Here is a 101848-nt window from a genome sequence, read left to right as displayed (position 1 = left end):
CCTCACCACTGTTTGACAAAATACTGTTGCTGCTTTAGTACACAGAGAAAGTATTTTGAAATTCAAGTTGGTGTTAAAATGAAACGAACATTTACAGAGCAGCTGTGTGCATATATACTTCACCTAGGTGAGGATTGCAGCCTTAAGAGCCTGTCTCAATGGGCTGACTTAATTAATGGCAATGAGATCTTGAGCTGTTTTACACATTTCTGGTGTCAGGGGAGAGAGGAAATGCAGCTATTGTCACCAGCATAGAACAACTTTTGTTGAAAGGTAAAACCCAAAAGCATTACAGAAGAGTGGGTAGGGAGTGCAGGAAAACATACAAATATATATCTACATATAATTTTAAAAGCACAGTTGTATTTGGCATGGTTTTGTTTCGGGAGGGAATGTTAAAATTTTCGGTTTTAAAAAAGTACAGTAAGAAGCTGAAGTTAAAAGTGTATCCAATAAGGCCACATGGCAAGTTCATCAAAGTGCAGGGATTAACCAAGGAGAACTCCCAAAGCATCCTGCAGGAAAGGCATGGGAGGTGGGCAATCCATTCCTAAAGATCCATGTCAGTGGTGCCAGAGGAGGTCTTCAGTGGGACCGAGTCAAAGCCATCAGATGTTCTCTAAAGACAACATAAAACGAAGTGTGAGTGGGACTATATAAAATGTCATTTGCAACTCTCAGAGCCCCCACCTTTTGTTTGAAGTAAACCAGATTATGTCATATCCCAGTATTTAGTAACACGGAAAGAACACAGAGTGCAATCCTGCACCCTATGCTCATGAAAGGGCAGTAGGGTGCAAGGGCAGCTCCCACAAAACTCTTATGATAACCAGCTGCCTCCATGCATGGTCTTCTGACCCTGTCAGAATGGCTAATGTAGGAGTGTTACGGGAAACACAGTTCTACCGAAGTGCTATATGGAACCACAGTTTAGTTCTACTTCCAGCTGACTGCAAAAAGCTACGTCTCTGGAGTACTTAAGGACCTTAGCATGGAAGCAACCTGTGCTGGATAGCAGTGCATTCAGAAGAGACAGTTGGTGGGGAGGTGAGGGTTGTCACTGAGCCTTGTGGGAGCCACTCAGCAACCAGCACCCAGAGAGGACTGAATTCAGAAGGATCCACCCTGTGGATAGGGTGCTGGACATGGTTCAAACTCCACTTCTGCAATAACCTCACCAGCAGCTTTGTGCAAAATAATTATTTTGGCCTCCATCTGCAAAATGGGGGTAACAGTGATCGCAGCAGTTGCATCAGGCTGGTTGTGAGGATAAGGAACTATTATGTTGCAAATAGAAATATATGCTAACAGCTGAATCTTCATAACCTCTTGATTAAAGACCCTAATTCAAGCAAGGCAAGCCCGTACACATGAGGGTTCGCCAACATTTTAACAGAATGTATTTACTGGGGTGGGGGTGGGAATAACTTTTGGGTCACAAGCAGAAAGGCCCACTTTGCTTGTAATTTGCAGGGGAGTGGAGAAAACCCACCCACACTCTGTGTACAGTGTTCAGTTCCCATAATTTATTCCAGACATGGCATTTGAACCCCACAGGCCCAGATTTCCATAGCTCTGCCTTGGTTCTCCCCAGCTCCATCAAGTCAGAGAAGCCCTGGCTCTGGCTCTCAGAAGACGAAACTGAGCAAAAGGCAGGCAGATATGTGACACAGAGCCAGTCATATATGATTCTGGACAGCACAACGAGCAGCAGCTACTTGTTCCAGAGACAAGCCAGGGCTCAAGGACCTTTCTGGGTAAGTTTAGCATCCTACACTTGCAGCCTGAATTAACACCCATTGGTGTGTCTCTAGCACACATTGGGCCTCCTTGCCTTCCTCCTCCAAAATAAAGGTCGTGGCACCATCCCCCTTTGGGAAAGGAGAGGCTGCAGCTGTAGAAAGCCGGCAGCGTGGCTTGGATTTCCCAAGAATGCCATACCATGCTGGGTCCCAGTCAGATGTCACAAGGCCATATTGTCATCCCATCCAATGCCATTTGGTTACTATACGCCCTCAGTCAGCTGGCTTGTTTTTAGACATAGGGGACACAAGACAATACCATCTACATTTGGTCTCTATCTACCTGGAAGACTCCTCCTCTTAGCTTATTGAGAACAGCCCTACACACAGACTCCTGCCATGCCTGACTGTACCTAAGAGAAGCCTACAGGAAAACAAATAGCCACATTAGGGGGGGAGGGATAAAATGAAAAATAAAAGCAGCGCACCATTAACCAGAACATCAGTCAGTAGAATAGGAAACACAGCAGCACGTGAATATAGACTCTGAGGCTGGAGAAAGCTCACAGATCTAGGATGAGGACGTTACTGTAATCATGACTTTTGATTGGTCCCTAGCCTGTAGCATCCTGGAAGGTTAGCTGTGTTTTATGTATTTGTTTGGAGAGAAAATGTCCTTTTCCTTTTGCTACTCTGTCAAGATTTTTAACAGGATAGAGGAGGAGAATGAAGCTTTAATCACTCTTCTCCCTCCCCTCCCCCCCAAACCCCTACTACAGCCTGGGTCTTGCACAGTCAGCAGCCCATGCTAGAAATCATTACTTCAAAAATAAAAGGATAGCGACTACTAGAGAAAGGCACACACACACTTCAGGGATACTGTACATATTAAGTGAATTGGGAAACTGTCTATTCAGATGTGGCCCCACAAGTTCAACATGACATGTTAGACATCTGTCAGGTTAGATAAACACTGGAGCCAAGCCCAAGGCCTCTGTTGCTTCATGCTGGCGCATTACATGTGCAAGCTGGGCCTCACAAAGCACCTTACCTTTGTGGTGAAAGCCCTTATTTTGCCAAAGAGAGAATTCTTGCTTGTGAATATCAGGTCATCCTCTGCATCTTCCCCCTCCATAATGGCACAACTGTCAGCAGCTGGCAGCTCACTGTCCTTGGCACTGGAATTCATCACCAGCTTGGAATATTTATACTCCAACCTTCAAAGATATAAGACAGACATAGAGAAAGCCAGATGGATGATGGACGAATAGAGTTTGAGTCCCAAAAATGGGACACTTGCGGGGTGGGGGGTCACTTTAAAATCTGGAGATGCTAAGCCCTGCTTCAAGCCACGTGAAAGCTGACTGTTACAGGTAGAAAAAGAAATGTTTTGTACACCCCAACAAGCATGCGCAGTCATACACATTCACAATCCAAAGGATTTATTAGCTTAATCCTATGCATGCACTGCAAAGGTGGGATATTTTCCCTCCTGGAGAAAATTCAAAAGGAGCTTGAATTTCAGTTTCTCCAAAGAGGAAACAATTCTGTTTCCCTTCTCAGAATATTCAGCTGCTGATCTTTGCCAGCGAGCATTTCAGAGCCCCATCTGCTACTTGGAAGTGGAGACCTCTTTCCTGGGTGCAGATAAGCAAGCTGCGAAGGCTTCTATTTTAAGTGGTGGTGGGACTAGTATGCCAGCAGATACTTTCATATGTAAGCATCCAAAGGGGACACTTATCATAGCATAAATCCACTGGCAGCAGGTACATTCAAGCAACAGTAGACCTGATCCCCTGTAGTTGTTGAGAAACTGATGGGTAAGAAACACTCTTCTTTGAAGAGGTTTCATCACAACTACAGCTGGAATTGGATCACTGCTCAGCAAACACCACTCAATATTTGCTGGTAATGCCACCAGCTTTTTCTAGTGCATATGCTGGGAAACTAATTCACAGGATCCATCTGCAAGTTTTGTAGCAATATGGTGAAGGGGTGACTCATAAAGGGCTGTGGCTTGTGAAAAGTCATAGGCACTCCTAGCCAGTCAGCATCCCTGTAACTACACAATGCTAACCTGATGCCCTGTGTCTCATATTGCCCACAAGTAAAGAGTTGGGGGGGGTTCTTCCCCTATATATCACTGCCCTTATGAAGAAGTCTCATTTCACAAGCTGCACCGCTTTCACAAGGTGCTACCGAACAGGGCAATGGATGCACTGTTTGTGAATGTGTTAAAGTTGCAGGCACTTAACGCTTCTGGAAAATAAAAACTGGTTTGTTTTTGGTGGGTCTTTCTTGCGTTTTAGGCATGGAAGAATAGGCAGGGTTGAGAATGGGATGATAAGAAGGCAAACTGGGGAAGGCGAGAATGCTATCACTGATATGTAACAATGTATAAAAGATAGACATATTATTGAAGAGCTTGTTATTTTTGAACACAGACTCACCTATTTGCTTCTGCTGTGCTGTTCAAGGTTGCCATCTGATTTAAAGGGCAACCTTGAAAAAGGTATTGGGCAGCTATGAAGCAAGCAAGCAAGCCAGCCAGCCAGCAAGCATGCATGCATGCATAATGGGCAGCAACAGAAGCAGCTACTCACTTCTGGTTTTTCTTCCAGAAGTAGCAAGTCATTGCAGTCAGCAGGATAGCAGCACAAGTCCCTGCCGAGATGCCCACTTTGAGCCAGAAGTCCATGGATTTGCAAATGCTGACTTTTTGTTCTGGGAGCGAAATGCCTCCTGAACACAGCTTGGGCTCCCTCCATACATACGTGGTTCTCTGTGGAAGGAAAAGCAGGCATTGCCTTCTTTTAATCACATGCAGTCGCAGCTCATGTTGCATTTTTGTACTCTTTTTGATGCTGATGGTCTTACTGTACATTTCTGTTTTACCCTGTAGCACTTAGGAGAGATTTTACACTAAGCAATTTAGAAATGGTTTTCAGGGAAATAAACTGAAACCAATATAGAAATGTAGCATTGATGCCACCTTACAGATTCGAAGCAACAATAATAGTTGTACCACCACCACCACTCTAGAGGGATCTTGAATCCTCTTAACAAAAATAAATCGGTACATCATTGCTGAACCTGCTGCTGAAGCGGTTTATTGTTGTGAAATCAGTGGAACTGACTTCAGGTAAGCATGTTTAAGGTCAGACAAGTATGGTTTTGTGACAACTCCAGGGGGAAAAAATGTTTATTTCAATCTGGTGTCTCTGCCTGTCCTAACGGGCATGTTCACTAAATGATCATTGGGCTGCCGTAGCTGTTGATGACTTGTTTTAATGTTCATATAATAGTCACAAAAATGGGCAGCTCTCAGGCCCTGAAGATAAGAACTCAAAAGAAGACATTCTGAGTCCCTACCTGAATCCCTCCAACACAGGCGCTGATGATAGCATGGTAGTCATCTGCAGAACAGAGGGGGCAGGCTTCAACGGTCTCCCACAGGAAATGGAAAGTGCATCCGTCACAGGTTCCTTCAGGGCACTTGCTGTTTGAAAAATTATAAAGTGCCATCTGAAATGGAGTCTAATCAGTGGCTCACCTCATGACCTAGCTGTTGTGGGTCTCAAGACATTACCTTGTCCCAGACCTGCCATGAAAGTGACTCCAGGGAACCAAAGCCATGCCTCATGTACGTAGTGCATGAACTCTGCTGCATGGAACACTTGTTCTTGCTGTAAATGCTATTTCTTTCATAGGTCTTAGGCATTTCCTGTATCTGAGTTACACAGACCTCTTGGAGACCTGTGACATTCATGAAAGAATTTAAACCCTGGAAGGTTATGATAGGCTTAATTGTTACTACCATTATACTTTGACTATACCCAATAGACCTCTGCATTTTAAAGAGGTAAAGAAGTTGTGTTGGTATGTGAAGGAATGGCAAAGCTTATGCCGATAGGTTAGGTCTGTAAATATAAATGAGACTGAACTGGGTTCCAGAAGCGTGTCACAGTGATAAACGTCATATAAAGTTGGTGGCATATGAATGCAACTTGGTGTCTTTACACTTTTTGCCAAAAAAATAGCTACACCTCCCAAACCAGACTGGGACTATAGTGCAGCACAATAAAATAGTTTTAGTATTCCTCCCCGTATCATTTTTCCAATGAAAATAACTCCACAGCAGGAAAATCATATGCACATTTCTATTTCCCCTGCATCAGCAACAGCAGCCTTTTATTGGGGGGGGGGGGTTAGCACCATTGGGGGAATGGTGCAGAGTGGAAAGGGTCAATGTTAACACAACTTCATCTTGTGCTATAGGCCTGACCCAGACTGGAGCTGTTATAGCTACTATTGGGGGGGGGGAGAGAGAGAGAAAGCTTTAAGCAGTGGAGATGCTTTTATGCATCTTTTAGTTTTGCCTTTAGAAGGGTTGTGAACACAGGAAGCTACCCTATGCCATGTCTGACCTCCAGCTACTCAGTATTGTTTATGTTGTCTGGAAGAGGCTCTCCAGGATTTCAGACGGGACATTCTCAGCCCTATCAGGAGATGCAGGGGACTGAACTAGAGACCTTCGGCATGCAAAGCAGATGCTCTACCACTGAGCTACAGTCTTTGCTAAATCATTATTCCGTAGTTCTCATTTAAAAAAGCAACTATTAAAATGCATAAACAAGATGAGCAGCCAACTTGAAACATAGGAGTGGACAAAACTGAAATATAAATTACAACTGGAATTGGAAGCGAGTGCACCCAATACGAAAGTAAGTGCTGTTCTCAGTGTGACTATTTTTACAGCATTGAGAGCATTTATTTATATATTTTTTCTCCACCAGTTTTTCCAGTTTTTGCCCCACTGTAGAGTTTGGAGGAGAATGTAGTTTTAACAGGGCGCACCTGCTATTGAGACTGACTAACCTTTGAACTTACCTCGGCACAGAGAGCACTCCAGAGTGGGGTTTTAGAGGATCACATCTCACTCTAATGGCAGTAGCTCTCCCAGCACTACAAGTCTGAGTCACATCACTGGATCTGCAACATATATGCATGTTATGAAATCCCTGCTAAAGCTGAAGGCCCTGTCATTTACAAGGCTTCACGGTACTAGCATTCCTCACTAATACAGCTGTCACTCGGGGGCAACGCAATGCTGTATCTCCCTTGTTTCTAGCATGTTTTCATACTTTTAAAAAGTGGGAAACGCTTAAGACACGTGTACTGTATCATTTTTCTTTTTCATACAAAGGACTGCTGCACAGCTGTACAAATGGCACTAAAAGAGGAAATCTGGCCCAAGGAAAAGGAAGGACAAATCACAAGGATAGATTTCCCCAGGGTATGGGAATACTAAAGATTTCTTGAAAAGTTCCTTCAAATTAAGCATAGGAATGCACTGAAAAGCAGCATCCAAAAAATGATCCAACTTCCTTCTCACACATTCAAGTCCCACCTGCCAGAGGCTAGAGATGAGCTGAGATGAAGGCGGGGAGAAAAGATGCCAAACTGGTTCTGCAGAATCAAAGCCACTCCTGCTGGTAACAGCAGTAATACTGTGGCTGGTTCACGTGCAAATCATCACTGTGTACCTCATGAGCAAGCAAGAAGCAGCAGAACCCAAGACCTTCCAGAGAATGATTTGACACAAGAGCACCCTCTCCTCCTGCGGTTTCTAGAAACTGGTATTCAAAAGCACTACTATCTCTGATTGTGGAGGCAGAGCACAGCCATCACAACTAGTAGCCATTGATAGCTTTATCCCTTCATGAATTTGTTCAATCCTCTTTGGAGGGTTCCAGAATGCCAAAGCCCCCCAATTCCCTGTGATGCTGAAATACTAAAAAATGTTCCAAGACACATGAATAACCCAGAGTTTTCCACAGAAGAAAACTGCTAAAACTGCCTTCCCCTATGTTTGGCAGGCTTGTAGCTTACCTGTAAAAAAATATCACATCCGGTAAGCCCACATTCTCTGCAGGGAAATAGTCAGGAAAAGAAGTGATGTTGTCCAGAGTGGTCTCCCTTGTTACTCCTACAAGTTAGAAGCAAACCAGTGAGAAGGACAGTGCACTGAGAAGACAGGGGACGTTCCCAGGACCACCCCTCTCCCAAAACTGACTGTGCTAAAGAGCTTCACAGAAGAGAATCCAATTTCAATTCTTTCCTCACAAATGCTGATCAGAGTCAGAGAAACAAGTGAGGCCTGTTGTGCCTTTGGTTAGGCTCTGTTAGTGTGTGTGAGTAACCCAGGTTTAGCTATTGGATTGCCAGGTCTTGAAAAAAATAAAATGACAACACATAAAATAAAAGTAGATTGCCAATTCCTGGAAATAAAATATACTTTATTTTATGGGCCTGGAGGTGGTGCCAGTGATTTGAGGTAGAACAGAACCCAGTGCAAAAAAAAAAAAAAGTATTTCTCTAGCTATATACTTTTTTTAAAAAAAGCAGCAGCAAAAATTGGGAAATTGCTATGACTTTCCCTCCTTTGCTTTCCTGGGACCTGGACGGAAAGCAAAAAACACAGCTGAGGAGTGGGGAACTAAAGTTTAGTGGCACTGAGTAGTGTAGGGTTTTCATCAAAGTTGACTTTGTTTTAGATGAAGGAGCCACACTGAACTCACTACTTTTCCATTCAGTTGTTTGACAGTGGAATGGACTCCATTGGAACATGATGGACTCTCCTTCATTGGAGGTTTTTAAACAGATGTTGGATGGCCATTTGCCAGGGATTCCTTAGCTGTAATTCCTGCTTTGCAGGGAGTTGAGCTAGACAACCCTTTGGGTACCTTCCAGCTCTATGATTCTATGACTTATCTAGAAGGCATAATCAGGGATGTTCCTGTCACCTGAATCAGCACATGCAACTCCCCCAAAAGCCTCTATCAAACAGCAACCAGAGTCCTCTGTTCAAAGCACAGACTTATGCTCCCTGCAATTCTCACCTACAAAGCGGTCTGCCAGGCTCACGGGTTGGGAAGACACCACTGATTTGTAAGCCATCACATCAGAGGGGACAATGATGGACTGGCATACATAGGAGGAAGTTGATTTGGAGAACTCTGTCTCTTTGCCCAGGATGTGCATCTCTGTGACGTTATCCGTGCAGGTTGCCATTTTCCTTCCCTTCAGAGAATTGCAAGGGGGTGGGGGGGGGGGAGAGAGAGAGAGAGAGAGAGAGAGAGAGAGAGAGAGTTGGCTGGATCCTTGTCTTTATAAAACCTGAAGTTCTTTTTAAAGGAACCATAGTAAGAGGACTCAGATGAACCCACCCTATTGCACTGAAAGCACGAGGAGGGTTTCAAAGCCTAGCACCAGCGCCTCTGATCACCGCATTTTCCATTACCCATGCATGTTGGAAGGGCGTCTATTTGTGTATCAATGTATGTGCGTAGAGCTCCCACATATAACAGGGGTGAGGAGTCTGGGATAAACGGACCCTGCTTTGCATGGAGAAGCTCTATGTACACACAAAGAGCCTATTCCAAAGAGTTCTGTATGCATGGGTAGGGTGTGTGGTCACCAGCTGTCATTGGTAGTGGGGATAAATCAATGATACTGTGACACACACACTTTCAGTGCACAGGGATCTATTAACACCCATCCTTTCACAGGAAAGAAGGGCAGTTGCATCACGATAGTAAAACGTTTCCCTTAAGTTACAGATAAGAGACCTTCAAGAATTTGAGCTGTTTTGTTGCAGTGGTTCAGCTAAAGTAGCCAGGAGGATGGGATTCTGCTAAGGAAACGTTCTGCGGCTCCGGGGTGAGCATGGGTGCCTAGAAACTCTCTTCACATAAGGGTGATTTGTACCATATAAGCCACTCTCACATGTTGGGGCCCTGCATAGAGGATGGGCTTCTCAGAAGCCTCGCCACGTACTTACATGATTCCCACAGAGGCTGATGTTGAAGTGGTGAAAATACTTTAGCCCTTTGGTGGTAAAACTGGGCCCCACCAAAAAGGATGTGCTATTAGACAGTGCTGAGAAGTCATACTCCAGAGTCCTGCCGTCCGCGATGACTGAGAGGTGACAGTCACTGTAACAAAGAGAATGGATCTGGGGAGCAGAACATTTTTTTACAGTCAATTTATTTCCTCATAGAGGAGCTCAGAAATTGTCATCGTCTCCAGCAGCATGTAAAACCCAAGTTTACTCTGAGAGGAAGGAGCCCAAATGTGGCTGATTATTCTCAAGCTGGCCAGGTTTATAGTGATCCAGAATCCCATAAGCTTCTGTTCACAGGAATCTCACTTGCCAATTTCCTCCAGGGAACCATGTGGATAATTACACAAAACAGAATATGTGGAGATGAACCGCTTAGCTGTTATAATGCCATTTCCATTTTGGCAGGAAATAACTTAATATTTCTGAGGAAAGACAAGCTTGGGGTTTTTTAAAAAGCAAAACTCTGGGATGATTTGGTAAGGGGAGAATCCCTTTCAGTCTACAGGTTCCACGTTTTCAATAAGAAAAATGCAAAAATTTATTAAGACAAAGTTTTCAGTTATATATCTTCTTCTTTTTTAAGGATCTGGCCTCATGCATACCATGTGAGCGGGCGGGCTTTGATGACTGGGTGGGATCTTGCCTGCCACTTCAAGTGAAACTCTCTCCGGCTAACAGATCTGCAATTTCTTCTGCATGCAATTTCTTGTGCATGCATGTCTGTAATTTTGGATGAGGGGCAGTATACTAATACTAATACTAATACTAATACTAATACTAATACTAATACTAATACTAATATATTGATACTGCCCTACTGCTGCTTTTAATGGATAGCCCTCTGCCAACTAAATGATTTATAAACTTAATGGGGCGCTTTTATTTAGCTAACAGTGTAGATCATTGCAAATTGGCCAGAAATGATAGGCAGAAAGGAGGACAATATTACCGGGTTATTTTTTGTGCCGGGGCCACAAGGGATGCAGGCCTGGCTGCCATAGGGCTGGTGAGCTTTCAGGTACGTGTTTGCTGCACATGGGTAGCAGCCCCCAGAGCTTCTCTCAATGTAGTGGCCGTGTGGGCAGGAAGTACAGGACGAGCCCGAGGATTCCAGAGCGCACACCCGGCAGTATGACGCTACGCCTTCGATGACATTGGTCACATTGATAGAGTACAGCTTGGCAACATCGTTAGTGTATTTTCTTCCCTAGAACGAAACACAGAAAGTGTCCATAGGGCCTTGGAGAGGTAGAAGCGTTTGATAAAGGGAAGGTGGGATGCTGCAAATGAGGATAGCATGCCTATTCATTGCTAGGACATCTTTGATTAGCAAGACACTGGGGTATATCTGATTCCTGGCAAGGAACTCCCCATAAAAAGGATAACTGAGGAGCTGGCCGTGAATAGAAGGTTCCCCAGAAAGTGATAGTCCATACCGGCTCATGGTATGCTGTTCTTTGGAAGGCCCACGTGAAGCTCATGGTGGCGTTCTTTTCAATGATGTAGGTGTAGGATTGCTTTCCTTTCGAGCCAATCCAGGTTTCCACAGGTGTGTTGGTTCTGGAATTGACACCCTACCAGAGATAAAGCAGGGGCCTAGTGAGTAAAGAGCAAGCAACATTTTCTACCTAAATAATTATTTATTATTACAGATACAGATATTTCCATAACGAGTATAAGCAGGGAAATCATGCTAGGCAGATTGTGAGAGCCTTGGAATAGCCAACTGAAAAGCATTAGTGGGAAGGAAGCAGTTAAGAGGACAGATGACACTGAAGTTGGGGAAGAGAGGCTACAGTGACTAGGAGAGATTTTCCTTTGCGCCCATTGTAGCCCAAGAGAAGCTGATTTGGGCTGCAGGTCAGAAAGCACAGGAAATTCAGAGCATCATTTGCAAAATCCAATAATACTCATTTATTTTAACATTTTCACAAGTCTTTTTCATTTTGCACTGTGCATGATGAGTGACCTTGCTACCTGTCCAAAGTGTATCTCTGAACAAAATGTGCCTAGAATAGTTTTCCAGTTCTTACACTGTTTTTATTAATAATATTAACGTTATCAACAATGCTGATTTTTTAACATACCAACAGGTGGTATACCTATATTTATTTTTCTCGCCGCCATGGTGGCATTTTGAAACAGAGTCCTCACAGAGCTGTAACTACAGGATGCAGGTGGGCTATTGTACCTTTGAAAATATCCCCATAGGAATATATTGATTTCAGATGAAAGTTTCCGGAATTGGGAAACAGCCAAGATATTTGCCTCTTTTTCTAAAGGCATCAACTACAGAGGAAGGAGGGGCATGTGCCTTCCACAGCCTGTTGTGCCTTGGGAACACAAAACCCCAAGGCAAACTAAGCAAGAGAAAGCTTATCCACTTTGGAGAGAGAAGAAGCTGGGTCAACTTACCACCATGAAATAAAGCTCACAACTCATACTGCAGATCGTTTCAAAGACGAATGTGATTCTTGCGATCTCTTTACTTTCGGAGTCCTCCATCACCGATTGTGGGGAACTGCAAGAGAGCAAGAAAAACTCAGGGGGTATCTATTTGCTCAAGGTCTTGCTGAAAACAGAGCAAGGACAAGAGATGGGAGCAGGAATGTCTGGAAACAGACCACCTCAGTTAGCAAGGCTTACTTCAGCAAGCCATGAATCTGAATGTTTCCCTCAGCTTATGCTCTTGTTTGGAACACAGTTGAAGAATCTGAGGATGGCCGGTCCAATAAAATCAAGCACTCCAGTCACACGCATACATTGAAAGAATGGCTGGTTCCAGGACATGGCAAAAATCAGGCAGCTGCTGAAAAGCCAACTCAATCCCTCATTCATTCTTTCTGTTATTGTTCACTAATGAGCACAGTGAGTTAAGGATTGTGGAAGAAGTAATGCAAGCAGCACACTCTTAAAGGGGAGAAGGTCCCACTGCTTGGACTCAGTGCTCCTACTGCATTTTGGATGCATAGGCTTGCCATCGCCAGCTCAGCTACACACTCACCTGAACCCAGGAATCACCAGTGTCAGTATCATGAAGTCATTGTCAGAGGCTCCTGCTGCTGTGTAGATGTAGTCACCAGCTACTTCCCACCCTGAAACAACAGACAGAACACCATCTCCATTCAGTGAAAGGGCATTACTTCAGCTGGATATCATTAAATACACAGCTCTATAAACGCTTACATACTTCTCAGAGACACAGGAAGTCCAGTTGCCTGAGGCCAGAACTAGACAATTTAGCATGACTGCCGCTGAAAGCAGGCAGCCCTGTGTCTCCCCTCTCTTTGATCTGGCAACATCTGACACTACGAGTGGAATGAGCAAGCGTCACTGCGCTGTGAACTTCCCCACTGCTTGAAGGGGCAAGAGACCTCACAACATGACAGTGCCCACCCATGCAAAAACTGCCCCAACGCCTCAGGTTAATATGTCCCCATGAAGATACCTGCCATTCCCTTATATTCAAAACTGGTTCCACTGAGGACCGTCGTCTCCATGTTTGCTGGCAGCGTGTTCCACCATTTGTATTCAAAGCCTAGAGCTGGTTCAGTCCCAACAGTGCAGTTGATGCAACCTGAGAACAGAAGGAAGCAACATTACAATGCTGAAACTCGGGAGGAGGAATGAACTCCCATGTGGAAGGCTGTCACTAGGAGGCTGGTGGGCGCTAGCAGCCCTTTCTGAAACAAAGAATGAGAATAACCTATACAGAGGCAGGCTTGGCAGCAACATGCTTCAGTGGTGTGCATATGCGCATGCCTACTGAACATATACTGCACACTTTTTTCAGGTGGAAAAATCCCCTTGGGCAGAGCTTTCCCACTTGATATCAAAGTGGCAAAATGGCCCGGTGAGTTCTAGCCACTATTTTGCGGTATCTTGACATATGCTGGGGGGGGGGGGGAGTGTTTTCCAGGACTTACACTTACACTGCTACCACAAGATAAGGCCTTGCAGGCCTTTACCAGGAGAGTCGTTGCATATTGATTCTTCCATTTGCAAAAGTGGTCGGGTAAGCAAACCCTAAGAATAGGGTGGTAGCCGCCTCTGCAAATTACCAATGAATTTCCTGATAGAAGGGGAGTGTCATATCATGCATTTTTGTTGTGGCTGTTTTTAATCAAGTGACAAAGAGGAGCTATCTGTGTAAGGACAAAGCAGCCAGTTCCATAAGCTGTATTCCACCTTACAACTCTGTTGCCATTGGCAAGAATGTGGAATTATGAGCAGTAACGAAGAATAGGAAAATGAAGAGCTCACACAAAGACTGGGCTCCTTTTTATGCCGCCTCTGAATGCAGTAAGCACAAATAACATCAACTCCAAATCAATAACTTCAGGTTCCCTGCATGCATCCCCACTGACACTGCACAGGTCCCTATTCATTGAAACATTTTAAAGAAAGTAATTCACGTGACAATTTGGCCAGCCAAGAAGGAAAGAACAGAACAGCATTACCAGACCCATTTGAATATGATCCGTATGGGCAGGGCTCACAGGAACTGGTGTTTGTCTTGAAAAAACCAGGATTGCAAGGTGGGCATGTAGTTTTTACGCCAGAAGCAGGCAATTCTACAGAACCGGGGAGCTCCTCGCTGCAGATCTTTGGTTCGGCCCACTTATACATTAACTGAGTCTGTTGATATAAGAAAGAGATAGGAGCAAACATTTATACACTTTAATCCGCAAAAAGCTGTGCAATGCCTAGATATCTCTTTACATGAACAACAATTACACAGGCTCTCTGCCCATCTGCAAAAAGCATTATGAGAATATTCCAGGAAAGAAGGCCCAAGATATTAGCTCCTCCTCCTCCCGGGTGTTCTGAGTTCCCTCCCCAAGTTTAGTAATATACTGTCAGTATGAAATGGTCCACATGGGGGTGCTCTTTGCACCCAGCAGTGATAAGAAGAGCCTTGCTTGAATTGACCCAACTACCCCAACATTCTGCTTTCACAGTGACCAGGTGCCAGTGCCGGCGTGATACATTTTGCCCCAGAGGGCAGGAGACCCCAAAGTCTGTCACTGCAAGGAATCCTGCACAGGCTTCCTTCTCTGAGGCAGGACACAAGGGGAGAAAGTGTTTCTCCCCTTTGTGTCCCATTTAGGCTTCCTTCTCTTGGTGGTGGTGGCATGATGATGGGAAGAACAAGTTTCTCCCCTTCGTCACCACACACCACCACCAAGAGAAGGAAGCCTGCAGGTTCAGGCCACATCCCGCTGTAGCCACTTCCTTCTTCCTGAGGTAGACAAGGAGGTGAGGCCTTTCCAAGGCCACACACCTCTTCTAATAAGGAGAAACCAGCAGCAGTGGGTTCTGCTTATTAAAAGAGGTGGGTAGGCTTAGCCAGCCATGCCATCTTCAGGGCCTGACTCCTTTATATTCCTGCATGCTCACTTACTCCTTATTAAAGCATGAACAATGCTTTGCAGTACAGTCTTTTCCGTTAAAGGTAAGCTCTATAGCTGTGTACATCAAAAAGCTAAACAAGAAATTTTCATTATTTAAACGCCACCATCACAAACAAGGAAATCCAGAAGGTGAATTACCTCTCCATTGGTATCACAGGCTGTATGAGTATAAAAATAATCCTTATCTGTGCAAGCTGGGCGTGGCTTGCATGATGCTGAACCTGGTTCTTTATTGAAAAGAGGAAACAATGGTTAAAACCACGTGAGCATGAAAGAATCAATCTAGCAACAATCAGCAGGAACTTCAGAAAGGTGCCATGCCCATCTCACACACATGCCCATATTTTATCTCTGTGTAGCAGGTACTAATCACGGCTACCATAAATCTATACAGTGTATTTAACCGGAGCAATGAGAAGGGCAGTGTGTGCATGTTTGCAGATGTACAGGTCGTTTCAGGCTTCAGTTCCAACAGTTGTTCTCCTAGAAATTGTTAGAAGCCATTTGCCTTCTATTTGCTTAAGACAATTGAATTTGACGGGAACAAAGAACACATTTTTGTATCATGTTAAAGGAGCAGGCAGTTCCCAGCCCTTTTAGGGTAAGAAAAAGTGGCAGCAATTGATGAGAAAATTGCAGGGATTTTGCCCTGAAGATGGAGCACTTTGTCATTAAGTTGAATACTCCCTTCCCCATGTAGGAAAGGGGAAACCCAAGGTCCATTGTCTCCTCCTATAGTTTCCAGCAGCCTGGTAAAATGCTTCAAGCCTAAGGTTTTGAAGCTGATCAATTCAAAGTCTTCCTACACAACAGCAACCAATCAAAATGCTGCAGTCTGATGTGCCAACTGCTGCCACTTCTTATAGGGGAACAGACAACACTGATATTGTACTCGCCAGATATGATGCAAGCCTGAGATAGCTAAGTCGGTAGAACATGAGACTCTTAATCTCAAGAGTCATGGGTTCAAGCCCCATGCTGGGCAAAAGATTGCTGCATTGCAGAGGGTTGGACTAAATGACCCTTGTGGTCCCTTCCAACTCTACAATTCTGTGATTCTGTGATTCTAAGCAATCACAAAGAGGAATGAAACTGCTATGAGCCTGTAATTTGAAAGTAACTTTCCAAGTCTTTCTGCAAGGCAGAGTTCCATAGAACTGAGCAAATTGCTCAAAGCATGAAGGCGCTAACAAAATATATCCCTCATTATGCAGAGAGTAATACATGAGAACGATGCCCCAAATCCAGCTGTGTAAAATTCCTCCAAAAACACAGAACTACGGATCAAAAATCTGCTTGAGACTTAGACCTACTTTCCATGGAGAGGATAAAAATGTGCCTACATTTAATGGGCTAGATCTTTCCAAACTTTTGTTTGGAGAATTCTCTGAAAAAGCTCAAGATTTCCCCAGTAATTTTCCAAAGCTCATATAGATCCAGGCTGGGCTAATTTCTCCATCGTTGCGAGTAATCTTGCTTGCCAGTCCCCACCCCGCAACTCTCTCAAACTTATCAAATGCCCAGGGAAGAAGGAAAATGGCACCCAAGTGGGCATGCAAAAGCTGGGGGGGGGGTTTCCCTATGCTTCCAGCTTGCAATAATAAATGCTTCTAAGCATGCCAACACCCTCCAATGATGAAGGGAATTTAAATAACTGCACTTTTAAATGCCTCGCTATCAATAAGGCAGGAGGAAGTTAAAACAATACTTCTTGGTGCTTGTGTTAATGGAAACTGCTTAGAAATAGCTTTTGGCAAGGATAGCTAATGGGCTGTCTCCCAGGAGCTCCCATCATCTTTGACCCACTGTCTATGCTGGTTTGGGCTGACAGAGGCTCATCTGGGTGGGCACTACACTGGCTGCCCCAGGCTTTTGGTTTCATCTTCGCTTACTGTTTCCCCTCCTCTCCCCCTCAGTTTCACAGGCTTGTGAATGTTACTGGGAGAAAGAAAATGGTGTGTGTGTGATCAGAGGGATGATGCCAAATCATTACAAGCAAAAGCAAAAGCAGTACCCAACACTGCAGACTTAGCCTCTTACAGGGGAAAGAACATGGCTACATTAATTACATTTTTGAAGAGGAGAAAGAAGAGCAACTGGATTTTCTTCGTTAGAGCAGGTGCAATGGGTTCTAAGCTGGCAGGAAGATTTAGGTAGCATATTCAACTGAACTTGGAAGCTGGGCAAACAGCTGGGGATACGGGATACTTTTGCTTAGTAAAGCTATGGGAATACCCATAGCTCAGTGGTACTGCCCCTGCCTTGCATATAGAAGGTCCCAAGTTCAATCCCCAGCATCCCCAGGTAGGGCTGGGAGAGATTCCTGCCATAAACCCTGGAGAGCCACTGCCAGTCAGTGTAGACAATATTGAGCAAGATGGACTCCATATAAAAGCAGCTTCCTATAAATCAGCCTCCTTCATAAGTTTTCTGATAATTAGCTAAGGTGCTCACCTGAGTACATTGCCGGCTCGCACTGGTGGCAGGAAGTAGCTGTTTTGCTGGAGTAGGAGTTTGCTGGGCATGGCTGGCAGAAGGAAGAACCTAATTTGGCTGTGTAGGTGCCTGCCTTGCAGGGAAAGCATTCAGAAGTGAAGGCTACTCCTAGGGAACAGGGGGGAGGAAAGGGGTGAGGTTAGATAGCAGTGCAAGAGAGGGAAAAAAAACTTTTAGCCACTGCTGGGCACAACGACAGCTTGCATAGTGGCATCAGACCCGAGACATGCACCAACCAAACACAAACCTGTAATCTCAATGTTCCTCACCAACACAGGCTTGGGAGTTTTGGACCACACAGAGAAGGCTGTCGTTCTCCAAAACAGAACATTGTTGCCCTGACTCAGCTGCACCTGCAAATGTTCAAAGCACAGACAGTTCAAGTCCCAGCTGATGCTGAAAGGCTGTACCGTTTGGGACTTCAGTACGGAGTCCCAGAAGCACCCACAGGTCTCCTTCTCCAAGCTCCTGCGGGCCATAAGCACAGTTAAGGAGCTCTGTGCACTTACAGTGTGCGTCTCCCACCCTTTCTCTGTGGTTCTCATCCATCGTGACTCCTCTACAGTTGGCTGGCACTGGTCATTCTGAATCTGCAACAAATGAGAACCTGGGATGAGGATGCATGGGGTAAATAAGTTGATTTGTAGTAGTCAGCTTAAGATATCGCTGTAAAATTAACGTTTTTGCTGCTGGAGGGCAAAACTCTTTTGTAGGACCAAGTTCTAATGCTGTAGTGTAGAGAGAATGTATGCATAGCTTTAAAGGCTGGAAAGATAGGCTGCTGTAGGTTTCTCTGGGCTCCTACAAAGTACAATATGGAGAAAGTGCCCTAACTAATCCTCCAGCAGCAAACCTAGAGCACACTGTTCAGAGATTTTTAAGAAGTTAAATGGTTTTGTGTCCATTTTGGCATTCAAGGCAACCATTCCTGTATCTACCCACTTTCTTAAAGCAATGTAGAGGAAGAGCCACTTCTATGAAAGAAACTGTGATAAAATGCATCTCAATACACTTCAGAGTTGTTAAGTTATCTGAAGTGCACTTTAAAGAACACAGTGGTATATGTTAATGGCCCTGGAGATGGTATAAATGTTGGAAAAGTCTTCTTGGCTACTGTATTGTAGTGAATAGGGAGGAGAGGAGATGCCAAAGTAATAATGCTGTTGTTTTAAATGAGCATCATTATCTTTGAAGCGCTAAAGAAGGGAAACCACTGTATCTTGAAAGGACTGCAAAAATAACTGCTGCCAAAATTCATTTGTCACCGGATGAAGTCCAAGAAGTAACAGTTCAGTGGGAGGCTAAATGAATTGCCAGCAACACAAAAACGAACCTCCTTCCATGTTTTCTGCTTTAAATACCAGGAATCCTTGTCCTTGACTGCAACAAGATGCAACATTCATTTTTCAGATAGGCCCAGAAAGTGAAAACTAGTGCAGAGGTGGTCATATAGGTAAAGACAGTGCCCAGAAGAAATCCACCCTCACTTTGCATGCAGTATTAGCAAGGTAGATTGAGTTATAGGAAACATACAAAGAACTCAAAGACGATGCTGCTGTCTTGGTAGATATACTCAAAGGAGACAGTGCCAGATTGCTTCAGATTAACAGCATACACCAGAGTGGCTGTGCACTCGTCTGTGTTGGAGGCAATGTAATCTCCCTTAAGACTCCACGTTGACCTGGAACAGAACAAAGAGAAAAGCCCAGCCGTTAAGGGAGTGCTACTGTACAGTTCCAGAGAACAGACACTCCCTAAACATTACAAGAGAGTTACATTAACAGGAGAGATGGGTAAGAAAGCTAAAAGCACAAATGCCAGATGTTACGTCTCCACTGAAATATGGGTGTAATATTTATGAAGGATTTGTTCCACCATTGTAGCTAATATACAAAATTGCCCAGAAACTGCATGATCTCCAGATAAGTCTGTGCCAGGTTTGATTTTATCTGGAGATCAACAACACTTAAGCAGGCTGCACTTAGTTGAGCCATGTTGGCATTTTATACTGACGTATTCAAGTCTACTCCACAATGGTCAGTGTATTCCCTGTATATCACACTCTCATTATATGCTAGGCCATAGCATGAGGCTGCAGAATGATAGATGCAATTACAAGGGGACAAAGCACAGGTTCTGTTTTGTGCAATCATTTCTAAAGCAACTGAAGGGGGGGGGGATAAATGCAGCCACCCTTATTTTACATCTGTTGTAATGTAAGGCAAAGGTGAAATAGGAATGTGGGTGTCTTAACTAAAATGGAGACCCTTTGCCAATCTGGCTGAAATTTGGCAGGTCTTATAACTTGGGGGGGGGGATAGCTGAACGTCCCTGTCATGCCATTCAAATAGAAAACCCCAAATTTACAAGCTGGAGATGTGTGGTTTATTCTCTCATTAAAAGGAGTGGGAAAATGAAAATGACAGCAAGCAGAGTTAAGAACCAAAATGGATGGGTGTTAACCCAAAACTTCCATCTACCGTATTTTTCGTCCCATGGACGCTCCGTCCCATAGGACGCACCTAGTTTTTTGGGGGGGAAATAAAGGGGGGGAAATTTCCTTTATTCCCCCCCCCCCAAAACCAGGTTGGGGAAACCGAACCAGGTCGAGGAACAGCGGGATGATGGCGCTGCGCCTGCTTGCTGTCCCCCGAGCTTGTGGGGCTGGCCGATGTCTGTCTGGCGGGCGGGGCGCTCTGCTTTAGGGCACCCCTCGCGCCGGGCGGCAGGCTGCTATCCGCAGCGTAGGGTGCCCTGCGGGAACTCCCGCAGGGCTCCCCACACTGCGGGTGTCTGTCCGGCGGGTGGGGCGCTCTGCTTCAGGGCGCCCCTCGCGCCGGGTGGCAGGCTGCTATCCGCAGCGTGGAGAGCCCTGCGGGGAACTCAACGAAAGCCTGGGGCAGACAGGATCTCAAGGTTGATGATACTGCCCTAAGGGCAACTTGGTTTAATTTCACACATCATCAGTTTACTTAATTCAGAAAGAAATAAAAGAAATTGTGGTGATCATCATCATGCTTGCTTCTAATGACAAACAGTGTCACTTTGGGTGATAAAACTGGATGGAGGTGGAAGCAGGAAAACATGGCCAAGGGTAGCGACGCTGATTTGCCGTGCGCTGATGTGCAGACAGTAATGGGGTGAAGATGGCTGTAAAGACTCCCGGGAAATGAAAGGTAAGAGGCACCTTTAGCTTCTCTGACAAATAACAAGCATGAAGGAGGGGCAGAGGAGAGAAAACCATGGTGGGTGGTGGTGGTGAAAGAACTATAAGTCTCTCTCTTTCTCTGTGTCTATTTGTGAGGTCCTCATTGTCATCTAGTTACACATGCCTCTCTTACCATCTGTTCTTCTTCAACCCCGTTCTCCCCCCCCCTCATATTATACCTGCCTGTTTTCTTCCAGACAACCCTCCATCCCCCCAAAATTACACTTCCTGATCAATCAGATGTGTTCCACAGCCTGTGAAGCCCATTCCTTCCCCTCAGCTCATCATTTTCAGTCTGAAAAAATATGCAAGCATCTTATTCACTTTGCAGCAGAAAAGAGATAAAAGCCAAAAATACATACTATAAACTGCATACTTTGGGATTTCATACACATTTATGAAAACAAAAAGGCCACTTGCTCCTGTTCTTTTCAGCAAGAGGAACTCAGAACCTTTCACATGCATCATTGCCAACCACTCCATGAAAGGTACCCTGGATCTAAGGCAAACTGGAGGAACCAGACAGACCTTTACTTAATGAGACGAACCAGCAATGGTAATAATCTGCCCCTCTGCTTCTACAACTGTGCTTAGAAGTTTGATGAATAATTTAAGTGATATGAGAAGTAGGTTACATTTGCAAGTTGCACAAACACTTTTTCAGCACCATGGTGTTGAGTTTTTCAGCAAAAAAACATTCTTTAAAGGATGTCTTCTGCCTGACGAGTCTCAGCTAGCTTATCTTCAACATCAAAATGATTAAAGCACTAGGCAGGAAAACAAGGTGGGAGTCTTGGGCTCCGCTCGTCAGGGCATTTGAGGCCAATGGACAGTCTTAAAGCCCCAGAGTTTGTAAAGCAGAGCTAATACACTGTACCCCTTCAAATCCAGGCTTCACAAAATATCCTCACTAAAACAGTTTTAAGCTTAACATCCATTTTCCTATTAGGATTAAAAAGTACAAGTAATCTCAAAACACGAATGACTCAACTCCAGGTGACTGGGCTATGGCAGAGATCAGCTGGTGCTACTGTGGCAGCTAGGACATCTAAATTGAGGTCAAGGTGGTAGGTTGGCTTCCAATCTTCACTAATGGACCAGAACAGAGACTCCTGTTCTACTGACAACATAGGAAGCTACAGTACAGGCCTATCTTTGTGAACGGCAATGTGTGGAAGGAGTCAGCCCTGCCCAGACTGCAGACCTGGATTCTCTTCAAAAGAGGACCAGCATCTTTCAGAAGATCTCCATATTGCCAGTGACCATGAAGAGCCATTGGATCTGGATATCCCTGCCTCAGAACTGGAGGCCCCCACACCAGTTTCCTTCTAGGCCTTCCTGACCTGGGGAGACAGACACAGGGGCAGGTTTGCATTGCCTCCTATTAACAGACTAGCAGCAAGGAAGAATATAGGCACGCCACATGAATTTTCCAAGATGCATGGTTTCTAATTAAATGCATTGGCAGGCATTTAATTATGCATGGTTTCTAATTAAATGCACTGGCAGCCAAAACAAAAGGTAAGGGTTAGGTTCCTCCTCCACGACACCTTACTCATATGCAGACATTAGCACACCCACATTACACACTGTATCTTTAAACAGGCTTTGCGCCTTTGTGCTAATTATGTGAACGTGGGATCACTGTCAGTGCAGAAGAGAACACAGGAGAGAGGCACTCAAAGCCAACATGGTTAAAAATCCAACCAGGACCAGGGAAATCCAGGTCCAAAGCCACACTTAGCCATGAAGCTCCCTGGGTGGACCTTGCACAAGTCACTGTCTTGACCTTAAGGGATAGCTGGGTAAAATGGGGGTGGACAGCCATGTATGCCAACCTAAGCTCCTTGGGAAAAGGGTGGGGCGCAGATGCAATTAAGTAGAAAGAATTTTGGTGAGTGTAGATCTGAAGCTTTACATTCCAGCTGAAAAGCAAGTCAGGCAAAACAGCCCTCTTAAGCCTCATGTTCTGAAAGGAACAACCAAAACTCCAGGATAGTGACAAGGAATTTGAGAGGTATTATTGTTAGAGGAATATTGCATTTGAGGAGATGTGTTTCTGCAGGGAGGACACAAACACAGCTGGAGAAACTTCAGTTAAGATGGTCATGTAAGGGGGGAAAAAACCTGTACAGATTCACCAGACCTTAACAACCCTGCTTCATGATTTATATGCTTAATTCCTTGATCGAATGCTTGTTTGAAGTTGATCTGTAAATTTGTAGCATCTTAGTTCACTCTTGATTCATCCAAATAAGTTGTCTGTAGCCTCGTCCTCCAAAGCCACCTCCCATTCCTCCTGCATCCCTCACCTCCAGCAGACAATGACCCACCAACAGTGCAGTGTCCCCAAGACGAAGCCTCCTGTCACTGCTGATCACCCCTTTCCACTCCCTGTTGCTGCCCTCCAAAGACAAATCCTTAGCATTGGAGAGGGTACTGCCCCCATCATTCACCCCAACATTCCCTGGATTGGGCCTGCCCCCTCCCAAGCTGCTAGGAGTTTCATTGTTCTTCCACTCCCATATGAGGGTCATCCTCTCCTCAGTCTCCTATGGTCCAGGTCCATAGGTGGCATAAGTGCTGGTCTGGGGTCTGTTGGGTGGTTGAGGCAGTGGCATCTCAGGATCTTGTGCAGACCTACCCTGCTGAATGGCAGCCACAGCGCCCAGCAAGCGGGAGGCCAACCACCATGTCCATGAGGGCTACTGGGCCTCAGAGGCGCAGAATGCATGTGAGCAGAAGACAGCTCAAGTGCTGTCCATGGTGCTGATCTTTGTGGCTGGCAACTCTGCCGAGACATACTCACTGAAACCAGAGTGCAGAGAGGATGCAACTCATCCACAAAGAGAATGCGCACCCACCTCTGGGATACATTGGGGAGAGGCTGTGCAGCTGAGCTGGTTGGACAGCCTCCATAGCCACACCTTCCTCCACTGGTGCTGGCACTGCACCACCACCTCTCCCATCCCTGAAAGATCCTTGGGAATCGAGGCCACTAATACATTACCGACATCACTCTGGCTGTTGTTCGTGTCTTTGATGGGGTATGGGCAAGGATCTTCTTACCTGCCTCCAAGGCTTTGTTCAAAGCCTCCATTAATATCACGCTGGAGCAGATTAGTTCCCAGGCTCATTTCCTGATGGCACCAAAGGTGTCATTCCATTGCTTGCAGGTGGAACCTGTCATGCAATGGTGGAGGCAGAGGGAGCCAATCCTCTCAAATGCACTTATGTGCCACTTTCTCTGTAACTCCAGATAGGCACTATTATAGGGCACACTGTACTACCCATGTGGTGATCAAATGGGTGTTCAGAAAGCTGACAATGAGACGCCGGTGCTTCCATGACTTGATCCCATAAATCAGTCACCAAAGCAGTGCAACCCATCAGAAGCTGCCCATGGTGGAAGATGTTGCTGGGCAGAAACCCCTGCCAGGGCACGAAGGATGATGGAGGCTGCACAGGCAAGCAATTATTCAGCCCATAATATTAGCAAATCCTGCTGATTTCTGCAGCCTTCTGAATGCACCCCCAGCTATCAATCACTGTGGCCTTCCACCACTTCTCCTTTCTTCCTGTGGCTGGGCCCCTCCCAGCAACTCTTCCTCCCCTCCTCCAGCTACTTGCTCCCACCACAGTTCCACATCTTTCATCCCTTCATTAGCTCCTCTGCCTGCCCCAGCAGCTGCTGTTTCCTAATGCTTGGTGCCCCTCTGGCACCCACCAGAAAACTTACTCCCCTGGATGTGAACCCACTCATCCCCCCCCAACATTGAGTTTTGCTTCCTGCAGTTTGCTGTGTTGGGTTTTCCTCCTTCCCATTACCCTCTGGATTTGGTTTCTCTCCTATCACTATTGAGCTTGGGTCCCTGCCTTCACCCCAGGTTGGTGTTTCCCCCCTCCCTTTCCACCATACCTCCTATCTCCATTGCTGACGGTAATCCCGCCCCCCGTTTTGGGGTTCTCCACAAGCTTAGCTGCTGGTGGGGGCATTTTCATCTGCCCTGCAATCTGTGGGTGGGCAGATGTATTTCTGCTGGTGTGGAGTCCCCCCCCCCAAGCAATATAGGCAGTTTTTCAATGGGGGAGGCCTACTTATGCCTCATCCAAACCTTTCCCAGACAGGGAGTTATATAGTGGTCTGGACTGCTTGAGCAGAGATCTCAGAGCAGAACGTAAAACAAGGAATGTCAAGAGAAATTAAAATACTGACAACAAATCTTCTCTATATACTATTTGACTAATAGTATTCTTCATAATTAAAAAGATGCAAACTAGAAGTGACAGACGAAAAATAATGTGCTCATTAAAATTGAATGGAGATTCATATTAAAAACCTGCAGTAGAAGTTATTTTTCCATCTTCCTTTACTGCTAAGAAGCAAAAACTGAAATTTCAAAGATGGCCTTTAAATGAAAGAAATAATACACCGCTCCCCTGGCACACATTTGCCTTTACATAAAGGCATCTAATGTTAAAATTATTCCGTTTCCTTTAGCACTTTGTACCCATTTTGCAAAATATTGATTTCCCACCCCCTATAGTTTTGTCACTTCCAAGGGGGAGAAATTAGAATAGAAAATAAAGCTATTAAATACTGGTTTGAACTGATTTTACAAACTAACCACATTACAATACTTTAGGAAATTACTGAAAAATAATATGCTGGTACATTTCTGCAGTGAAGTCTGTTTAATTTTAAATGTTTTAAAAAACCCAATACTGCTGTGAACTATTCCTGGGGCTATAATTCATAAAGCAATAAATTTGTCAGAATCTAGTAATGTACTTTTTTATTTAGAAATTAAATGGCTGTCTGTTTTGTAAGCAAACAAATCCCTGGACTTAAAAATGAGAAAGTCACAATATCTGTTCCCTAGGTAAAAATTAGCAGGTCAAAATAACCCAGTGGGAGCAATGACAGAATCTGCTATTGCAATTAAAACTTAATCAACTGTCTGTATCTTACCACTGTGTGACCATACCAGTCTGGAACCTGGGCTTTCCTTTTAAAAACCAAACCAAAATGAGAGTCTAGTCTATATGGCTGCAAAATAAGTGAAATCTCAGGTGCAAAGGGGAGACAGAATTTCAGCTGGCAGGAAATGGGGATTCAGTGCATTATATATCCTCTTTGTCTCTTATGATTAGGGGAAGCAAACTGAATTATGCACAGTAAGTAAATATATGCAAAATGTATTTAATTTACTTAACCCTGGTGAAGAATTCTGTTCACATTGGGAGAATTTACACACTCACACACAGAGTGCCAAATGTCAGAAATGCTAGGGTGCTGGTGCACATGAACTTACCATTTCATCTATATACCAGGGCTGGCCCACCTATGAGGTAAGGTGAGGAAGCCGCCTCAGGCAGCAAGATCCACAAATGCAGCAAATCTGGCCTCAAAAAAATGCATTGTCCGTTGCTGCTGCCATGGGGGCAGCAACAGCTATGGCAGGCTACTTGGATGCTGGATCTGCATCCTCTGCATCCTCCTCCTCCTCCGCAGCACCACCATGCTGCCTCTACCGCATGCTCTCAGCAAATAGGAGGTGCTGTTGGTGCCCTCCCACCCTTATGAAGAAAATGGCAGGGACTACCCTTTGGGGTCTCCTGGCTCTGTACCAGCCCAATGTGATTCAGAGTGGGCCTCTTTCCTCATGCAAGACCCCTCCCCACCCAACATACACACTTCCCCCTGCTGTAGATCATCACTCCACCCCCTTGTTCCCTGGCATGGGGGAGCACCATTTTGTGGTTCGCCTCTGATGCCAAAACGTCTTGGGCCAGCTCTACTATAGACACAGTGCAGCAACTGATCAAACTTAGGGAAGAGAGTATTTCCCCTTTCCATCCCATCCCATCGCTATTCTCTAGGGTTGCTCTGTTCCATATCCTGCTTTGCCTGCCTTTTGGTTTGGCTAGGAGAATTCTAAAGTTAGTTTTTTACTTGGCACATTGCTCAATTTGCAGTTCATGGCTCTTCCTCCCCCCCCCCCCCCGCCCCCTAAAGTGACTAATCCACACCAGCACATATACATATTGATTAAATCATAGTTTAAAATTGAACCTTGATGCAACCACATCAGGATTCCCTTTTTTGCACAGAGATTTAATCCATATGCATACATGCTGATGTGAATCACCTAGCTGTGAGGAGGGAGGGGAAGCTACAATTGAGAATGGCATCAACTGAGCACGTGCAGCAGTCTGGAAATCAAAGGCAGGAGACTAGCAAGATACTACTCCAAAAATAAGTCTGGGTAATTCAGACCCTCAGGATCTGTGGAGAAATTCACAAGCACCCCCACTTAAACAACGTGTTTAGCTTTTAGAATCAGCAGTCTATGTGATAATGATGTGCTCTAGCAGAAATGAGAGCAACAAGCTCACTCACATGCTGCAGTTTCCCAAGGACTCTGATAAGCTGTAATCAATTTCAAGGTTGGTTGCTTTGTTGTCAAAACCATGGGGCAGCTCATCCCACTCATCGAACCTGATGCCAGTGCCCAGAGAATATGTGCCCTCTGCACACGGCATGCATGACTGGTTCTTCATGTCCAAGAATTCGCCAGCTTTGCAGGAAAATGCTGAAATGCAGAAGAGAAAAACTGATCAGGGGAAAAAGACAAATGAAAACCAAACACAGACTTCCTTGAGTGATTCCTAGATTTATATAACATGCTGCCCCAATGCATTTGCCCTGGCCAGACTGCACTCTGGGGATCTGTGGGTTGCCACTTAATAAGAATCACAAGTTGGGAGAGTCCTACTGTGCTCATGTCCTGCTTCTGTTTCCCATACGCATCCAGTTCACCACTGGTGTAGCTTCTTATACAATTTCAAACCACAGTTCCCTAGAACATCCAGACTCCAAGAATTGTGGTTTGCTTAAAATTCATTGAATGAGAACAAACCAAGATGTAACTATGGTTCCTAATCCTGGTTTGCTCATTAACTAGTCATAGGATCTGGCCCCTGTGGGAATCCGTGGTGCTTTGGATCCAACAGACTCACAGCCTCTGGTGCCCTGCAATGTCCCATTTCAAGGCTTTCTGTGGTTTACTGCCAATGGGAAAACCCACCAGCAGAAGCTTCCCACCTGTCAGAGAGAAGCTCAGGACCTCTGGCATAGCAGAGCACCATCAGCAATGGAGAGGCAATACTGCACCATCCTCCCACTCCCCCAGCCATTAACACTGGGGGGGGGGGTGTCCAAATTTGTAGCAAAGTGCATCATTACAAAATTTCAGCAACATGTCAATTTCAAGTCATGTATGCCAATGCTAACTGTATGTGTGGGAAGTTAACATACACAAAATACAGGCAACTCTCCACCTGTGTGGGGGTTGCATTCCGGGTCATTGCACGTGTCAGCAGTCGCAAGTAAACCCGTTCCATCCCCTTCTGGGGCCAAAAGCAACACAGGCATTGGCGGTTGCACGGCAATCAGATGCACGAAAAATGGTCACCGCCTGCATTCAAGGATATTCTAAGCATGAAATTGGTATCTTTCTCTTCTGAATGTTCAACTATTAACAGGGGTAGACCTCATTTTAACACATTGCACGATGTGACATCTCGTGCCCCATGGCTCAACGTGGCTCTGGAGCCTCCAGTTGGCTGGAATAAACCATGTAAAGGGAAGGTGTGGTGACAGCAGTCATAGCTTACAGCATTTTGTGCCTTTGATGGGGTCTGGCAAGCCGGTGCAGAGTCCTGGGTTGTGCGGCACAGCTACTCTCCATCTGGAGCCTTGGCTGTTACATGCTGTGTATTCATAATGGTATTCAGACTGGAAGAGAAAGTGCAGGGGTGAAATAACACCAAGCGCATTTAGCACCAATGATAGATGCTTTCCCACTTATTATAGAAGATTGGCTCTCCACAGGACATCAGGTTATTATGCTCAGAGCCGCAGAATTTTGCACAATAGGAACATGTAAACTAGATTTGGTGGCCCCAACATTAAGGTAGCACACTAAACGTGCCACGGGCTGGTCTATCTTATAGACACATGCAATTCTATTCTCTAGAGCAGCTACTTCTAATTTATACTAACTGAGAGAATAAACTGGACTTCTATAATCCTATGCATATGCCTACAAATTCCAGAATCAAGGCAGTTTTGAATAACTGTTCTGTTGATAACAAGCCAGACCTTAAAGCAGATGAGATTCCATTTACTAAGCACAAGCCCATTTCCAGAGAAGGTGTTCATGCCACTAGAAAGAAACTGTGCTGGTACTGTAGTTGTGCAGAGTATGAACAAATGTTATCCAAATCCATAGTAGAGCCAGGGTACATGAGAGCTCCAGTTACCTTACTACGTGCAGCAAAATCCTATTTCCCCGACTCCTGGCAGGTCTACATGTTAGAAGAAATAACACAGTATTCACAACCCCATGTTTTCTTTATAAGGGAAATGCTAGATGGGTGGCATTTTCAAGCGAGAGGAAATAGGGAGTGCTCTTCCTATACCTATGGATTTGGCTTTGCAAAACATGAGATCACACACAAAGCCTGGTGCAGGGAAGGCATCCTTTGCTCCCTGCATCATTTCTGAGTTATGCAGAGCAAGGTGATAGAATCCAGGGGCAGGGATTGTTGTGGTTGCTGTTGTAGCTGTGGTTGTTGTTGATTTTACGAAGCATATTTATTCACAACTGCTCTAAATTCTCAGGGCTCCTCTAGATTCTAAATATTTAGCAAACAAAACTATGTTTATCCTAGCATTATTAGGGATTAGTGTAACAAAACTGGTTGTTCATTAAACAGGTTCCTGGAGAAACCCGGATATAAAGTGTTGCCTAAAAGGCAAAACAATATTTCTTTAGTTCTCTAAACAGATGGAGTACTGGAGTATTTGACCAGGGCCAGAGAGAACGCTTCTGGAAATGAGCCAAGTCCACCAATTCTCTCATGAGTCACCTGACCAAGTAATGCGCTCTCTGTTTCTTTGCGATGAAGGCATACAGGGCTGTTCTACATATTTATTCTGAGGCTGATCTACCGGTATATATTTATTTTGGCATTTCCTACTTGATATGATGTAGCCATTCTCATTTTAGTAGAAAATGCAAACGTCATATGTTTAATCTGTTTAATGGACTCTGTGTTCATTCTATACATTTCATATGTACCGTATTCAGTTCTGCTGTTAGCCACTAATATTAACCAACTTAATAAAGATTAATCAATCCTACTGGGCAACTGCTCTTCTTCCTCTCTTAACAGTGACTCTCCTTTTTGTGTCCAGCTTCAAACAGTAAATATACCTAATTTTCATTTATAAAAAGAAAAAGTTATTCCTTCGGAGGTAGTAAGATGCATTAAAATGTGTGGAATGTAGTACACAGCCTTAGCCTTGGTTTTCTGTTTGGTGCCAGGTGAGGACCTTTTTATTTGCCCAGGTCTTTCGGCTTGTTTGCGTTTCATCACGCTGGAATGCTGCCTTCTTTATTAGCAACATATTGTACAGTTTGATATTCACAGAATCGTAGACTTGTAGAGCTGGAAGGGACCCTGAGGGTCACCTTGTCCAACCCCCTTTGATGCAGGAATCTCTTGCCCAATGTGGGCCTTGAACCCACAACTCTGAAATTAAGTCGCATGCTCTACTGGCTGAGCTATCACACTGCCATTGTATATTATTTATTTAATTCTTATGAGCTGCTCTGAGAGCCTTGGCCGAAGAGCAGCCAACACGCAAACAAATCAAATAAATCAAAAATCCTTCCCATAAAAACAATCTTGATTTTTGCTTGGGACAAAAATACAGCAAACTACCTTGTTTAGGATCTATCTTGCTTCAGAATCTAGATGCCGTAAGAGAGAAGCTTGTTTTGCTCTCCGACAAAAACAAAGGCCTGCTTGCAAATGCATTGGTAACTTTCTTAGGAACAAATGTAATTAATATCATACATTTGCTTAATAGCAAATGCAATCTCCAGCTAAGTCCCCGAGTGGCTAGGTTAACATGCTTTTTATATGTTTTTCTTATAAAAACTCTTTATAATGTGTTCTATTGTCCCTGAAAGGGCTGGCTCAAGACATTTTGCTGCCTGGGGTAAAAGGCACTCTAGTGCTGTCCATTCTATGTAGAGAAGCCAACTGGACCGGCTGTTGAATCTTACTTCAACACTAGCAAAGATTCACTAAAAAAACAAACAAACCACTAACACTAGCAAAGATGGCGCACTCCACCACATCCCGTGGGGCATGCAGGGTAGACCATGTGGTGCACACCTACCTCTATCATCCAGCTTCTCGCTGCCACACCACCACCCACACAGCATGTGCTACCCGAGGCGGCTGCCTCACTCTGCCTAAGGTCAAATTCTGGTCCCCAACTACCTTCCTTGTGATCTAATGCTACTCATTTCATTTGTAGCTGCATACTTCTAAAAGCTACAGCGAGCCAGAAAATCTCATTCTGGCTTGGGATTTCATTATTTGGATATAGTAATATTTAAGAGCCAATGTAGTGTAGTCGAGAGAGCATTGCACTAAGACCAGGGTTCAAATATGCCCCCCCTCTCAGGTATGAAGCTCACTGGGTGCTGACCTTGGGGTCAGTCGCTGCCTAACCTACCTCACAGGGTTGTTGTGAGGATAAAATGAGGGAGGAGAACTATGTACGGCACCTTCAGCTCCTTGGAGGACCGTTGGGATATAAATGTAAAATAATAATAATGAATAACAGGAGGGAAGACCCTTCAAAATATTAAAGTATCTTGGAACGTAGAGGACTGGAGTCAGAGAATCAGGCGTGCATTCCCAATTCCCAATTCACCCCAGAATTCCAGCATTTAATGGGAGGTTTCTTTGAAAGGAAAAAAAAATGCACCACACCATGTCCATACCATTCAGGGTCAGAGCTGGCTGTGCCATTTTGTGGACAAAGGTGCTTTGGTGTTAAGCATAATTCAGCACAGCGATTAGGTCCAGGTTGGCAGTTTGCTCACACATCACCTGACATGTAGATTAATCTCTTTTCTGTTTGTAATACATGAAGTAGCCCTGCGTGAAACAGTGGCAACGAAAAGGCAGCCTTTTGTAAAAGTTTCCCAGATGTTAATTTTATCAGGATTGATGAAAGCTGGTTCTTTGCTTTCTGTGGACACCTGCCCTGCCCTTCACTTATCTTTGACTGTGTTCCACACATCCATATGGAGGAACAGCTGCTACATGGGTAAAGTGTTCCCTGCTAATCACCTTGAAAACCCGACACCTTCCTCTGTGCAGAGGCCAGGGAGGGTTGTTTATGAAGAAGTTAAGCTAATGCTCAAGGCAAATGCAGCCGGCTGGAAGAGTTAGCCTAAAAGCCTGGCAAAAATCACCTTTTGTGTTAAGCTGCAAGTTGAGCACCTTATCTTCCCACTCCCCCCCCCCCCAAATCTAAATAGTAAGGAAATGAATAGATTATAATCTGTTAAGAAATAAGGTTCTAAGATTTCCTCGTTATTTCTTAAAAAAACAAAACACCTAATTATTTCTAACACCCAAATCTATATACCTGAGAAAAAGCTCTGCATTTGGACAAAGACATGTAGGGCAGCTGTATAAGAGCAATGATGTTGCTGAGAAACCCCTGCTTTTGTTCTTACAGCCTGTGTAGTGTCAAACTGCAGTCCTCTGTAGACCTTCAAAGTGCCTGCACAGTAATAAACAGGATTACCACCGTCCCCTTCATGGGGCACCTGCTGGTTCCACCTGCCATCCACATGTTTGACTTAAGGCAGTGTGTGCAAAAAAGCTTGCTTGCAATGAACTTAATATGCACAGACCTCTGCACAATCTGTACATGCAAAGCCAGAACTCCCAAACTAAGAGGCTCCTATGAAAACCAAGAAGCGGTACGAGACTCAAATCTTTTAAAGATCTGATGAAGCAACCAACAGAAAGAAAGAATCTGAAGCAAATAATGGGGCCTCTGTTTGACATAAGCATAAATTAATCAGAAAGGGAGCTGTCAAATGAGGCAAAAGCACACACAAGTCAGGCAAAAGGATGCAAGATTTCTCAAAGAAGCTAACTTTAAAGGGCTGTGAGAGAGACAATAAAACAGCAGGAGAAATTCAGAGCTGATAAAGACAAGTGTGGAAGTATATCAAAAGAAAAGCTCAAAAATGGTAAGCAAATGTAAATAATGAATTACAATTTAATTAGGATGCAATCCCATACTGAAGATTTGACAGCTTTCGACTTTGGCAGAAGCCCCCACCACATTGGTGGAATACCAGATATGCAGCCACCACGGCAGATTTGCCAGGGGAGATCTGCTGGTGTAAACCCTCCACTGGTAGAGCCATTCCACCAGCAAAGATACGCCAGTGAAGCAGCTGGAATGGGGTGCAGGGCACGGGCAACGTGAGGAAAGAGCGCACTTGTACCATATTCTACACTCCTTAGATCTGCAGCCGTGAATGCCATAACTTTACACCAGCTCAGGGAAAGAAAGAAAAAAGCTGTGCTATATGTCCATCTAGAAGGATGCAACCCATCAACATTTAGGATTATCACCCATGCCCTATGTTGGAGGACATAAAACCTGTTCTTTCACACCAGGGACAAAGTATCATAAAACACAGTACTCCCACTATTATATTAAATTTATATTAAAAAGCAGGATTTCTGGGGAAAGAGATGGGGGCTTCTGGAAAAAAGGGAGCAGGGCCACTTGTCACTTTTTTATTACAAAGAGCAGTCTCTATATTCTTCTCACGGGGTCCAGGCTGTCTCATTGATTTGTCCACTTCCAAACGGCTGCTTTGTGGTTGGGTGGGGCCAGTGAGGGCCCCCTCTGATCTCTTGGGCCCTCAGCCAGCACTCCACCTGATACACCAGCAGTACAGTAGTACCTCGGGTTACAGACGCTTCAGGTTACAGACGCTTCAGGTTATAGACTCTGCTAACTCAGAAATAGTACCTCGGGTTAAGAACTTTGCTCCAGAATGAGAACAGGATTTGTGCAGTGGCCGTGTGGCGGCCCCATTAGCTAAAGTGGTACCTCAGGTTAAGAACAGTCATCCAGAATGAATTAAGTTCTTAACCCAAGGTACCACTGTATCTAAACCCCCTACACAGAAAGGCTACAACTCAGACAATAGGGCACACGGCATGGGCCTGTATCTCTCTGGCCTCAGGTAGCTCACATTTGATGCTCCCATGCAGGTTTCCCCCCTTGTTTCCTGTTTCCAAAGGAGCCACTTTGCATCAACACAGCTTCTCTCCAGATAACTCGTACAAAACACAAGGATATTGCTGAAACTTCTCTTCCCAGAACCTTATCTGGCACAGTATCTCACCTTGGAGCTTCAGGCCCAAATGCCAAGTTACCTTCCGCTCCCACAACTGGAGATGCAAGGACACAGCACCCCACGCAGGTAAGCAAGTTAAAGAAAAACCCTTGCTGTAATGTATAACCGTTGCAGCTGCCTCCCATGTCTCCCCCACTCCTTTCATAGTACATAAATACGGTGTCTTGCTTGAACCGTCTTGCCCCAACACACTTGGCCTCCCCAAAATCAGTGCTCTCTACATAGAGGAGGTACTCATCCTCACACCCAGGTGAACTCTTCATTGGCAAAGGCCAGGCACTCCTTTCCAACTCGGTTGGCAAGGCTATAAACAAGCATGAGAGGGTTCTGCTCTTATTCTTTTATACAGAGCAAAAAGGGGGGGGAATAAGTAAATCAAAGGATTTTGCCGAACTTGTTCAAGGAAAGTTTAGTTCTTCAGCACCTTCATTTATAGTGCAAACATGATATATTTTTCCTCCTGCTTAACTTAAATTCAGAAGGCTTATTTAGCTTTGTTGCAGAACAAGCTTTGGAGTTTTGTGACATGTTAAACAATGTTTTGGCACTGTATTAGCATTTTCTTAAACTAATAAGAAACAAAGGGCTCATGAAAATATAGAGCCTTTCTCAAGCACCATTTAAATTAGATCTAGCTAGTGTGTAAAAAGTGATTTTGTTCCTAGGCTGATGAACAGCAAGTGGTTCAAAATAGCAATTGAAAACAAGCCAAGCCTTTGAAGTTTCACAGCACTTGAATATCAGGGAAGGGAAAAGGTAAGACAAGAGTTATTATATTAAGACTGTTTGACAGGGAAGGTTTTTGAAATCCCTTGATCTTTCTCAGCACATCCAGTTTTCACAGAAAGGTGCAGCCACACACATTTTCTTCTAGAACAGTATATGCCACTTGATCACAGAAGAACTATCAGACTTTGGAAAAAAATGCATTTTAATACAGGAGAAAATGCTACAGGTTTTGTGCTTTTAAAAAGCACCCAGTATTTTCCTCAACCAAATACAAATATGTGCACTGCAAAACTTTTGCCATGTAAAACTTCTGCAGGGAGTATTTCACTTCTCTGTTCCCCTCCCCAGAACCAAAAAGTGTTGGAGATTATGTACTTGGCTTCATTTTAGTTTCATCACGTCTACCATCACAACGTACATAATAGAAAGAGGTTAATGAATGTGTTCAAGAAGGGAGAGGGACAGAGGCTGAACCTAGAGAGTGAGCTACTCAGGAGCAGAGCCGTGCAAAATCGGGTGTGTAGTCAGAAACAAAACCATGCATGACCCCGTAACAAAAACACACACACTTTTTCAGTACTTGCTCTGTCTGGTGTAAGTGGACTGTACATCTGCCCATGGAACAATGCTGAGTGGAACCCCCAGTCTTCCAAATCACAGGCATTCAACAGGGCTAAACATCACCCTCTAAATAAAGATGTGCAGAATGTCACTTGGAGGTGGCGCTTGAAACTATGGTCAGCAGTGCAAAGCTGGGGGCCAAACTTGGCAACGGATGGTTGAAATTAATGTGCCTAGCTTTCTTATAATTTGTGGCCGAGGGGGGATCAGGATTTGGACCCTGTACCAAGGGGCAGTTAACAGTGTCTGTCAGCCATGTTCCTGGCAAAAATTGTTCTTGCCCCGTGCCCCAAAAGCTGCTATTTGAACCAGGAGGGAAAGTTCTACTGGCATCAAGGGAAGCTTCCCTCCTTGTTATGTCTCGTGTCCCTTTCCATCCCTGTACTGATGTCTGCACGTGTACCCTGCAAACATGTAAAGAGAAATACAAGAATGGAAAAGGACAAAAAACAAACTAACATGGAACAAAAGGCAATCGTTTGGGCTCAGCCCAAGAGATTTGGCCCAGATCCCTGCCCTTATCTGTATGCACAGTGGCACAGAATTCTCATTACTGGTTGAAGCAGAGAACAGGGCAGTGCATTGCTCTCTTTCAGCCTATGCAAGCAATTCCCGGTAGCCAGCTTCCAGTATTTTTAAAACATTTCACTGGGATAGTAAAATTCTTGAAGGAGGAAAAATTACGTAGTAAGTACAATTCCAGATGAAGCTCAGAAGGGCTACAACAAGTGCTACTTTTCTGTAATGAACGTCAAGTCCAAGGGGTCTCAAGTGTAACAGCTACAAGTTGAGCTTCCAGGCTGGGTCCACAGTCTTTTAACTGAACCAGCAGAGGCTCAGCTGCTGAGCACTTGCCTTGCAAGCATGCAGCCCCAAGACTGAGAAAGGCCTCTGTGGGAGAGCAATTCCCAGTCACGGTTAATGATGCTGGGTGAGATGCACCGCTGCATCCCAACCACCTGCACTTGTTTAATGGGTACAGTGCCTTCCCTCCCACCCTTCACTCTGTGTGCCTAATTCAAGCTATTGTCAGAATATCCTCCAGACCTATCAATTTGCCTCTTTGAATGCCAGGGGGTTTTTTGTGGGGGGGGGGTTGGTTTAATTTTTGCTTCAGTCTTTTATGCAGCAGCATTCGGCATTTTGAATTAGATATGGAGCTAGAGCAGCCTACAATGCTTTTAAAGCTAACTGTTTGTTGGATGTAAAAAAATATGTGGGAACACAAAGTCAAGCACTCAAGTTTCATAGAATCATAGAGTTGGAAGAGACCACAAGGGCCATCGAGTCCAACCCCCTGCCAAGCAGGAAACACCATCAGAGCACTCCTGACATATGGTTGTCAAGCCTCTGCTTAAAGACCTCCAAAGAAGGAGACTCCACCACACTCCTTGGCAGCAAATGCCACTGTCGAACAGCTCTTACTGTCAGGAAGTTCTTCCTAATGTTTAGGTGGAATCTTCTTTCTTGTAGTTTGGATCCATTGCTCCGTGTCCGCTTCTCTGGAGCAGCAGAAAACAACCTTTCTCCCTCCTCTATATGACATCCTTTTATATATTTGAACATGGCTATCATATCATCCCTTAACCTCCTCTTCTCCAGGCTAAACATGCCCAGCTCCCTTAGCCGTTCCTCATAAAGCATCGTTTCCAGGCCTTTGACCATTTTGGTTGCCCTCCTCTGGACACGTTCCAGTTTGTCAGTGTCCTTCTTGAACTGTGGTGCCCAGAACTGGACACAGTACTCCAGGTGAGGTCTGACCAAAGCAGAATACAGTGGCACTATTACTTCCCTTGATCTAGATGCTATACTCCTATTGATGCAGCCCAGAATTGCATTGGCTTTTTTAGCTGCCGCGTCACACTGTTGGCTCATGTCAAGTTTGTGGTCAACCAAGACTCCTAGATCCTTTTCACATGTACTGCTCTCAAGCCAGGTGTCACCCATCTTGTATTTGTGCCTCTCATTTTTTTTGCCCAAGTGCAATACTTTACATTTCTCCCTGTTAAAATTCATCTTGTTTGTTTTTGCCCAGTTCTCTAATCTGTCAAGGTCGTTTTGAAGTGTGATCCTGTCCTCTGGGGTGTTAGCCACCCCTCCCAGTTTGGTGTCACCTGCAAATTTGATCAGGATGCCCTTGAGTCCATCATCCAAGTTGTTGATAAAGATGTTGAATAAGACCGGGCCCAAGACAGAACCCTGTGGCACCCCACTAGTCACTCTTCTCCAGGATGAAGAGGAACCATTGATGAGCACCCTTTGGGTTCGGTCAGTCAGCCAGTTACAAATCCACTGAGTGGTAGCATAGTCAAGACCGCATTTTACCAGCTTCTTTACAAGAATATCATGGGGCACCTTGTCAAATGCCTTGCTGAAATCAAGGTAGGCTACATCCACTGCGTTCCCTTCATCTACCAGGCTTGTAATTCTGTCAAAAAACGAGATCAGGTTAGTCTGACATGACTTATTTTTCAGAAATCCATGCTGACTATTGGTGATCACAGCATTCCTTTCTAGGTGCTCACAGACTGTTTGCTTAATGATCTGCTCCAGAATCTTCCCTGGTATTGATGTCAGACTAACTGGGCGATAATTATTTGGGTCCTCTCTTTTCCCTTTTTTGAAAATAGGGACAACATTTGCCCTCCTCCAGTCTGCCGGGACTTCACCTGTTCGCCAGGAATTCTCAAAGATGACTGCCAATGGTTTTGAGATCACATCTGCCAGTTCTTTTAATACTCTTGGATGCAGTTCATCTGGCCCTGGAGACTTGAATACATCTAAACTAGCCAAGTATTCTTGTACTATCTCCTTAGTTATTCTGGGCTGTGTTTCCTCTGCTAAATCATTTGCTCCAAATTCTTCAGGTCGGGCATTGTTTTCTTTATCGGAGAAGACTGAGGCAAAGAAGGCATTGAGGAGTTCAGCCCTTTCTGTGTCCCCTGTTTGCATTTCACCATCTTCTCCTCTGAGTGACCCCACTGTTTCTTTGTTCTTCCTTTCGCTACGAACATACCCATAAAAGCCTTTTTTGTTGCTTTTAACCTCTCTAGCAAGCCTGAGTTCATTCTGTGCTTTAGCTTTTCTGACTTTGTGTCTACACGTGCTGGCTATTTGTTTGAATTCCTCTTTGGTGGTTTCCCCCCTTTTCCATTTTTTGTACACATCCTTTTTTAATCTTAACTCAGTTAAAAGTTCTTTAGATAGCCACCCTGGCTTCTTTAGGCACCTTCCATGTTTCCGTCTCATTGGTATTGCCTGAAGTTGTGCTTTTACTATCTCCCTCTTAACAAACTCCCAGCCATCATGAACTCCCTTTCCTTTTAGTATTACTGTCCATGGGATCTCACCCAGCACTTCCCTAAGTTTTATGAAGTCGGCTTTCTTAAAGTCAAGAAATTGAGTCCTAGTATGCTTGGCTGCTCCTTTCCGCTGTATAGTTTCATGCATTCTGTCACTTAAATACCCAACTGAGATTGCAACCTGTGCTTTTTCGATTGCAGAGAGATGTATCTTTTTACCTGGCAAAACACTGAAGGACAAGCCATTAGCAGCTCACATATATTCAGTCGTGTCTGGATGTTACACTAAACCACTGTTTAAAAGCAATGTGAATGAGTCTACCTTCCTTCAGGGCTCTCCCCACCTACCCACAGCTAAAAGAAGGAACATAAAAGCGCTTGCTTTGCTTTCAGTAAACTATGACTTCCTGCGTTGTCAAAACTCAGAATAGTAGTTTAACACTAACTATGGTTAGGGTTTTTATATAAAATCAATACAGCTTCATAACTCATAATTTGAAGTTGACTTGTTTGAAAACTAAGTGCAGTTAGTGAGAAAACATTATTCCTGCTTCAGATAGCATGGGAAGTCACAGTTTACAAAAAAGGAACAGCCTGTGGACTCATGTTCTTGGCTGTATGGGACTAATAGAGTTGCTCAGGAAGAGAGGAGGCTGATTCATGCAGTGTTAAACCATAGTCTAATGTTACATCTGAACTTGGTCATTGCATTCCCATTTTCTGTAAGGCATACATGATTCTGTCTGCTCACCATCCCTCTATCTGCAAGTATGTGTGCACACCCATCACTCAAGAGCAATAGATTAGCACAGAGTTTGACATTTCCAGGCTATTAAGGAAATTCCACTTTTAATGAGCAAGAACTTCTGTGCGATTCAAGACAATTCTCCTGGACATAAGCTTACTGTACATATCCATTTATTTTCCTTGGCAAGAGACTGACATTTGCTCCTGGCACTTGCCTGAGCTGTTCTTTATTTGGCACATTGTAAGGATAACCTACCCGAGTGCAATGAATAGCAGGTAAGTCAGAAAAAGGGGGAGAAATAAAAAGAATTCTACTGACAAACCACTTTTCCAGACAAGAACATATACTAAATATGAAAAAAAATTAAAACACAAATGAGGGGTATATTATGAAAAACAATTAACAGTCATGTAAAGAAAAGATACTTTTCTTCTGTAGAAAATAGATGGTAGATAAATTTAAAACACACACATTTGGTCTAACACAATGGGGAAGGGCTATTGTTCGGCTCTACGTTTTGCATACAAAACGTCCCAGATTCAACCCCCTATGTCAAAGCCTTTTCTTCAGTGTGCGGTTGGACAGAAATGAGGAGTTGAGGGGAAACTGTACCATTAGAAAACTAATAATGTGAAGTTTGAAAAAAAAAGGGGGAAATTAGACATGTGAGGCATAAGTGTTTATTAAGCAGTTAATTGACATGAAATGTCAAGGACAGCATGTACCCAAATTGTATCAGGGTAGAACGTGCTCCATTTCCATACTTAAAATAAACTGCCCAAACCAGATTAAAACATCTTCTTTTGGGCGGGAACCACCTCTTCTTCACCTTCACCTTTTGGCAGGTAACACTTCATTTTATCCTTGTAGTTACTCTTAAAATATTCCTGTTTTTGCACCTGTCACCAAACTAAGGCAGACTCATCTACCATATAGTGACGGTTCATTTATAAGAACTAGTGGCTCATATGGAGAAACTGCCATTGATACAGAGTGTAAAGCACACTTTGTGTTTGTTCAGCCTTTGCTATTTTGGTGTGTGTGTGGGGGGGTACAATTGGTGCAGTTGCTTTTTTAAAAAACCCTCCTAGTGTCTCCAAGCAGAGCTGGGAAAGACTTCTGTCTGAAACCCCGCCAGACAGTATCAAGCAGGTGTGGCGGTACATTGGAAACTACTGGCAGATCTCTGGGTGATTTCCAGGAACTTGGTAAGGGATTCCAACTGTCTAGTACAGTGGTACCTCAGGTTACAGACGCTTCAGGTTACAGACTCCGCTAACCCAGAAATTGTACCTCAGGTTAAGAACTTTGCTTCAGGATGAGAACAGAAATCATGCTCCGGCGGCGCGACAGCAGTAGGAGGCACCATTAGCTAAAGTGGTACCTCAGATTAAGAACAGTTTCAGGTTAAGAACGGATGTCCAGAATGAATTAAGTTCTTAACCCGAGGTACCACTGTAATAGCAACACCAGAAATAGGTGGGGCAACCCAGCCAGATGGGTGGGGTATAAATAAAAAAATAAATAAAATAAAAATAAAATATCACACACAAATCCTAAATTAGGCTGCTGAAACAAAGAAAGGCTGCAGGGAAATCTAGGCTGAACATATGTTAAGGGGCACCTTGTCCTTAATTCTTAGGGCTTGTCCACACTTCTGCTTGCCCCATGCCTAGAAAGCATGGGTCTAAGCAAGTTTCCCCTTGCCCCACTCATTTCCCAAGAAAAACCTGCTCTTTAGCTTTAAATTGGAACAAATGGCAGTTCACGAAAAACCCGTGCCATTTGTTCTGACTGATAATAAAAGAGCATTTTTTCCCCAGGGGAAAGCAGTGGGACAACAGGAAGTGGATAAGCCCTTAGCTAAATTTATTTTGCACCTGGCTCTGGTTGGGGGATCTCAGGAGTTTTAGTACAATAATATGGTAGATCCTTCAAAACCACCCTCCCCTGGTGTACAATGTAGATGACTCTGAGCTGGATGAACAGTGGTCTGAGTTGGTTGGTATAAGGCAGCTTTCCATGTTCTCAGTCCCTGCTTTCTCCCACCTGCGATGATCAATCAATAGTAAAGAGACCCTTTTAAGCAGAAAGTGCTTTCATACCAGTAAAGGTCACTTAGCTGCTGTAAGGAATGCTAAGTTTATCACAAATGTGGAAATGGGTATTTTCAGGAAACTGCAGCATTCTTCCAATGCACTCAGAATAATTCTACCTCCAGAAAGCTGGACCCAGAACCTTGTACTGAATAATAATAACTGAAGCATAGTTGAAATATTGGCCAGTCTTAAAAGCCGTCCAGCTGCCTCTGTAAGGAACAGGTTGTAAAAGCAGCTAAGGAATAACAAGGAGTTCTTATCTGGATTCACCATGTACTCCTCCTTCGGGCATTCTGAACCAGGAAGCAAACAAGGCTGCAATCTGGCACTGGGAGTGTACCTGCCATTCCAACTCTACTTCCTTCTCCCCCATGCCCAAAGTATCTCTGCTGTTTGAGGTGGCTCTCAATACCATTTTACAAGCGGTTTTGTCACTGATGACCATACAAACAAGTTCTATTTCCTCAGAACATTTTGCTTTTTTAAATGAGCAATTCAACCTGTCTTTATGAGGCATGCAGACATTCTTTGAGAAGATTAGACACATGCCTATTATGAAGCAAAAGTGGTCCGTTTCCTGGAACTGTGTTAGAAGCCCAATCTTGTTTGCAATCTTCTGGTTTCACTGTACTTCTGCTGGCAACTCTCCTCATCCCTTGATTATCAGAATCAGATCTCTTCACTAACTTCCCTGTCTGAGATGGCACAATAGCAAGTTCACGGAATGCTGCTTAACAGCAAATAAAACTGCTGGTCCAAGCAAGCTGGGATTCTCTATCCTGGCTGGCACATGTCCTTCCCAGCCCAGATGGCAGGGACTAAACCCGGATACTTGTTTCACACAAAGCTTGTACTTTAGTATTAACCTGTGTTCCCTCCTCTCTTGCTTTGCTAGCAGGGAAACATTTCTGATGCAGGATCCGGACTTCCCTGGCCACATAGTACAAAACTTATCTAGGGCATCCACTATCCTCATTTCTCTACATACATCCTCAGAAACCCCTGGGCAACCGTTTATGGATTAAAAGTGGCTTTTCCAACTCAGCTGAGCCTCACAATGTTAGACAGCCTAGGCCCCTGTCGGTTACAAATCCTCCAAGCTACTGGTTTTTCCAGTTTTACTTCATGTACACATAAACCACCACTCAGCCTCTGAAACCAGCAGCCTGTAAAAGGCAAAATCAACATTTTAAGCTTTATTTATTGCGTGTTCACCACCTGTTCTCCTTATCAGGTTGATTCTTCACTTCACTTTCTCCTAGCACTAATTTCCAGCATTTTCTTTCTATACGTGTTTCCTCTCTAAACCACTTCTTCATTTAACTGAAGAGATTGAAGGTATGCCATTTCATCTCTGTAGCAACAACTTTGAAAACGTGTGCAAAACGTGTGTGAGCACAGGGGGGGTGTATAAAATGCATGCACTACCTTGAGATATTAGCAAACTGGATTTTACAAAGGTCAGAACCACCCTTTTCTTGTCTCTACCAAAAGAAATTAGCAAGGGGTCTGTGGTGAATAGGTGCGCAAGATGCTGGTCACAGATGCCAACTTGAAGAAAATATTGGGGGGGGTGCCTCTCCTCACTTCTCCCCTCTCTCCACACCACCTCCCTTCACCATGAGGACACAAGCCTGTAAAAGAGGGTGGTGTCCAGCTAGGAGGGAGGTGGCTGTCCAAGGGAGGAAGGTGCCAACTTGTGGGGAATAGGGAGGGTTCAGCTCCCCCTAAATATTCTATTGGAGGACCAAAGGGACCAGGGCCTCACAGAGTTGGCACCTATGTGCTGGGTTGTGTACACTGCACCACCCCACCCCCACCACCGCCACCCAAACAGCATGTGTTGCTCCTATCCCAATATCCACTCCCAATCTCCACAGGTTTAGAACCAGTGTCTGTTGAATATAGCCGGATTCTCCCTTCAGGCATTCACTCTAAAGAAAGGTTAGGAGAAGATGCAGCCATGCACACACTTTGGGCCCTGATGCATTCAGCTAAACATCTGAATAGGGCTTAAGGAAAAATGACTAATTTTTGCTGGAATACACTGGGCAGAAACTGAAAGGAACTGAAAAGAAAAATCTAAATGTGGAGACAAATGGTTCTAAATTTAACTCCATAGTGGTAGGATTACTACAATGTGTTTCAGAGTGGAATTTTTTTTTTTTAAGTGAGAAACAGAAGTTACAGCTCTGTGTTGTGCAACAAGGGGGCTAGGTGGGGCAGGTGGATATATCACAGAATGTATAAGGATCTACTGGTGAAGCAACAATTACCGCAGACCAAGCCAACCATTGTTGCACTTGAGCACAACATTTAAGAAACAGGCGAACTTGCACACGTTTGCCAGTTGCTCAGTTGGTCATCTGTATTGTTCATTCATTGCTACGGGGCTTCAGCTCAAACAATAAAACATTATCCTGGAAAGGACAGTGCCTCATTAATGAGGCAATAATTGCACATTTGTAAAACAAAGAAGAGTGCTAATTAGGCTGTTTATGCTATTGTCCATGACAGGCCACAACAGAGTGAATTCAGCAAGATCCATTCTCCTGTTTGCTATGGCTCCATACCTTTTCATACCTAAGCTCTGAGTGTGGATGCAAATGATAAGCAGACACATTACATAGAGAGCACTTTAAACTGGTGTCTCATGCAGAATGTCCAGTGTTGGCACATCAGTTATTTGTAACACTTTGCCTTACAGGCTGCTACACACCTCTATGTCTTGCAATAACGTGGTACACAATGGGGACCGCACGTGATGCTCACCCACGAGGAGCAGCACTCGTGTGCCTGGATTTAAAAGCAGCCACTACATGGCTGCTCTTCATTACAAAGTCAAAGACTTGCAAATTATAAAACATTGCATGTATAGCAACGGTGATTGGCAGCCTTTTCAGTTCAGCTTCTTTATGCCAAAACACCTGATCTAAAGACTAGGTGCAGCAGCACTTAAGTGTTAGGAAGGATGTGCCAGCAATACAAAATCATAAAGCATGAAAGTTACATCAGCACTACAGTACTACTGATTGACATCTATGCAGAAAAATGATGTAAATTAGGGAATACCTGTATTATTTAAAATAAATTACCAGGGGATTTTCAGTCCCCTGAGGCTCCAAGACTCATACCTATTTAGAGTTTGGAAGCTGCAATGTGGCTTGTCTAAAGAGATTCCTAAAACTTGAGAACGGCAAGCCAAATCCAGTTGTACAGGATGCTTTGGCAGCCAAAAGCAGCACACACTGCAAAATTGAGTATAGCTCCCAGGACCTCCTGCTTCTTTTAAAAACGAGGATAAGGATTTCCACAGAATAGAATGATTTTAATTGAGGTATATGGACCTGAGTCATCTCAAAAAGCAGAAGAGGGTGGTGCAGTGTAAATATACAGCGATATACATAGTTCCAAAAGGGAAGTAGCTGGGATTATGACTTGAAAAATGGCACATTACCTGGAAAATAAATTGCTATCATTTATCTTCTGCAGGTTCCAATTGAGCAGCAAATTACGTGAAGGAAGTAAAATGTCAGTTTGTGTAGGAGAAACGTTTACACAGGGCAGAGGGGCTTCTGGAAGAGAGCTGAGAAGGAGGAAGCAGGTGGGACAAGCAGCCAATCAAAAATGATGACCAGAAAAAAACACAACTCCAACTGAAAGACAAGCCTGGCTATTAGTGGAAAGGGGTGAAAAGGTAAGGGAGCTGATGAAGCATTGCAGGGGCAGAATGAGACTAATAAGCCTGATGTTTGACGACAATTTTCTACCTTGCTTTCCTCACTCTGATATATTCCTAGAACCTTGGGCCACTCAATGAGGATGCACGTTGGAAATTTCAGGACAGCAAAATAAAATACTTATTCTTACAACAGATAATTAGAGTATGGTGATGGCTGCAACCAGCTTTAAAGGGGTGATTTGATAAATTCATGGAGGGTAAGGCTGTCCATGGCAAACAGCCATGAAAGCTGTATGCTACTTCCATGTCTCTGAATACCCATCACTGAGGAATATGAGTGCAGAGATTGCTCTAGTGCTCATGTCTTGCTTGTAAACTTTCCAACAGGCACCATCACTGAGATAACCGAATGTTGGAGTAGACGGACCTTCAGCCTGATCCAGCAGGGCTCTTCCTATGTTCTTAGCTCTACAGAAACTGACCTCATGATCAAGAATCTGAAGTAGCACTATGTACCGTAACAGATCCCCTTCCTTGTATGTGGGTACTCAACAGCCCAGTAGGGAGCCAGTTATGCCTTCTTGATTTATGGTTGCCACCACCTATTTCAGTCTACAGCCTGTCCTGCCACCCCAAACAAGGAGGGATCTGGGGTTGCCCCATTAACTATTAGATACTGGGATCCCGGACCAATGCACCTTGTGCCTCCAGCCAATCCCCTGCTCCTGGTGTCTCCCAGAGGATAGATTAATGTACTAGTCTAAAAGAACTCTGATCCTAAATTCCTTGTAGCTTTAATTCCAAGCAGTCTGGACGCATGGGGATGACTAGAATCCTGAGGTTGGCAAATGCACACACTTCAGTGGTCAAGTTATGAAACTCTATTAAGAATAGAAGAAAGAGGAGAGTAGGCAAATGTTCAACAGAATACTATAAACAAAATGAGAGCCTGGTGGCTCAAACCCCTAACTGATCTAACCAGTCAGCACTGTATTTCTAGTTGCTTATGAGTAAGCTGCAAGAATGGTCAGCTTCCCAGTGCATAGCAAAATGCTGTGTGGCCCTGATGCAGAAAGGTCACAGGCCTTGCACAGGTGGGGAAGCAAGAACAAAGGGAATGATCCTAGAGTACCTTTTCATGGGATTCCTGCCCAATGACCAATCAGACCTCAAGTCACATTTTATAGGTAAATGGGAGATACTTTGTCAGAGTAAGGTGAGAGGCTGAGGAGTCGTTTAGGGTTTAAATTAAGACCCAGATTTTCCCAACTTTCCGTCAGACAGTTTTAATCTTTCTCTTGTGAGATAGCCAGCTGGGTGGGGAAGCTGCGAGGGCTTTGCTCACAGAAATAGAGAAGCAGGAGACCAGTGCTCCTCTGTCACAGTACAGTGGTACCTCGGTTTAAGAACAGTCCGGTTTAAGAACAATTTGGTTTACAAACTCCGCAAAACCGGAAACAGTGTCTTGGTTTGAGAACTTTACCTCAGTCTAAGAACAGAATCTGAATGATGGAAGGGCACCGACAGCGGGAGGCCTCATTAGGGAAAGCGCGCCTCAGTTTAAGAATGGTTTTGGTTTAAGAATGGACTTCCAGAATGGATTAAGTTCGTAAACCGAGGTACCACTGTACTTACATATTCAAGAGTTTACTCATACAGCATATGGTGAGGCTAATGGGGGTGGGGGTGGAGTGGGAAATGCAGGTGTTTATCTGAATATCAAATAAATCTAGTAAAGCAAGGACAGCTAAGTCCAGGCTTCCGGTAAGAGGAAACACACAGTCATCAGTGTACGGGTGATAACTGTAGCACATAACCAATTACAGTTGCCTTACTAGACCAAGGTTATAAAAGAGTGAGGAGAAGCTGAAAACTCATTGATGCACAAGATGTACAGTGAAAAGGGCGATATTAAGACTTATAAATGCAGCAGCAAATATTTCTCAATGTAATTGTCCTATACATCAGCAGGAGCTTTTATCAGTGTTTCCAATACAGAACACTTTTTGTCTCACCTCAATATTTACGATCTACAAAAGCAAGCAAAAACAACCGTTTTTGTTTCTTTAAAAGAGTCCTCTTAATTCAGAAATATAGGAATTAGTCTGCGGTTTTATCTGGCCTTAGGCCAGGGAGGGGAACCTGTGACCCTTTAAATGTTGTTCGACTACAGCTCCCGTCGTCCTTGACCACTGGTTATGCTGCATGGGGTTGATGGAGTCCAATGAGATCTCAAGAGGCGGCTTCAGACAAGAGTATTTCTCATCCTAACCTGGAAATGTCAGGGTCTGAATCTAGGGTCTGTTGCAAGGCATGTGTTCTACCTCTGAGCTACAGGGACATATGTTTTATCCCATTTCTTGCTGCCTATAGCAAAGACATAAAAAGAGAACTTTGCAAACCTCTGTGAGACCATTGAGTAATATAAAAAGGACTTGGTTGAGGGGTTTGGGTTTTTTTGTTCCATCATAAGCATCTGCCTAAGCATTAACTGACAGGCCTGAATCAAACGGGGTGGTGAAAAGGAGCATATGCCCTGCGTGGCAGGTTAGTGGAGAGGAAAAACTGCTGAGTGGCTATAGAAAGTCCTTCCTCCTTGCCCACCCCAAGAAGAGGAAGGTGAGAAGCTGAAGCAGATGGGACGCAAAGGGGAGAAAGAGGGGCCTGGTGCCAGTGGCAGACTTGGGGCTTTCAAATTTCAGCAGTGCCCTGTGCCACGCTGAAATTCGGCATATGCGCAAGCACACACACACACAGCCTCTTGCCTTCCGTTCTAAGTCATTGTTTCGACATTCAGTGCAGGTGAACCAGTCATGCTTGGCTAAATCCACCTCTGCTGCTACTCAAGTCCTGCTGGGGAAGCTGAACCTGAACTTGGCCAGCAGACCAGGACAAGCTCAGAGTCAGAGCTTCCCAGCTTGTGTGTGTGTGTGTTGAGGTTCCACCATACAAAAACAGGGAAGGGGGGGGAGGAGGAAAAAGAGCCTCAAGCAAACCAGCTCCTCCATCCATTGATCACTGCCCCAGGCAGGCTTCCTTCTTGCTGGGGTGGGCGGCAGTACAGACTTTTGCCCCCTTTGGCAAAATTCGTAGATCCAACACTGCTAGCTAGAAGTACCGAGCAGCAGCAGCAACTGATCCTAATTACTTTAGGCAAAAAACAGGTATGAGTCTCCTGGAGCCAATAGTCAGGATCTATATCAGCATAAATTAAATAAAAATACAGCTATTCTGTTCTGCAGCTATTACTGATCCCATTGAGCAAATGAAAAGAGATGAAGGAGTTTCAGCATGCTCCGCGCTCTCAAAGATGACACTGGGAGAATTGGTCATTTCTAGAAAATGATTTTCTGGTGGGTGGGGTCTGAAAGAGCAACACTTTGATATATGAAAATGCGCTTCATATGTACCCCAGGGGTGGGACATGGAATTACAGTGGTACCTCAGGTTACATACGCTTCAGGTTACATATGCTTCAGGTTACAGACTCCGCTAACCCAGAAATATTACCTTGGGTTAAGAACTTTGCTTCAGGATAAGAACAGAAATTGTGCTCCAGCAGCGCAGCAGCAGCGGGAGGCCCCATTAGCTAAAGTGGTGCTTCAGGTTGAGAACAGTTTCAGGCTAAGACTGGACCTCCGGAACGAATTAAGTACTTAACCCGAGGTACCACTGTATACATGATGACTGGAATGAAATACTAACTCATTTTTTTAATATTATTTCACAACCTACCCAAGTCCCTAACCATGGTCAGGCTTTGTCTGTTCAAGGGCCTTTCCCTTGATGCTGGGCTTTCATATTGAAAGAGGACAAACACTAAGGATGGAACCCTAATCCCATTTACATGGGAGTAAGTCCTACTGAATTCAATAGGACTTACTTCTAAATAGATACACTGTTAGCCTTTAGCAGGCCTTTCACTTTTAGGAGATATAACAAAAAAAAACCCACATGCAGTATTCTACCAAATTGCTCATTAAGAAGAAAAACTGCTTCCAGGCTCCTGAGCAATAAATGCAAAAGCTTTGGGGATATTTGACAAGCTCTTGGTACTTATGCTTATTAATATTAAAATGGGAATTTCTTTAAAATGCTAATTGAATGAATGCCCCAATCCTATGCACGTTTACTCAAAAGTAAGCCCCACTGAGCTCAGTGGGACTTAGTCCAAAGAAAGTGTGTGCAGCATTACAGCTGACATAACTTTATTTTGAATTTCTTAGACTACCTATAATTAGCTACATACTATTTTGTACCTCCTCCTCTGTCAAATGGTTGGCTACAGCCTGCCCAAAATGCCTAGGGCCAAAGCAGACCAGACGAGATGCAGAAATAGAATCCCAGTTTTATTAAACTTCAGCAAATAGCAGCTGCATGGGAGCCCAATTATAATGTCTCAATAAGATGAATGGGCTGAAGGCTTTCCCATCCTTGCTTAACACACACACAAAATAGAGGGTGGTAGTCAACTAAGTTTCACACACAGTTGAGTTCGGTCCATTATATTCAATGAGTCTTTTAGCAGGGAATTTTCCTAAGGTTGTCTGACCCCACCCCCATCAGTCACTCCCAAGGCTCTGGACTCTGGTCCTGGATAAGTTGAGAACTAACATTTAAAGCCTGAAGCCACATTTAATTTCAATCATCACATATCACTCCATGTTCTACCAACCAGGGATGCATAATAACTGGCTTTTCAGGAGTTGCTCTTTCGAAACCTAGGCAGAAAACCTGATGCCAATCTCCAGTTTGTCCGAAATGCATCACTTCTAAGGCAGAACTAATTTTGCTGATATTCTGAAAACCTTCATCGACACTCTACCCTTGAATACATTTATTATTCCTTCCTTCTCTCTCCCCCAGAACACTGCACATTAAAACCAGAAACACTGCTCCAGTGAGGGCTGCAGGAGATTATACATTTAAATAAAACATGCACAGAATAATAAAAGTTAAAAATAGAGAAATTAGTCAGCTTGAGTTTGGCGCTTTTTGAACCTGGCACTTTCTGTTGCTATGCAGGGCAAGAGAAAAGGGTGCTGGATTCAGAGAGTGCCCAATTCAAGCAGAGGCTGGGAAGCAAGAATAGGAGCACCCATAAGAGAACACTTTTGAGTCTTCTTTTTCAAGCTGGCATCTCAACTTTACTTGTGCAGCACCTCAAATCATATGATGCCAGGTGATTAACTGGCTGACATGTTTTTCCCCTAAATGGCCTGGTGGGCATAATTAGGCCCATGAGCCAGAGATCTCCCACTGCTGCTACAAACTCTTCAGCACCACGATTCCATTCTATGAGAAGGGAGGCAGAAAGCACCACCCACACGCCAGCCTCTGAAGTCATGAGTGGCAACTAACTGTCACAAGCCCCCACCTTGCTTGCTCCATCTTTACTCTGGACACCCAGAGGTGATCTTGTTTTAGCTCACCCCGGGGTGATTTTCCCCCTCAGTCACAAGAGCTGCCTGAAACTGGATTGCAGAAAGGGTTGTGTTATATATAAGTCTAGACAAGTTTGTGTTTGTGAGGTCTCTTTTCATGGCTGTGCTACATATGCAATGTACTAGTGCGATAAACTGCGTCAAGTTATGATACTTTAAAATGGTAGCAGTGGGCCTCCTGGAAAGATGAGCAAATGAATAAAGTGAAATAAGCCCCACTGCATCTCGGGGAGGAGGGATGTTTTGCTCTGGCTGTTGGGTTGCCTTTGGCCGAGTGGGTCATTCAGCTTACTATTCGTGTAATTGGTTGAGCAAGACTAACTTAAATCCTTTCACAAAGTCTACTCTTGAGTATGACTAGATTCAACCTTCAGTTAAAAGGCAGTTGATTAATCAACTAAACATTATTTAATTGGCTGACAGGCCTAAAGAAGTGTTATTGCCAGGTTCATCTCTAACCGTTTGGCCGTGAGAATAATCCTCCTGCTGGAGCAAGTTCCACCAAAAACCTATGAGATTGACTTCCAGCAGGGATGGGCCACGCGGCATTTTTGAATGCATAATCAGCATTCATTCCCTGAGATTCATGCTTGTGAAGAGATGGGGAAGTGCAAAGAACACCTCGGCTTGCCTCCTATAAATATATCATTCAGCCATTTCACATAGTTGAAGTCACGTGCATCTCACTCTACCAAAATCTGAAGGAGAAAGAATTGGGGAGAACATTCATCCTCCTCACCTCCAATAAGCACTTAAGAACAGAGGCCTATGCCTCCCTTGGACCCCGAGGGAACCGTTGGAGGGTAGGTTTGCTGCTCCTGGTGTTATTTGGGGGAATCAGCCACCTATGGGGTGCTCACTTTGCTAATAGATGGCTCAATAATGGTAACTTCAAATTGCCTGCTTTAGTTTCTTCTCAAGTTCCTTTTCAAGAGTTCCAAAGTAATCAATTTTGTTTGTATTGTTTAAGTCTTGGGAGCTGCAGGCACAAACAATTATGCACAGCACTGCACCCCCAATAGAACACCATTGTTGCTACATTTTGGCACAGACAAAGGCTACAATAAAAACATCAAAATGGCATTTCTTGGTCATTTTGAAGAAGGGATTAGAATGAAGAAGAGCCCTACCCACGGCTACGATAGCCGAAATGGAATTCCTAAGTCCAGAGACCATATGCCACAGAATACGAGTTGCTGAGGGATAATAAGTTGTGAGGGCTCTTGCCTTCAAGTCTTGCTGGTTGGTTTCCAGAAGGCATTTGTTTGGTCCCTCAGGGAAAACAGGATGATGGCATTAGATAAATGGTTTGATCCATAAGGCCACCTTTGTTCTTAACAGAGAAAGAACTGTCAAGGGTGGAGCTCAGACATATAGTTACACCCACAGCATACATGCAGTACAATAAGCCATACAAAAATGGAATGAAAGTGCATTCTGGCTGTTGTACCAGCTTTTTGCAGGTGCAATTTTGGGTGTAACAAGATACCAAAAAAAGAAAAAAAACACAACAAAGATAAACCAGTAACAAAATTGCAAGAGAGAAAATGTACTTTTACAGACTGCAAGTTAAATTCAGAAAGCCTTGACATTCCCAGATCTTTAAAAAGCACACACAACACACAAATGCAAGTATATGGCAAGCGTGGTGAACTACCTCACCCATTTCAGCCAATGGAATGTAACAATGGTCTGCACAATGACCAGAGATTAAAAAGTGTTAATACCCATGTACCTGGCAGCTATTTACGTGCAATTTTCCTCTGCTTTGTTTCATTGCCTTTGATTTTTGTTTCCATTGTCTATACTGTTCATATCAGTTTTCATTAAGGAAAAACAGGCATGCACAGGAGAAATTAAAGTCACTCTTTGTTGACATACTAGAAAGTTACTGCAATCTGACTCGCAGGCAACCTGCCATGTTACATGGGGGGGGGGAGCAAACACAATCAGTTTCCCAAGGTAGATTCCAGTCAGCGGTCAATGGGGGTGGGTGCAGGAAAGGGAGTATACTACAGTGCCAGAAGGTTGGACAGCACTGATCCTCCAATTTAAAGACAGACAAACACTCTTCTTCAGGTTTGTGAGATGTGTCTTTATCGTTACTCTTTAGTTAAAGAGAATTGAAGGTGGTGGTGGTGCTAGAAGTCCCGAAGGGACAGTTTAGAACTAGTTAGAACAGATCTGGTTTGATAGCTACTAAAATAATAATCCTGTGGTATCTTAAAGACTAAAACTGATCAAAGTGTAAGCCTATGGCACGCCAAGTGTGTTCATCCCATAAATGTACCTTTTTTTGCTACAGCAGAGGCTACCCTCTGGAATGGGTCACTAAGAGGCACCAACAACAAAAAGAGCACCATGTCCAGCATATAGGAAACATGGGGGGTAATGATCCAACAATGAAAATCACTACCTGCTACAGTACTGCCCTGGCTTCAGTCTGTTCCAGGAAAACTAGAGATTTCCTCCACCTTCCCTGGTGGTGGCTTGAAGTCAGCCTCTCCAGCCCCCATTTAAACATTCCCACAAACGGCCTGCCAGCCCTCCAAGTAGGTTTTGCTCACAGCAAGCTGTTGTTAGCATGCTGGCTAGGTAGTGTACTGGCCCCCACAAGACCCCCTAGGCGAAAAGCAGCCAAGTGCACTTCTGAGGTGTGCCTGCCTTCCTCCAACCCTTCCTGGGGCTACAGTATTCATTGATGCCGAAGAAACAATGCTCTTCTAGCGTGCCTTTTGCTCCACAAGCATCGCAGACTACTTTGGCGTCGAGTTTTATTCTAGTCAACACAATTTGATTTGCTTGAAGCCGAGTGTTTTTTCTAAGGCGTTTCAAATTTAGACACCCCCCTCCTCTGCTCCAGGACATGAAAGCCCCCTGCTCTTCCCCGCCGGTACCTCTTTGCAGGCGTGCAGCTCCTCTCCCGGAGTAGCGGCGCCTGCCCAAAGCAGCAACAGCAGAGAAAGCAGCAGAAGCGGCAGGCGCCTCCGCCCGAGCTCGGCACCAGGGAGGCACCGCCAGCACCCAGCTGTATCCGGCCGAGGAGGATGGACACCGCCAGCGGCCCCAGCCATCGTGGCGCAGGAGCGGCACCGAGCAGCTTCCCCGCGCGTCTGGATGAGGCGGCCACCGACTCACAGGTGCAGCGGCGGCGGTGGCAAGAGCAGCAGCAGCGGCAACAGCAAGCAGCGCTCTCAGGCGGAGATGGGATGCGGGAGCCCCGCCCCCTGCCCGCCTCGCGCCGCCCACACCTCGCTGCCTAGCAACCGCGGCTGCCTCCGCCGCGCCGGCCTCCGGCTCCCGCGCACCTGAGGCGGCTTGAAAGATGCGCCCGGGGGACAGAGGCCGTTTGCTGCTGGCGCGCGCGTCTTTCGAAGGGCGCGCGAGCCTCTTGGCGCGCTCGCCGCCGGCGCGTGACAGGCCGCGCGACCATAACAAAACAAAAGCCCGCCCGCCTAATTTTGAACAATAGGAAACGGCGTAGCCGGAGGGAAAGAGGTTCAAGGGTTAGGGTGCAAGCCTAACGTCGTTGGCCCCCTGGGAGTCAGCCCGCTGGATTCAGCAGGTGTTGCTTCTGAGTAGACGAGGGTTAGGCTCGCTCTGGGAACGACTAGGCCACACCACCTGCTGAAACCACTCCAGGGGGCGAACAACTTGAATTTGGAAGAGGGGCGATCAAGCCCCACCCCACATAATCGATCACATGGCATACACAAAATAAAAAATTCCTTCCAGTAGCACCTTAAAGACCAACTAAGTTAGTTCTTGGTATGAGCTTTTGTGTGCATGCACACTTCTTCAGATACACTGAAACAGAAGTTGCCAGACCCTTCTATATAGTGAGAAGGTGGGGAGGGGTATTACTCAGAAGGGTGGTGGGAATGGGAGATTGGCAGATAGCTGAGATGAGCCTGTTGACGACTCTTAACGACTGTAGTAGGTCTTACAGGAAAAGGCAAGGGGTGAGAAGGTGAGAAATGGCTTAGTCATGTATAATGAGATAAGAATCCAATGTCTTTGTTTAGACCAGGTCTCTCCATGGTTTTAAGTTTGGTAATGAGTTGCAATTCAGCAGCTTCTCTTTCCAGTCTATTTCTGAAATTCCTTTGTAGTAAAACAGCTACTTTGAGATCTTGTATAGAATGTCCTGGGAGATTGAAGTGTTCTCCTACTGGTTTCTCTGTTTTGTGATTCTTGATGTCAGATTTATGTCCGTTTATTCTTTGGCGTAAGGTTTGGCCTGTTTGTCCAATATAGAGAGCTGAAGGACACTGTTGGCATTTGATGGCATACACAATGTTAGACGATGAGCAATTAAATAGTCCCGAGATAGTATGTGTGATGTTGTTGGGGCCAGTAAGGTGTTGTCCAGGTGTATGTGTATGGCATACACACTATTTGAATGACGGCGCACATCAACTCAGCGGGGGCCGTTCCCAGTGCCGGATTTATGTATAAACTAAATAAGGTATAGCTTGCCCCCCCCCCGGAAATATTTAAAGGGGGGGACTGGATGTACATTTCAAAAATATAAGATAAAAAACATAAAATAAAACCTACATACAGCAAGTGTTTCGTGTTGTGTAGGCTTCTATGATGCAAGCAATGGGCCCCCAATCATTTTAAGTTAGAGCTTAATAATTATTTCACTATTAATATACTTCTTAAATGTATTTCAGTTCAACAATTGCTTTGTTTAAATACATATTTTATGTGCAAATGGCTTTAGATACCTATTAGGTTCATAAATTACCATATAGCATATATTCAACACAAAAAACAGCAACAATTTGTTGTTGACAAAGGACAGCTGGACATATAAAGGGCCCCATTACCTTCAGTAGCTTAGGGCCTCATCAAACCTAAATCCGGCCCTGTTCAGCCCCCTCAAATATCTCATTGGAAAGGCCGAAGGAACCTCGGGGCAGTGGCGTAGCGTGGGGGGTGCAGGGGGGCCCGGCCGCACCGGGCGCAACATCTGGGGGTTAGGGTTAGGGGGCGCAAATCCACGGGTTAGGGGGCGCAAATCCACGGGTTAGGGGGCGCAAATTACTTGCCTTGCCCCGGGTGCTGACAACCCACGCTACGCCACTGCCTTGGGGCCCGGCCCCTGGGAACTACGGTATCTGCTGTGAATCACTCGCAAAACACTCCCGCTCTTTAGGCTTAAAAGGACCTTGAATATTATAGGTTTGTTGTGACAGCTCAGATTTTTCCTCTTCTGTTCTAACGGGCCTCCCAACCACGTTTACAGAACGACTATGCCCACTGATGTGGTTGGTATAAATGGGGTGCTTTCGGTGTAGGAAGCTTAGAACTGGGTACCGATCTATTTGCAGCGCAGATGTTCCATGATCTTTCCCTGGTTGGTGGTTTATTCGAGAGCACCACAGAAAAGCAGCAAACCACGGAAAGCCAGTTTAAAACAGCAGCGAAACTGAACATTGAAAGCGCGCGCGGGGGGGGGGGGTGTTTTAAAAATCAGTTCTTGTCTGGAAAACAGCAAGGAAGAAGCCTGACCACTCTGAATTGGAAAAGTATTTCATTTTTATTTATTTTTCATAAATAATTTTTATTGGGTTTTACAAATACAAAGTACAGTACAAATAAACACAAATTAGGGGGGGGGGGAGTATCTATATTGGAAGAGTATTTTCCATGCAGCTGCTATTTGCCGCCAGCGAGGAGGTCCTGGCTCTTGGGTCTCACCAAAAGCCAGTCGTTTCTAACTCTTCATGCTATTGCACGGCCGCGTGAATCTGTTGCACGAGCGTGCTGCTTGGAATGGCGCGTGTCTTTGCACCAGGCCCTCGCGGATGTCTCTTCCTTTCTTTTCCCGGGAGGTAGGCGGCCGGGATGTTCTTTTAAACTTAAGAGGGCAAATGTTCCTTCCCGCTTTTAGCATACCCACGCGGCTGTTATAAACCGGTTTTCCTCGCAAACGTTATTAACAGGGAACCCACTTGCAAGTCTTTAAATAGGAAAACTACATATACAATTAAGAGCGAGATTAACTATTCGGTGCACTTGAACTACCAGCTATATAAAATCCTAAAAAAACCCAAACCTATTTTGGTAAATAAAATAATAATAATCCGCCAACGTCTTTTATTTCTGGGGATCGCGGCGTCAAGTCTGGAGCATCTTCTCTCCTCCCCGCCCCCGCCTCTCCCGATCTCTGTGCTGACTACTCAGCTAATTACACGTTGCTCTCTCAGAAGACCAATAGCCTTGCGCCCTCCCATTTGCACCGTCCTCCTTTCCTGCTGTTTATCCCTCCGGGAAAATTCTGACGTTTCCTTCCCTGCGCCGCTTTTTGTGCTACCATTTCCAGCCATTAGAGGGCGCATTAGAGACTGTGCTGCGGGCTCTAAAAGCCCGGGAAGACGGTCGCTTAGCAACCGCCGCTGGTTCCTAAACAAACCTGACACGCGGCGAGAGGGAACCCGCGATCTGCTTTTGCTGCCGCCACTGGATCGCCCATCCTCTGGAGCATGCCAACCACCAGGGACCCCTTTCCATTCCCACACTATGAAAATGAAGAGACCTGCACGGGCAACAACAGATGTACCCAGGTAAGAGGGCCACCTATTAAGAATGCCCTCACCCATTTAAAAACATTTTTAAATGCACCCCTTAACATTTATATTAACAAAGCGCCTAAAGTCATCTTCATCGGAGGGCTCATGCTATTGAACCTCTTTGGCATTAATGCAACTCTTGCTTCTACCTGACCTCATTGCTCTACCGCCAGGTGGGAAGTGTTATTTGATTGTATTTTTTTATCCTGCTTTTCAGACAAATATTGCCACCTAAAGAAGCTCAGGTCTATTGTTTGTTTCATTTCTCAGTAGCTTTCAGAAGAAAAAGTCTCAAAACAGTTTGACAATAAAATACAGCACGTATAAACTATTTAAAAGCAGAGAGGAAAAAACACTAGCAGGGAAGTCTGAACCTGGCAACTAACAGATTTTATTGCTTTGGTTTTTTTGTAAATTGCTTTGAGGGTTTTTACGGTCAAGCAGTGTACTAATTTTATGTAACAAACAAATAAATAAAAACTGATGAAAATGGTGGCAGGCATCTCTCCCTAGCAACAGCATTCCATAGACAAGAACACAATGGAAAAAGGCCTTTTGTTGTGTTTGAATTATTTTTAAAGAGACACAAGACTCAGGCTTACAAACAAAACAACAACAAAAAAAGGGGGGAGAGATACAAAATAGTTTCGAACCAGGCATTTATACGCACATTTGGGCCAGGCCATTCTTCGCTTGTGGTGTTTTTCGCAGAAATGCAAAGGAAGGATGCAAAAAGAGCCCATTTATGCTGAAGTTCAACCAAACTATTAACCTGGATTAAAAGGGTTTTGAATGGGAGGAATGCTATAGTCCTGCTTAAATTTCACTGGGTAGAGGAAACTTCTTATAAAAAATAAAGATTGATAAAAAGGAAACTGAGTGGGAAAGCCAAAGCAGGAGGGTTAGATATCTTCAGAACACTTGGGAATGGGGGAGGAAGGGTTATCCAAAACTACAGTAATAGAAGCTGAGCTACTACTTATACTGCAGATCAGGAAAGACGTCACAAAATCCAAAATAAGGCCAGAGTGATTAGCAAATGAGAACAAAACAAAACAAAAAACAAAAAGACAAATTTTGGCAAAACAAATGCAGACAATGCAGAAGTAAGGCAAATCACCAAAACCATTAGGACTAACAATAATAAAATGCTTTCAATACACCATAATCTGGAAAGCAACTAGAGAAGGCCCCCCCCCCCCCCGTTTAAAGATTTAACTGGCCCTTGGACCTCTCCTCAGGCCACTCCCCTCTCACGGGCCACCCCCTTACTTGGCTCCCTGAGCATTTTCCCGATTGCAGTTTGTCCTGGAACTCTGATAATGCCTCTTCCTTGTTTGTGTGTGCAAACCATCCTATTGTAGAAAGGTAAAATGTGCATATGTTGCTTTGCCTACTTTTGTCTCTGCCTCCAGCCACCACTGGCATATGGCCCTGAGAAGGTTGCAGAGAAGGGAATGTGTCCCTTGGGCTAAGAAAGAAGATTCCCTACTCCTCCCAAGGAGTATTTGTCCTGGTTTACTGGCCGCACTGGTGGGACGCGGGTGGCGCTGTGGGTAAAACCTCAGCACCTAGGACTTGCCGATCGTATGGTCGGCGGTTTGAATCCCCGCGGCAGGGTGAGCTCCCGTCGTACGGTCCCAGCTCCTGCCCACCTACCAGTTCGAAAGCACCCTTAAGTGCAAGTAGATAAATAGGTACTGCTTTATAGCAGGAAGGTAAACAGCGTTTCCGTGTGCTGCGCTGGTGCAGGCTCGCCAGAGCAGCTTCGTCACGCTGGCCACGTGACCCGGAAGTGTCTTCGGACAGCGCTGGCCCCCGGCCTCTTAAGCAAGATGGGCGCGCAACCCGAGTTGGTCACAACTGGCCCGCATGGGCAGGGGTACCTTTACCTTTACTGGCCGCACTTAAAGCATCTTAAAAAGTAGAGACATCACCTTGCCAACAAAGGTCCGTATAGTAAAAGCTATGGTTTTCCCAGTAGTGATGTATGGAAGTGAGAGCTGGACCATAAAGAAGGCTGATCGCCAAAGAATTGATGCTTTTGAATTATGGTGCTGGAGGAGACTCTTGAGAGTCCCATTGACTGCAAGAAGATCAAACCATTCTTAAGGAAATCAGTCCTGAGTGCTCACTGGAAGGACAGATTGTGAAGCTGAGGCTCCAATACTTTGGCCACCTCATGAGAAGAGAAGACTCCCTGGAAAAGACCCTGATGTTGGGAAAGATGGAGGGCACAAGGAGAAGGGGACGACAGGGGACGAGATGGTTGGATAGTGTTCTTGAAGCTACCAACATGAGTTTGACCAAACTGCGGGAGGCAGTGGAAGACAGGAGTGCCTGGCATGCTCTGGTCCATGGGGTCACGAAGAGTCGGACACGACTAAACGACTAAACAACAACAACACTGACCACACTAAGCCAATCTTTGCCTTTGCGCAGAGAGGAGCCTGCAGCCACTTTCTTCCTCCACACTCTTTATTTGCTGCAAAATAAAAAAGGGGGCTGGGAGAAGTGGCCCAATGACGCAGACAGCACTTTCCTTCTTCTCCACTGTCACTCACCAGGAAATCTATTTTCATGTGGTCATAAATCTACCTCTCTGCACCCTCAGATTAGGATGCACATTACTGGTAGTCCTGGGAACATCTAAGAGAACCCCTCTGACCCACCTACCCCACAAATCTACCTTAACCTCAGTTACGTTTGACCGGCTGGCTCCAGGTGTGAATCAGCAGTGACTTGTATGTTCCTGGTCAGATTGACCGGAGGGCACATCAACATAAGGAAGCAGCTATTTAAACTGGCTTTTGAGTGCCAGGTGGCACTTTGGAAGACAGAAGGCAATACTGGAAGATGTTGTCACAATGCACTAACCTCAGATAAGAATGCACATTATCAATACATTCCTTTTCCAAGCAAGATAAAGGACCACATCCATTCCCTTTCAACAACTTGGGTGAGGGAGCCCAGAGAAGCTCCCTACCCCATACATTATACTCTTTCCAATAATGGAAGAAAGTGTAAGTACATTGCAAGGAAGATTGTGGGAATAGAAAGAATACCAAATTTTATCAAAGGATGGTTCTAAAATCTCAAAGTGCCACAATATATTTTGGGACTGCTGAAGCCACTAATTTTACACAAATGCACTTTTATGAAAAAGTACTTTTAAGAGTAACTTGGAGACTCTAGACGACAAGACTACTACTCTCTACAAATAAATGTAGCCTCAGCAATATATAAGTGCTCCTCGCTTAAAACACTTCTCGCCTTTCTCTTTAAACCAGAGACTGCTTCCTGGTGGCCTGCACACAGCAGCAAATCCACAGCACGTGGTCCATCTGCTGCAACCTGTTGCCATGCCAAGGCTGTCTTGCCAGGCTTCGCTCACTCCTTTTGGGGAAGAACAGTGGCTCAGTGGTAGAGATTCTACTCTGATTGATTGGCTGGTTTTCTATACCACTTAATATATTAAAAATATTTCTACCGCTTAGTATATTAAAATATATCTAAGTGGTGTACAAAGGATGGCTGGCTAGCATCCATTGCCACAGCTGTGTCCCCTTCAGCTGCATTCTCCACCCCAGTTCCAGGTACAGTAGGTTTGTTGAGTTTCCCAGGGTGTCTAGAGAATGGAAAAAGCCCCCCCCCCCCGTTGTTCCTTCACCCTCTTGCTCTGTCCTACTCCTCCAGCCACTTTGCATGCAGAGGGTCCCAGGTTTAATTTCCAGACAGAGACACAGACCTCTGCCTAAAACACTGAAGACCCTCTGCCAGTCCATGTAGGCAATGCTAAGCTAAATGGACAGAGGGTCTAATTTAATATAATGTAGCTTCCTGCATTCCCATCTCAGAGTATAGAAGAGAAATGATGTGAGGTGAAAGAACTCATGATGCTGCCTCTTCTGCCAATGTGCTGTCCTCTACTCTGAAAATATGAAAACCAGCAGGTTGGGAGTGTGTGTGTGGTCGTTGATAGGAGGAAGGTCATTTTAGCTACAGGTCAGAAGACAACAACTCATTTTTAACCTCATGTAAATCATCCCATAGACCCTAATCTAGCACAGGCAGCAGTGTCAGGCATATCAATTTTGGCTTTATAGATTTGATTTTATGTACTTAGCTTACTCACAGCCATGATCACTCTTGCACGAAGCTTTATGAATGAGCATGGGTTACTGTTCACCCAGAAAAAATACTGATAATGAGCGCTAAAATGCATCAACTGTTACCCAAAATTTGCTGATGGCTGAAGATTAGCAAATGTGGCATCAGTTCCCCAGAACACAGACACAGCATCCATACCAAGAACTTGTGGAACACAGAAATGTCTAAAACAGCGTAGGGCCTGGGTCCAAAAGGCCGTGGGAGAAAGGGGTAAAAGCAGCACCCAATATACAACCTCTTCTACAGCAGCTTCTATATGCACTTAACAAGAGCTCCAGATGCACATCCCAACTACTTTTGTTGCTCACTGGGTAACTATGAGAGAGAAAGGAGCATAAGCGAAAGTGTTACTTTATAATTTGACCAGTAATACTACTCAGTGAGGCACAATGCCTCATTTTGGTTTCAGATTGGTCATCCTGAAATAGCACTGCACAGGGTTGGCCCACCTCACAAGTAACTTGGCTGGCAGGGTCCATCTCCTCAGGCTGAACAAGCTTGCAATCACTCCTTTAAGTCTCTTATACTTCTTATTGATCCAGAAAACTCCCTACTGTATGCCTACTCATCTTGCACAGCAACGAGACCCCTGGAATCGACTACATGGAACACCTACACTAGCAAGCATCAGAAGAGAAATCTGGTATACAGAACCTGAGGTAAAAATATTCACCTGATGCTACCATCCTTTGCTTGTGTTGCAAGGCTCTTTTGCTTTGCCCTCAATCGAAATAGGTTGGCTTTCATACACTGTCAGATTTGCTTTTAAATGGGCTACACTTTGACCCATCAACACGTGTAGTTGCACTGTGTACTTAAAGCAGACTTATAAAAACGTCAATACAGTGGTACCTCTGGTTACGTACTTAATTCGTTCCGGAGGTCCGTACTTAACCTGAAACTGTTCTTAACCTGAAGCACCACTTTAGCTAACGGGGCATCCCGCTGCTACCGCAGCGTGATTTCTGTTCTCATCCTGAAGCAAAGTTCTTAACCCGAGGTACTATTTCTGTGTTAGCAGAGTCTGTAACCTGAAGTGTATGTAACCCGAGGTACCACTGTAATGATTTCCCCATCCCTCCTTAAATGCCTAGGTTTCCAAAGACAGTCTGGATTTTAACCTCAGTGCCCTGTACAATCACCACAAAGACCTGCTTAAAGACAAGAGCAAGGTAGTTCTCCATAAGGAGACCCTATTTGATGACCATGGGTAAGTGTAATTCATTGCTCTTGTAGAATTCAGCAAACAGCATGACTCTCCACAGAATTTGCATGAGCCAAAGGTGCAACATTTGTAGCTATGAGGCAGGTTGTTTCTGTACTTTACTGAAAACGTTTCTTCATCTATGTGCAGATGAGACACACCATTCTCCTGCCACAGTAAAACAGTGCAGGAAGTGTTTCTGCTTTGGCTTGTATTGCATGAGTATCCCATATCTTATCCATCTGCACTTGCAGTAATAGGCACGTACAGACAATGCTGAAGCAAGTAGCTTTGCACTGCACACTGGAAACCCAAGCCAGTGAATGTTACCTTGGCAAAATATGGGTCTCTACTTACTTAGCACTCTATATTGTCTTAGGGTGCTTCTCAGTGAGAGCACACCTACAGATCTTAAATCACTTTAATGCTTACAGATACAAAATTCATACTCCAATGCAAAAAATATGGAAGTGATGGCCTCTGCCCAGAATTTATTACTTTCTTGCATGTTAACACATGTTCTCACTCTTGTTTTTGAGACAACTGAAGGGTTTAGAGCCTGTGAAGGAACGCACAGCATCTTCGATTCAGCAGCCTATTTCCAAGGGTATATCTGTGAGACACTGGGTCAACCCAGTAAGAGAGTCAATCCACAATATTGAAGGAGCTATTGGTAAGCACAAGTTGTAGACATTCATTTTACCTCTCCTAAAGAATTACCCCGAATCCCCGCAATGGGGTGAGCTCCTGTTGCTGAGTCCCTGCTCCTGCCAACCTAGCAGTTCGAAAGCATGTCAAAGTGCAAGTAGATAAATAGGTACCGCTCCAGGTGGTAAGGTAAATGGCGTTTCTGTGCACTGCTCTGGTTCGCCAGAAGCGGCTTAGTCATGCTAGCTACATGACCCGGAAGCTGTACGCCGGCTCCCTTGGCCAATAAAGCGAGATGAGCGCCGCAACCCCAGAGTCGGTCACGACTGGACCTAATGGTCAGGGGTCCCTTTACCTTTAAAGGGAGTAAGATCATAAATCCATAGTGACCAGCTCATGTTCAGCAAATCTAACTCCTACCTAGACACCCTAATCTCCCAGGTCCTTTTTAATTATTTTGAATATCAAGCTTCTTTTATTTACATTATATAATCATATTCTTCAACCTATCCCTGTGTTAAAAACTAATACATTCAGAGTAGATGTACTTTTAAAATCAGGGTGATGAAAGCTCCTCTACATTTATATTCTGCTTGAGAAACCACTGAAATGAATGGTGTGGATCACACTTTAAACTAGACTGGAGAAAAGTCTTTAAAAACATTGTTGAAGAAGAGTTTGGATTTGATATCCCGCCTTTCACTCCCTTTAAGGAGTCTCAAAGCGGCTAACATTCTCCTTTCCCTTCCTCCCCCACGACACTCTGTGAGGTGAGTGGGGCTGAGAGACTTCAAAGTGTGACTGGCCCAAGGTCACCCAGCAGCTGCATGTGTAGGAGCGGAGACGCGAACCCGGTTCCCCAGATTACAAGACTACTGCTCTTAACCACTACACCACACATTGGCCACTAATTGATAATAATTTTAGAGCTAAGCAGAACACGTGCAGGTTCTGTGCATTCATTTAGATCTCCATTTTTTTTCTGTTATGCTGCTTAACATCATCTGGAAACTTTTGAATTGATGGTTTTCAATTTAACACAAGAAATTAAGAGCTTCCTCTTAAATTGATGTGTGGTACTATTTAAGCTCTGATTGGAAAATTTCTCAGTGTATGGAATACTCAGAAAAAGTTGACTGTGACTTTTGTCTTTTCAGAGTCTCATCACACTGCAGCCACTAACAGTGGATACTCACGCAAAGAGAATGGTGGGATCTTCTACCACTAAGGGTTTTGCACGGCCATGATTGCTGCTTCTGTCGTTTCAGCCTGTGTTTACGTGTATCTGAGTTAAGTCTTCAATGTTTGCTTTCCTTTTAGGATCCTTGATTAAACCATCCAGCTTCACTGAATTCTAGTAGCAGCACAGCTATACTGTTCCCCAGTACAGTACTTGAGAGGAACAAACTGCTTCTTGCCTATCAGCAAAGTCCAAGTTATCAGGCCTAGTAAATCCAGAGATTTTGGTTAGGAATTGAATCAGTTACAGTAATCTGAACTGAAGTCCTAAAAGGACAGCATTTAGAAACTATCACTTTAGGCAGGCAGTGCATTGCACTCTCACAATGAAAAATGCCAAGGTTAAACTGTTGTAAAAGCCATTTCTCTACTAATTCAGGCGGCTAGCTAGTTTCACTATGTTTAAAAAGGGCACTGCACATATGGACAGGAATGCCCATCTTTATTACTACTGAGTCTTTATTACTACTGAGTCTTGTCTATGCAAACAAGTCCAAGGGCTGAACCCTTAAAAGAATGAAAGCAAATAGTACAGTGGTACCTCAAGTTACGAACTTAATTCATCCCAGAGGGCTGTTCTTAACCCGAGGTGCGCTTTCGCTAATGGGGCCTCCCACTGCCGCCGCACTTCAGCTCACATCTTGGGGCAAAGTTCGTAACCAGGAGCATGTACTTCCAGGTTAGCGGAGCTCATTACCAGAAGTGTTCATATGTAACCAGAGGTTCCAATGTATGTTTAACATTCAAGAAAAAATACACTCAAATGAGAACAGGCCAATTATTTCTCAATTTAGCCTAGCAAGCAATCTCTCTAAGTATGTCTTCCTCCTCTCGACTCGAAAAGCACATGAAAATGCTGACAGGTAGAAGGAATTGTAGATTCCCTTTGTCATTTTGAGAACTTAAATTCTGAATCTTAGGGGAGGCCTGCTTTCTGTAATTTTAACCACCAGAGGCCATTTTAACTGTTACTGTATTATCAGCCTCCACATGGTGGCAATAATTTGAGAAGCAGCCCTATAAGACATGGGCACAGCTTGGGAAATATTCCACAGAAGGAACCACGGAACATGCAAGCATCATGAACTCTTTGAACAGAGCCTGCAAGTGTCCTTTTATAGCACAAGGAAGAGGCTTATGGCACCTTAAGGACTTAACGAAGAGCTTTCTTGGACTACAACCCATCTCACCATCAGTCCATTAGATGGAATGAAGTCGGGGCGGGGGAGGGGAGCATGCCAGAATTAATTGTTCCAAGTTGTTTTCGCACCGCGAATTTCATTAGCATTTATTGGGAAGGCCTTTTCAGGAAAGCCAGCAGCCTTGTGCGAGGGACGGGGATGGAGAGCGGGAGTCGTTGTCGCAGCAAAGGAAGACGCCCGAGGCAGGAACAAAGGAGCGGCTCAGGCGGAGCTGCTGCGGTCGAGCCGGATCAGAATCGCTCCAATACACATTGGCCAGGAGGAGGGGGAAGGGAACCCCCCCCCCCGCAGCCTCCAGCCTCGTCTATCTGATCAGTTCATCACCTCCGGCTTAAAACGGCCGCCCGCTCGCTTCACCTGCTTCACTGCACAGCGCCCGAGGGCTTCGCAGGGAGAAGGGTTCTTCTCATCTCAGGCCTGGGGAGGCGGCAACATCCCGGCCCGATCAAATAAGATCAACGTGTAAATGAGGGAAGGAAGTGCCGTAGCGCAGGGGCTCCACACGCGCGCCACTCAACCCACGCACACGCCTCACGCAGCGCACGCACCTCCTAGCATCCCCACACATACCTTCCGCGCCCCACCACAGCCACACACCACTCGCTCTGCCCCTGGCCACTCTCTGAAGAAGCTCCTCGCGCCCCGCCTCCGGGTTTTATACCCCTGCCCCGTTGCATGATGGGAACCGCGCAGATCGCGTTCTCGCGGTCCCTGCTGAGTGCCCCGCCTCTTTCGAGTCACCCTCAACTATCAAGAGAGGGGCGGGGTTTGTGGATTCGCAGACCCTCTTCGCTTATAGGTTTCCCTGTGGAAGTATCCACAACCCCGGAGATTCCGGGGTGGAAGTGGGGAAGTTCCCTGAAGGAAATTGGGGTGACATTCAGTATTCTGGCGTCATCTGTGGCTGGGCAGCGGCTTGTGTTCCCTCCGAGCCCCCAAAACAGCAGTAAAACTTGGAAGCCCTCGTGCTGCTTAAAGAATGATTCCCCCGCCCTTCGCCAGCTGCTGTTACCACCGAGAGCAAAATAACTGACCTTTGTGGGAATAAAGTTACGGTAGACAAGCTAGCCACCTGCAGATTCGCTGCCCTGCATTTTTGCTGGAGACTCGGGGGCAAACTTTAGAAATCTTTTTCTTCTTCGTCCATTGCCATGCTACCGAGAGGAAAGCCATGGTCCGGGTTATCCTTGCATCCAAAACCAGCTTGATTCGTCTCCCATACAACGCTTGGCTTTGGGCCATGGTTTGTCTGGAGCAAGAAAGCCCTGTTTTATTTCCAAGCACACACACACACTCTCTTGTTCACTTAGCCATTGTTTGCCTTAGCTGCAAGAACTGGGCTTGCTTTCACTATTACAAGAGATACAAACATAATCAGAACAAAAGTCCCATTATGTTATATAAAATTGGTTTCCTAGTAAATTCTAATAATAAATGTACTTGGGCTTGTGGCTGAAGTCTCTGTAATAACAGTAAAATATATAAGAAGCTACAGCTGTTTTCATAGCCATTCCTGCAGAATATCACTTTCCAATTATCCACAATGGGAAATGGAAAAAGACCCACTGCATAAAGAGCTGAGGGACTGTAAGTGAACACTTAAATGGCATGCAGTGCAATATTTCATTTGCTATAACTAGAGTTACAATTCTAACTATACTCACTCTACTAAATTTAGCAGTCCTGGTTTAGTATTATGAGATATTCCAAAACTCCGAAAAGATATTCCATATCCTCCTCTTGAAATCTGCCTCTAGAAATGCTAAAACCCTCCAGAACAAATTTTGAGGACACACAAAGGGCTGTCAGAAGGGAAAAGAAAGGTAGAGTCCATTCTGATCGTGCATAGACATCTTTAGATACAACTCATAGAATTTTGCAATGCAGTGCTAGCTTTTCAATGGAAGGGCAGATGGAATAACATCAAAATAAAGAACATAAACAGATGGCCTCCAATGGTGAACTGAGGATGGTTTATTTACCCAATATATTTCTAGCTTGTTGACTTTCTCAGAGGCAGTTTTTACGCTTGTAAAAGAAACAAACCAGAAGATCAAAAATATGTGCTACCACCATCACGAATGCACATTTGAGGTCTCTTCTCAATATTCCTGCATTATTTTAGTAAAAAAAAAAGTTTAAAAATAATTTTAAGGTGGTTGTTGTTTAGTCGTGTCCGACTCTTCATGACCCCATGGACAAGAGCACGCCAGGCACTCCTGTCTTTTAAGGTAGTACACATTTATTGCCTAACACCCTTTACATACTCAGCTTCTCCTGCTAACGATTAGTTCCAGCTTATGTCCTGCCTTTTCAATATGTGCTTGTGTGTGAAGTTGACATTTCACTTCATACAAGAAATCAGGAGTATAAAGTCAAGCAATAAAAGCTTTTGAAGAGTAATAGAATGGCTCACACAATGATCTTGGTCCACTCTCCCAGCCTGAACTACATTGCAGGGTTCTTGTGAAGAACATGCTTGCCATACTGAGCTCATAGAAGAAGGCTAGAATAAAGATTTGATAAAAGAGATAAATAGTGGTTCATGCTGATTTTACAAATAATCACACTATACAACATGATAGCTTAAGCCATAATACAACTGTTAGTCTTTAAGGTGTTAATGACTATTTAACTAGATGGAATTCAATATGTTGAGCTATAAAATCCAAGTTGTTTTTTTAAAAAAAGTACAGACATATTTAGGGATGCTCTCACTGCTATATCAATTCATGCTCCCTTGACGTGAACATGTCTTGAATTTCTTGAAGATTTTTTTCATGAGTAAAGATTCCAATAAGCTTTCTTGATATATTGGTTGAAAACTGAACAGAAAATACAGATGCAGCTGAACAGGCTAGACCACTGTGAAGAAAACAGAAAAACACCATCTATTCCCATTTTTATATAATTTTGTATTTACTTTTTCACTAAACACATGCCTACAGTATAATTGTGCACATAACCTTTTCATACAGTGCCAAAGGCTGCCAATTTCCTCTTACCAAGAGATTTGGGGAAGCTTTAACCCTCCAGATGTTGCTGAACTACAACTCTAATTATCCCTGGTCATTGCCCATGTTTGCTGGGTTTGATGGGAGTTACAGTTCAGCCTGGTGTGCCAACACCTAGGGGTGGAGGGGGTCTCCACCCCCCTCAATATTTGCTGGCAGGGCCCCCTTGATGTTGGGAAGTTGGAGGAAGCAGACTGCAACACTGTCCAGTGTCTAGCTCCTCCCGAGTACAAGAGAGGAAGCCATGCTGCTCTGGGCTCCCCACTCAGCCTCCTCCCAACAATGTGACGTCACAGATATACATTGTGCATTGTACAAGAGAGGAAGCCATGCTGCTCTGGGCTCCCCACTCAGCCTCCTCCCAACAATGTGACGTCACAGATATACATTGTGCATGTGACATCACACACACATGACACATCAGACACAAGATGGCACCTCCAAGTTCAGCAACATCTGGAGGGCCAAATGATTCCAACACCTGCCTTACAGATTCTGCACCTCTTTAAGTAGGCTTACTGGATAGGTAGCTCTTCAATTTATATTTCCCTTTCTTGTGTTTTTATGCAAGGAAAATCAGAATCAAAGCAGTATGCTAGGAAAACTATTTTTCCTGTAACTGTAACTGCTTGGAAACTCACACAATATTGACAACTCAGCAGCACTTTCTTTTAGCAGATCAAAATGATTTTGTACATAGCATGGCTTTGTTCATAAAGTATCACACTTTCTTACTAGGGATAAATTTTGAAAGAGTACCAAAACGTTACATTTTCTTAAGAGCACCAAACAGATCTATTTCAGTTATGCTTTCTTCCTTATAAAAACACTTGCAAAACCACAACCCATGGCATCATGACTCCTTTGGCATGGTTCCTCTCAAGTTGGACACACGAAATATATTGGGAAACATAAATTCTAATGTAATATTAAACTACATTTTTTTACATGTCATAAATTATTATATAGCACCATTAGTATAAAAATAGTTTTCTAAAAGCCTGACAAGCTGAATGCTGTGTTCAATTTCTACACTTCATGTCCTCTCAGAAGGAAAGAATAGAAGTAAAGGAATACAGGATATTTCAGATTTGTCCCTGGCACATTTATGGAACACTCCCACCAACAGCAGTCTTTGCTTCTTAGTTAGATTTTTGGTTGGTGTTGTGATTTACACATCCCCAGAACATATACGTATTAACTAAACTTGTTATTATCGGTTCTCAATCTCTTGTAAAGTTGCTTACATTCCTTGGAAAAAACAGAACTAGAAAGCAAATGATCATCTTTACAAGGACTTAAGGCCCAAATCTTTCCTCCAGTCACTAGATAAATATAGGTATTTGGCTTACATAGCAGAAATTAGAATATTGATTAGCAGGCAAAGAAAAAACTTGCCGTATTTGCAGCATTGCATCCTAAACTGCAGCAGAAATGTTTGGATAATAGTACTGTTTTATCAGTTGGTAGATACAATTGATACACGGGTGGCACTGTGGTCTAAACCACTGAGCCTCTTGGGCTTGCCGATCAGAAGGTCAGCGGTTCGAATCCCCGCAACGGGGTGAGCTCCCGTTGCTCGGTCCCAGCTCCTACCAACCTAGCAGTTTGAAAGCACGCCATAAGTGCAAGTAGATAAATAGGTACTGCTCCGGCGGGAAGGTAAACGGTGTTTCCGTGCGCTGCTCTGGTTTCAATGTTCCGTTGTGCAGAAGCAGCTTAGTCATGCTGGCCACATGACCTGGAAAAACTGTCTGCGGACAAACGCCAGCTCCTTCAGCCTGTAAAGCGAGGTGAGCGCCGCAACTGGACTTAACTGTCAGGGGTCCTTTACCTTTTTTAGATACAATTTTATTTGTTCTGTATTGCATTGAGTCTGTGCTTTTATACTTATTTTGAAGTTGAAAACATCTTAATTTTAGTATCAGAAAACCACTCTCAAATCAAGTAGCACTCTAAACAGGAATTGAACATTATGTGAGCACTAAACTTGGTTTTTGCTTTCTCAGTTCCCTGGAACATGCAGCTGGTAGAATTCATTCATATTCCTTCAGTTCCCACCCATGAAAATAAGAAATAAAATGTCAAGAGGCTATTAGATACAAAGTATGGGGAAGAAAAATAAGGAAGGTTTATTCACACACATACTTCTGAAATACCCAAAGGCCCAGTTAGGGCTCCAGTGTACTTCTTGCCAATTTATAAAAATGCAGTAAGAGACAGTTCCTGTCTGTGCTGACATACAAACTTGCCTTTTTAGTTTTATGCAAACTATGGATTTAAAAAAAATACCCCAGTCCTGAAGTTACTTGTGAATTTCTGTCCATCAAGTGTTTTCAACATTGAAAACTTAAAATAAAACATGCACTTTTACTGCTTCTACTGTAGCTGCTTCTACTCTAGATGACTTCCTATAATGTAAGGACAAGGTTAAAAGGGAGTACAATTCAAATAAGGACAGTGAAGAAGAAAAAGAACATAAAAGGGAATCATTAAAAAAGAAAGCAAACATAAATCTTTCACCTTTAAAGTCTATACACTTTCCAAAATATACAAGTTACGATCTTTAAATGTAATTTAAACATTTTAACATCTATTAACTTATGTAACAGCATATGTCCCCATTGCTTTCTCCTACACAGCAACATCCAAAAACTGGGTATGTTTGAATTGTTGTCAATTGTTAATTGTGTGCTACAGAACTTGCAGCATTTCAGCCATTCTTGGCTGTTTACAAGAGGTGGTAAGGCTGTTAATTATGCCAAGGTGGTGCAAATATATCACCAAACAGCATTTTATTTCCTTTGTGATTCAGATTGTTTTTTTCCTTCAAGGGTAAAAAGTGCATAAACACTTCTTTGAACTGTGCAAAGATTTTACTCTATTACTAGCTAGTTTACCATATCAAGTTACTAATTTTTATGTAGCTTTATCCTCCAATCTTAAAAGTGCATTAATAAAAGAAAAAAAGCCAATGAAAGCAAAATCCACACCTGTACTTTGCTGTTCATTATTACATTTTTGGGATTTAGAGCAATTCCCTTTAAAACACCAGGAATGCAAATCCTTCCCCCCTCTATTCTGTGCCAGACTCTGGAAACATAATTATTAACTTCCATTTGCCACAAACATTTGATGGTTTTCCTTGTGCAAATTGTAGTATTGATTTTAAGAATCTGCACATAAAACAATCTTTGTTGATCATTTTCAAGCTTACTAGAAGCACAGACGATGGTTGCTGTTATAAAAGCCACTCCCTTGGTCTCAAAAAAGGCTTGGTCATAGAAGAATTTCCCCTTGACATCTGTGCAGGGTTCTGTGTCAGTTCCTCTAAGAGATATTTTGTCCTCTGAAGCAAAAGAGATATGCCTTCTTTAGCATCTTCATTCAAACAACACTGTCCATCTGAAGTGCTGAGATTCATTTTATAAAGAGGACATAAAAAGCCATTACAATGCAGGATATTGCCACTGCTGCATGGAGTCTAGTACCAATCACTGCCGCTGGAAAACAAGAGAGAGATTTACAAGTTGTAACCGTATAGAGCACACATTACTTCTTAGAATTTTTGTGAGAATTCAGCATAAGCACTAGATCGTCTTTATTACCACATAAACTAAAGCAAGGGCATCAAACTCAACTATGCTGGAAATCCAAATTCCCCACCAAGTAATTGCCTAGTGACCATATTAGAAATGGTTAATAGGGGTGGGGAGAGATGCAAATTCTGTCTGAACTGAACAGTAAGAAGTTCTACCTCACTGAGTACTTGTTGCTTACCACTTACTAAGTTCTGTTCTACTGAAGTTAGTATTTTTTTTTACAGCAGCTTTAATAATTTTGTTTGCTCTTAAGCAATTAAAAGAAGGAAGCTGAGAACCAAGATTTATTATGCACTTGTCCTGTTGTAACCTAGAGATCCTAGGAACAAGTGGTTCCCCATGCTCCTCAAAAAAACAGCTATCAAAACTCACCATAGAACCAACAACAACCCCCCCATCTCTGAAGCGACCGATCGCATAAACAAGCCTGTTGTGATGCATCCCAAGTCACAATGCAGACGCTTCCTAAGCTTAACTCCATTCTACCAACTGTCAGGAACATTTCCTTGAAGGTTTGTTTGTTTGTTTAACATTTTATGGCATGAACATTTTATGGCATAAAATAGGCAAAGAACTTCTTCCTCTCCTGGCAGTTTGTGAAGGCTGCCCAGACTTGTTCCCACCCATTTCGCCTTCCCTCCCGGTTGATCCCTGGGGTCGAGAGCGAGAGGCTTACCTTTGTAGAATACCCCCCAGACGCCCCTCTTCTCCGAGAGCAGCCAGACTTTCAGCCGAGGCACCTTCCGGAAGTAGGCGCAGGTGCACACGAAGAGCAACCCGAACACCAGCAGCCCGTCCAGCGAATACACTACAAGGGAAGAGAGAGAGAGAGGCCGTCTTGAGTCAGGGCCTCCCGGCTCTTAAGGGTGGCGGACGGCGGGGGGGGGCGTCTAGCGAAGAAGCCCCCAGGCCAGCCTCTGGTCCTCGCCCCGAGGGCGCCACCCCGCTCTGGAAGGTGGGGGTGGCAGTTAGTCAGAGAGGAGGAACAAGGCGCAGGGTCACTTTGCGGGGGCAGCCCCCGCTGAGGCAAACCCCCACCCGACCCGTCTCACCGTTAGCCATGACGGAAACCCGCAAGGCCCAGACCAGGTCTCGTCACCGCATCGCCCAGAATGAACGAACGGCCAGCGCGGCACCGGAACTTCCAGTGCCGCCAATAGAGCTCCGGCGATGGAGCGCTCTCTATGGTTCGCCTCTTCCTAGAAAGGTGGGTGCGCGTGTCGCGGCATCAAGGCAGCACTAGCAGAAGGACGGCTGGTCGATTTGTTTCGAGAGCGCCCTGGCTTGTCAGCGGCAGGTCTCGCGACCGGATTTCCTGCTATCTTTTGTTTTTGTGCTGTCTTTTGTTTGAAAAAAAAGTGCAGAAATCCGGGACTGTGTTGTTGAAGTGCTGTTTGGCAGCCACACACAAAAAAGGGGACGGGAGTATTTTAAACTCGATCTTCTTGTGGGATGCGAACATGTGAATGGGGCGGGCTCACCTTTCTTCTAGCTATTTTTTCTTAATCGCCATGCAGATGATTCTGTAGTAGCAGAAAAATAAACTGCTCAATATTGTTATAATTTTCTCATAGCTAATGCGGGGAGCGACGCTTACAACAACCCTGCCATGTAGTCCAGTGTTACTTACCTCCATATTATAGACAGGGACTTATACTGTACTTCCAAGAGCTGTCACTTAATCGAGCACTACTGATGAAATAATCTAACAGAGTGCAATGCTGCTCAATATTCACATATAATTAAAGCAAAAACAAAAAATATATAAACCACTTACAATACAATACAAATCTTTATTATGGTCATAAGGGACCTCTGACTGTTAGGTCCAGTCACGGACGACTCTGAGGTTGCAGCACTCATCTCGCTTTATTGGCCGAGGGAGCCGGTGTACAGCTTCTGGGTCATGTGGCCAGCATGACTAAGCTGCTTCTGGCAAACCAGAGCAGCACACGTAAACGTTGTTTACCTTCTACTTGCACTTTGACGTGCTTTCGAACTGCTAGGTGGGCAGGAGCAAGGACCGAGCAACAGGAGCTCACCCTGTCGCGGGGATTCAAACCACCGACCTGATCAGCAAGCCCTAGGCTCTGTGGTTTAGGCCATAGTGCCACCCGCATCATAGACGTCATAGACCAGCATAAAAGGGTGGGATACTTAAAAAATATAAAACTACTTAATTAAAAAAATTAAGCAGTGTGTAAGAATAATAAAAAGTAATTACTAATAAAAAACAAAATCAGGACACACAGTAATGTCTGGGTAGGCTTGCTGGAATACAAACATTTTCAGCAGGTGTCTAAAGCAATAAAGTGTCAGCTTAAATATCAATAGGGAGTTCCAAAGATTCAGAGAAATCTCAACCATCCAGTCAGCCCCATTCCCCAAATCCACTGCTTACTTGTATGAAGATACAGTGCATTCTTACCATTCTAAAATAGGTCAATAGTGATCCACATCATTCCAAGATTGACTGGTTTTTTTAATGATGTTTTTAACTAGGCAAGACTGCTTTCTTATCTTCATGGGGTAGCATAAAGGGCTCAGAGCATGTGAAACCTTTTCCTCATAGAAGTTCTATGGATAGGGCAAATACTAGTGGGAGAAAGAAGAGAAGGGATAATGGACACAATAGAAATTATGCTTTCACTAGAGGGATGGGTACCGGTAATTGTGCATCTCCAATTTAAGCCATCTGGCCAAAACAGAAGGCTCATCTGGTAAGGAAATGGTAAGCAGACACCTCCCCCCGCCCCTGCCCCCGCCATACAACACTAAAAATAGTGCTGTAGCAGTAGCATTCTAATCTCTAGTCACACTGCTATGCTACCACATGCACAAAACTAATAATGGAGTGTCCAGTCTTATCAATGAGAACTCAGAAGGAAGTCCCCTTGTGAATAAGGTTACAGCCTTACTGTGACTTTTGAGTGGGTGTGCATAGGAATGTGCTATAAAATAAAATATGTGGGTTATACAAGCTGCTTCCCCATCCTCTCTTTATTGAGAATTTTATTTGTTGAAAAGAAACTGGAGGCAGTTCCAGAATTCCAAAGATCCTGGATTCATTTAGGAATGGCAATTTTTCATACACTGGTACAGAATCACAAAATGCAGTGTAACAGAATGTAATCTTCATAAATGGCATGAACCAAAGATTCCTGCACTGGGCTCACGTCCGTAGTGAGTTAATTGGTAGCCACTGTATGGGGGCAGCAGGTGGGCATTGGCAGCAGCACTGGTGAAGCTTCTAGAGATGCTATGGGCATGTCTGCCATGTTCCCACCATGGTATTTTCTACCCGTGTGTGCGCCCCTTTCTCAGCTGAGCTATAGCAGTAATAGCAAATCATTAGACCCAGCAATGTAATAGGTGTTTAGGATTGCTCTGTTAAGATGTTAGCCCAAACAACTTTATCTGATTTGTAATAATCTAAAGGGTGCATAATTCAATAATCCATTTTCTGCTGAACCTTGTTGATACCCTAGGAAATGTTTCAGCGTTCCAGACTTGGAAAATGACATCCTCTGCTTAATCAGCCAAAGGTTCTTAAAGGAACGTGTCACATGACACCTGTCCCCCCCCCCCTTTTTTTTTTACATCCAACAACACACCCAGGGATTAGTCTAAGGGCTTTAATAGGTTTTGTGAAGAGCCTGCTAAAAGAAGCAGGGCCCATCCACAATCACATTACCGTCTCCACTGCCAAGTAAATCAACAGGAGGACTTAGTTCACAGGTGTTTTTCTAGAAGAAAGTGAAGCCAAGTGCTAAACTGTTCTGGCACAGCAAGTACTTCAGAGACAACGTTCCACAGCTTTAAAGGAAAGGAGAGTGAGGAGGGAAAAGCTTCCTCCAGTCAGTGCCATGGGGGCCTCACAGTCAAAACGGGTGAGTAGCTTTCTTGTTGGTGGTCTGATAAAGGGGATGAAGCCTGTGTCTGTCATATCCCTGACATCATGACGAGATCTTTTTGATCAGTCGGCCACATTCTGTTGCGTATAGTCTTTGAACTAAGTCTATATGACAACAGAAGCATGGCAATACGGCAATCTATAAAGCAATCTCTCGAGAGGCAGAGGTGTTTCTGATGGCTGACAACTGTGGAATATTCATCTGCTGGGGGCTCTTGGAAGCTTAACCCTGAGCTTTTCTTAGAAATACTATATGACCTTTTTATTTGGGCTTAATCGTTTCATCTTGACTGCTTCTAAACTGATGAGTGGATGGGCTTTGTGTAGTATGAATGATTAAGTAAGTATAATGGTTTAAATCTGAAATGAACAATATACTGTACATTAGACCTCAGGGCTGGCCCAAGTCATTTTGCTTCCTGAAGTGAAGGACAAGATACCATCCCTTCTATTCCAGAAACAGCAGCCACCCAGCCTGGCCACTGAATCTTTCTTGACCACTGGGGATGGAACAGGCACCATATGGGGTACAGGGCAGGCTGTACTCCCTATAGCTGCACCATTTCACTATTAGAGCTTCATTAGGGGCTAAGTACTCCCCCCACTGGTGTCCTACAGTGTGAGAGCAAATACATTTATTTTTTTTAATGTGAGCACCAACAAGGCTGCTTCTGCCTTAGAAGCAATTTCTCTTTATATTTCCTCTCCTCCTCTGTCTCCTGTTTCTCCCTCTCATGAGTGCCTCACCCCATAGTCGCCTTTGACTGGACTTAACCGTCCAGGGGTCCTTTACCTTTACCCTCCTCTAGCACTGAACCACACATTTCTCTTACATTTAATGAAAAGCCAAGATAGGGAATAAACGTATTGTTCGATTGTTATGCTACTCACAGAAAGACTAAACCCTCCATTACATCTGGACTATGTAGAGGATGTGGCATCTCACACACTAGGAAACGGTGCTGTCATATTTCTCAGAAGTGCAAAAGATGGGAACTGTTGTTCACCCACAGTGCAGATGGACATAGTGTCATACACATGCTTTGTGTTAATCCTCTGGTAACCTCTCTTCAACACAGGGCTGTTATGGTGCAAAAAGTAATTGTGTCAGACCTGTCCTGTTACATACAGGTGAAGGAAACAGTTCTTGCCCCCGCAAAACAACCTCCTGCAGGGATAAACTCCTAGATTATACTTAATCCTGCCTCTATGTCTAGTCATCATTTTCACTCTTACGTTGATCCACTGAACCTATCCCCTTTCCTCTCCACAGCCACCTAACCAAAATCCTAATTGAAAAGGATGAGGTAGATCTGCCAGAAAGGCTACTTTTAGAGATGGTTTGTTCACACTTCAGCTGAAGCAAGATGAAACTTTGTATTTCTTAGGGCTTGCTCAAACTGTCGCTTGATGTGGGTAGTAAGTTTCCTGTACCTGCATGAATTCTCCACCATCCATAGGACTATCTCCGTGTCACTTCCTTCCCACAAGTTCCCCTCCCTCAACCTGGATTTGCTCATAGGAATGCTCTGAAAAGGAGAGGGTATGAAAAAATCCAGATCAAGGGAGGGGAAAGTGTGGGAAGGATAACATCATATGGACAATGGAGAATTAATGAGGGCACATTATCCACATAAAGCAACAGTATGGATGAGCTTTTAATCGGCGCAGAGCAAAGCAACACTGATCAACATTTCAATAAAAGGGGAGAGCTTGGGTCTAAAGGCAGAAGGAATACTGATGAAGCTGCATTTATGTTCCTGAACTTCATAGGCATGGAGATGATGGTTTTGAGGACAACTTTAAAGCAGCTGAGCTAGTTTTCCAGGGAAAGAGCCACATCAGGTGAAGGGGAGCAGCACATGCTATTCTTTAAGCATAACTGCTAAAACTTGGCATCTAAGAAATCCCTAACAGGAATGTTTGTCTTTTCCCTGAATGATGCATTCAATCTGCTGCTGCTGCAGTACATTCCTCTAGCAAATGTGTTGTTTGTCTTTGGAGATTTAAACCTGTAAGGATCAGGCAGGGCCAACCCTATGATTAGGTGGAGGGAAGCAGCTGTCTCAGGTAGTGAATGCAACTGCCCCACCCCCAATTGCTCCTGAACCCCCCCCCCCAGCCATTTCTCCCATCCTCCTGAACTGACACTCTGGCAGTGGCCAGCAGTCTCACCTAGTTATCTCCCAGTGCAGAGCCTTGACCTAGCAAACAGGAAGAGAGGCAGCCAGCCCAGGCTACACACCCCAGTAGGCACTATGTATGTGAATGCATTTCTTGGCACACATGACTGATGCTGAGGCATCCTTTGTCTGAGCAGGCAGCAAATGGGTACCAGGCAGGGCAGTGACTGAACAGGCAGCAGCAAGGTTTTGGAGGACAGAGCATGCTCTGAGCTAGCCTGTTGCCCTCAGTTTCAATGGTGGACACTGCCTCACCACAAGTGTTGAAGTAAGATTTGACTGCCTGTCTGGTCAGCTTCTCTATGGTGGAATATGTGGTGGGGAGATTGTTTGTGTTATCATATCCTTTGCCTCAGGCAGCAAAATGTATTGGACAGGCCCTGGATATGTGTTAGGGATGTTCTGCTTTGCCCGCAGCTCCATATGATTAGGATGTAGAAGAACTAGAGGTTGGTTTTGTCTGACCTGCTGAAAGTCTATGTGCAGGTACATTAACAGAAGTACTAATTTGCTCCTCTGTAAGACCATGCAGGGGAAAAGTAATGAGGATGCCTGGGCAGAAGCTCAGAACGCTCTTGTATAATGCCCCCCCCCATGTGTTGTTAGTATCTTCTCAGTGTCCATTAAATGCCTGGGAACAGGCAGGGTAGGCCTGCTGGCATCTATGCCATTATAATAGTCTTGCATTGTTTACTTTGGATGAGGCGGCCACAAACCTGAGCCTGACAGATGACAGGCTAATCAGCAGTGGCTTAAAAGGGAAATCTCATCGGAGATGGAAAACCTAATCTTTCAAAGCTGCACAGAGAGACCGAGGGATCCAGAATAGCTTCATCAGGTTGAGATGATCCTGTGTGAATGATCAGAGCAAAATAGAAGAGTTGGGCAAATTAATGTCATACAGAAAGTAACATGGGGTTAGGAAAATGCACAGGCATCAGACATAAGGCAGCCTATTAGCACTGTGGATGACGGAAAAGCTTCATTTGCAAAGGAAGGAAGGTCTGTGAGCGGCAGCTGGGTATTCCAGAGCCAGAAGCGAACTGTAGTACAGTATCTGAACTCCTTTCCAACAGAAGGCAGGCAGGTGATTATGAGGGTTATTCTAATGATTTTGGGTTCAGCTAGAGGGTATGTTATAGTGACTGGCCCAAATATGGTCTGCATTTTATTCTGTCTGGCTCCTTTCACCTGCTAATTTCACAGCACTTTAGAAACATTGGCAAAGAGCTTTATTTTTCACAGGGAGTTTGGTATAAAACCTTCATGCATTGGCCAGTGAAAGAGCTGGAGATTGAGCACCAGGCGCTGGAGTGTTTCAGCTGTTTGCCTCCACTTGCATATTTGTAAACAAACTGCAATATTATAAAATGTCATAAGCCTCCCATGATCTCCTTTCAAAGGAAACCAAACCAGGGTGAGCGCTATACCCCTGGGACGCAAGTGTGGTGGAAGCAGAAGTGCAAGCATTTGTTGATCCATTGCTTTTTGAAATGCTGCCTTTTCTGTTCCAGGGTGAATACAGAACTCAGAAGAGCAGTCTGAACCCAGGTAAGAGTATTTCACAGCAGGCTGGGGATACCTTCTTCAATCCAAGGGCTACATTCTCTTATGTGGGGAGTGCATGCCAGTAGTGGGTGTGGCCAAGGATAAAAGTGGGCAGTGAAGTGCATGTGGCGTTTACCTTTATGCATGGGTGGGGGCCAGCTGTCTGTCCTACAGTCCTAAGCAAAAAGCAGAGGGAGTAGTTATAAATATGGGGAGAAACTATGCAAGCATTATGTCCCGGGGGGTGGGAAAATGGGGGTTGTGTTCCTCTTACTCACTGAATGTATTAATTGGCCATAGCAGCAAAAGTCTGTTGTATGATGCATAGAAGGATGGCGTCTATTCAGCCTGTGACTATTGGAACTTGCCCCAAGTACTCTTTTGGAGTCTAAATGGTTTTTGCATATGATCAAAATAAGTGTGCCCCTTTATTTAGCTTCTTGTTAGCTCTGTGCTAGTGGGGGGGGGGGGGCTGCCTTGTTAGAGGTAGGGAATGCTGGGTGATTCTCTTCCAGGTCCTTGCCAGTACTGCGTGTGTTCATTCCGTTCTGTTCAGCTTTTCCATCACCATGTGAAACCTTTTTAAAACCCACATAAAATTTCCTCTTTTAAATGTCATTCACATGGTCATTTTTTAATGGAGTTATAAACAGTTTATCAAGGTTTTCATGGTTAAATAATGGTATAAATGTGCCCCGGAGTGGTGAAAAAAGAGGTAGCAACCATAGATTTCAGGTACTGAAATGTTCAGTGGTGGAATTTGTGGTTTCGCCACATGGGGGTGCATTTGTATAATAATAATCTGTGTGGAAGACTTAACATAACAGAAGTCTTGATGGACCATCTGTGACTGACCTGATGTGTCATTTGCATTACAATGCCAACCCTGTCTTAAAGGATCTCAGAAATGGAAGAGAATTCAAGCCTGCACTTCAACTGCATGTGAATTGCCTTGTTCTCAACCAAGTCATTCAGTAAGCCCCAAGTATTGAGGAAGATCTACACCATGGGTAGGCAAACTAAGGCCCACAGGCCCAATTGCCTTCTCAATCCGGCCTGCAGACGGTCCAGGAATCAGCATGTTTTTACATGAGTAGAATGTGTCCCTTTATTTAAAATGCATCTCTGGGTTATTTGTGGGGCCTGCCTGGTGTTTTTACATGAGTAGAATGTGTCCTTTTATTTAAAATGCATCTCTGGGTTATTTGTGGGGCATAGGAATTCGTTCCTTTTTTTCTCTTCAAAATAATAGCCTGGCTCACCACATGGTCTGAGGGACGGTGGACCAGTCCACGGCTGGAAAAGGTTGCTGACCCCTGATCTACACTATGATATGCCTATCCAAGCCATTTCATTAACATTTAGAGATCTTTCCACAGCTCACTACTGGAATAGTTAAGGGACAACATGCCTCAAGAAAACAGCAATGGGAAGACCAACCTAGCCCCACCCACGGACCAGAGAGGGAGCAGCTTCAGGGTGTTAGGACCCTGGGGGTCAGACTCCCCCAACTTCAGTGGGTGAAGCCAGGGATTCAGAGGGGAAGAGAGAATGACTCTCTGTGGGGAGAGTGCTGTTGACATTAGGTCCTACTTTACACCACTCTGGAACCCTTAAAGAAGAGCAGGTTAAAAATACTTTCAACAAATTGATGCTGAACAGCATTGTAGCCAATTTACAGTATGAAAGCAGAGAGGAAAATTTGTAATGAATTTTCTGAAGGCTTCAAAACTGTTGTCATGCCATTATGTTCCAGAAGGAGACAGCAGAAGCTTTGAGCATGGCACCTACCAGGCATCTGAAAGCCACAGGAGCCTCATTGAGCCTAAGAAACTGCCAAACCCAGTGAGGGAGTCCAAGCACCACCGGGAGTTGCACCGGGAACTGATTTTCACTCAAAGGAGGTGAGAGTGTCTTTAATCCAGGAATTGCAGTAGTTTAGGCACTAAAGCTTTGAACAGAGAACATGCCATGCATTGGCCCCTGAGGTGTACTACAAAATGGTGCCTCCCTGGCCAGGGAAGAAAAGTTGAGTGAAGATCTGCATTGGGAACAAGGCGGGGAATCAAATCAATCTTACATGACCGTTGGCGTGAGAATCCAAGGCTGCCAGAGGGCAGGGGCTGCTCTGAATCATACCAGGGTGGTGTAGAACCTAGGAGATTCCAGAGGGTTGCCATATGTCCTCTTTTTCCAGGATGTGTCCTCTTTTTCATGGGTAGAGTTGTCATAGTTATAAGTAAAGGTAAAGATACCTCTGACCGTTAGGTCCAGTTGTGGACGACTCTGAGGTTGTACGCTCATCTTGCTCTATAGGCCAAGGGAGCTGGCGTTTGTCCGCAGACAGCATCCAGGTCATGTGGCCAGCATGACTAAGCCACTTCTGGCGAACCAGAGCAGCACACGGAAACGCCATTTACCTTCCCGCCAGAGCAGTACCTATTTATCTACTTGTACTTTGATGTGCTTTCGAACTTCTAGGTTGGCAGGAGCTGGGACCAAACAACGGGAGCTCACCCCGTTGTGGGGATTCGAACTGCCGACCTTCCGATTGGCAAGCCCTAGGCTCTGTGGTTTAGTAGCACAATCTCTGTTGGGTGTGGGTCCATGAGATATCTCTCAGAAGCACTTAAATCTAGCATCTAGCATGGCGACTCGGGGTATCCACTAAGCCAAATAAGAAAGGGATTTTTGCCCAATACACAGGAGAGAAACCACACTGGGACTCCCAATCGACTTGACTGGGCGCTGGAGGAGGAGGGCTTGGAATATAACAGTCCAATTCTTACAGAGCCCATATTTAGTTCTTCATAGGTCTGATAAGTTAAGCATGTGCCCAAATATAATATTTTGTCAGGAGAACCCTGGGTTATCATGGAATCTGGTGAAAGTCAATGGGATGAAGGAGGGGGTGCAGAATAACAGGCATTGTGGAAGAGAAGAAAGGCTCATCAACTTCTGCTTTTGTGCTGTGTTGTCCTTTCTGTAGGGGGATCCTTCCAGAACACAAGCCCGAGCTTCAGAGAGTTCTAGAAGCCAGAAGAATCAAGCAGCTGAAGCAGCAGGAAGAAACCCAAAAGCCCTTGACAGATCTGGAAGAAGAGCTAAGAAAACGACAGCAGAAGCTTGACCAGGTCTTTACCATCCGTTCCCCAGTTAGTTTTTCTGGATGTATCACAACATCAAGTTTGTCTTATAACCTCCTTCATCCTACTGTGATCAGTCCATATTATTAATCCCTAACACACACCCAGCTCATCAAGGCTTATTTGTCTTCCTAGCAAAAACAGGATCTACTCACAAAGAATCCATTTTACCCCCACAGAGATACAATTCCCAGCACCCTTAAACTACAGTTCCCAGGATTATTAGGGGATGTAGTATCTACATTGTATAGAACCCTTCTCCCTTGTGGCAGCCTTCCCCTCAGGTGTGACCAGCATCTCTCTCAGTTCCTTCTACATCGTTCATCTTCAGAAGTAAAGATAGCCAGTTCTCCTTCCAGGCCCAAACACACACACAGTTTTGATATTACGCAGACCCTGTCCTCCAAGCACCTCTTCCCTTCTGGTAAGCAGATATTGCTGTGTTTTTACTGTTTCAAAAACATACCAAATCAGTTTTAATCAGAAGTGACAATGGGACACAAAGGTGGAGAGCAAGTATAGAACCCACTAAGGAAGAAAGGAAGTGTAAAACGTTTGAATATGCTGAACTGGCTGGTCTGACGAACAGGATATGAAAAAATGAAGATAAGGAATACAAGGAGGAATGGACAATGTTTACTGAATATGTTAAGAACCAATATAAGCAAAAACATAGCTTAGCAGGTCTCGAGTAAATCCAGCAGAGTTGAAATAGAGTATTTAATAGATAACAAATTGGATGATTAAAAAGATGCGGATTAAGTGGAGTAGTAGAAAAGCAAAGGAACCAGGAAAAGGGTGGAAGGGAAGTCATATGGTGTGTGTGTGTGTGTGTGTGTGTGTGTGTGTGTGTGTGTGTACACACACACACACACACACACACACACACACACACACGTAAGTGGGACAGGGGGAGGGGAGGGAGTTAAATATGCTGTTTTTGAAAATGCAAAAAATAAAATAAAAAAGAAGTGACAATGGGACAAAAGCTGTGTGTGTGTGTGTGTGTGTGTGTGTGTGTGTGTGTGTGTGTGTGTGTAAACCATGGGCAGCAATGCCTCCCTCAAGCATTTTCAGTCCTATCAAAATTGCTGCTAAATCCAGTGTCAATGAAGCTCAGGTGTGAGTGTATGACTTTCATTTAATCAAACAATAGGGGCGTTGGTTTTGCAATAGGCTGCAGCCTCATGTTTGTGCAGAATTATCTCTCTGGCTAGAACGAATGAAAAGATGTTGAACATTTCCCCTCCTTTACAGTATGAAAGGGAGCTGGTCTTGAAGGGCGAGCAAGATGGCCGGCCTGAGTTCATCCTCGTCAAAGAGAGCCTGAGGAAGATAAAGCTGTCTACAGAAACGGACATCAGGCAGACATGAGAGCCAGGTGACCGCAAGTGCAGTTTCTATCCGAATGGCTCCTTGATGGAAGATCACATGGAGGAATCCTAGGATGCACCGCAGCCTCCCCTTGCTGGCCTGCAGAGCCCCTGCTCAGGTTAACCTCAGGCACTGGGCAGCAGGAGAAAGTCGGAAGCAAGGACTAGCCTCGTGGTGGCTTTGGGTGGAGGCTGGCTGTCATTCAGCCATGACAGGAAACATGGAGATGAAAGGGCAGATTGGAATCTGCAGTGGAGGCGGTGACTTGGCATGGCTGCCTTTTTAGTTTTTTAGGGGGGAGGGTTGTTTGTTGTTTGTTTTGCTACTCAGTAATTCATCATTACAAAGAAAATACTCTTCTTCTTTTCTTTTTTGCATTCCAAGCCTTACTAGGCTCCCATCTGATCAAGGCCTCTCTTTTCTCTTTGTAAAAAAGTTGATAATGCTCTTACCTGATAGCTCCAGTGTCAAATTTTCTATGCTTAGATTGAGATATAACCCACCATTAAAGCTAACTTGGGCATGGAGAAACGTGAATGGTCTAGTGGGGAGATGTATGTTTGCAACTGTATTAGGCTCATGGATCTATAATATACGCCAGATAATGTTTTCTGCTGGCCTCAATTTCTTACCTATAGAATTAAGGGAACGATTTCAAGTGTCTCACGGGTCACCATCCAGGAGAAAAGCATTAAGGATGGTGAGATACTCAAGTAGAGGCACAAATAACAGGCGGGTGAACTTGGGATGGTTTGAGATGGTGGGAAAGGGTTGGGAAGCTTCCTTAGCCTGGCAAAGAGTTAAAAATGCAAGCTTAGCCTGGCAAAGATTCAAAAACGCAGGTGTGGAGGCAGGACTGGTTGTTTATCTTATCTGGAAGTACTGGTAAGAACCACAACAAAATTGCTAGCAGGAGGTGAGTTACAGTTCATGATGCTATTTGACCTGTTCATCTGGAGACGCTGCCATCAGTTAGTTTCAGCAAACGTTACACTTATTGCTCTCATTATTATTCATCATTTATATAGATCTCTCTTCGAGACAGGCTGCCCATGCGCCCCTTCACACTCCTCTCTTTGAAGGCATCCTGTGTTGGGTGGGCTGGCCAGTCCAAGCCCAGTTTGAAGACAAAGCAGGGAAAGAAGGGAGAGGAGGGCGTTAGTTGCCCGTCAACAGCCCCCAGGAAGCAGACTGAACAGGCATACACAGGCCACCTGGCCACAGCCTTCCTCACTATGGTGGGGTGCATTGTATTTCTATTTAAATGATAGGAATTATTTATATATCTACATAGGAAGCTGCCTTATGCTGAGTCAGGCCATGAGTCCCTCTACCCAGTATTGTCTACATTTACTGGCATCAACTCTCCAAGATTCCCGACAGAGAATCTTTACCAGGCCTACCTGGAGAGATATCAAGGATTGGACCTTGGACCTTCTGCATGCAAAGCAGATGCTCTACCACTAAGCTAAGGTCCTTCCCAAAAGGGAATGCAAATTAACACATGCAAATCTATCTTTGTCCTTTGGGGGGGTGACAAATTTCATCCACTTTGGCAATGTGTAAATGACCACCATACTTCTAGATGAGCTCAAAAAAAAAAACATCTGTCCAAGGATCCAATATCTGGGGTGGGGCAAAGGGTATGCTCATGTATAGGAGGCACAGTGAACACCTATATTACACTTAAATCATGTACAGTGAGGTCACACACACACACACACACACACACGCACATACACATGGGTGGGGAGAAGAGAGATTTCCCAGCTTTAGTTGTGGAAATAACCAAAGGAAGTGCCTGTCCTGAAGCAGAGCAGATGTGTTAGCCAACCTTAGCCCCACAGAACCATAATGAGTGGTGGGCTTCAGTGATTATCTGAATGGGCAGGAATGTGGGCAAAGAGCCGATGTTGCCTTGCCCGGTGCTTCTTTCCTCATCTTAAGTATATTCTGCAGCTGGTATTGTTTGGTGATTTTATAATTTTTTTAAAAAACCATGTAACGGTCTGGATATGTAGTATAAATACATGAAGTATATGTAAATCCTCTTTTCTCAGTGCAGACTCAGCCTTAGGTTATTCCTTTTCTAGGGCATTAAAATACACTAACAAGCAGATTCGTTGGGATTCACTTTTAATAGTGTAGCTGCAGTTTATGCCGTGGCAGCTGAAACTGGAGTGCCCCTTCTTTGAAGCTGATAGCTTTCGTTTTGTTGACACTAAATTCAAACACCACAGAAAACCAATCTGGTGAACTTAAATGCTTTTGAGTTGTTGGCTCTCCAGTACCTTAAAAGGAAAACAAACCAGCCTCTCAGAAATGTTTGCATTCGTTAAAGATGCTCTTTCAACCCTCCCATAATACTATGGGAAGAAACCTGATGTTCCCAATGGGTAGTCAGCCTCAGACCTGTGTCCCACATCCAGTGGTGCCATCAAGGCAGGATTTGGGGACAGACGTCCAGGGCCTTATTTCAGCATAATGAGCAGGAAGCAGGAGAGGAAACATGAAGGATTTGTAGGAAGACATAAGGTTTAAGAATGGCATTTTCTTCTGGTGATTTCAGGCAACACTTGTTTTCTTTTTCTTCATTACATTTCTATACCGCCCGTCCTCTGAGGATCACAGGGCGGTTGACAATATAAAAACACAAAGCACATACCCTAGTAACAAAGAAAAGCAATAAATTCACCCTTACACACTTTAAAAAGCCATAAGTTGTTTAATTAGCCAAAAGCTTGGGTTTTTGCCTGGCACCTACTTTAACACTAGTAATTTAATAGATTTGAGAACTCAGGTGGAAGCCCTTTTGCAAAGAAAGCAGTAGTGTCAAAGAGCAGAGCTTGACATTATACTCTGTGTGAAGACAAACAATTTTGTATATGCTGATCATTTTGTTTAAGAATCACTTCACATGAGGCATCCTGAAAACAATGCTATTTAATAAAAACATATATAAAACTATATATTCAAATCCATTATAGATACTAACATCTCCATCTAAAAGACCTGTTTTATGCATGTTTATGGCCAGTGATTCATCGCACTTCAAAAAATAAAATCAAAATTCTGCAACGAGAAAAGCAGTTGTCATTGGGTTTGCACATCGTGGCACACTCCACACCACTGAGTGCGTATGTGCCCCTGGCCACACCCAGGAATGCCAATACCCACTTTCTGCAATCTTGGGTTTCCAAAATTAGGTTGATCTGATACCTTCTAGCTTGGCCCCACCCTTTAACTCTTCTTGAAAACAAAAGGAAGTCACCACAGTTTGTTAAAAGCAACAAGAAAACAACTTCTCAATTTTTTTTTTTAAAAAAGAAAGACACCCAGCCTGTTACAGATCATAGTGCTTTGGCCAGCCTATGCAATAGCAGCAACTTAATACTCTTTGGTTGGTCCTTGACAAGAGATGGAACCTGCTCAGATGGTGACTGGATCATCGATGACTGAAACCTGGAGCGGAGATTATGAGTCATCCGCTATAGACAATTATGGTGACCTGGTGAATTATGACATTTGCCACCTGCAAGAACTGCCATTTGCCTATATCTTTATCCCCACCGTCTACTACATTACTTTCCTCATTGGTTTCTTTGGGAACCTCTTTGTGATCCTGTTGATGGCACGAAAGGAAGGCCGGAAGAGGCTCGTGGACACCTTTGTCCTCAACCTGGCCGTGGCTGACCTGGTCTTCGTATGCACCCTGCCTTTCTGGGCTGTATCAAAAGCCCTCGGTTACTGGTGCTTTGGCGAGGGGCTATGCAAGTTGAGTAGCTACGCCATCACTGTGAACCGTTGCTCTAGCATCTTGTTCCTGATGGGCATGAGTGTGGAACGCTTCCTTGTGATGACCAAGCAGTGGGATTCCAGGACCATCAGCACCAAGAAGAGCATAGCTGTGAGCTGTGGTTGCATCTGGGTTTTCTCCCTTCTGCTGGGGATGCCATCTCTATTCTACAGAAAATTGAACCCGGTGGATGACAAGTATTTGTGCCATGATGAGCCCTCCCCCACCTTCAGCTTGATTATGCTCATCTTGACCTTCCTCCTGCCTTTGGGAGTAATCTTGTTCTGCTATTGCTCTATCTTCTCCAAGCTTCAAAGCCATGTCCACCTAGGCAAGAGGAGAAACAATGCCCTCAAGATCATCTTTGCCATCGTTGGAGCATTTATCTGTTCTTGGCTGCCCTTCAACGTGTTAAAGGTATTCTTCGTCTTCACCATGGCCCAGGACATCCATCCCCGCTGCTCAGCAATGATGGCTCTCACGTGGGGGCTGACCATCAGTGCTTGCCTGGCATTCGCAAACAGCTGTGTTAACCCTATCATCTATGTCTTTATGGATCAGCAATTCCGACAGCAGGCCCTGAAGCATTTCCCTGCTTTCTGCAGCAAAAGGGGAAATGTGCAAAGTTCAGCCCTGTCCTTTTCATCCACAGACACGAGCCTCCTATTTGCCAGCAGGAAGAAGCCCACACCAGCAACATCAGCTCGGGTAGGAGACCCAGAGAGCAAAGGGGTAGGTTTGTAAGCCTCCAAGAGTGGTATAATGTTGGCTGGAATGCTGTGAAAAGCCAGCAAGATTTCTGGGCTATGCTAGTTGGGGAAAGGAGCGCAAGGAGATGAGTTAGAAGCCTGTACTAAGTATGCCAAAGGAATGTGTATAAAGATTCTGACCATTTGATGTAAATCACAGTAATATCAAGGAGGTAGAATTCAGTTATCCAAACATGTATATCAAATGCATAAAATCAACTCCCACTTATGTAAATTGCCTACCAATTGCTACTGCACAATAAGCAGGCAGATTTAACCTATGTAAGACTTCATAAAATGATTTCAACTGTCTAAAATGGTGGTATTATAGATTTAAATAGTTGCAATTACAGTAATATATGCTGGTGAAAAGTGAATGCTTTTAGCTGTATGTACAGTTGCTTGCCATCTGCTTATCTCCCCATATCTAGATTTCATGTAGCTTTTACTAGTTTGATGAACAGCTGTTGATCCTTGATTGAAAATATGCTTAAATGAATAGAGAAGGAAGATGAAAAAAGTTGTTGTGTAATTCTATATCAAATATTCTTTGAAGCAATAATGTGAAAAACCACCTGCCAAAAAAGCAATAAACATTGTATGTTTAACTAAACAATAACTATGCATTTTATTTTATTTTGTTTTGTTTTAAATGTCCTGTTGCCATGATGAAGCTGTTCTAATTTAGTTTTTCAAACAGTTTTGTTTCCCTGAAGTCTGGGTTTCTTACAGTAAGCTTTCTTAATTTTGATTAAGAAATATATAACTCTGCAAATTTGTGAGACCTTGTTCCTTAACCAAAAGCAGGAAAACTCTTCACACAACAATAAATTCAAGACTACCTTTCACATAATTCAAGTCTATGCCTGAGAGCAGCTAAGTCATGAAATGTTGAAGGTGTCAACTAAAAGGAAAATGGGGTGGGGTAGGGTAGGGTGGGGAGACTGGCCACCTTGAAGCCATAACACAAGGGTGAGTGTTTTTGGGGTTGAGGACAATATTACCGCAGTGGACAGTTGCTTGGGGTCACATTTCAGAGAGGGCAAGGCTAGTCCCACATGCAATTACAACTTCTTCACACATAATATGCATACACCTATTTCCTATTGAAACAGAGGCACATACTTAATTCTTAAGCTATATACCTTTAATGTACCTTTAATGTATATTCAAAGCTCCCCCCACCCCAAGAATCCTGGGAACTGTAGTTAAAGGGTGCTGGGAATTGTAGCTCTGTGTGGGGTAAACTACAGTTCTCAGGATTCTTTGAGGGGATGTGCTTGAAATGTATTTAATATTCTGGGGACTTCCGGGTTGACGCGATCTGGAAATGGCGGATTCCCTCCGAGCTCCGGAGGGAATCGGCTCCACTGAGGATGGGTCTTTGCCGCGCCGGCGACGCGGGGACCCTTAAAAACCGCAGGCGCGGAAGCCTGCGGACTGAAGACTCGGCGGGTGCCTTAAGCGCCCCCCCTGATTCGCAAAGAGCCTTTTTAAAGGCTGCGGAGGGGATACGGGGGTGGCGTGGCACTGAGAGTCGATCGCTACCTCGGTGGAGCGAAGCCGCGAGCCATAACCAGAGAGCGCTGACTTCCTTCCTTGAAAATTTGGACTGAAAGAATCGCCCGTGAGTAAGACGGATTGGGACTTTATAAAAATTCTACCTTGAATTGGAGACGAGCGGGGGGTGTCTAAAAGGAAGTCCGCACCCCCCCCCTTGCAGACGATCTAAGCAACGGCGCAAGAGCTAAGCTGGAGAGCCTACCCCTGGTGGGGTGAGTTAAAAAGGACATTAACTTCCGAGATTTAACTAAGGGAAATTTTGGGCTGGAGAGTGGAGTTTTGGGAACCTTTTTTTTTTTGCTTTAACCAACCCCCCCTCCCGGGCCCGGGAACGTCCTGCTTTGGTGCCTGTGTAAGAGCTGCGGAGTTTGACAGCTGTCAAAGCTGTCAAATGGCTGATTTAAAGTGGAAAATTTGTCATCTAAGATCCCTCTGGACTAAGACGAGTTATAATTGAGCTAAAACTGTTGGAAACAAAGTAATAATAATCAGTTAAAGGATTGTTGGTGAAAAGGCTAATAAGTAACCAGATTCCCCCTAGGGGGAATTCTGTGAAACTACAATGGATACAATGGCTGTGGAAGGAAAGTTACTTGTGGAAATCGAAAGGATGTTTCAATTGGTGGGAATCTTACAAGAACAGAGCTTGGCCATGAATAAACAACTTGAGACTATGACCTTGGGAACAGGCAACTCTGCTCTTAGTATTGAAGACCTCAATGAGAAAGAATCCACAGCTGAATGGGAAACAATACCTACAGAGCTGGAAGAGACTAAACAACAAGAAAAAGAAGAAGTAATCCTGGGAAGCAACAACCAAAAGCTGACATCTGCGGAACACAAGCAAGGAAATGCTGGGAACATATCTACTACAACTCTGCGAAAGACACAGAAGAAGAAGGAGGAGGTCCCGGGACAAAATGGAATACAGAAAACTAAAATAAAGAAATACGATTGGGGCCTCCGTTTGGACTTTGATTGTGAAGAGATAGGCTTCGTGGAAATTCTCCAGCAGTTACTTTTGAACCCCCTTGTGGGAAGAGGATACACTTTGATGGTGCAAGAGCTTTTCCCAGACCTGACGACTGACATAAAGGACTACCAACAGGACAGGCGGAGAGGGACTGAAAGGGATTTGAAAGCCTCGGACGTGAGGAACCCAGGCTGAGAATCTTGAATCTGGATCCTTATTGGGAAGGGACAAAAACCGGGGATGGGAGGGAGGGAAGAAGAGACTCTTAAAAACTCTTAAGATTTCTAAGTTTGGTTATTATGACTCTTAATTAAGAAAAAATGAAAATCGACGGAAGAGAACTTAAGTCCAACTTAGGTAAATTAATTTTTATTATAAAAAAAGGTAATAAGATGAATAAGAATGTTGAGAGGAGAAATACCAACTTGCTGATATAACCTTGAAACTGGGATGCACGAGGGGAGGTGGGGGGAAGTCAGGGAACAAGTTTATGAAACGGGAATTTGCTGATTTTATATATGTTTTTGTCTTAGTCTTTTATTTGTGTATGTCTTGTCTCTAAAAAATCAGAAAACCAAATAAAAATTTTATAAAAAAAAAAAATGAAATGTATTTAATATTCTTCTTGTTATTCATCACCATATACACAAGCATCTCAATGTGATGCACAATTAAAACAGCAAAAAGTGTTTTAAAAGCACCACAGATATATTTAAGAAACAATACAGTACAAAATAGGCACTCATGCCAGAGACCCATTCATTTAGCTGGGAAAGCCTATCAGACAAAAAGGTCTTCACTTGTTTCTGGAAAGTGCAGAGAATAGGTGCCTGATATATCTCATACTATTCTGAAGAACAGAGGCAGCTGCACCAAATTTGCTGCTTCCAGTTACTGTGGAACAGACTTCTGACATTTTTTGAACCTGCAGAAGCTCTGCCGCAGACCTCACTGACTTACTGGGTATATAAGGGATACCATAATAAGGTGGTCTCTCAGCTTGCCTGGTCCTGAGCTGTACAGGCCTTATATGAGATAACTCATTTCATGTTATGGTGTAACTCCACTCACGTTACGCTATCCCTTTTCCTAACAGACTTTAAAAATAAAACAATAAAACAAGTTTTGTAAATATAAGGGGGAAAGCTCTTCAACTCTGGCACAATTCCCAGCCGCTTTAAACTGCAGTTCCCATGATTTTGGAGGGGCAGATATGCTTTAAATGTACAGTGTGGCTGCAGCCAGGCTTAAAAAAACACACAGCAAGTTTCTATTGCCAAAAAAGAAAAAGAAATGACTGGGCTGGGGTGTGGGAGAAATGCCGCTTCTTAGACCTGCATTGACTAATTATGAAACACAGTCTTTCACAGAGACTTTGATTTATTTTTTTTAACAGGTTCATCATAAGGTTTGCTGAAACTTAGGTTCTTAGCATTTAGCTCTGAGGCTAAATGCACTTAGAGAAAAGAATTAGCCCAAATCACTGCCTGTTGAATGCAATGCAATGATCTCTCGAAAATCTATTACAGTACTGTATGCAACAATCAATTTCAGCTTTGTTGTTTGCATTAAAATAAAGCTGCATTCCTAAGCGTGCTTACTTGAAAGTTACGGAAACTTACTTCAGAGCAGGTATGTTCAGGATGGTAACATTAATGTAAAATATTTTCCCTTAAGAAATCTAAAGTACACTTTCCCCCACTCAAACAAACAAAAACCCACGCACTTTTCAACCTCTGTGCCTTTTCTGGTAGCGATGATCCCACTACAACACCAAAGAGAATACAGTATACGCTCGAAGACCCTCTTTTGTTTTTTCTATAACAAACACGGCCACCCGCCTTAAATTTAGAAGCAGCACAGATCTTTAACGGGACGGCGAGGGGGGGGGACCCAAAAAAGAATTCGAAAACACTCAAATATGGATAGGGTGTGTGTGTTTTTTAAAAAAGAAACGAACAATTTCGAGGAGAAAAGCCCTGGCCGCTTATCATCATGGCACGTTTTTCTGCTCTCCGTGTCTCTTGAAGGACAAAACAGCACTTGGAGCAAAAACCTCTCTGTGTAAAACTGCGCGTCAAAAGGCTCCGCGGGGATGAAGCCGCTGCGCCTCCGCCGCCCAGCTAGCGCGCAGCAGCGTGGGCGCTTTGATATACCGGACAGGAAATATCCTGGGGGGAAAGAATGGAGATGCTGCTTCTGCGCGGAGACATGTCCTGCCTTCAAAATCTCAAAGCCCGCGGGGCAGATGCACAACACCATACTTCTAGAACCAGTGTTTATTTTCTTTTTAAAAAATGTTTAGGGGTACTCTCATTTTGACTCGAGAAAATCAGCATTTTATTGTTCAAATCGGGGAAAATAAATACAATAAATGAACAAAAGTACAAAGAGTCACAAAATGTCTAGGGGTAAGTGCGTTCCCCCCAGAAAAAGCACTGTTTAGAACACATTCAAGGCTTAGTTCACCAGCAATTTCTCAGAAACAGATTTTTTTTTTTAGGGAAGATATGACCAGGGTCTCTGAATAAACAAAGCTCCTGAGATACTGCCGCCCTGGCTGAAGCCTAATTTATTATCTTCTGATTTTGAGCATCTGCAAGAACAGGCAGCATTATTCCATGAGATGCCAAGGTATGAATGAGCCCAGTCTCAAGTTTCAGAAGTTTGCTAAAATAGTAATAATGATATTCATCTAAAACTTACATCCTGCTTTTTATCCCCCCAAAAGAGAAATTCTAAGCTTCTTGCGATAAAATAAAACCCCACAAAATACATTGACAACCATCAGAAAATAGCAACATCGTAAGAACAGAAATCAAAAAATGACAAAACTAACAAACAACACAACACCAAGGAAAAACGAAGCGAAGGTAAAGAGAAAGGAAAATAATTCTAACATATTCATAGTAAGCGGAGAAATGTTTTTCAGCTGAAGGCCTTCCTAAAAACTCAGATTTGGGCCAAATCCCTAAACCCCAAAAAAATCAAGGCTTGGTGACTTTAAATAGGAAGCAGATTCCATGGGCTGTGCCATCATAGAGAAGGCACTACAGTGGTACCTCAGGTTAAGAACTTAATTCGTTCTGGAGGTCCGTTCTTAACCTGAAACTGTTCTTACCACTGAAGTACCACTTTAGCTAATGGGGCCTCCTGCCGCCACTACGCCGCTGGAGCACGATTTCTGTTCTCATCCTGAAGCAAAGTTCTTAACCTGAGGTACTATTTCTGGGTTAGCGGAGTCTGTAACCTGAAGCGTCTGTAACCTGAGGTACCACTGTATTTGTAACTTGCCCTTAGACAGCCACTCTCTGTCCTCTCTGTGATATTAGCTTTGCTGTCCTCCACACATTAGGGGTTGGACTTCTGCAGCAGGGGGCTTCTATACTCATGTTAGTAAATCTTGTAGGAATCCCACATGAGCAGAGAAAAGGTCCTGATGCAGAAGTTGGGCCCCAATGTGACAGAGGTGAAGCCAGGGCCGTCTTAAGCCTATCTGGCGCCGTGGTGCAAAGATCCCTCTGGTGCCCCCCTCCCCGGCAACTCCAAAACAAGGGAGGGGGCGATAGAAAATGTCCTCTGCCTCCCCCACCGCCCTGATCCCCAGTGTGGGAAACAAGCAGGAAAACGTGCTGGCGGACAAGCTCTCCAGCATCTGGGTGTCTGAGAAGGCAGCTTGGGAAAGCTGTGCGCTGCCTTTCGCCAGGAAGCAGGAGGAGGACAACGACCGGGAGCAGGGCCATCTTTAGCAGATGCAGAGGCTTGGGAGGGAAGCTGCGCACCCGCCAGCCATATACCATATTTTTCGCTCTATAAGACGCACCAGACCATAAGACGCAACTAGTTTTTGGAGGAGGAAAACAAGCAAAAAAAATATTTTGAATCTCAGAAGCCAGAACAGCAAGAGGGATTGCTGAGCAATGAAAGCAGCAATCCCTCTTGCTGTTCTGGCTTCTGTGATAGCTGCGCAGCCTGCATTCGTTCCATAAGACGCACACACATTTCCCCTTACTTTTTAGGAGGGAAAAAGTGAGTCTTATAGAGCAAAAAATACGGTAGTTGGTGGGCATGCAGGGAAAGGGGAGGCTGCCGGCAAAGCCGCACAGCTCCTCCACTCTCTAGGGCGCCCCTGAGAGGCCAGCGCCCTGGCACAACGAACCACTAAGACCAATGGGAAAGACGGCTCTGGGCAGGGCTGGCACAACACCTTTTCCTGCCTGAAGCAAAAGACAGGGTGGCACCCACTTTGCGTTCTGTGCACAGAAGGTAACCAGACTGCCAGCTGAATCTTATGCCAACACTGGTGATAGGGCAGCATCTCCCACCACACCTGAGAGTAGCAGGTTAATTTAGATGAAATTAGGATTACCTTAGGAAAAAATAGGATAGGCCATGTGGCACATGCCACTCTGTCCTCCATGTCCTACCACTGCTCCTTGCCCTGCAGCACCTGAACCATCTCACCCTGCCCAATGGTAGAGCTGGCCTGTGAATAGGTTTAGAATTGTACTTGGAACAGGCAGAAAGAAACCAAGAAATACATCTAAAATGAATCAACACAGACCACAAAAAATTATTTGGCAGTTATCCTGTATTTGGATTACCTTATCAGGTTTACAATTCTGCAGTTTCTCAGTTCTAAAAGCGCAACATTCATTCATGTTAGCGATATACCAGCAGCATCAAATGACAGAAGATCCTCCAAAGGACTTGTCTACTGAGTATTCCCCTTGATTTGCTTACACAAAGCTTATGTGGAGTTTAGATTACATCTGGTCTTTATTTGGCATTTGTTCTGATATGTTTGCTGGGAGGTTGTATTTGTGTGGCAGTTATACACCTTCCCATTAATCATTCATTCATCTGACATTTCTCAGTGGGTTTCCCTGTTGCTTTCCTAACTGCAAAAAACCCATTGCTGTTTTTTTAAGTGGGTTTGAGGTGCTAGGACAAGAACACCTTAATCCTACAAACCTACATTTGCACGTGATTCCCTCCCACAAAATACTGACCAATTTGGAGGTGACCAGAAAATATAAACAGCCATGGATATATACAGTAATATATAATATATAAACACCCAGGGATGGTGCCTTGAGCTAAAACTGCTCATAACCCTGTTTTCTCAAAAGAGCATTATGTGCTGAGGTGGGATGTATTGCGGTCACAGTGAGCTGCAAATAACTGCACAGGCTCCCCCTCATCCACCACAGCTTTAGGCGGTCAGGTTGCACACCCAGCGGGAAAAACAAGCATTTGGTCTGATTGGGTGCAGCGTATTTGTGGGCTCAGAATGGTCAGAAATATGCAACCATCATCCTATGCAAGTCTGTTCAGAAGTAATTCCCACTGAATTGAAATGAACTTTCTCTTAATTCAGTGTGCTGATTGCAGCAGCCTTACAGCCCAATCCAATGTATGTTTACCCAGAAGTAATGCCTACTGTGCTACTCCTAGGTAAGCATGCAACACTTTACTAGACATGTCTCAAATTGCTGTTTTGATCAGTACTTGCTAAAGACCTCTGTGTGGTCCCTGCACCTTGCATAGTCTTTCTACAATGAGTAAGCTTTTAAACAACACACACAAAAGTGGGGCTTCCTTCTGAATTGCATTGTGTGTTTAGGATGGCAGCTTTAAAGTCCAATGCTATGCATGTTTACTCAGAAGTAATTCTCTCTTGTTCAAACATCACAGTTTTAATATGTTGTGGGTCTGTAATGCATAACTGCTAAAATCTTAACCTGAAGCAGATTGTAAGATTCGTGTCTGACAAAACCCAGGTTTTCAGAATTATGCTGGCTGGTAACCTAGGATCTCTGTGTGTATTCTTTCAGAAAGAAGAACATGTGATGTTGAAGTAGCAGCTAACAGACAAGCACCCTGCAGTACCATAAGCATTAGGGTGTCCCCTAGTGGCACCATGAGAAAGACTCAGATTCTGATGCAGTGTGCATGTGGAGAGGGAAGGGATGTGATCTGTGCCCATTGTTTTGCAATTATGTAGATCCTAGCGTTATCCCCCACTATTCTACATGGGAATCATGGAACCAGTTTTGATGCCACAGGGAATCTGGCACATAATATACACAATGCAAAAACATGCCAAGTTTTTTAAAGTGTCAATCCACATGCACAGAGACTGCTGGTATGTTATAACAGCTGAAAATGCATTTACCTGCATTATTGCAATAGCATACTGGAGACCCTTGCCTAGAGGTATCCTGAGCAGTGTCAACTCTTTCTATGCATGTATGGAGGGCTCTCTTTCACTCTGCTGTGGAATGAGAATGTGAAAAGGGATTTTGGATCTCAAACTGGAAGTTTCAGCAGAACCCAGAAAAAATAATTAAAAAATAAATAATTCATTGCCACAGATATAACTACAGTACTGTCATTACCATAGATTAGTTTTAAGGGTTTAGACAAATTATTTGAGAACAAGAATTTTTTTTTTTACTAATAGTTATTATCAATAGCAGCAAAAAAATGGAGCCTCCCTAATCAGACCTAGTATATCTTTGTTTGCTGCACATATCATGCATCTCCATCATGCCTTCCATATGAGCTCCTCAGGGGCATCTGGCTAGAGACAGCTAAAAAACTGGGTGGAGTCAGCAACCTTTGTGCTGATCCAATTTAAAAGAAAATTCAATATTTCCAACCAATTCTTAATGTTTTCAGTCTGGTGCAGTTGAGTAGGGTATCATTCTTTTGATGCTTACTTCCTTTTCAGTGCTAAAACAGTAAGCCAATGCAAGATGTGGCTATGTCCCAAATACTGAAATATTTCAATATTATAGCTGTTCTAAGGCAGTTAACAATATACAATTTTATCAATAGTCAATTCAAATTACAGTCAATAAGACTGGTACAATGCTATTCAACAGCAACCAACAAAAAACTCCAGCAGCAGCATATATATGGTAAAACCTTCAATTAAAAGCCACAGAAAGCAAATGAGTTTTTAAAACTTTCTTAAAAGCTTGAACTGATGGAGCCAGTCATACATGTATTGAAAGGACTCCCCCACCCCACCCCGAAGAATACAACCTCCACAGAGTTTGCCAGCCCAGAGATTTTATGTCCCAAGAAATGAAGAAAGCATGGTGATTGCTTTTAGTGATAGGAGTGGAAAGATGAAACTAGAGTGGGCACAGTCTAGAGAACTGCACGACTAAAAGCCCAGTGGGTACATGACTCCCATTCTCTCCCCTACCCCACAACAAAGAACAACTCCTCACATTTCATTTGGGGATTTTTTTTTTGCAGGTGAGTTTGCAGTATGCAGGCAATTAAGAGTTACACATCCCACAATGGTCTATTGATGTTTGTTTTTAATTTATTTTTGCTTTTAACCGGTTTTTTTAACTTTTTGTGATTTTATCGCTTGGTTTTATGTTTTTATATTGTTGTAAACTGCTGTGGTATATTTTTATGATACAGTGGTACATATATATATATTAAATGAACAAATAAATAAATACGGCAAAGAAGGCTCCTGCTTCCCATAGAGATGGGAGCTTTTACAGGTTGGAGTTGTCTTGGAGTGGAAAGCACTAGAGACTTATGGTGCCTATCTGCAGATGTGCAGGTTGAGCAGCCATAGGAGTGCAGAAGGCATTGCACAGCCAGGCAGTGCTAATCCTAAAGGCACAAAAGTCCCATGTCTTAAGGACTCAAACAAGTCATCCTTCTCTCTAAATAGGGTTTGCAATAAAAAATTAAAAACATTAGCAGATGCACCCAACGGGCTGCCTAGCAAAATGCTGAAAATCACCAGCTGTGTGTACTGGCTTTTTCTCATAACCACCATGTGTCAAAGTTGTTGAGAGAATGGGCCTTAACTCTATGATTCTGCAGTTCTAACTGCAATGCATAAGCTGAAGAACCAACAGCCAGAACAAGCTATAAGAAGAAAGCCCCCAGAACTCACCGTCTTGCAATGAGGATACAAGTCTCTTATTCTTCCTCCTGATGTTCCATTGCTATTGCATGAATGTTACAGGATGTTTACAGGCAAACTGGTACATAGTCTACCGTTTTATATTTTATTTAAATTGTGGCTTTGCCCATACCAGCAGTGTTCGGATGGCCTGAGACAAAAATTTCCTACTGCCTACTCTGCCAACCACCCAGGATGTGGTCAGCTCAGCAAAAATCTCATTTTCGGTGTCTGATTCATCTCACATACCTTGTGCATACCTCCAAGAGCATTTTCTCATGGGGTACACAGACAGGGCAACCTAGATATGCCCTAAGACTTCAGCCACCTGCTCTGACTTTTGTTGGGAGAAAAGACAGCAAGCACTTCACAAGGAACGTGACCAAGTTATTCTCAGAGTGCAATTCAGCTGTGGACTTGCAGTCGCCTGATGCAACTGAACTAGACCAGAACATAGTGGAATCTGGCTGACTGAGATGTCTTCAGAGGCGTTGACATCAGCTGGAAATTGCTGAATTCCATTCATTTCAGCAGCAGAACCAAGGAGTTGGAACAGATTCATGTGTGTGTGTGTATCAGCAGCAGACTTCCAGTGTGAAGTCTGAAGCTCCAACAACTTTTCTAGAGTGTGATTTGGTTGTGCCACCCATAACTGTGTTTGACATACAGTGGTACCTCAGGTTAAGTACTTAATTCGTTCCGGAGGTCCGTACTTAACCTGAAACTGTTCTTAACCTGAAGCACCACTTTAGCTAATGGGGCCTCCCGCTGCTGCTGGAGCCCGATTTCTGTTCTCACCCTGAAGTAAAGTTCTTAACCTGAAGCACTATTTCTGGGTTAGCGGAGTCTGTAACCTGAAGCGTATATAACAGTGTTTCCCAAACGTTTTTGGGCAACGGCACACCTGCTTACTGAAAAAAAATCTCGCGGCACACCACCATTAAAGCCCCGCCCCGTGATGTCAGCGCGCAGCGTCACGCCGGGAGGGACGCACAAAAGTGAAAGTTTTTTCCCTCCCCCTTGCCGGGGAACCTCCAAGCTTTGGGCAGGCAGGCAGGCAGAGCTGGGAAGGGGGTTTCCAGGGGACACGGCAGCTCCTCGAAAGGCTTCTCTCAGCTGCGCTCAATCCTCCTCGGAGAGGATTTCCCCTCCGGTCCCATGCCTTCGTTTGGGGCATCGCTCCGGCTGCTCCCTCTCCCGCCGCGCAGGAGCGATGCCTCTCTCTGGCTCTCCCTCCGCGCAGGCTGAGGGAGGGAGGGAGGTGCGCGTGTGACCCGTCTCTGCTGGGAGACCAAACCCAGCGAGGCAGAGTCGCACGGAGGCGCCCAGGCAGCGCTGCCGGCTGCGAGGAGGAGCGCCAGGCAGCAGCAGGAGGCGCGGCCTCTCCTCGCCGCCGCCGCCCCGCCTCTCGCCGCCCGACTCGCCCGCCTCCCTCCAGGCATCTCGCGGCACACCAGCCGATGTCTCACGGCACACTCGTGTGCCGCGGAACACCGGTTGGGAAACACTGGTATATAACCTGAAGCGTATGTAACCTGAGATACCACTGTAATTAGTGCTGACCAGCAGACAGCATTTGGGAGAGTTGGCCCAGGGGTGTTGGGATCAGTTGGGGATTCATACCAGGAGCCTCTTGGTCTGTGCCCCTTGAGCCTACAGAGTGGAGGAAGCAGCAACAGTATAGTATTGTTCTCTTGGGTCCCAGAATAGTTTTACCTAGGCAGCACACTGGTTCCTTCTGAGTTGACCTGGTTGTAAATGCTTCCAGGTCAGGGATGATCAATGCCAGACTTGCTAATTTGGTGGTCTAATCGGGGTTCATATTTTCAGTGCAATGGGACACAAAACACAGTAAGTGGGAAAAGATCAGCACACACTCAAGGTAGTAACTTAAAACGAATTCATTGGTTTAGTGATGTATCATGCTTCATCCAAAGTACAATACCCATCTGACCTGAAGATTTGGCCTCCTCCTAGCATCCTCCAGCCCATATAATTACTGAACAGAATTTGTAAGTTCCTTAGCATGACCTAACTTCTAAGTGACCTAGCATCCAAGCACTTTGAAATAAAAGACATAGTTACTTACAGTTGTGGGGCAGGCTCCTGTGGCCTTCAGCTGGGTAGGAGCATGTGAAGGACAGACAGACAGACAGACAAAGATTATTGAAATATATTTATCAGGAACTGGACCAGGAAGATGGCACTTCCCAGTTTTTACAACTATTTCATTACTTCTGTAGGCACATAAGATAAGGACCAGCCTACCTCAAGCTGGC

The 101848-nt window shown here is 44.3% G+C and overlaps 5 protein-coding genes and 2 long non-coding RNA genes across 13 annotated transcripts; 4 read left to right on the top strand and 3 right to left on the bottom strand.

Annotated features, from left to right (window-relative positions):
• Positions 1-343: 343 nt before the first annotated feature.
• Positions 344-60120, bottom strand: ELAPOR1 (endosome-lysosome associated apoptosis and autophagy regulator 1). 3 transcript variants are annotated; one of them, XM_081194156.1, is made up of 23 exons: positions 59990-60120; positions 28447-28567; positions 27170-27362; positions 19092-19239; positions 18068-18148; positions 17806-17911; positions 17517-17666; positions 15201-15289; positions 14109-14286; positions 13097-13225; positions 12653-12743; positions 12064-12169; positions 11085-11222; positions 10598-10855; positions 9586-9759; positions 8645-8825; positions 7635-7731; positions 6633-6734; positions 5115-5241; positions 4346-4524; positions 2794-2959; positions 2086-2166; positions 344-619 (listed from the first exon to the last, which is right to left on the bottom strand). In XM_081194156.1, the coding sequence occupies exons 3-23, from the start codon at positions 27328-27330 to the stop codon at positions 551-553; spliced, it is 2811 nt and encodes a 936-aa protein (XP_081050282.1). In that variant the 5' UTR covers positions 27331-27362; positions 28447-28567; positions 59990-60120; the 3' UTR covers positions 344-550. The 3 variants fall into 3 exon arrangements, with proteins under 3 accessions (XP_081050282.1, XP_081050280.1, XP_081050281.1); XM_081194154.1 differs by lacking the exon at positions 59990-60120 and adding an exon at positions 53617-53932; XM_081194155.1 differs by lacking the exons at positions 2086-2166; positions 59990-60120 and adding an exon at positions 53617-53931.
• Positions 56939-64674, top strand: CFAP276 (cilia and flagella associated protein 276). Of its 2 annotated transcripts, none has more exons than XM_081194232.1 (5): positions 56939-57294; positions 62013-62129; positions 62565-62680; positions 63214-63347; positions 64480-64674. In XM_081194232.1, the coding sequence occupies exons 1-5, from the start codon at positions 57214-57216 to the stop codon at positions 64548-64550; spliced, it is 519 nt and encodes a 172-aa protein (XP_081050358.1). In that variant the 5' UTR covers positions 56939-57213; the 3' UTR covers positions 64551-64674. The 2 variants fall into 2 exon arrangements, with proteins under 2 accessions (XP_081050358.1, XP_081050359.1); XM_081194233.1 differs by lacking the exon at positions 56939-57294 and adding an exon at positions 60205-60323.
• Positions 64675-65193: 519 nt separating this feature from the next.
• LOC308587001 lies at positions 65194-68441 on the top strand. Its single transcript, XR_014008182.1, has 2 exons — positions 65194-67918; positions 67995-68441. It is a non-coding gene; the product is annotated as an uncharacterized lncRNA (long non-coding RNA).
• Positions 68442-68450: 9 nt separating this feature from the next.
• Positions 68451-69098, bottom strand: LOC308586996. Its single transcript, XR_014008177.1, has 2 exons — positions 68769-69098; positions 68451-68628 (listed from the first exon to the last, which is right to left on the bottom strand). It is a non-coding gene; the product is annotated as an uncharacterized lncRNA (long non-coding RNA).
• A 1786-nt stretch (positions 69099-70884) lies between these two features.
• Positions 70885-73573, bottom strand: TMEM167B (transmembrane protein 167B). Its single transcript, XM_081194237.1, has 3 exons — positions 73432-73573; positions 73056-73187; positions 70885-72280 (listed from the first exon to the last, which is right to left on the bottom strand). Exons 1-3 carry the CDS (start codon positions 73439-73441, stop codon positions 72198-72200), a joined length of 225 nt encoding a protein of 74 aa, XP_081050363.1. The 5' UTR covers positions 73442-73573; the 3' UTR covers positions 70885-72197.
• LOC308586986 (protein FAM107B-like) lies at positions 72290-87860 on the top strand (the record flags this gene model as incomplete). Of its 4 annotated transcripts, none has more annotated exons than XM_081194230.1 (6): positions 73600-74000; positions 76111-76269; positions 79990-80026; positions 81780-81927; positions 83013-83157; positions 84427-87860. In XM_081194230.1, 5 exons carry the CDS (start codon positions 76246-76248, stop codon positions 84541-84543), a joined length of 471 nt encoding a protein of 156 aa, XP_081050356.1. In that variant the 3' UTR covers positions 84544-87860. The 4 variants fall into 4 exon arrangements, with proteins under 4 accessions (XP_081050355.1, XP_081050353.1, XP_081050356.1 ...); XM_081194228.1 differs by lacking the exons at positions 73600-74000; positions 76111-76269 and adding exons at positions 74447-74855; positions 74887-75284; XM_081194229.1 differs by lacking the exons at positions 73600-74000; positions 76111-76269 and adding an exon at positions 72290-72891.
• Positions 87861-87946: 86 nt separating this feature from the next.
• GPR25 (G protein-coupled receptor 25) lies at positions 87947-89664 on the top strand. Its single transcript, XM_081194215.1, has one exon. It carries the CDS (start codon positions 87962-87964, stop codon positions 89081-89083), a length of 1122 nt encoding a protein of 373 aa, XP_081050341.1. The 5' UTR covers positions 87947-87961; the 3' UTR covers positions 89084-89664.
• The last annotated feature ends 12184 nt before the right edge of the window (positions 89665-101848 follow it).

The sequence above is a fragment of the Podarcis bocagei genome (assembly GCF_964188305.1).
Source record: "Podarcis bocagei genome assembly, chromosome: 5".
Taxonomy (NCBI): domain Eukaryota; kingdom Metazoa; phylum Chordata; class Lepidosauria; order Squamata; family Lacertidae; genus Podarcis; species Podarcis bocagei.
This window is presented reverse-complemented; position numbering and strand designations above follow the sequence as displayed.

Bases quoted from the DNA above. Each gene is read 5' to 3' on its own strand.
- TMEM167B (XM_081194237.1), bottom strand. The intron at 72,281-73,055 runs GTAAGCCTCTCG...CTTGTTTTCCAG, and splicing joins CTGGGGGGTATTCTACAAAG to CGGCAGTGATTGGTACTAGA.
- GPR25 (XM_081194215.1), top strand. From the start codon at position 87,962: ATGGAACCTGCTCAGATGGTGACTGGATCATCGATGACTGAAACCTGG.
- ELAPOR1 (XM_081194154.1), bottom strand. From the start codon at position 53,793: ATGGCTGGGGCCGCTGGCGGTGTCCATCCTCCTCGGCCGGATACAGCT. The intron at 13,226-14,108 runs GTAATGCTGTTC...TTCTGTTCTCAG, and splicing joins ATCATATTCAAATGGGTCTG to GTTGCATCAACTGCACTGTT. The intron at 2,167-2,793 runs GTAAGGTGCTTT...GTTTTCCTGTAG, and splicing joins TAAGGGCTTTCACCACAAAG to GCTTCTCTTAGGTACAGTCA.
- CFAP276 (XM_081194232.1), top strand. From the start codon at position 57,214: ATGCCAACCACCAGGGACCCCTTTCCATTCCCACACTATGAAAATGAA. The intron at 62,681-63,213 runs GTAAGTGTAATT...CTTGTTTTTGAG, and splicing joins ACCCTATTTGATGACCATGG to ACAACTGAAGGGTTTAGAGC. The intron at 63,348-64,479 runs GTAAGCACAAGT...TTGTCTTTTCAG, and splicing joins CAATATTGAAGGAGCTATTG to AGTCTCATCACACTGCAGCC.